Below are 144,179 nucleotides of genomic sequence, written 5' to 3' on the forward strand. Positions count from 1 at the left end.
CGGGGAATGAGAGCACGGAGTGAGGATTAACTCCATCGTTAGACTCTGTCCTCGGGGAATGAGAGCACGGAGTGAGGATTAACTCCATCGTTAGACTCTGTCCTCGGGGAATGAGGGCACGGAGTGAGTATTAACTCCATCGTTAGACTCTGTCCTCGGGGAATGAGAGCACGGAGTGAGGATTAACTCCATCGTTAGACTCTGTCCTCGGGGAATGAGGGCACGGAGTGAGGATTAATCCATCGTTAGACTCTGTCCTCGGGGAATGAGAGCACGGAGTGAGGATTAACTCCATCGTTAGACTCTGTCCTCGGGGAATGAGGGCACGGAGTGAGTATTAACTCCATCGTTAGACTCTGTCCTCGGGGAATGAGAGCACGGAGTGAGTATTAACTCCATCGTTAGACTCTGTCCTCGGGCATCAGAGGTCACTGTGGTTTCTGGTTGTGGGATGCTGTTGACTGAGGTTGCTTTTTTTTCAGGGGATTGCAGAGGGGGTTTTTAGGGCAGAGGGGGTAAAGTTGCTCTGGAACTTGGTGGCTCGTGTGGCTGGTTACTCATTGTGTTTTCCTTGCTGTCTCTTTTCTGTCTGTGTACTATTTGTGTCTTGTTTCCTTCTCATTCACGCTTTACCACGAATCTTTCTCTTCCTCTTCCCCCCCACACATCCAATTTCCGTTTACTCTCTCCCCTTCACACATTGGCTCTTGAATATTCTCACTCCCTATCTGCTCCTGCCTGCCCTCTGCCCCCCCCCTCCGTCTCTGCCCCCCCCCTCCGTCTCTGCCCCCCCTCCCGTCTCTGCTCCCCCCTCCGTCTCTGCCCCCCCCCCTCCGTCTCTGCCCCCCCCTCCGTCTCTGCCCCCCCCTCCGTCTCTGCCCCCCCTCCGTCTCTGCCCCCCCCTCCGTCTCTGCCCCCCCCCTCCGTCTCTGCCCCCCCCTCCGTCTCTGCCCCCCCCCCCCCGTCTCTGCCCCCCCCTCCGTCTCTGCCCCCCCCTCCGTCTCTGCCCCCCCCTCCGTCTCTGCCCCCCCCTCCGTCTCTGCCCCCCCCCTCCGTCTCTGCCCCCCCCTCCGTCTCTGCCCCCCCCTCCGTCTCTGCCCCCCCCCTCCGTCTCTGCTCCCCCCTCCGTCTCTGCCCCCCCCCTCCGTCTCTGCCCCCCCCCCCCCGTCTCTGCCCCCCCCCCTCCGTCTCTGCCCCCCCCCCCCGTCTCTGCCCCCCCCCTCCGTCTCTGCCCCCCCCCCCCGTCTCTGCCCCCCCCCCCGTCTCTGCCCCCCCCCTCCGTCTCTGCCCCCCCCTCCGTCTCTGCCCCCCCCCTCCGTCTCTGCCCCCCCCCTCCGTCTCTGCCCCCCCCCTCCGTCTCTGCCCCCCCCCCCCCATCTCTGCCCCCCCCCCTCCGTCTCTGCCCCCCCCCTCCGTCTCTGCCCCCCCCCTCCGTCTCTGCCCCCCCCCCGTCTCTGCCCCCCCCCTCTGTCTCTGCCCCCCCCTCTGTCTCTGCCCCCCCCTCTGTCTCTGCCCCCCCCGTCTGCCCCCTCTCTGTGCCTCCTCAGTCTGGGGCCAGTGTCCGTGTGGTGAACCAATTGCTGACAGAGATGGATGGTCTGCAGTCTCGGAAACAAGTCTTCATCATGGCAGCGACTAACAGACCAGGTGAGAGGGAGGGGGCGCGGGAAGTTGGCAGGGAGAGGGGTGGGGGGGATGAGGGGTGTTTTGGGCAGAGTGTGGGGAGGGGCTGGGGGGGCCTGGGGGAGGGGGGTGATGTGAGGGGGTGTGAAGGGGAGGGCGTGGGTGTGTGGTCCATTATAGTAGGAACACTCCACTGCCATGTCTGTGTCTGTACCCTTAACCCATGTCCCTTGTCCGTAATAATCCTGCATTGGCATATAAACCACGTCGTAGAAACTAGAGCAGGAGACAGCCATTCGGCCCTTCGAGTGTGTCCCTTCATTCATCTTGATCATGGCCTCAACTACATTCTGTGGTAGTGAATTCCACACATTCACCACTCTCTGGGTGAGGACATTTCTCAGTTCAAAAAGGTTTACCCCTTATCCTCAAACTATAACCCCTAGTTCTGGACTCCCCCACCAATGGGGACATTCTTTCTGAATCTACCCTGTCTAACCCTGTAGAATTTTATCAGTTTCTATGAGATCCCCTCTCACTCTACTAAACTCCAGTGAATATAATTCTAACTGATATGACAGACCTGCCATCCCAGGAATCAGCCTGATAAACCCTCACTGTACTCCATCTGTAACAAGGACATCCTTCTCTAGATAAGCACACTCCAGGTGTGGCCTCACCAATGCCCTGTATGGTTGCAGCAAAACATCCCTGTCTCTGTACTCAAATCCTCTTGCTAAGAAAGGCAACATACCATTTGCCTTCTCTGCTGTCTGCTGTACCTGTGCAGTTACCTTCAGTGACTGATGCACGAGGACATTGAGGTCTCACTGAGTATCCACCTCTCTCATTTTACACCCATTTAAGTAATAATCTGTCTTCCCATTATTGCTATCATAGTGAATAACCTCACATTTATCCACATTATACTGCATCCACCATGCAAATACCCACACACTCACCTCAATCACGCTGAAGCTTCTCTACATCCTCTGCACAGCTCACCCTCCCACCCAACTTTGTATCATCCGCAAATTTGGAGATAATACATTCAGTTCCAACTTCCAAATCATTAATATATAATATGAACAGTTGGGATCTGAGCACAGATCACTGAGGAACCCCACTAGTCACTGCCTGCCAGTCAGAAAAAGACCCATTTATGCCAACTCTTTGCTTTCTATCTGCTAAGCAGCTTTCTACCGGTGGTGCAGTAACACAGTGGTTAGCACTGCTGCTTCACAGCTCAGGGACCTGGGTTTGATCCCCAGCTCAGGTCACTGTCTGTGTGGAGTTTGCACATTCTCCCCGTGTCTGCATGGGTTTCCTCCGGGTGCTCCAGTTCCCTCCCACAGTCCAAAGATGTGTGGGTTAGGTTGATTGGCCATGCTAAAAATTGCCCCTTAGAGTCCTGAGATGTGTAGGTTCGAGGGATTAGTGGGTAAATATATAGGGATATGGGGGCAGGGCCTGGGTGGGATTGTGGTCGGTGCAGACTCGATGGGCCGAAGGGCCTCTTTCTGCATTGTAGGGTTTCTATTCTATGATATCCATCTCGAGACATGACCTACAATCCCATGTGCTTTAACTTTAGTTTACCTTGCAGACACTTTTTAACCCTGATTTCTTGTGTCTCACTAACGTTCTCCTTCCCATTTACTTGTGACTAATAAATAAACTTTACTTTATCCTGTTGACCCTGCAAAGTCCTCCTTCCTAATATTTGGGGGCTTGAGAGAGCTGCCTCCCAGTCTGGCAACAACCTGACACAGACATGCAACCATTGCCATCAAGACAGGGGAACAATCCTGGTTTAATGGAGGGTGCAGGAGGGCACGCCAGGAGCAGCAGCAGGCACACCTAAAAATACAGTGTCAGGCTGGTGAAGCTATAACACTGGACTGTGTGCCTGCCAAACGGTATAATCAACATGTGATAGAGCAAAGGATCAGATCCAAGCTCTGTAGTCCTACCACATCCAGTCGCGAATGGTGGTGGACACTTAAACAACTCACTGGAGGAGGAGGCTTCACAAATATCCCCATCCTCAATGATGGAGGAGCCCAGCCCAGCAGGAGATAAGGCTGAAGTATTGTCAGCAATAATAAATCAGATCTCAGGGACACAGCCTGGGTTAAGCTGCTAACTGCTGGGCGCTAATCGACCTTGGTGATGATGATGAGTTGAGTATTTTTGGTTATTTATTAGATATTATTGACCCTGCCATACTGCGGCCCGGCCGTCTGGATAAGACCCTGTTTGTTGGATTCCCAACTGCTTCAGACAGATTCGCCATCCTCCAGACACTGACAAAGGTGAAAGACTGCAACTCATAACCCTGTCTCCCTTTGCACTGCCGATTCTCCCGATCGCCTGGGCCCCTCGTCCGCTCTCCCCAGCCCCTCGTCCGCTCTCCCTCCCCCCCCCCCACCCCCACCGTCCGCTCTCCCCGCACCCCCCGTCTGCTCTCCCTGCCCCCCCGTGTGTGAGGTTTTGGGGGAACGGTGTGTGAGAGGTTTTGGGGGGACAGTGTGTGAGGTTAATGTGTTTATCCTGATGGTTTTTGTATTTTAGTTTGGGACCTGCCCCCTCCTGGGTGGTGATGTTGATCTTTTTGCGATCGCCAGTGACCAACGTGCGGATTCATTCACGTGAGTTCATTCGATTCCTTTGTCCCAGCATCCCGTTTAAATTTTTAACCTGTATCTGTACCTGTTGGCAAGTTGTGTAATTTTAGTCACAAGTATGCTTGCATTCACACTGCAATGAAGCTACTGTGAAATTCCAAAATGTGGAATTGGTTTGGGCAGAATTAAGAAGGGAACAAGATCAGAGTAGTTTCTCTCCCATCTACACCTTGTATCACTTGCTGTGAATCCATGTCTCCTTGTTTTAGAATTCTCCACCAAGAGAAACACTTCTATCCAATCTCTTCCCCTCGTAATTTTGTGCACCTCAACCCTGCAGCCCCCCAGCCTTCTTTGTTTCAAGGAAAGGAATCCCATTTTCATGTGAAGGCAAGTGTCCAGGTCAGGGCACCAGAGCAGCAAAGATGATTGTCGATTGCAGGTAATGTTTGCATAGGTGCACTCACTGCGACCAGAAGGTAGTTTGCGGAGGACATTTAAACCCCAAAACACTACTTTAGTGTTTCCCCCCCCCCGGACCGCCGCCTCTAACCAAAAAAAAAGTCAGGAGGGCCACAAGCAAGGGCAAGGTGAGTTGAGATTATTTTGTCCTTCTACCTGTATAAGAGCAGTATAGCAGATAGGGCAGTAGTATGCTCCTCCTGTCAGATGTGGGAAATTAGGGAGCATTCTAATCTCCCTGACAACTTTGTCTGCAGGAAGTGTGTCCAGTTGCATCTCCTCGCAGATCGCATTGTTCAGTTAGAGCAGCAGGTAGATACACTGTGGAACATACAGAAGGCAGAGTGTCATAGACACTAGTTACAGGGAGGCTGTCACACCACAGGTTCAGTCAGGTGGATGGGTGACCACCAGGAGAGGCAGGCAGGTAGTGCAGGAGTTTCTTGTGGCTGTTTCCCTTTCAAACAGGTATACCATTTTAGATACTTTTGAGGGGGATAGCTGTCAGGGAGAGATACCAGCTGCTGCTTGTGTGGTACAGGGTCGGGCAAAGAGCAAGCAAGCAGCAGTAATAGGGGACTCACTAGTTAGAGGCACAGACAGGCATTTCTGTGGCCACAATCGAGACTCCAGGATGGTGTGTTGCCTCCATGGTGCCAGGGTCAAGGATGTCTCTGAGCAGGACATTCTTAAGGGGGAGGGTGAGCAGCCAGAGGTTGTTGTGCATCTTGGTAAGAAAAGGGATGAGGTCCTGAAGTGGAAATATAGAGAGTTAGGCAGAAGGCCAACATGTCGGACCTCAAAGGTAGCAATTGCTGAATTATTGCCAGTACTACGTGCTATTGAGAGCAGGAATAGGAAGATTAGACAGATGAATATATGGCTTGAGAGCTGGTGCAGGGGGCAGGGATTTAGATTTTTGGATCATTGGGATCTTTTCTGGGGAAGGGGTAACCTGTTCAAGAGGGCCAGGTTACACCTGAACTGGAGAGGGACTAACATCCTGGCGGGGAGATTTACGAGAGCCACTCGAGAGGGTTTAAACTAGTTTGGTTTGGGGGTTGGATCCAAAGCAGAAGAGAAGTTTGAGGACAGCACAGAAGTTAAAGAGAGCACATTAATTAGTAAAGGCAGTGTCAGTAATCTTAGTACCAGACAGATCAGACAGAAGCAGGACAAAGAGCAAGGGAAGTCCAGATTAAACTGCAGTTATTTTAATGCCAGAGGCCTGATGGGCAAAGCAGATGAACTCAGAGCATGGATGGGAACGTGGGACTGGGATATTATAGCAATGGCTAAGGAAAGGACAAAACTGGCAGCTCAGTGTCCCAGGGTAACAGATGCTATTTGAAAGATAGAACAGGAGGGGAAGTTGCTCTTTTGATTAGGGAAAGCATCACGGCTGTACTGAGAGAGAATATATCCAAGGGTTCGGTTATTGAGTGTATATGGGTAGAACTGAGATAAGAAGGGGGGAATCACTTTGATAGGGTTGTACTGTAGGCCCCCAAACAGTCAGCGGAAAATTCAGGAGCAAATATGTAAGGAGATTACAGATAGTTCCAAGAAAAATAATGGTAACATTAGGGGATTTTAACTTTCGCAATATTGACTGGGGCAGTCATAGTATTAGAGAGTTGGATGGAGAGAAATTTGTTGAGTGTATTCAGGAGGAATTTCTCCTTCAGTATGTGGATGGCCTGACTAGAGAGGGGGCAAAACCTGACCTCCTCATGGGAAATAAGGAAGGGCAGGTATTAGTGAGGGATCACTTTGGGACCAGTGACCATAATTCTATTAGGTTTAAGATAGTTATGGAGAACGATAGGTCTGGCCCAAAAGTTAAAATTCTAAATTGGGACAAGGCCAATTTTGATGGTATCAGGCAGGAACTTTCAAAAGTTAATTGGGGGAGTCTGTGGGAAGGAAAAGGGATGTCTGGTAAGTGGGAGCTTTTCAAAAGTGTGTTAACCAGTGCTCAGGGTAAACACATTCCTCTTAGAGTGAAGGGCAAGGCTGACAGAAGTAGGGAACCCTGGATTACTCGGGACATTGAGGCTCTGGTCAAGAAGAAGGGGGCACATGACATACATAGGCAGCTGGGATCAAGTGGATCGCTTGAAGAGTATAGGGGGCGTAAGAGTAGAGTTAGGAGAGAAATCAGGAGGGCAAAAAAGGGACCCGAGATTGTTTTGGCAGATAAGGCAAAGGAGAATCCGAAGGGCTTATACAAATACATAAAGGGCAAAAGAGTAACAAGGGAGAGAGTGGGGCCCTCTTGAAGACCAACAAGGACATCTATGTGCAGATCCACAAGAGATGGGTGAGATCCTAAATGAATATTTCTTATCAGTATTTAGAACAAAGAACAACACAGCACGGGAAACAGGCCCTTCGGCCCAACGAGCCCGCGCCGCCGTCCCACTGTCTCAGTGACCTATTCATGATTTTAGTCTACGCCTAATGTGCGAGGATCAGGGAGGTCCAATTTAGGGACAATTTAGTACCCAATCAATCAGCCTAAAAGCACATCTTTGGGATGTGGGAGGAAACCGGAGCACCCGGAGGAAACCCACGCAACCACGGGGAGAACGTGCAAACTCCCACAGACACAGGCCCAAATCCATGTGTCCGCACAGCAACAGAGATAGTCTCTGAGCTGTCATGTTGCCCTCGAGATGGTCCAGTTTAAGCACACTAACGACATGAAGCAATAGGCAACTCCCGAAGCAACGTCCAAGAGCAGCCCACTACACCTGCCGCATGCATGCCCCTTGCTGGACTTAAATGCCTGTGGAGACAAAAAAATTCATTATTAAACAGGCAAAGACTGTAACATCCCTGAGGCAAAAACGTAATCCCAAGCCTACAATGTTTAGTAAGGCCTGCTATATCCCCCTATATGTAGCCCGCTCATGTGGCTGTCTAAGTGACTCTTAAACAACCCTAGCGTGCCTGCTTCCACCACCTTACTCGGTAGTGCATTCCACACCCCCACTACCCTTTGCGTGAAAAACTGCCCTCTAATATTTGTCTTATACCTAGCCCCCCTCACCCTAAGCCCGTGACCCCTCGTTCTATCCATTTCTAATAGCGGAAAAAGCTTACCACCATTTACTCTATGTATCCCCTTCATAATCTTATAAACCTCTATTAGATCCCCCCTCAGCTGACGTCTCTCAAGGAAAAACAGCCCAAGTTCGTTCAATCTTTCCTCGTAAGACAGCCCTTCCATACCAGGCAGCATCCTGGTAAATCTCCTCTGCACTCTCTCCAGGATCTCTACATCCTTCCGGTAGTACGGCGACCAGAACTGGACGCAGTACTCCAAGTGAGGCCTAACCAACGTTCTATACAACTGCAACATCAGACTCCTACTCTTATATTCTATACCCCTTCCTATGAAGGCTAACATACCATACGCTTTCCTCATCACATTCTGCACCTGCACCGACACCTTCAGGGACTTGTGCACTTGCACCCCCAGGTCTCTCTGCGTATCTATACTCCGGATAGTTCTACCTTTTATCGTATAACTCCCCTCCACATTATTCCGGCCAAAGTGCATCACCTCGCATTTCTCCGGATTAAATTCCATTTGCCATCTATCTGCCCAATCTACCAGCCTGTCTATGTCCTGTTGCATTGCCAGGCACTGCTCCTCAGTACCCGCCAATCCAACCATCTTAGTGTCATCAGCAAATTTGCTGATCACACCACCTACCCCCTCTTCCAAGTCATTAATATATACTACAAATAGAAGAGGTCCTAGTACCGAGCCCTGCGGCACACCACTGGTGACAGACCTCCAATTGGAAAAGGAGCCTTCCACTACTACTCGCTGTCTCCTCCTCCCAAGCCAGTTCTCCACCCATCTACATACCTGGCCTGTATCCCATGAGCCTTCACCTTTTCTATCAGCCTACCATGAGGGACCTTGTCAAACGCCTTACTGAAATCCATATAGACGACATCAACGGCTTGTCCTTCGTCAACCGTTTTTGTCACCTCTTCCTGTTGAGAAAAGCATGGATGTTAGGGAACTTGGGGAAATAAATAGTGATGTCTTGAGGAGTGTACATATTACTGAGGAGGTGCTGGAAGTCTTAAAGCGCATCAAGGTAGATAAATCCCCAGGACATTGTGGGAGGCTAGGGAGGAAATTGTGGGTCTCCTAGCCGAGATATTGGAATCATCAATAGTCACGGGTAAGGTGCCTGAAGATTGGAGGATGGCAAATGTTGTGCCTTTGTTTAAAAAGGGCTGCAGGGAAAAGCCTGGGAACTACAGGCCAGTGAGCCTCACATCTGTGGTGGGTAAGTTGTTGGAAGGTAATTTGAGAGACAGGACCGACAGGCATTTAGAGATGCAAGGGCTGATTAGGGACAGTCAGCATGGTTTTGTGAGTGGAAAATCAGGTCTCACAAATTTAACTGAGTTTTTTGAAGGGGTAACCAAGAAGGGAGCGGTGTACTTGGTGGCTGGTGAGTTTTGAATTTGCAAGTTAGTTTTTTTCTTCTCTCTATTGCTGGTTCGCGGGGTTTTTGTTTGTTTTCGCTTTCCGTAGCGGGAGCTAGGCGTGGGGGCAGACAGGAAGGGAGCATGGGAGGACAAAAAGAAGGCCACAGTAGACAGCGGGCAGTGTTGGGAGCGGGCAGCGGAGTGAGGTGGGTGCAGATTGAGTGCTGTAAGGGCTTTGGCTCACAGGGCTTAGGCGAGAGCAGGCTTAGGCAAGGTGAGTTACTGGTCCATTTTTTCCTGTTTTCCATTTCTGTGTCCATAATTCTACGGGTGGTCAGGTAAGTGGCAGGGTCCTTGGGGAGACGCGTCGGCTGCATTAGGTGCAATATGTGGGAGTTCCTGGAGACAACACGACTCCCGAAAGTCCACATCTGCACCAAATGTCTGGAGCTGCAGTGTTTGAGGGCCCAGGTTAGGCAATTAGAGCTGCGTCTGGAAGATTTATTTGTAGTCAGGGAGAACGAGGCAATAATGGATAGGAACTACGGTCACATGGAGATCCCAGAGCCTGGCGGGGTGGCTGGGTTACTGTTAGGAAGGGGAAAAAGAAGAGGAATCATGGTCCGAAGACCACCCCAGAGGTAGTCTCCCAAAATATCAGGGGTAAGGCAACAACTGGGGTAGAAAGGGCAAGAGAGGAAAACCAGAATGCCTCAGAGGGAAGGAAGGGGGCTGGATGTGAGATAGTGATGGGGGACGGGAGGGTTAAAGGAATTGATAGGCGGTTCTGTGGGCAAAAGCGGGACTCCAGGATGGTAGTCTGCCTCCCTGGGGCAGGGGTACAGGATGTGTTGGAGAGGGTAGAGGGAATCTTGAAGGGTGAAGGGACCCAGCCTGATGTAATTGTACACATAGGAGAGAAGAACGTAGGAAGGAAGAGCAGGGGGGATATACGTAGGCAGTTCAGGGAGTTGGGGGCCAGGCTGAAGTGCAGGGCCTCCAGGGTGGCATTTTCTGGGCTGCTGCCAGTGCCCAGTAATAGCAGGGCTAGGAATAATGAGATCCTACAGCTGAATGCGTGGCTGAGGGATTGGTGCAGAACAGAGGGTTTTAGTTTTGTAGACCAGTGGGGAGTCTTTGTGTGGGAAGGGCACCCGTACAAGTGGGATGGGGAACATTTAAATGGGAAGGGCATAAATATTTTAGCTGGGAGGTTAGCTGGAGTGTTTCGGCAGGGTTTAAACTAATATGGAGGTGGGGGTGGGGAGGAGACAGATAGCTCAGTAGGCACTGGGATCGGGAGTGAGTTGGGTGACAGGGTAAGTCTAGATGATAGGAAAATCTCCCAGGAGAAGGAGGATCTGAGTGGGCCTGAGGGTCTTCAGTGCATTTGTTTTAATGCGAGGAGTGTGACGGGTAAGACAGGTGAACTTAAGGCCTTAATGTTTGCGAGGAATTTAGATGTGGTGGCAGTGACAGAGACATGGTTAAAGGAGGGGCAGGACTGGCAGCTAAATATTCCTGGGTATAAGTGTTTTAGGCACGACAGAGGAGGGTCGAAAAGAGGTGGAGGAGTGGCGCTGTTAATTAGGGAGCAGATCACAGCGGTGCAGAGGGAGGGTAATATAGAGGGGTTAGGAATTGAGTCTGTGTGGGTGGAGTTGAGGAATAGGAGGGGAGTGATTACTATGCTAGGAGTGTACTGTAGGCCGCCCGATAGCCCACGGGCAGTGGAAGAGGGTATATGTAGAGACATTTTGGATAAGTGTAGGAAGAGCAGGGTTGTTGTAGTGGGAGATTTTAATCTCCCTGGGGTGGATTGGAAGGTGCCTAGAGTTGGGGGTTCGGATGGGGAGGAATTCGTAAGTTGTGTATTGGAAGGGTCCTTGGAGCAGTATGTAGGTAGCCCGACTAGAGAGGGGGCGATACTGGATTTAGTTCTGGGTAATGAGCCGGGTCAGATGGTTGAGGTTGCAGTAGGTGAACATGTAGCTAATAGTGACCACAACTCTGTCTACTTTAGGATACTAATGGAAAAAGACGAGAGCTGTCCTAAGGGGAGGGTGCTAAATTGGGGGAAGGCTAGATACAGCCGGATTAGGCAGGAGCTTAGGGATACAGACTGGGATAGGCTGTTTGAGGGCAAGTCCACGTTAGGCATGTGGGAGTCTTTCAAGGGAAAACTGAAATGGGTGCAGGAAAGGCATGTGCTGGCAAAGAGGAAGGATGGGAAAGGTAGGATTAGAGAGCCGCGGATTACTAGAGATATTGAGGACTTGGTCAGGAAGAAACGAGAGGCGTATGTTAGGTCTAAGCAACTGGGAACGGAGACAGCAATGGAGGAATACAGAGAGTAGGAGGGATCTCAAAAGGGGAGTTAGGAGGGCAAAAAGGGGGCATGAAATGGCTTTGGCAGGTAGGATTAACGAAAATCCAAAGGCGTTTTACTCCTATGTCAGGAACAAAAGGGCGGTTAGGGGAAAAATTGGCCCTCACAGGGACAGAGGAGGGGAATTGTGCTTAGAGTCCAAGGGAATGGGGGAGATCCTGAATGAATACTTTGCGTTGGTATTCACGAAGGAGAGGGGCTTGATGTCTGGCACGGTTATCGAGGGAGCTGTAGACCAGTTGGAGGAACTATCCATTACGAGGGAGGAAGTGTTAGGGCTTTTAGGTGGCATTAAAACTGATAAATCTCCGGGGCCCGATGGCATTTATCCTAGGCTGCTTAGGGAGGCGAGAGATGAAATTGCTGGGCCTCTGACGATAATCTTTGTCTCTTCTTTGGACACAGGTGAGGTCCCAGAGGACTGGAGGATAGCGAACGTGGTATCATTGTTTAAAAAGGGTAGGAGGGATAACCCTGGTAACTATAGGCTGGTGAGTTTGACGTCAGTGGTAGGCAAGTTGATGAAGAGGATTCTTAGGGATAGAATGTATGAGCACTTAGAGCATTGCGATCTGATGAAGGATACGCAGTATGGCTTTGTCAAGGGGAAGTCTTGCCTTACGAATCTGGTAGAATTTTTTGAGGAGGTGACAAAAACGGTTGACGAAGGACGAGCCGTTGATGTCGTCTGTATGGATTTCAGTAAGGTGTTTGACAAAGTCCCTCGTGGTAGGTTGGTTGAAAAGGTTAAGGCTCGTGGAATACAAGGCCAGGTATCTAGATAGGTTGATAACTGGCTTGGTAAGAGGAGACAGAGAGTAGTAGTGGAAGGGTCCTTTTCTAGCTGGAGGTCTGTCACTAGTGGTGTGCCTCAGGGCTCAGTACTGGGACCTCTTCTCTTTGTAATGTATATAAATGATTTGGAAGAGGGAGTAGGTGGTGTGATCAGCAAATTTGCAGATGACACTAAGATGGCTGGATTGGCGGGCAGTGAGGAGCAGTGTCTGGCAATACAACGGGATATTGATAGGCTGGTATATTGGGCAGATATATGGCAAATGGAATTTAATCCGGGTAAATGTGAGGTGATGCATTTTGGCCGGAATAATGTAGGGGGGGAGTTATATGATAAAGGGTAGACCTATAAAGAGTATAGAAATGCAGCGAGACCTGGGGGTGCAAGTGCACAAGTCTTTGAAGTTGGCAGTACAAGTGGAGAGTGTGGTGAAGAAAGCCTATGGTATGTTAGCCTTTATAGGAAGGGGTATAGAATATAAGAGCTGGAGTCTCATGTTGTAGTTGTATAGAACGTTGGTTAGGCCGCATTTAGAGTACTGTGTCCAGTTCTGGTCACCTTACTACCGGAAGGATGTGGAGACTCTGGAGAGAGTGCAGAGGAGGCTTACCAGGATGTTGCCTGGTATGGAAGGACTGAGTTATGAGGAAAGATTGAGCAAATTGGGGCTGTTTTCCCTAGAAAGACAGAGAATGAGGGGAGATCTAATAGAGGTATATAAGATTATGAAGGGTATAGATAAACAGTGGTAAGCTACTTCCTATGTTAGAAACGCACAGTACGAGGGGCCACGGGCTTAGGGTGAGGGGGAAGAGGTATAACACAGATATTAGAGGGAGGTTTTTCACACAGAGGGTAGTGGGGGTATGGAATGCTCTGCCAAGTAAGGTGGTGGAGGCAAACACGCTGGAGTTGTTTAAGAGTTACTTAGACAGGCACATGAGTGGGTTGGAGATGGAGGGATATAGGAGATTGTTTTAAATAAGGTTCATTAGCATTGGGATGTCCCTGGTAATGTGTAAGGATGTGGAATGATCATAATGTTTTTCTCTTTTAATTCACAGGTTTTAAGTCGGTCCACCTTGTGTCCAACGAGGGGCATACATGTGATGGGTCGTACAAGGGCTGCTCTTGGTTGTTCGAGAGTAGCCTAGTGCTTCATGTCGTTAGTGTGCCTAAACTGGACCAGATACTGGGCAAGATGACAGCTCAGTGACTATCGCTGATTGCTGTGCAGACACATGGATTTGGGACGGTGTCTGTGGGAGTTTGCGCATTCTCCCCATGCTTGCGTGGGTTTTCTCCAGATGCTCTGGTTTCCTCCCACACCCCAAAGATGTGCTGTTAGGCTGATTGGAGGTAATAAATTGTCCCTAAATTAGTTTCCCTCAATGTGGAATGCCATAAGCATAGATAAGGGTCATGGGTGGAGGGGAGACTGGTAATGTTAAAATGGTGGCGCGGGCTCGTTGGGCTGAAGGGCCTGTTTCCCGGGCTGATTTTGTTCTTTGTAGATGAGGGCAGTGCAGTTGATGTTATCTACATGGACTTTACCGTGTGGTAGGTTCTGCATAAGGTTAAATCTCATGGGATCCAGGATGAGGTATTTAATGGATATAAAAATCATAGATCATAGAACCCTACAGTGCAGAAAGAGGCCCTTTGGCCCATCAATCACAATCCCACCCAGGCCCTACCCCCATATCCCTACATATTTTACCCACTAATCCCTCTAACCTACGCATCCTGGGACACTAAGGGGCAATTTTAGCATGGCCAATCAACCTAACCTGCACATCTTTGGACTGTGGGAGGAAACCGGAGCACCCGGAGGAAACCCACGCAGACACGAGGAGAACGTGCAAACTCCACACAGACAGTGACCCAAGCTGGGAATCAAACCCAGGTCCCTGGAGCTGTGAAGCAGCAGTGCTAACCACTGTGCTACTGTGCCACCCTTGAAAAACTGGCTTGATGACAGAAGCCAGTTGTAGAAGGTGGTTGTAGAGGGTTGTTTTTCAAACTGGAGACCTATGCTTCAGGGATCAGTGCTGGGTCCACTATTATTTGTCATTTATATTAATGATTTGGATGAGAATATAGGAGGTATGGTTAGTAAGTTTGCAAATGACACCAAAATTGCTGTCATAGTAGATGGTGAAGAAAGTTATCTCCAATCGCAATGGGATCTTGATCAATTGGGCCAGTGGGCTGACGAATGGCCGATGGAGTTTAGATAAATGTGAGGTGATGCATTTTGGTAGATTGAAACAGGGCACGACTTACTCAGTTATTGGTAGGGCACTGGCGAGAGTTACAGAACAAAGAGATCATAGCTAGAAAGTTAATATCTTTTCCCAAAGATAGGGGAGTCAAAAGCTAGCAGGCATAGGTTTAAGCTGAGAGGGGAGAGATACAAAAGTGTCCAGAGAGGCAATTTCTTTGCACAGTGGGTGGTGAGTATCTGGAGCAAGCTGCCAGAGGTAGTAGTAGAGGTGGGTACAATTTTGTTTTTTAAAAAGCATTTAGATAGTTACATGGGTAAGATGGGTATAGAGGGATATGGACCAAATGTGGGCAATTGGGATTATCTTAAAGGTTTAAAAAAAAAGGGGCTCCATGGATAGGTTGGGCCAAAGGGCCTGTTTCCATGCTGTAAACCTCTATCACTCTATCCAACCTATCCTCATAACTACACCTTTTTAGCCCTGGCAACAGCAATTACGTCCTTCCTGTAATATAGTGACCAGAACTGCACACAATATTCCAGCTGTGGCCTCACCATTGTTTTTTTCAATTCCAACATTATATCTTTTCTTTATATTTTATACCTCTGCCAATGAAGGAGAGCATTCCGTATGCCTTCTTTACAAATTTGAATACTTGAATTGCTGCCTTCAGGGATCTATGTTCTCGTGCGCTAAGATCTCTCACTTCATTTACTCGTTTTCATATATTCCTATTTATTATGTATTGCCTATAACTGACCTCCCTAAATGATTGCCCCACACTTCTTTACGTTAAAACCCATCTGCCACTTTACCACCCATTCCACCAATCTATCAACATAATTTTCTAGATTATAGCTATCCTCTACACTGTCCACTACTCAGCCAAGCTCTGTCTGCAGATTTCCCAGTTGTGCCCCCCTATGTTCACATCCAAATCGTTAATATATAACGCAAACAGCAAGGGTCCCAATTCCAAAACCTGTGGAATACCACTTGAAATTTCCATTCACAAGGGCAGCCATCAACCATTACCCTTTCTTTCCCATTCCTAAGCCAACTTTTGATCCAGTTTGCCACATTACCCAGTATCGCACGGTAGCACAATGGTTAGGACTGCTGCCTCAGAGTGCCAGGGACCTGGGTTCGATTCCTGGCTTGGGTCACTGTCTGTGGAGTTTGCACGTTCTACCCTTGTCTGTGTGGGTTTCCTCCGGGTGCTCTGGTTTCCTCCCACATTCTGAAAGACGTGCTGGTTAGGGTGCATTGAACCGAACAGGCACCAGAATGTGGTGACTTGGGGAATTTCACAGTAACTTCATTGTAGTGTTAATGTAAGGCTTACTTGTGACAATAAATTTTAAACTTTAAAACTTTATCCCATGGGCTTCTAATTTTCTTGACCAATCTGCGAGGGAAGGCTTTGAGAGGATTTGATAGGTTTAATCCAGAGAGGATGATATCCTCCTGGGGGAATCTGGAAATAGCAAGCACTATTTCAAATACAGGGTCTCCCATTTCAGACAGACTCCGTCTCTGAGGATTCCTAGTCTTTGGAATTCTTGTCGACAGAGTGCAGCAGCAGTTGGGTCATTGAATATATATGAAGCTGAGTTAGATGTTTGATTAATAAGGGAGATCAGGGTTATGTGGAGGAAGGGGTAGGAGATAAGGCTACAATCAAATCAATCACCTTATTGAATGATAGAGCAGACTCAAGGAGCCAAATGTCCTGTTTTGTTACTGAGGGAGACATGTTTTAGTGAGGAGCTGAAGGAAATCAGTATTAGTAGAGAAATTGATGGGATTGAAGGTGGATAAGTTGTGATAATCTTCACCACAGAGTACTTAAGGAATGAGATATTCAAGGAGACCTTGGAGTCCTCGTGCATCAGTAGCTGACAGTAAGTGCCCAGGTTAGAGAAGGCGAATGGGATGTTTGCCTTCATAGCGAGACGATTTGAGTATAGGGACAGGGATGTTTTGCTGCAATTGTATAGGGTGTTGGTGAGGCCTCATCTGGAGTATTGTGAGCTGTTTTGATCTCCTTATAAGAATGTTCTTGCTATAGAGAGGGTACAGCGAAGATTTACCAGGCTGATTCCTGGGGTGGCTGGTCTGTCACATGAGGAGAGACTAAGTTGGTTAGGATTATATCCACTGGAGTTTGGAAGAGTGATGGGGGGGGGATCTCATAGAAACGTATAAAATTCTAACAGGGTTAGACAGGGTAGATTCAGAAAGAATGTTCCTGATGGTGGGGAAATTCCAGAACTAGGGGTTGTTGTTATGAGGATTGTGGGTAAACTGTTTAGAACTGAGGTGAGGAGAAATGTCTTCACCCAGAGGGTGGTGAATGTGTGGAATTCACTACCACAGAATGTAGTTGAGGCCAAAAGGTTGTGTGATTTCAAGAAGAAATTAGATGTCACTCTAGGGGCTGAAGGGATATGGTGGGAAGGAGAGGATCAGGATATTGAATTTGATGATCAGCTATGACCAAAATGCCCGAATGGCCTCCTCCTGCTTCTAGTCTCTATGTTTCTATTTCTACTCTTGCTAGTGTGTGGAACTGCCAATATTCCAGCCAATATCTGCTCTTCTCTCTGTTACTCTGCACAGTTGGAGTGAGCTGTACTGAGTTAAGATCTGTTGTTCTCTGCAGGGGTGCAGATCTGTCAGCGTTGGTTCATGAAGCTTCAATTAATGCCCTGAGACAGCATCTGTCTGGCCAGTCGTCAGAGAGTAACACAGGTAAGGAAAGTTTAATCCAGCCCCGTGAGAAAGAGTCTCCCAGCAATTTGTACCTTTGAGGATTTGAACCCTCTGAACTGTGTTGCTGCAGCAGCTAACGCCCTCCTTGATCTTAAACCCCAATCCCCTCCTTCCGCCATCATTCTCGAAGAGTCCTGGATCTTCCCTAGTGTGTCTGCTCCCTCCAGGTCACTCCTCGTGCAATCATTGTAATCCTTCTTACACTCACACCTCGCTGATCCCCTCTATTCTCCTTTAGTCTGTTTAACTCTGTTTTTAAAGTTGTAGCTCCCATTTTGAGATTGCGGGTGACACGGCAGCATTTCGAAGAAGCCTTTCAGAAAGTGAAACCTTCTGTGTCCAAAAAGGTGAGAGAATTTAATAATATACAGAATTTATGAAGTTGAGTCTGCTGTGCTAGTCAGTGAAATTGTAACTGATCTGATAATTCTCAACTCCACTTTCCCACCATTATCTGAGATTCCCTTACTGATTAAAAATCGATCTCGGCCTTTAATGTACTTAATGATTCAGTCTCTACAGAATTCCACAGATTCACTACTCTCAGAGAAAGGGAGTTCCTCTATCTTAACTGGGTGACTCCTTACTCTGAGATTCTGTCCTCAGTTCCTGGACTCTCTGCAAGAGAAAACAATCTGTCAAACCCCCTGAGAATCCTATACGCCTCAATAAGGTCGCCTCTCATTTTTCTCAACTCCATTCAGTACAGATCCAACCTACTCAACCTCTCCTCATAAGAAAATCCCTCAATACCCAGAATCAACCCAGTGAACCTTCTCTGGACTGCCTCCAATGCCAGAATATCTTTCCTTAGATAAAGGCACCAAAACTGTTTGCAGTATTCCAGATCTGGTCTCGTTTTAGCAAGACTTCCCTATTTTTTATATTCCATTCATAAGAACATAAGAAATAGGAGCAGGAGTAGGCCATCTAGCCCTTCGAGCCTGCCCCGCCATTCAATAAGATCATGGCTGATCTGTCGTGGCTCAGTTCCACATTCCTGCCCTCTCCCCATAACCCTTAATCCCCTCTCTTATCAAAAACCCATCAACCCGCTTCTTAAAAATATTTAGCGAGGCAGCCTCCACCACTTCAACGGGCAGAGAATTCCAGAGATTCACCACCCTTTGAGTGAAGAAGTTCCTCCTCAACTCTGTTCTAAACTGGCCCCCCCCCTCCCCAACTACTTATCTTGAGGCTGTGCCCTCTAGTCCTGCTGTCCTTTCTGACCGGGAAGAACCTCTCCCCTATCCATCCCTTTCATCACCTTATACGTCTCAATGAGATCTCCCCTCATCCTTCTAAACTCTAACGAGTACAAGCCCAGTTTATTCAGCCTCTCCTCATAGCTCAACCCCCTCAACTCCGGCATCAGCCTAGTGAACATGGAGTTGTGGGAAGGGTGTTAGCGTGGATAGAGGATTGGTTGTCAAATAGGAGGCAGAGAGTGGGGGTCAACGGGTGCTATTCGGATTGGCGGATGGTGACTAGTGGAGTGCCCCAGGGGTCGGTGCTGGGGCCTCAGCTTTTTACCATTTATATAGATGATCTGGAGGAGGGAACCGAGTGTATGGTGTCGAAATTTGCTGATGACACCAAGATTGGTGGAACGGCAAATTGCACGGAGGGTGTGGAGAGTCTGCAGAAGGATCTAGATAGGCTGGGCGAATGGGCCAGGAACTGGCAAATGGAATTTAATGTTGGCAAGTGCGAGGTGGTCCACTTTGGTGGGAATAATGGTAGGAAGGACTATTACTTACGTGGTGAAAAACTGCAGCAGGCGACGGTGCAGAGGGACCTCGGGGTCCTTGTGCATGAGTCGCAAAAACCCAGCTTGCAGGTGGTCAGGAAGGCGAATGGGATGCTGGCCTTCATAGCGAGGGGGATTGAATATGAAAGTAGGGAGGTCTTGCTGCGGCTGTATAGGGCATTGGTGAGGCCGCAGCTGGAGTACTGTGTGCAGTTTTGGGCGCTGCACCTGCGCAAAGATATTTTGGCCTTGGAGGGAGTGCAGAGGAGGTTTACTAGGCTGATACCGGAGTTGAGGGGGTTGAGCTATGAGGAGAGGCTGAATAAACTAGGCTTGTACTCGTTAGAGTTTAGAAGAATGAGGGGAGATCTCATTGAGATGTATAAGATGATGAATAGGATGGATAGGATAGAGGTGGAGAGACTCTTCCCGCTCAAAAAAGACAGTAGGACTAGGGGGCACAGCCTCAAGATAGAGGGGGGGCGGTTTAGAACGGAGTTGAGGAGGAACTTCTTCACTCAAAGGGTGGTGAATCTCTGGAATTCTCTGCCCGTTGAAGTGGTGGAGGCTGCCTCGCTAAATATTTTTAAGACGCGGGTTGATGGGTTTTTGATAAGAGAGGGGATTAAGGGTTATGGGGAGAAGGCGGGAAAGTGGAACTGAGCAGCGACAGATCAGCCATGATCTTATTGAATGGCGGGGCAGGCTCGAAGGGCTAGATGGCCTACTCCTGCTCCTATTTCTTATGTTCTTACGTTCTTATGAACCTGCTCTGCACTCCCTCCAAGGCCAAAATATCCTTGCGTAAGTGCAGCGACCAAAACTGCACACACTACTCCAGCTGCAGCCTCACCAGTGTCCTGTACAGTTGCAGCAAGACCTCCCTACTTTTATATTCAATCCCCCTCGCTATGAAGGCCAGCATCCCATTTGCCTTCCTGACCACCTGCTGCACCTGCAGGCTGGGTTTTTGCGACTCATGCACAAGGACCCCCAGGTCCCTCTGCGCCGTAGCATGCTGCAGCTTTTCGCCCTGTAAGTAGTAGTCCTTACTACCATTATTCCTACCAAAGTGGATAACCTCACACTTGCCAACATTGTATTCCATCTGCCAGGTCCTCGCCCACTCGCTCAGCTTATCTAGATCCCTCTGCAGACTCTCCACACCCTCCACACAATTTGCTTTTCCACTTATCTTTGTGTCATCAGCAAATTTCGACGCCTTACACTCAGCTCCCTCCTCCAGATCATCTATATAGATGGTAAATAGCTGAGGCCCCAGCACCGATCCCTGGGGCACTCCACTAGTCACCAACCGCCAATCCGAATAGCACCCACTCTCTGCCTCCTATTAGACAGCCAATCCTCTATCCACGCTAACACCCTACCCCCAACTCCATGCCCCCTAACCTTCTGTAACAACCTTTTGTGTGGCACCTTATCAAACGCCTCTGAAAATCAAGAAACACCACACCCACCGGTTCCCCTCCGTCCACCGCACTGCACACATCCTCATAGAATTCCAATAAATTCGTCAGACACGACTTCCCCTTAACAAATCCATGCTGCGTCTGCTCTATCAAACAATTCTTCTCAAGATGCCTCGCTATTTCCTCTTTGATGATGGATTCAAGCATTTTTCCGACAACAGACATTAAACTAACTGGCCTATAATTCCCTGCCTTTTGCCTGCTACCCTTTTTAAACAGGGTTGGCCATGAAATAAAGGCCAACAAATTCCCAAATACGTGTTGAACTTGCATGCTAACCCAATCCCTCTGTGCTGCAGCATTCTGCAATCTTTCTCCATTTAAATCATATTCAGCTCCTTTCTTCTTCCTATCAACTACACGTTTTCCAACATTATTTTCCAGCTGCCAAGTTTTTGCCACTCACTTAACCTCAGCTCCATATCCTGGATTACTTAAAAGGGACTTGTTGATGAAGCTTTAGGACATCAGTACAAGAGTACAGAAAGATTTATTAGGATCTACTGGGACGTGATGGTTTGGGTTATAAGGAGAGGCTGGATAGACTGGGACTTTTTCGCTGGAGCGTAGAAGGCTGTGGGGTGATCTTATAGAGGTCTACAAAATAATGAGGGGCACAGATCAGCTCGATAGTCAATATCTTTTCCCAAAGATAGGGGAGTCTCAAACTAGAGGGCATAGGTTAAAGGTGAGAGGGGAGAGATACAAGTGTCCAGAGGGGCAATTTTTTCACACACAAAAGGGTGGTGAATGTCTGGAACAAGCTGCCAGAGGTAGTAGTAGAGACGGGTACAATGTTTTATTTTCAAAAGCATTTAGAGAGTTACATGGGTATGATGGGTATAGAGGGATATGGGCCAAATGTGGGCAATTGGGATTAGCTTAGGCGTTAGAAAAAAGGGCGGGATGACAAGTTAGGCCGAAGGGCCTGTTTCCATTCTGTAAATGACTCTATGACAAAGGCAAAAATACCAAATTTCAAATTGTCACAACAGTTTGTCCTGCTGAGTACAAGATGAAAAACATCCACAATATATTTCTCTTTACTGTAATAAAGGTTTCTTACGCAGTTAGGAACTGGAATACACTGTCCAAGAGTGCGGTGGAGACTGATTCAATCAAAGCATTCAGAAGGGAATTGGATAATTATTGAAAAGAAGATGATTTGCAAAAATGTGACACTCCTTATTAGTCAATAATTGACTCAGTTTAGATTTATTGCTGGGTAGGAAACTCACTCTGACCATGTTTATCTGCCCTCCAATTCTCTGTCTCCCCATCTGCCATTGTTGTTGTCTGTCTCTCTCTCTCTGACAGTCTAACTCATTCTCTCTCTCTGTTGTAGGACCGGTTGATGTATGAGTTACTGCGGCAGTCTCTTAGCCAGTGATACTGATTGGTGTGTGTATATTCCATGCTGCACCTTCCCCAAAATCCTCCTTGCTGCTGTCTGAAGTCCTTCCATTCAGGATGGTGGTGGTGTAACATCCACACAAACTGCTGAATAATTGAATCCTGTGTGAGTTGTACTGCCTGAGTACCATGGATTTAAATACAAATACTGTGTTTCCATCACCAATTTCCTGTTCCCAGGATCAGGCTGGCAAGTCACATTGGAGCAAAGAGCAAGCTTGTTTGAAATTTGAACAAAATTCTTTAATAAACCTCTTCAGTTATTACATGCCTTGGTAAAATCTCCCACTTTGCAAAATACACCATCTACATTTCATTCCAAAACCTAGGGACAAGAAGCAATCAATATCTTGATACCTTAACTGATTTGGCCACTGGGCTGACAAGTAGCAGATGAATTTTAATTTAGACACGCATTTTGGTCAATTGAACTAGGGTAGGATTTACTCAGTTAATGGTAGGGTGCTGGGGAGTGTTACAGAACAAAGATCGAGGGGAATATGTTCATAGCTCCTTGAAAGTGGAGTCACAGGTGGACAGAGTGATGAAGAAGGCGTTCAGTATGCTTAGTTTCATCAGTCAGAACATTGAATACAGGATTTGCGATCTTTTGTTGAAGTTGTACAAGACATTGGTAAGGCCACACTTGGAAAACTGTGTGCAGTTCCGGTCACCGTATCATAGAAAGGATATTATTAAACTAGAACAAGTGCAGAAAAGATTTACTAGGATGCTACCAGGACTTGATGGATTGAGTTTAAAAGGAGAGGCTGGATAGACTGGGACTTTTTCCTCTGGAGCATCGGAGGCTGAGGGGTGATCTTACAGAGGTCTATGAAATAATGAGGGGCACAGACAAGGTAGATAGTGAATAGCTTTTCCCAAAAGGTAGGGGTGTCTAAAATTGGAGGGTATAGGTTTAAGATGAGAGAGGAGACGTAAATGTATTCAGAGGGCAATTTTTTCACACAGAGGGAGAGGGTGGTGAGTGTCTGGAACAAGCTGCCAGAGGTAAGGGGGGTACAATATTGTCTTTTAAAAAGCATGTAGATAGTTAGTTGGGTAGAATGGGTATAGAGGAATATGGGACAAATGCAGGCAATTGGGACTAACTTAGTGCCTTAAAAGAAGGGCTGAAGGGCCGATTTCCATGCTGTAAACCTCTATGACTGTAATCAGCTTGTGTAGTGGAAGAGACTCTGTTCACCTGATGTTAGTAAAAAGTCTGACAAACCTCACTTACTGTACTGTCTGGAGACAATATACATCTCTTTAAACTGTGATCAGTGCTCCTACCACTCACATTATCAGCCACTTCAGGTCTTGAACAGCAGGTTAGGTGTAAGGATTCACATTTTAATCAGTAATCTCTAAACTGTCTGTGCTTTATATGCTCTGTCTGAGGCCAGAACTCTCCATTCACCTGACGAAGAGGCTGTCCCCTCGAAAGCTAGTGAGAATATTATCAAATAAATAGGTTGGACTAAAACCTGGTGTTGTCAGACTTTTTACTGTGTTTACGCCAGTCCAACGCTGGCATACCCACATCAACACCTGATGTTGAACAGGGTGTGAATTGGTGAGAGTTTTAGTTAAGGGACATTAGCACAATTAGCTATTGGGAAGGAGCTGAGCCTCCATTCACCTCTGTTCAAACATGTCTCTTCATGAATGGCAATTCACATTTTTACAATGATTATTTATTCACCTCCTGGCTCTCCAAAACATGCCTGTCACTGCAAGACCAGGTCTGGAATGTGATTACACACTGGGTGAGTGTACCCCCAACAACACCTGAGAAACTTTTTACACTGTCCAGGGTGAAAATCCTGGAACAGTACTAGAAGGGTGTGAGTAAGTGCACCTACACCACAGCAGAAGGCTGACAGCCCTGCTTTGTTAGTGTGGCCTAATGCCCTGTCCCTGAGGCCTTGCTGCTGTGGAAAGATAAATGTTCATTCAAGTCTCTGTGAACACCTGGAGATGAAATGGTAAGGAGTGTTGGCCAGAAAGGCTGCCACTGACTCCTTCCTCAGATCATGTGCCAGCTACTGTCTGAAAGCTGGGTATAAAGACAGCCTAGAAATGTTTCCCAGGCCAATAAATTCCTGAAGGTAAAGGGGAGGAGGGCTGGAAACAAATACAGCTTGTCCAGTGTAATACCTTTGTGAGTGAGTGTGTGAGAGAGAGAGAGAGAGATTCCACTATTCTTTTGGACAGTAGAGCTCATGTAACTTTTTTTTTGCAAAGTGTGTGGAAGGAGTAATTGTTCCAGTAATGTCTGCTGGTTCCTGTCTGGAACTAGAACACAACTAGTAAAATTGAAGCTTTCCCCTTCCTCTGCTAGTCAATGACTGAAGCCTCACCATCACTTCCCCACTAGACAGTCGTTATACACCCACCTTTCCACCCAGCTCTCACCACACAATGGTTCTGGAAACAATTTGCTGATGTCAGACTAGCAGACAACAGCAGTATTGTGTCAACATGTATTAAATCAGTCTATTGTAAATAGTCTTCTAGGTAATAAGTAACTTGAATGACAACAGTTCAGCACAGGAACAGGCCCTCACACCAAGCCTGCAGATCACATCCTATATTGATACCTGTATCCCTGTATGGGGTGGCATGGTGACAGTGGTTAGCACTGCTGTCTCAGTGCCAGGGATCCAGATTCAATTCCCAGTCTGGGTCACTGTGTGTGGAGTCTGCACATTCTCCCCGTGACTACGTGGTGCTCCAGGTTCCTCCCACAGTCCAAAAGACGTGCTGGTTAGGGTGCACTGAGGAAGAATTTAAGCACAGCCAGTGTACCTGAACAGGCACTGGAGTGTGGCAACCAGGGGATTTTCACAGTAACTTCATTGCAATAATAATGTTAAGTCTACTTGTGAAAATAACAAATAAACTTTAAAAACTTTCAAACCGTCTGTACCCCAACTGTTCATCTACCGATCCAGATATGTTTGCCACATTTAAGACTTATCTGCCTCAACCCCAACACTTGGCAGTGTATTCCAGGCCCTCATCACCCTCTACATAAAAAACCTTCCCCTGCACATCTCCATTGAACTTCCCCTTACTCTTGGTATAACAAAGAACAACATGGGCCCCACAAGCCTATGCTGCCCATTTTAACACTCAGTGTGCACCTCATTTCAATCCTCCTCCTACCTATGACTTTTGTCTACACCTCTTGGACTCCACAATAAAGGGTGCACAAATTTAGGGAATTATGTATGTGTGCCCATTTACAGGAAGATCCAATTTATTAACAATCAGCCTAAAAGCACATTTTTGGGCTGTGGGAGGAAACCAGAGCACCTGGAGGAAAACCCAGGGTAACAAAATTTGCTGATGACAAAGATGAGTGGGAAAGTCTGCAGAGAGATCTGGATAGGCTGAGTGAGTGGGTGAGGACCTGGCAGATGGAGTATGTTGGCAAATGAGGTTATCCACTTTTGGTAGAAATAATAGTAGGAGGGATTATTATTTAAATTGTGAAAAGTTGCAACATGCTACTGTGCAGAGGGACCTGGGGGTCCTTGTGCACAAATTGCAAAAAACCCAGTCTGCAGATCAAGGTGAACGGAATGTTGGCCTTTATAGCGAGGGGGATAGAATATAAAAGCAGGGAGGTCTTGCTGAACTGTACAGGGTACTGGTGAGGCCGCAACTGGAGTACTGTGTGCAATTTTGGTCCCCTTATTTGCAAAAGGATACATTGACCTTGGAGGGAGTGCAGAGAAGGTTCACCAGGTTGATACTGGAGATGAGGGGGTTAGCTTATGAGGAGAGATTGAATACACTGGGTCTACTGGTTGGGGTTTACAAGATCCCACCTCAGCCTTTTAGAGACTTACAAGATAATGAAGGGGCTAGATAGGGTAGAGGTAGAGATTCTTTCCACTTAGAATGGAAACAAGAACTAGAGGGCACAGCCTCAAAACAAGGTGGGGACAGTTTAGAATAGAGTTGAGGAACTTCTTCACTCAAAGGGTGGTGAATCTCTGGCATTTTCTGTCCATTGAAGTGGTGGAGGCTACCTCACTGAATATATTTAAGTCACAGGTAGATAGATTTGATAGACAAGGGAATTAAGGGTTATGGGGGAAAAAAAAAAAGCAGGAAAGTGGAACTGATCCATTTCAGATCAGCCATGATCTTATTGAATGGCAGGACAGGCTCAAAGGGCTAGATGGCCTACTCCTGCTCCTATTTCTTATTACAGCTGCAGGGCTCAGTCCCTGAAACCATGTCCCTTTCTGTATTCTAGGTTTAAGGCTTGCTCCAATCACTGCTTATCACAGGAACTGCCAGGCTGTTTACACAGCTCCTGATGCTGTGTGCGCTACCATCCATTCATCAAACTTCATCTTCTAAGACTGAGGATAATGCCACTAGAATACCACCACCCCCTTGCCCTGCAGCAGAGCCACTAGAATACCACCACCCCTCACCCTGCAGCAGAGCCACTAGAATACCACCACCCCTCACCCTGCAGCAGAGCCACTAGAATACCACCACCCCTCACCCTGCAGCAGAGCCACTAGAATACCACCACCCCTCACCCTGCAGCAGAGCCACTAGAATACTGCCACCCCTCACCCTGCAGCATGCAGCAGAGCAGAGCCACTAGAATACCACCACCCCTCACCCTGCAGCAGAGCCACTAGAATACTGCCACCACCCCTCACCCTGCAGCATGCAGCAGAGCAGAGCCACTAGAATACCACCACCCCTCACCCTGCAGCAGAGCCACTAGAATACCACCACCCCTCACCCTGCAGCAGAGCCACTAGAATACTGCCACCACCCCTCACCCTGCAGCATGCAGCAGAGCAGAGCCACTAGAATACTGCCACCCCTCTCTCCCCCATGCAGAGAAGCCACCCACCAGGGGCAGCACCATGGCAGTAGTTGGCATTGCTGCCTTAGCATTATAGTTCAATTCCCAGCTTGGGTTACTAGAGTCTGCACGTTCTCCCTGTGTCTCCTCTGGTTTCTTCAGAGTCTGATTAGGTACACTGATCCAAACAGATGCCAGAATGTGACAAGTAGGAGACTTTCAGAATAATTTCAATGCATTGTTAATGTAAGCCTTACTTAGGACTAAAAAAGCAAAACCTATAATATTGCCACCCCCCCAAGCCCCAGTAACAGATTTCTCTTAAGGCCTGCCTCCCCAGTTACTTCACCTCAGCAAACAGCATCATGAATGCTGAGAGAACTGGTCACACCTAGTGCTGTTTAGGAAGAAAATGGATCCAAATTACAGACAAAAAGTTTTATTTAACAGCCAAATGTATTGTAATCATAATAGTTAGTGACAAATCAGCTCTAGATGGTTTCATAATATCAATGAAGTCATTTTACACAAGCACTACCTGATCTTCAATGCAGAAAGAGTCAGCATAATTAAACTTGGGCAAAGATCAGTCAGCTGCAAGCTTTATGTGGAACTATGAGCTGTACTTTTACTGATGACTTACACTGGCACTGTTCCCAGGTTTGTGGACTTTGTTTCACTTGCTAGGGCAGGGGAGCTGCTCCAGAGGAAGTGTTTTCAACTCAGGATAGAGCCACCCATCTGGAAGTTAGGACAGCAAGCTGTTTTCTTTCCACCACCTTTGCTGTAGGCCAAAGTAGGGCCCTTTTATCAAGGGTTACATTTGCTTTTAATGGGATAGAGTAAAACAACAGATCATAAAAGGCAGAGGGATAAGATATAGATTCATTAAAAAGGGAAACCAGTTTAGCAAACAATTAGAGACATGTCATATTTGTGGACTAATTGAATATTTATGAATGTTTGCTAATGCACATAGTTTATACAAAGATTTTAATACACCACATTGTTCCTTGAAAATACAAGACTTGTAAAAAAACACTGCAATTAAGCTAGTTTGATCAACTCCAACCCATCCCATCTAGTCCTGTTTGGCATCTTTCACAGTTCTCTTAACACGTGAGTAGGGGCTGATGGTATCATCCATGATGAAGTCGTACAGTACTTTCACCCAGGAAGAATACTGAGGCAGCTTGTCATAATAATCAGCAGCTATCTTCTTCACCTAAAGCATAGGAGGCAGGCAGTCAGAAAGGCTCATCTGTAAATGTCAGTCACTGCACAGTAATGTTCAGGCTCCTGGAGATCAGGTGGGGCCTCAGTTAATCTCAAAGACAGCACTAGTGTTAGCAGAAACTTAATGGATCAGAATGCAAAACAAAATTGGACATAAAAAAGGTCCAATTTACTTCCATCAAGTTGAATGCTGTGGGGGTACAGTTATATGCACCTCAACTGTTAGTCAGGAGGCCAGATATTAACAATCAGCAAGTTAGGATGTATTCAACAGCCTAGACATGAGTGAATAAACTACAGCTACTTTTAGCAGTGATCCCCTATTACCAGGTTGCCCCCCCAAAAACAATAGAAAATAGGCTGTGGCTCTTCAAGCCTGCTCTGCCAGCAATATGTACATTTCGTACATTGCATAAATCAGAACCCCATGCCACACTGCTCTGTATAGCTCCAACATGCATGAACTGACTTCTATGGGTTGAATTCCCATTTGCCTCTTCCCTGACTGGCCCCTCTGCATATCTCTACCCCCCCCCCCCACAACATCTTCCCTGACCAGCCCCTCCGCAACCCTCTCCCCCTCCACATCTCCCCACAAACTTGATCATTTCCTTATACACACCAATATACCATAAAGAGCAGGGACCTAGTACCAAAACCTGTGGAACTAGCTTGAGCCAGAAAAAAGCTCCTGAAAATGCAAGGTCAGTCATAGGTTCTTGTCAAAAGCCCAAGGTACAGCTTTTCAGGAGCAGAGATTTTAAAAAGTTAAGTACTTTCAGGAGTCAGAAGGAAAACCAAATCAGAGACAAGGTAGAGCAGAGCAAAGTTGAGTGGCAAGGTTTTAAAATTTCAATGCCAAGATGAGGCTCGTCACTTAAGACATTAGATCACACGTTTGAGACAAACAATACTCACTTGAGGAAGCCGGCATCCTGGAACGCTGGGAAAATCATGGTGCTCATTGTGATATCCAACATTGAAGGTGATTAGATTGAGGGGTCCATAATAAGAGTAGGTTTCATGACCCTTCAGAAACATGTAGTGTTCAGCAATAAAGTGCCCAGAGATGGGATGTAGACCCATGCCAAGGAGAGACCCTGACAACATGTACACAATGGATTTCATTCCCCAAAAGTAATAAAGCAGCAGATTAAAGGCAAGTTGAACAATCAGATTGATGATCTCCAGGTAAGTGATGGGTTTGGGGTTGATGCACAATGGGCGGATAGCATAGAAGAGAGGCTGAAGAATGACCCAAAATAGTTTCCTGAATCTGGTGCAGAAAAACCATCCCTCAAAATCAGTGGGAATGTCCACATCAATACCATGCCCACCCATGTAGCGGTGATGGTCCATGTGATACCTCTTAAAGGAAATAGAGTAGGGTAGGCCCACAGGGAGGTTTGCAAACATGCCGAAGTAACGGTTCAACAGCGATTGCTTGTTCCCAAAAGCAGCGTTGTGAGAAATCTCATGGATGGCCAGTGTTATGGAATGGTTGAAGCACCCACCAAATACATAGGCCCAAAAAATCACCCACTTCCAGTCCAAGTCCTTCACAAGGTAAAAGGCCAAAAGCTGAACAGCCACCATCAATGTAACGATCCATTTCAGGTTGTGATCTGGGCCCATCAATGACTTAATCTCAGGGTACTTGGCTGAAAGATTAAAAAAAGACAATTAGTCTGAAGCATTGGGAGATCATTCAACTGACCCAGTTGTACAACAAACTACTTGGGAATTGAGGTTCAATTGTCCTGAAAATGCCAATTAAAGTTAATAGTCTATACATGAAAGGTCAGAAATTTGACTTGCTCAATAGATATAAAACAAAGATTGCAGCACTAGCCGACTCAAATTTAATACTGATAACTGCTTTCCCTTAAATCACATTAGAAAATATACACAGGAAAACACCCATTGAGGACTAAGCCACTGTCTTGCAATGAGGGAGACAAGAGGAAACAGCCAGACTTGTCATTACTAAACTACTTTATACACAACCTGCTTCCTTGGCTGCTTGTCCCAGGAAAACATCCAGTGCTGTGACTTAAAACAGGGAGACAGTGATGTAGTGACCCAGTTATCCAGAGACTACTAAAGATACCAGGAATCTCATCTGCCACTTCGTCCCTTCTCTACTTTGCACACAACACTACATTGAGATTTGCTCTTTCATACCCAGATTTCATGGCATAAAACAAGGAATCTGCCAACAAGAGTGGGAGACAAAGGCTACTTGCACAGGTTGGAGGAATAACAGATTCCCAAATTACAGTCCTGCAAGATAACCAGATGCACGTTTAGATGCTTTTAGGTCAGATTGCCTATGTCTCTGCAGAATCAGCATTTAAGTGATTCAATTCACTAATTTCAATATTCATTGTATTCAAGCCTAGAAATGGAATTACATTAGTGAGAAAATCTACACCAGTTAGTCACTAGTATGAGAATATTGGAGTTCAGTGCTAAAGCTTGGGAATTATCTCGAGCAGTTACTTGTTAGTCAGTAGTTAAGTTACATCTCAGCCAGCAGTTTCACAATCAAGTCTAAAGAGTATTTTCTGTTTGGGTTGAGTAAATCCATAATCAAATAGTAAATACTAAACATCTACAGAAGCCACTTTTCAGCAAAACAGCTGTGGGGGTGGCAGATAAACTACTGTAGAAAATACTATATTAAAAGACATTCAAATCACTCAGCTGAAAATAATTAAAAAGTTGGCTTGGTGTAAAGTCAGACATACAAGGTGCCAGTTTCCCAACACTGGAAACTTCAAAAGCACCTGGAGATGCAAGGCAGAGGAATGCTGAGAGCAGAGATTGAAACCTGGATGTGGATCCTCAGTATGGGAGAGGATGTCAAAGTCTTGGAAACTCTGGAAGTCAGCATTGCAGTGAGATCAGTTGACTCAGCCAAGTAGATGGGGGATTGGGGGAGAAATCCATAGAAGTTAGTGGCATTTGTCACTTGGTTTCAGAGTGGTGTGTCAGACCACATTTTGCCTGTTGGTTTACATGGACATGGTAAAGAGCACAAGAGTGCCATCTAGCCTGCCCCACCATTCAATAAGATCATGGCTGATCTGTCATGGCTCAGTTCCACTTTCCCACCCTCTCCCCATAACCCTTAATCCCCTTGCCTATCAAAAACCTATCAACCCGCATCTTAATATATTTAGCGAGGCAGCCTCCACCACTTCAACAAGCAGAGAATTCCAGAGATTCACCACCCTTGAGTGAAGAAGTTCCTCCTCAACTCCGTTCTCAACCACCACACCCCCCCCAACATCTTGGAGGCTGTGCCTTCTAGTCCTACTGTCCTTTGAGCAGGAAGAGCCTCTCCACCTCTAACCTATCCATCCCATTCATTATCTTATGTCTCAATGAGATCTCCCCTCATTCTTCTAAACTCTAACGACTACAAGCCTAGTTTATTCAGCCTCTCCTCATAGTTCAACCCCAGTATCAGCCTAGTAAACCTCCTCTGCACTCCAAGGCCAAAATATCCTTGCGTAAGTGCGGTGACCAAAACTGCACAGTACTCCAGCTGCAGCCTCACCAGTGCCCTGTACAGTTGCATAAAGATTATAGTTAATCTTTAAGGAATGTTTTACTCCTGACATTAACTTAATCAGCAGTCCTGCAAATGTTCTAAACGAGAGCCCAGGTTCCACTTTGGGACCCAACTGTGTAGCATCAGCTGGAATTGTAACAAAATGATCAGGAACAGAAAATCAAGGTGTAGGTTTGGAAGAAACAGCAAGTTACTAACAGGGGACCCATGAAACAGACTTGTGTACAGCAGCATTTAATCAGTACTTTGCATCTGTCCTAATAAAAGATAGTACCAAGTGCAGGAGTGACTGGAACTGGCACATTCAAAGGATTTACAAGTATAAGAAAGGTCATCTTCATGATAAGGCACCAGGACAACATGAGATGTATCCCAGGATATTGAGGGAGTGTGGAAATCTCAAGGAGATGCTGGTAATAATTCTCCTGTCTTAGATACAGGGATAGTGCCATGAAACTGGAGAATTGCAAATATTACAGCCTTTGAAAAAGGCAGTGGTAGCCAGGAAACTATAGTTTGAGACAAAATAGTGGCCCATAATTGATTAGTAGCAGAAAACCATAGGCCAAATACTTAGCTACGTTCAAAAACTGCATTTCAACTCCGAATGGGAGCAACAGCACCTTCAGTGGGTGAATCAGGCAGGGTGCAGGAAGGACTCTATCCAAGCCACAAGCCTCCTTACAATGCTCAATAAGGCCCAGTTTTCAAACAGCAGTTTCACAAAGTGAAGACAAATGACTGATTACCTGGGTATGTTGAAATTTTGTTGCCTATTTCTTTCAAAGAGTTAATCCTATGATTATTGGCTCATTGTGCAATTTTATTTTCTGATTGCTCACTTCATAAATTTCAATATAGTAGCATTTTGTTTATAAACATTAGATCTTAAAGTTTACAACTTGGATACCAACATTTAATTTCAGCTGCACTCTGCCTTATTTTTCAAATTTCTTGCAAAACATTTGTTTATAATCAAAAATATTTTATACATCAATAGTTGTTTTGGGAGGCAGGAGTGAGGGGTATTTGGATATAAAATTGCCCATTTTACATTAGTCTAACCTGTGCCCATATTGAAACCTCAAAGTGATTTTAAAGAAGCCAAAACTAAAAATTGGGTCAATACCTATCAGGACATCAGCTTATTGGAAACTTGGACATCTTGAGGAATACACTTTCCTAAAGCATTTGAAATAGCCAACTTGCATACCTCCCACTGTAAATGCAGAACTCAAATCAGGAGACTTGCAAGGATCAGTGCTTAATATGGCCCCTTGCACATTTCACAAAAATTAATCCACCCAAAGAATGTTGACCACCTCTACTTGCTGCAGCTAGACCAAAAGTGTACAAATACTCAATAGTATCAAGGCAAGTAAAGAAAGTTCAGAAGAGACTGCAATGCAGCACTTTGTATCAGTCACTTTTAAAAAAAGCAGAATTGGAGGACTGTGGTCCAATTTGATGCAGATGTGAAGATTGAAAGCATCAACATGTTGATGGATTAGGCAAACAAGTGACAGATGAAGTTCACTTTAGACTGCAATGTGAATTGTAAACGAGACAATTCACTTTGTAGGAAGGATGTAGAGAATGTACAAAGGATAAGAGGTGCAGGAACTACAGGATTGTGTGGTGTACATGTACACAAGTCATTGAAGATGCCAGGAAATGATCCCAGGAATAGGGAGATAGATTAGATAGTTCAACATTATCATCCTTGGAGAAAGGTGGCTACAAGGAGACAGATGTATTCAAGATCCTGATGCGCAAGGACAGTAGTAAGAAACTGTTTCCACTCAAACTAAAATGGACAAATGGAGCACATACAGGAGTAGGTCACTCAAGTGTGCTCTGCTATTCGATACAATTGTGGCTGGTGATTGTAACCCCATCCTGCCTACTCCTGAATCTTGCAGCCCCTTCACTGTGAATCAAGAATCTCTGCCTTAAAACTACTTAATGCCTCTACTGTCAAGAGAGTCCTAAAGACAACCTCAAAAAACATTCTCATCTGTCACAGAGGAAACATCCATTGAAAAGATCCTGAGGGGTAATGACAATCTTACTGTAAACTCTAGCAGATACAAACCAAACTTTTCTTCAGGACAAGCAGTCAATTCCTGGTATAAGTCTAGAACTTGCCTGAACTGTTCCTAATTTACTTACATCTTTCCTTCAATACTGTAACAATACTCCAGCAGTGGCCTCAATGCCCTTAACAAGCAACCTCCTTGCCATCAATCCCCTCCCAAACAACTTTAGTTACTGTCTATACATAAGAAATAGGGCTACATGGCCTACTCCTGCTCCTTTGAGCCTGCCCCGCCATTCAACAAGATCATGGTTGATCTGAAGTGGCTCAGTTCCACTTTCCCACTTTCTCCCCATAACCCTTAATTCCCTTGCCTACCAAAAACTTATTACCTGCATCTTAAATATATTTAGTGCAGTAGCCTCCACCACTTCAACAGGCACAGAATTCCAGAGATTCACCACCCTTTCAGTGAAGAAGTTCCTCCTCAACTCTTGCACCACCCCCCACCCCCCCAACTTGAGGCTGTGCCCTCTAGTCCTGCTGTCCTCTGACTGGGAAGAACCTCTCCACCTCTATCCTATCCATCCCCTTCATCACCTTATACATCAGTGAGATCTCCCCTCATCCTTCTAAACTAACGAGTACAAGCCCAGTCTATTCAGCCTCTCCTCATAGCTCAACCCCCTCAACTCCGGTATCAGCCTAGTGAACCTGCTCTGCACTCCCTCCAAGGCCAAAATATCCTTGCGCAAGTGCAACGACCAAAACTGCACAGTACTCCAGCTGCGGCCTCACCAGCACCCTGTACAGTTGCAGCAAGACCTCCCTACTTTTATATTCAATCCCCCTCACTATGAAGGCCAGCATCCCATTTGCCTTCTGACCACCTGCAGTCTGGGTTTTTGCAACTCATGCACAAGGACCCCCAGGTCCCTCTGCACTGTAGCATGCTGCAGCTTTTAGTCCTTACTACCATTATTCCTACCAAAGTGGATAACCTCACACTTGCCAACATTGTATTCCATCTGCCAGGTCCTCGCCCACTCGCTCAGCCTATCCAGATTCCCTCTGCAGACTTTCCACACCCTCTGCAATTTGCTGTTCCACTTATGTGTCATCAGCAAATTTCGACACCTTACACTCGGCTCCCTCCTCCAGATCATCTATATAAATGGTAAATAGCTGAGGCCCCAGCACCGATCCCTGGGGCACTCCACTAGTCACCAACCGCCAATCCGAATAGCACCCATTGACACCCACTCTGCCTCCTATTTGACAGCCAATTCCCTATCCATGCTAAGACCCTACCCCCAACTCCATGCCCCCTAACCTTCTGTAACAATCTTTTGTGCAGCACCTTATCAAACGCCTTCTGAAAAATCAAGAAACACCACATCCACTGGTTCCCCTCTGTCCACCGCACTAGACATTCTCAGAATTCCAATAAATTCATCAGACACGACTTCCCCTTAACGAATCCATGCTGTCTGCTCTATCAAACAATTCTTCTCAAGATGCCTCACTATTTTCTCCTTGATTACGGATTTAAGCATTTTTCCTACAACAGACGTTAAACTAACTGGCCTATAATTCCCTGCCTTTTGCCTACTACCCTTTTTAAACAGCAGCATAACATTAGCTGTTTTCCAATCTTCTGGCACTTCCCTGGAATCCAGCGATGTTTGGAAAATAATCACCAAGGCATCCACTATCACCTCTGCCACTTCCTTCAGAACCCTTGGATGCATTCCATCCGGTCCTGGGGACTTGTCCATCAGTCCCTCTAGTCTGTTGAGCACTGCCTCTCTAGTAACAATGATCTCATTCAGGCCCTCCACTACCATCTTTCCATCGTTAACACCCAGCAAACTATTTGCATCCTCCTCCGTGAAGACCGAAGCAAAAAAGTTATTCAAGGCCTCAGCCATTTCCTCATCCCCCACCACTAAATCCTAATAGGTATTGTGATTCATGCATTAGGACACCAGATCCTGCTGCAATCCAATTTGACATTTACCAGTGTTTTGAAAGTCAATTTATTGCAAACGTGAAATGAAAGTGAAATTAGAATAGGTAGGTGCTTGATAGCCAATACAGACAATGGGCCAAAGGGCCACTTGCACTGTAAAACTGATTCAGTGCTGGAAGCTCAACTTATTCTATGGCACCCTGCATCAAGTTGATCTTTTCTCTACACACCAGTTATGACTAACACTACATTCTGCACTCATTTTGTTCTCTATGAACAGAATGTAAAAACACTTCACTGTATACTAATACAAGTGACAATAATAAATCAAATTTCTACAAGACTCATTTGTGGCTAACAAACAGGAAAGTTGACAATCTTCAAAATATGTTGCTCCCTATACCAGGAGGTTATATTTTAAACTGATGTGGCATCTCAAATGCTTGACATCACACATCCCTCCTTCAAACTTCAGACACGATTACCTTTCACAAAACCATATTGACATGAACACTACAGCACAAATAGGCCCTTCGGCTCACTAATCATGTCCATACCTACCAGACCATTGAACTCTAACTCCCAATCCCATGTACTCATCCAGAAGTCTTTTAAAAGACCCCAGCAAGTTCACCTCTACCATCACCGATGGCAGCCGATTCCACTCACTCACCACCGAGTGAAAAACTTACCCCTAACATCTCCTCTGTGCATGCTCCCCAGCACCTCAAACCTGTGTCCTCTCGTAGTGACCATTTCAGCCCTGGGAAATAGCCTCCAAGAATCCACCCTATCTATTCCTCAACATTTTATAAACCAGAACTGCGCACAGTACTCAAGTGGGGTCTGACCAGGGTCCTATATAGCTGCAGCATCTCTCGACTCCCAAACTCAATCCCTTGATTGATGACGGCCAGTACACTATACACCTTCTTGACCACATCCTCTACCTGCAAGGCTGATTTAAGAGTCCTATGGACCCAGACCCCAAAGTCCTTCTGATCCTCTACACTGCTAAGAGTCTTACCTTTGATATTATACCCCTTCATCGCTCTGGCCCTCGATGTTGCACCGACCAGTGGAACCAATCTAATGACCTGCTAACCTAAACTATTCCAATATTATCCATATGCCTATCCATTGACCATCTGAACACCCTTAAAGTTGGCAAGTCTACTAGTGCTGCAGGCAGGGCATTCCACACCCTTACTACCCTGAGTAAAAAGCCTACCTCTGATATCTGTCCTATATTTAATCACCCCTCAATTTAAAGCTATGTCCTCTCACGTTAGCCATCACCATCCAAGGAAAAAGGCTCTCACTGTCCACCCTATCTAATCCTCTGATCTTGTATGCCTCAATTAAGTCACCTCTTAACCTAAGAAAAATAACCTCAAGTCCCTCAGCCTTTCATAAGGCCTTCCCACCATATCAGGCAACATCCTGGCAAATCTTCTCTGCATCCTTTCCAACACTTCCACATCCTTCCTATAATGCAGCAACCAGAACTACACGCATTACTCCCAAGTGTGGCTGCACCAGAGTTTTTTTTTAAAAAACAGCTGCAACATGATCTCATGGCTCTGACTCAATCCCTCTACCAATAAAAGTTAACACACCGTATGCCTTAACAAGGTGGGTGCCAACTTTCAGGGATCTATGCACATGTACACCAAGATCTCTCTGCTCATCCACACTACCAAAAGTCTTTCCATTAGCCCAATACTCTAATCCTGTTACTCCTTCCAAAGTGAATCACCTCACACTTTTCCACATTAAACTCCATTTGCCACCTCTCAGCCCAGCTCTGCAGCTTATCTATGTCCCTCTACAAACTGTAACATCCATCCTCACTGTCCACAACTCCTCTGATTTTAGTGTCATCCACAAATTTACTAACCCATCCTTCTACACCCTCATCTAGGTCATTTTTATAAAGGAAAAACAGCAGTGGCCCCCAATACAGATCTCTGTGGTACACCACTAGTGACTGAACTCCAGGTTGAACATTTCCCATCAACCACCACCCTCCGTCTTCTATCAGCTAGCCAATTCCTGATCCAAACCACTATATCACCCTCAATCCCATACATCCGTATTTTCTGCAGTAGCTTACCATGGGGAACCTTATCAAACGCTTTACTGAAATCCATATCAACTATTTTACCCTCGTCAACTTCTTTGGTCACCTTCTCAAAGAACTCTAAGGTTTGTGAGGCATGACCTACCCTTCACAAAACCATGTTGACTATCCCTAATCAAATTATTTCTTTCTAGATGATTATAAATACTATCCCTTATAATCCTTTCCAAAACTTTGCCCACAACACAAGTAAGGCTCACCAGTCTATAATTTCTAAGATGGTCTCTACTCCCCTTGAACAAGGGGACAACATTTGCTATCCTCCAGTCTTCTGGCACTATACCTGTAGATAATGACGACCTAAAGATCAAAGCCAAAGGCTCTGCAATCTCCTCCCTGGCCTCCCAGAGAATCCTAGGATAAATCCCATCCAGCCCAGGGGAAACTTATCTATTACCACACTTTCTAGAATTGCTAACACCTCCTCATGAACCTCAATAGTTCAAAAGCCTGTATCTCAGTATTCTCCTGACTATATTACTTTTCAGTATTCACACAGGAAAGAGTCATTCATTTAGTACCTCTCCTATCTCTTCAGACTCCACGCACAACTTCCCACTACTGTCCTTGACTGGCCATAATCATTCTTTTATTCCTGACATACCTAGAGAAAGCTTAGGGTTTTCCTTAACCCACCTGCCAAAGACTTCTCATGTCCTCTTCTGGCTCTTAGCCAGGAAGGACCTAAAGAGTTAACTTGTAACTCTCTAGCACCCTAACTGAACCTTCACATCTCATCTTTACATAAGTCTCCTTCTTCCACTTCACAAGAGATTCAACTTTAAACCACAGTTCCCTTTCTCGACCACTTCCTCCCTGCCTGACAGGTACATATTTATCAAGGACTTGCAGTAGCTGCTCCTTGAACAAGCTCCACATTAATTGTGCCCATCCCCTGCAGTTTCCTTCTCCAATTTATGTATCCTAAATCTCACAATCACCTCAATTTCCTTTCCCCCAGCTATAACTTTTGCCCTTCGGTACATACCTATCCCCTTCCATCACTAAGGTCAACATAACTGAATTGTTGTCACCATCACCAAAGTGTTCACCTATCTCCAAGTCTAACACCTGGTCTGGTTCATTACCTAGTACCAAATCCAATGTGGCCTCACCTCTTGTTGGCCTATCTACTTACTGTGTCAGGAAACCTTCCTGCACACATCAGACAAAAACTGACCCCTCTAAAGTACTCAAACTACAACTTTATAAATATTGACAGGAAAAGCTAAAGTTCCCCATAACAACTACCCTGTTACTTCACTCCTATCCAGAATCATCTTGGCAATCCTTTCCTCTATCTCTAGAGCTTGTCAGAGGCCTATAAAAAAAACTCCCAGCAGGGTGACCTCTCCTTTCTTGTTTCTAATCTCAGCCCATACTACCTCAGTAGACGAGTCCTCAAACATCCTTTCTGCCACCGTAATACTGTCCTTGACTAACAATGCCACACCTCCCCCTCTTTTACTGCCTTCCCTGTTCTTACTGAAAGATCTAAACCCTGGAACCTGCAACAACCATTCCTGTCCCTGGTCTATTCATGTCTCCAAAATGGCCACAACAAAGTCCAAGGTACCAACCCAGACTGCAAGTTCACCCACCTTATTCTGTATACTCCTAGCATTAAGTATACACACTTCAAACCATCCTCCCACCTGCCAGTACACTGCTGCAACCTTGAAACCTTATCATGACCTCCCTACGCTCAACCTCCTGTACACTGGAGCTACAATTCAGGTTCCCATCCCCCTTTTGAATCAGTTTAAACCTTCCCAAAGAGCATTGGCAAATTCCACATTCCCCCCCCCCCCAACCCCCAGTTCAGGTGTAGACCATCCCTTTTGTAGGGGTCCCACCTACCCCAGAATGAGCCCCAATTGTCTAGGTATCTGAAACCCTCCCTCCTACAGACTCCATTAGCTCAATGCCACTTCTGTAGCAACTGTAATTTTCCTGAGCTCCCTCCTCCCCTTTTCTGATTTAAAGCTACTTCTGTCCTCGATAGTAAATACTGAAAAAAAAAATCACAATTTATCCATCATGGTCCTACCTTCTATCATCAATTCCTCAGATACTCTAGGACTAATGTTTACATCTATCAAAACTCTACTATCCATCTTCATTGATCCTCTACTGATCTGTTTCTCTCCTTCAAAACAATGTAAAATGCAGTCATGATTGCTGCTAGCTGGGGATGCCTTCATGACAAAGTTATCAATTAATCTCAACTCATTGTACTAGGCCTGGTATTGTACAACTTGCTCTGGTCAGCTCAAAAATGTGCTGTCCATCTGATTTCCCCCCCCCCCCCCCCCCCAAACGTGTAGGTCAAAATCCCCCAGACACAAGGAGGAAGAATTTTTAATTGTAGAGTTACAAGTGAATTAACTGTTAAAATCCCCTAGTTACCACACTCTAACATCTGTTGGGCATGCTGAGGGAGAATTTAGCATGGCCAATACACCTAACCACATCTTTCAGACTGTGGAAGGAAACTGAAGCACCTGGAGGAAACCCATATAGCCATGGGGAGAATGTGCAAACTCGTGACTGAATCATCTGATGCTATGAGGTAGCAGTGCTACTGTATGAACATGCTATCTAATTGGGGTTCTTGAAGATTAGAGTCTGGAACAAACTTCCAGGCAGTGAAGATTGAGGTATTCAACAAGGAATTGGATTGTTATCTGTGCAAGGTTACAGAGATAGGCATTTTAGTAGGAATGCTCTTTCAGCAAGCCAGTGCAGACTTGAGTCAAATGGCCTTCTACACAAGATTAGAAGATAAATAGGAGCAGGAGTAGGCCATCTAGCCTTTCGAGCCTGCCCCGCCATTCAATAAAATCATGGCTGATCTGAAGTGGCTCAGTTCCACTTTTCCGCTTTCTCCCCATAACCCTTAATTCTCTTGTCTCAGAAATCTATCTACCCATTAAAGTATGCACATTTCAAGCCACCCTCCCACCTGCTAGTACACTCCTGCGACCTTGAAACCTTATTCATGTTTAAGGAGGTAGCCTCCACCACTTCAATGGGCAGAGAATTCCAGAGATTCACCACCCTTAGAAGTTCCACCTCATCTGTTCTAAATTGCAACCCCCCCCCCCCACCGAGGCTGTGCCCTCTAGTTCTGCTATCCTTTCTAAGTGGAAAGAATCTCTCTACCTCTAACCTATCTAGCCCCTTCATTATCTTATGTCTCTATAAGATCCCCCCTCAGTCTTCTAAACTCCAATGAGTAGAGGCCCAATTTATTCAATCTCCCCTCATAAGCTAACCCCCTCATCTCCAGTTTCAGCCTGGTGAACCTTCTCTGTACTCCCTCCAAGGCTAATATATTCTTTTGCAAATACAGGGACCAAAACTGCACAGTACTCCAGCTGCAGCCTCACCAGTACCCTGTTCAGTTGCAGCAAGACCTCCCTACTTTTATATTTATCCCCCTCGCTATAAAGGCCAACATCCCATTCGCCTTCTTGATCACCTGCTGACTGGGTTTTTGCAATTCGTGCACAAGAACCCCCAGGTCCCTCTGCACAGTAGCAAGTTGCAACTTTTCACCATTTAAATAATATTCCATCCTATTATTTCTGCCAAAGTGGATAACCTCACATTTGCCAACGTTATACTCCATCTGCCAGGGCCTCACCCACTCAGCCTATCCAAATCTCTGCAGACTTTCCACGTTCTCCATGCAATGAGCTTTTCCACTCATCTTTATGTCATCAGCAAATTTTGTTACCCTACGCTCAGCCCCCTCCTCCAGATTGGCCTCAACCTGTTTATCATATACATAGACACAGCAATGATCCCTGTGGCATGCCACTAGTCACCAACTGCCAACCAGCAAAACACCTATTTCAGCTGTGCTTCCCGTTAGATAGCCAATCCTCTATCCAGAAACGAATGCGGAAACAGAAGTCATCCCAAGTCCATCCCTCACAAGAAGATCCCTAATTCTACCTGCCTCGTTACACAACACCAGATCTAAGATAACTCGCTCCCTCGCAGGTTCTGTAACATACTGTTTAAGGAAACTGTCCCGACAGCATTAAGAACTCAAGTCCACCGCGTCCAACTTGAGTCGGCCAATCAATATGCAGGTAAAATCCCATGATTATTGCCATTCTGTTTTTGCACACAATTATTTGCCTGTTTATAGCCTGCCCCACCTCAAAGTTACTATTTGGGGGCCTATAGACCACATCCACCAGTGACTTTCTCCACTTACTATTCATCACCACCACAATTTGCTCTGGAGCCTATATCATCTCTCACTACCACCCTGATATTATCTTTTATTAAAGCTATCTGCCCTCCTTTTTCTTCCTGTCTATGCTTCCTAAATGTTTGATACCCCTGGATATTTGGTTCCCAGCCCTGGTCACCCTGCAACCAACTTTCTGTAATGGCCACTAGATCATATCCATTTGTGCCATCAACTCATTCACTGTTACCTGAATGCACAAAGCATTCAAAAAGTGCCTTTATGCCAGCCTTTATCTGGACCCCATTTGTAGAAATGCTACTAACCTCTCCTGTGCCCTCTACTCCTTTAACTAATGCAATGTCCTCAACATTAACCTGCACTTGTACCATCTTTTAACTTTTGATTTTGTAATTCTCCATACCCCTGCACCTTCCCCACTAAATTAGTTTAAAGCCCCATCTACAGACCTAGTTATACTATTCACCAGGACTCTGGTCTCAGCACGATTCAAAGGCCATCCCATTTGAACTGGTCGCATCTGCCCAAAACTGGTGCCAATGCCCCATGAATTCAAACCCATTCCTCCCACACCAATCCTTGAGCCATGCACTCACCTCCTTAATCCTATTTACCCCCTCAATCCACAATGAGATAGTGTTATCAAACTACTGTCTTTGCAAAAAAATGGACTGGGTAAATTGCTGTTAGATAAAGTGGCAGATAAAAGATGACAATGTATTCCACTGAGAAAGACAAATGACATACAATTCTATAGAGATTAAGCCAGAAAACTGGAGGTTTAAAGAAACTACACAGCAAGAACTTTCATACAGATAAAGAATGTAAACAAGCCCCAGGCTCATCAAGAGGGGCAAAACAAGGAAACATCACAGACTTGGATACAGAGATTTGTTCAGCTTTATATGCACACACGGTAAACATTAAAATAGTGGGGGAGGACGACGACTTGAGATCAAAGAATCCTGCATTGACTGCAGTGCATAGAAAAACTGCAAATACAACACTCATTTGCCCAAATAGACATCTGATTCAGATCCTGTACAAAATTCCATGATTTTGTGGTAACAGATTGAAAACATTGGGAAAATGGGTCACAAACTTACAACCAGAGGACATGAATAATTTGCCAGATGTTAGAGATGGAAAGGTGGTAGGACTGGAGGGTCTCGATGACATTACTGTTACTAGAGAGGTGGTGCTCGACAGACTGGAGGGGTTGATTGTGGACAAGTCCCCAGGACCGGATGGAATGCATCCGAGGGTCCTGAAAGAAATGGCGGAGGTGATAGTGGATGCCTTGGTGGTTATTTTCCAGACGTCGCTGGATTCCGGGAAGTGCCGGAAGATTGGAAAATGGCTAATGTTACGCCGTAGTTTAAGAAGGGTGCCAGGCAAGAGGCGGGGAATTATAGGCCTGTTAGTTTAACGTCTGTTGTAGGTAAAATGTTAGAATCCGTCATCAAGGAGGAAATAGCGAGGCATCTTGAGGGGAACTGCTTGATAGAGCAGACGCAGCACGGTTTCCTTAAAGGGAAGTCGTGTCTGACAAATTTACTGGAGTTCTATGAGGATGTGTCTAGGGCAGTGGATAGAGGAGAGCCGGTGGATGTGGTCTTTCTGGATTTTCAGAAGGCGTTTGACAAGGTACCTCACAAGAGGTTATTACAGAAGGTCGGGGGCATGGAGTTAGCGTGGATAGAGGATTGGTTGTCAAAATAGGAGGCAGAGAGTGGGGGTCAATGGGTGCTATTCAGATTGGCGGATGGTGACTAGTGGAGTGCCCCAGGGGGGTCGGTGCTGGGGCCTCAGCTATTTACCATTTATATAGATGATCTGGAGGAGGGAATTGAGTGTAGGGTGTCGAAATTTGCTGATGACACCAAAATTGGTGGAAAGGCAAATTGTGCCAAGAGTGTGGAGAGTCTACAGAAGGATCTAGATAGGCTGGGCAAATGGGCCAGGAAATGGCAAATGGAATTTAATGTTGGCAAGTGCAAGGTGGTCCACTTTGGTAGGAATAATGGTAGGAAGGATTATTACTTACGTGGAAAAAAACAGCAGCAGGCAACGGTGCAGAGGGACCTTGGGGTCCTTGTGCATGAGTTGCAAAAACCCAGCTTGCAGGTGCAGCAGGTGGTCAGGAAGGCGAATGGGATGCTGGCCTTCATAGCGAGGGGGATTGAATATAAAAGTAGGGAGGTCTTGCTGCGGCTGTATAGGGCATTGGTGAGGCCGCAGCTGGAGTACTGTGTGCAGTTTTGGGCGCCGTACTTACACAAGGATATTTTAGCCTTGGAGGGAGTGCAGAGGAGGTTTACTAGGCTGATGCCGGAGTTGAGGGGGTTGAGCTATGAGAGGCTGAATAGATTAGGCTTGTACTCGTTAAGAGTTTAGAAGAACGAGGGGAGATCTCATTGAGACGTATAAGATGATGAATGGGATGGATAGGATAGAGGTGGAGAGACTCTTCCGGCTCAGAAAGGATAGTAGGACTAGGGGGCATAGCCTCAAGATAAAGGGGGGTGGTTTAGAACGGAGTTGAGGAGGAACTTCTTCAAAGGGTGGTGAATCTCTGGAATTCTCTGCCCGTTGAAGTGGTGGAGGCTGCCTCGCTAAATATTTTTAAGACACGGGTTGATGAGTTTTTGATAAGAGAGGGGATTAAGGGTTTTGGGGAGAGGGCAGGAATGTGGAACTGAGCCACGACAGATCAGCTATGATCTTATTGAATGGCAGGGCAGGCTCGAAGGGCTAGTTGGCCTACTCCTGCTCCTATTTCTTATGTTCTTGCATGTGGAGCCTCAATTTCCAACATATTTACTGATAGATAGGTAGGAAAGGGATATGAACAGGTTTAAGCAAGTGGACAACGTGGTGGGAAATGGAGTATTGTGGTATGTGCAAAGTTACTCCTTGGCATTCAGAATAAAAAGGAATGGATAAAGGTTACAGGTACAGCAATCAATAAGAAAGTGTGGCAGTGAAGGCCAGCACAAGAATTTTTTAAAGCTTGAGATCACAACTGGGCATATATCCAAGGAAGGACAAGGAGAATTTCTGGAATGAGGGTTTTCCCATACAAGGCGAAGTAAACGGGATCTGGAGTTGAGATCTAATTGTAACAGAGGCAGCCTCAGGACAAGGGGCTGAGCATTAGGACTGACTGGTTCAAGGGTTATGAATCTTGGATTTGTTGACCTAGACGATTATGGCATTCTTAGACTACATTTGAAACAGGGATTAATAGATTCTTGAACTTGAGCAAGGGATTATACAGCAAGTAAGAAAGCCAATGAGGCAAAACATCAGCCACAATTATAGTGAGTGGCAGAGCAGGTTCAAGGAACCATGTAACATTTCCTGTCCTTATATTTTATGGATGATTGCTTAGGAAAGTTGGAATAGGCTGACCAGTGACAGCTGGATAGCATTATAGCACAGATGAAGGGCACCCTCAAATTCAGACTCAATAACACAAAGTATTCAATTCTGTGAAAGAACAAAAGACAAGAGCAGCTGATGTCACAAAGAATGTTTTGTGGGAGTTGACTGCAGCTATTTTTCAGTCACAAGTCATACATACAGTCATCTGACAGACAAAATACTGAATTCAATTACAGCAATCTCCCTTCCAGATTAAATCATTTGGATCAGGCAAGAGGCATAAAGTATTGGCATTTATGTTAGGTTACATGCAAGCACCTCATCCATTCTCAAATTGCAACTCAGGTCTATCCATTGGTCAGCTTGCATGTATCCATGCTTCCTTTAGATTACTCCTTGCTGCATTGCATTGGTGAGACCATACCTGGAGAATTGTGCAATTTTGGTGTCCTTGCTATAGGGGAGTTCAGTGATGGTTTACCAGGCTGATTCCTGGGATGGCAGTGCCATCATACTAAGAGACGAAGTTAGTTAGAATATATTCCGAGTTTAGAAGAGCAAGAAAGGATCTCAAATTTAAAATTTTAACAGGGTTTGACAGGATAGATTCAAGAAGAATGTTCCCAATGACAGGGGAGTCCAGGACAAGGGGTTATAGTTGAGGATAAGGGAGTAATAATTTAGAACTGTGGTGAGGAGAAACTTCTTCACCCAGAGGTTGAGAATGTGTGGGATTCATTACCATAAAGTTGAGGCCAAAATCACTGTTGTGTGATTTAAAGAAATTAGATCTAGATCTAGGGGCTAAATGGATCAAGAGATATGGGCAGGGGAGGAGGAAGGAAGGAGATCAGGATATTGAATTCAATGATCTGCTATGATTATAAATGGCCTACTCCTGCTTCTAGTTTCTGATTGCACTCAGGGATCAGGAATTGGAAATAAAGTGTATTAAACTTGGTTAGAGTTATAACACTGATGTACATACAAAAGCTACCTCCCAGACAAGAGCCTAGAAACTCAATGTTGGAAAATCTCAGGTCTGAGAGCATCTGGAGAGAATGGAACCAATGTTGCAAGTCTGGATGATCCTTGATGTTTGCTTAGGTCAACCACATAAATCAGTTTTAATTTTATTAAAAATGAATATCTGTAGAGGTCAGATACGTGAAAAGTAGAAGGAATAGAACATTTTTCAGTGCACTACTAAACTGAACAGTCTTGTATGCAATAGTTGTTAAACTGCCAATAGAAACCTTCCAGGAATAGATCACATTTTTTCAGGAGAATAGAATAGTGGTGTCCTGCATCAAAAATGGGAAAGAGGGTGTGATGAAATGCTACATAGTTGGCTAAAAGCTGGAGCCTCAGGAGCAACCTGTACAAATGGCCACATACTAGACTTTGCTCTTTGGCAACAGTGAACACTAGAAATAGCAACTTCAGAAAAGGAAGCAGTAAAGCTCAGATTCATTTTCATAAAGTGTCACAGGTATTCTTCTCAAAACACAGCCAATTCAATTGCCCTTACTAATTGGCCTGCGGTGGTTTACACCACATATATTGCACTGCTGCTCAATAGGGATTTAAACTGAAATAGATAGCCAAGTCAGGATGATGTGGCAGAACCAACAGGATGAACGAGTACACTATCAAGGGCAGAAGTCTGAGTAGTGTTGAAGAGCAGAAGGATCTTGGGGTCCGGGTCCACAGGACTCTTAAATCGGCCTCGCAGGTGGAGGAGGTGGTCAAGGCGGCGTATGGTGTACTGGCCTTCATTAATCGAGGGATTGAGTTTAGGAGTCAGGAGGTAATGCTGCAACTTTATAAGACCCTTGTCAGGCCTCATTTAGAGTATTGTGCGCAGTTCTGGTCGCCTCACTATAGGAAAGATGTAGAAGCTATTGAGAGGGTACGCAGGAGATTTACAAGGATGTTGCCTGGACTGGGAGGCATGCCTTATGAAGTTAGGTTGAGGGAGCTGGGACTCTTTTCCCTGGAGAGACGAAGGTTGAGAGGCGACCTGATAGAAGTTTACAAAATGTTGAGGGGAATAGATAGGGTGGACTCTCAGAGGCTATTTCCCCAGGTTGAAATGGTTGCTACGAGAGGACACAGATTTAAGGTGCGGGGAGGGAGGTTCAGAAGTGATGTTAGGGGTAAGTTTTTCACTCAGAGGGTGGTGAGTGAATGGAATCGGCTGCCGTCAGTGGTGGTGGAGGCGAACTCGCTGGGGTCTTTTAAAAGACTTCTGGATGAGTATATGGGGTTTAATGAGATTGAGGGTTATAGATAGGTCTGTAGGTTGGTAGGTGTTGATGTGATCGGCACAACTCGTGGGCCGAAGGGCCTGTTTGTGCTGTAGTGTTCTATGTTCTATGTTCTAAATCTGCTATCTCAGAAGTTCACAAGATATAGGAACAGAATTAGGAGTCTGCTCTGCCATTCAATCATGGTTATGTTGCAGCAATGTTACATAACCACTCCTGCTATTGTCTTTAAGTCATGCTCATCAGGTTCTGTTAAAATCAAATCTGGAATAAATGTGATCAGTAATGGCAAGAATGAAACTGGTTTAGTGTTGCATCACAAGCCAACTATCTTCAGTTACATTAAACAATCCTTCCCTAACCACAGTCAGAAGTGGGGATATTCTCAATTCTTTAGACATCCAGTAGGTGTATCATAAGCACATGAGATTGCAGCAGCTCAAAACCATGAAAAAGGGATAAAAGCTTGCCCAGCCAGCAATGCCCACATCCCATATATAAAACAAGATGCTCTATCATAGGAAAGTTAATAGTAAGCAATGACAGAGCAGGGGTCATTCATACACACTACAATCCTGTACAAGATTAGGCTGCATCAGGGCAGCAATTTTACACTAGAATGGTTCACAAGAGTTATGGGTACAGTTCTGGTCACAACTGCCAGAGCACCAGAAAGAATTCTGACTATGAGGAAAGATTGGGGTACTTGGAGCTAGGGACTAATTTCTTTCAAAAAGGACAGTGGCAGCAGTAGATAAATACAAGATGTACTGCAGAACTCAACCCACAACTTCTGCCATCTAGAAGGGCAGCAGATGTATGGAAACTGATGATACTCTACTATTAAAATACTTTATGTTCAAGGGGGAACTGCTTTAAGAGACTGTTTTTCTACAGAAACAGTTTGTCTGGAAAGGAATGCAGTTAAGCTACTCATTTTAGCTATGCAGGCATTTATTTAATAGAAGGCTGAGAGTTTTCTTATTTTAAGTAATGGAAGGAGAATCAGTTTCATTTCAAAGGGCAGTTGCTGAATGGAGCTAGTTAAACAGAAGTCTGGAATTTATGATAAGACTGTCTCAAACTTTAAAAAAAATAAGGTTAAAGCAAGTATACCTGTTTGAAGTCAGAGAAATATTGCTACATTGGAACTGAGGAATAGTTAGAACTGAGATCTTTTAGTAAAGGTTAAGTTAATTCATTTGTAATGACAGTTAACTTAAATTGCTTCAATAAAAGCTCCCTAATCAGTGCAAACCTGGATCAAAACATCCTATCCTCACATTATGTCAGAAAAGAAAAAAAAACGTTGGGATCAAGCTTGGCTTCATAATACACTGAGGTTCTGATCTGGCACCATCACACCTGGAAGTTCCCCTCCAAGCCATGCGTTATCTTGACTTGCATAAATGTTGTAAGAAGTCTCTCCACAACGGGTTTATTTGTAGCAACCACTAGCTTTCAGAATTGGTTGTTTCTGACGAAGGAACAGCCAGTTCCGAATGCTAGTGGTGTTTGCTACAAATAACCTGTTGGACTTTAACCTGGTGTTAGAGACTTTTACTCTTTACCCCAGTCCAACACCAGCATCTCCATATCGTTACATAAATATCACCAGGGTTAACTTCTTGACAGTGTACTTACCAGTTCCAAGATGGCAGCTCACTTTAAGGACAATAAATGCTTATCTAGTCAGTGACAACCACATTACATGAAGGAATACAACTCAAAACATACCCTCCACATTCAAGATTGCTATTGACATCAGATGCCTTACAAGCAAAAGCATACTCCAAACTTGCATTTGAGTCTAGGCAATTAAATACTTGCAGCTTACCAACAGTATATTGGGCCCTAGAGTTAGTTTAGATCAGTCTCTTGCAATGTCCAAAAATGTTTAGCTTCCAAGTTACTACCAGAAGCTGTATCACCAAATCAGATTACAGCAATAACTATGCTGAAAGTCTGCAAAGGAATATAGATAGTCTAAGTGAATGGGCAAGGGTCTGGCAGATTTACCAACACCGTATTCAATGTGAGGTCATCCATTTTGGTAGGAACAACAGCAAAGTGGACTATTATTTAAATGGTAACAAAATTGCAGCACACTGCTGTGTAGAGGGACCTGGGTGTCCTTTTGCAGGAATCTCAAGGAGTTTGTTTGCAGATAATTAAGGGAAATGGAATTCTGTCCTTCATTGTTAGAGGGATGCAGTTTAAAAACAGTGAGGTTATGTTGCAGCTGTATAAGGTGTTGGTGAGGCCACACCTGGAGTATTGTGTACAGTTTTGGCCTTCTTACTTGAGAAAGATATACTGGCACTGCAGAGGAGATTCACTCGGTTGATTCTGGAGTTGAGAGGGTTGGCTTATGAGAAGAGACTGAGTGGAATGAACTATACTCATTGGAATTCAGAAGAATGAGGGGAGATCTTACAGAAAGATAAGATTATGAAGAGAATAGACAAGATAGAAGCAGGGAAGCTATTTCCACTGGTGGGTGAAACTAGAACTAGGGGACATAGCCTCAAAATAAGGGGAAGCAGGTTTAGGACTGAGTTGAGAAGCAACTTCATACAAAGGGTTGAGAATCTGTGGAATTCCCTGCTGACTGAAGCAGTTGAGGCTACCTCATTGAGCATTTAAGGCAACAATAGATAAATTTTTAGAACATAGAACAGCACAGTACAGGCCCTTTGGCCCTTGATGTTGTGCTGAGCTATGTCCAAACCCAAGATCAAGCTATCCCATGCTCCATCATTCTGGTGTCCTCTACGTGCCTATCCAATAACCGCTTGAAAGTTCCCAAAACATCCGACTCCACAATCACAGCAGGCAGTGTATTCCACACCCCAACCACTGAGTAAAGAATCTACCTCAAACATTCCTCCTATATCTCCCACCATGAACCTTATAGTTATACTCCCTAGTAACAGCTACATCCACCCGAGGAAATAGTCTCTGCATGTCCACTCTATCAATCCCGCTCATCATCTTATAAACCTCTATTAAGTCACCTCTCAGCTCCCTCAACTTTTCCTCATAAGACTTACCTTCCAAACCAGGCAGCATCCTGGTAAATCTCCTGCACTCTCTTCAATGCTTCCACATCCTTCTTACAGTGAGGTGACCAGAACTGCACACAATATTCCAAATGTGGTCTCACCAAGGTCTGATATAGCTGCAGCATAACCGAATGGTTCAAACTCAAACAGCAAGAAGTCTGACAACACCAGGTTTAAGTTTGGACTTAAACCTGGTGTTGTCAGACTTTTTACTGTTTACCCCAGTCCAACACTGGCATATCCACAAACTCAAACCCCATTAATAAACACTAACATACTATAAGCATTCTTCATGGCTCTATCCAGTTGAGTGGCAACCTTCAGAGATCTATGGAAATGAACCCCAAAATCTCTGTTCCTCCACGTTCTTTAGAACCCTGCTGTTGACACTAATCTGCATTCAAGTTTGTCCTACCAAAATGAATCACCTCACACTTTATCAGGGTTATATTCCATTTGCCACTTTTCTTCCCAGCTCTGCATACTATCAATGTCTCTTTGCAGCCTAAAAGAGCCCTTCACCTTATCCACTGCTTCACCAATCTTGGAGTCATCAGCAAATTTACTAATCCACCCTTCAGCCCCCACTTCCAAGTCACTGATAAGAATCACAAATGGCAGAGGACCCAGCACTGATCTGTGGTACACCACTGGTAACTGGCCTTCAGTCTGAAGATTTTCCCTTCACCATCACCGTCTTCTACGAGACAGCCAGTTACTTATCCAATCGGCCAAATTTCCTTCTATCCCACACTTCCTTACTTTCTTCATGAGGCTACTTATCAAAACACCTTACTAAAATCCATGTATATGACATCACTTGTACCCACTTGGAGTACTGTGCTCAGTTCTGGTCACCTCATTACAGGAGGGATGTGGAAGCTATCAAAAGGGTGCAGAGGAGATTTACAAGGATGTTGCCTGGATTGGGTGGCATGCCTTATGAGGCTAGGTTGAGACAGCTCAGTCTTTTCTCCTTAGAGACAAAGGATGAGGCAACCTGATAGATGTTTATAAGATCTTGAGGGGTATAGATCAGGTGGATTCTCAGGAGGCTTTTCCCCAGGGCTGAAACAGTCGCTTCAAAAGGACACAGGTTTAAGGTGCTGGGGAGCAGGTACAGGAGGAGATGTCAGGGGTAAGTTTTCCACTCAGAGGGTGGTGGGTGAGTGGAATCAGCTGCCATCGGTGGAGAAGGCGGCAGCAGCAAACTTGATAGGGTCTTTTAAGAGACTTCTGGATAGGTACATGGGACTTAATAGGATTGAGGGTTATAGATAAGCCTAGTAGGTAGCAATATGATTGGTGCAACTTGTGGGCTGAAGGGCCTGTCTGTGCTGTTGTTTTTCTATGTTCTATCAACTGCTTTACCATCTACACACTTATGATTGAATTCTTTGGAGGTGGTAACAGAGCAGGACTTACCCCTCAAAATCGTGCTGACTATCCTAGATTAAACTACATCTTTCCAAATGGTTATAAATCCTCTCTCTCAGGACTCTTTCCATTAACTTACCAACCACCGAAGAAAGAACAGTAAAGGAATCAAGGGTTATAGTGAGTGTGTGGGTAAGTGGAACTGAGTCCAAGGAAAGATCAGCCATGATCTTACTGAATGACGAAGCAGGCTTGAGGAGCCAAATGGCCTACTCCTGCTCCTAGTTCTTATGTCAACTACATGGAACTTAAATTCCTGACAAGTTTCAACAGCTCATTTGTTTTTTTTTTATAGGCTCCAAACATTTCATTGGATCTGTTAGTCCCTCAAGTCATAATGGAATCTAGTTTATCTTGCCAACTCAGTTTGTATTTACTTGGCATCCAACAGCTTTCAAGAGGGAGAGGAGTTTGGCTCAAGGCTTTGAAAAGTGGACGGGTTTAGGCAAGCTCTTAAGTACAGGCTTGAGAAGTTCAGGGGAGAGAGGGAGGGGACAGGTGTGAAGAGGGGCAAGGAAATGTGGATACAAAATTCTTATTGTTGCCACACTTGGCTCTGTTCAGACAGTTAGGCAAACAGGCTGATATGTCAATAATTTGTTTGAGAGGACAAGTTAGAAAAAGTTAATATACTAGACGTCTCAGTGTTAGTTAGGTGGAAGCAGTATTAATGGATTGAAGGTGGGGATAAGTCTTAGCCCAGGATTAAACAAAAAAAAAATCTGTAGTTAGTCAGCAACCAGCTTGGGAAGAAATTAACAGGTCATGCTTCACTCCTGTATGGAAATGTCTGTGGGGCAATCTTAAGAACATAAGAACATAAGAAATAGGAGCAGCAGTAGGCCATCTAGCCCTTCGAGCCTGCCCCGCCATTCAATAAGATCATGGCTGATCTGTTGTAGCTCAGTTCCACTTTCCCGCCCTCTCCCCATAACCCTTAATCCCCTCTCTTATCAAGAACCCATCAACCCGCTTCTTAAAAATATTTAGCGAGGCAGCCTCCACCACTTCAACGGGCAGAGAATTCCAGAGATTCACCACCCTTTGAGTGAAGAAGTTCCTCCTCAACTCCGTTCTAAACCGCCTCCCCTTTATCTTGAGGCTGTGCCCCCTAGTCCTACTGTCTTTTTTGAGCGGGAAGAGTCTCTCCACCTCTATCCTATCCATCCCATTCATCATCTTATACGTCTCAATGAGATCTCCCCTCATTCTTCTAAACTCTAACGAGTACAAGCCTAGTTTATTCAGCCTCTCCTCATAGCTCAATCCCCTCAACTCCGGTATCAGCCTAGTAAACCTCCTCTGCACTCCCTCCAGGGCCAAAATATCCTTGCGCAGGTGCGGCGCCCAAAACTGCACACAGTACTCCAGCTGCGGCCTCACCAATGCCCTATACAGCTGCAGCAAGACCTCCCTACTTTTATATTCAATCCCCCTCGCTATGAAGGCCAGCATCCCATTTGCCTTCCTGACCACCTGCTGCACCTGCAAGCTGGGTTTTTGCGACTCATGCACAAGGACCCCGAGGTCCCTCTGCACCGTCGCCTGCTGCAGTTTTTCGCCACGTAAGTAATAGTCCTTCCTACCAAAGTGGACCACCTCACACTTGCCAACATTAAATTCCATTTGCCATTTCCTGGCCCATTCGCCCAGCCTATCTAGATCCTTCTGCAGACTCTCCACACCCTCCGCACAATTTGCCTTTCCCCCAATCTTGGTGTCATCAGCAAATTTCGACACCCTGCACTCGGTTCCCTCCTCCAGATCATCTATATAAATGGTAAATAGCTGAGGCCCCAGCACCGACCCCTGGGGCACCCCACTAGTCACCAACCGCCAATCCGAATAGCACCCATTGACCCCCACTCTCTGCCTCCTATTTGACAACCAATCCTCTATCCACGCTAACACCCTACCCCCAACTCCATGTCCCCTGACCTTCTGCAATAACCTCTTGTGAGGTACCTTGTCAAACGCCTTCTGAAAATCCAGAAAGACCACATCCACCGGCTCTCCTCTATCCACTGCCCTAGACACATCCTCATAGAACTCCAGTAAATTTGTCAGACACGACTTCCCTTTAATGAAACCGTGTTGCATCCGCCCTATCAAGCAATTCCCTTCAAGATGCCTCGCAATTTCCTCCTTAATGACGGATTCTAACATTTTACCTACCACAGACGTTAAACTAACAGGCCTATAATTCCCCGCCTTTTGCCTGGCACCCTTCTTAAACAACGGCGTAACATTAGCCGATTTCCAATCTTCCGGCACTTCCCCGGAATCCAGCGACGTCTGGAAAATAACCACCAAGGCATCCACTATCACCTCCGCCATTTCTTTCAGAACCCTCGGATGCATTCCATCCGGTCCTGGGGACTTGTCCACAATCAGCCCCTCCAGTCTGTCGAGCACCACCTCTCTAGTAACAGTAATGTCATTAAGACCCTCCATTCCTACCACCTTTCCATCGCTCTTGAAGCTGCATACACACTGATACATATATTAAAAAGTGAATACTGACCAATTGAAAATGTCTATACTGACTGTAGAGAGAAGAATGGAATTACATGAAGACAGGTTCAAACAGTTTTGGGATAGAGGCAAGATTGCAATCAGAGGCTCCCATTGGTGATTTGGCCAATTAATATAGTAACTAATCAGACTGCAAGTTTCTCATTGAGCACCCTGCACCCATAGCATGACTGAACTCGAGGACTCTGTACTGCATTTAACATTGATAGTTCTGTTCAAAGCTCAGTCTGACCAAAGCAACAGCCTTCCAACATTGTTGTTTGGCTATACAAGGTTAACAATTTATGGTTGCTGCAAGTTGATCAGCTCAAAGTCAAATAACAAAAAAAAAGCCACACAAAAATCAGGAAGTAACTTTCAATTTCAGATTAGAACCAATTTTTATTGCATACAGGCCACTTACTTTCATTAGCCAAGGCATAGAATACAAGGTGTGGAGATGCTGGCATTGAACTGGGGTGGACATAGCAAGTCAGACTTTATCCTTGTGTTGTCAAACAGGTTTATTTGGAACCATGAGCTTTGAGTGCTGCTCCTTCCTCAGCTGAGGAGACAGATGGGTTCACAAACACAGCATATATAGGCATGATAAATATATTTGAGTGTTTAATACAAAATACTGAAACTAAATATTGAATACAAGAGCAGTGATGATTCATCTGGCCACAGCTAGAGTACTGTTACAGTTCTGGTCACTGCTATAGGAAGGATGTGATTGCCTTAGAGCACTAGGATGCTGCCTGGGTGGGAACATTTCAGCATGGAGAAGCTGGCATTTAAAGCAATAAGAAACAGGACAAATCCTGTCTCATTTTATTCCCACCAGTAAAGTGATGAATGTGGTGGTCATTAACAGCACTTTTTCAGCAATAACCTGCTCTGATGCTCAGTTTGGGTTGCACCAGGGTCATAAAACCACAAGGAGCCAAGCTGTGTTCAGTGGCAGAATTCTCACTTGCCATGCGAGGCCAGTGTTTGAATCCTGACCAATGCAAAGCCCCTTCTTTGCAGCATCACAGCAGCAAGCACTGCCACCTTGCAACACAAGCTTGCTCTGCCATTCATTTTGATCATAAAATTCAGTATCCCAATTAGCCCCCCACCACATCCCTTAGCCCTAAAGAGCTATAACTACTTTTTTCTTCTTGAAAATGAGTAAACATTTAGACTCAACTGCTAAGATACTGAATCAGTTAGTGCACAAAAGTAGCAAGACTAGGACAAAAATAGTAACATTTACAGGACTGACCATTTCCAGAAAGATATAGCCATCACCCTAAGATATTTAATGGCATTATCACAACATCCCCCACTAATACCATTGAGTGAGTTACCACTGACCAGCAACTGACCTGGGCAAGCCATGTTAATACAATGGCTACTAAAGTAGATCAAAGACTAGGAACCCTGCAGCAGATAACTCCTTCCTAACTCCTCAAATCATGTTTTCCATCTACAATTCAGGAGTGCAGTGGATACTCTACCTGCCTGGTTAAGTGCTGCATCACCACCACAAGAAGCTTGAAACTGTTCCAGACAAAGCAGCCTTGTGGCTGCTACCCTTCAACAAACGTTCAATCCCCAACCAACAATGGCAGCTGTGTTCACCATCTACAGGAAGTATGACAGAAAATCAAGGTTCCTTGATAATAAGAGGGAGCAGATTTAGGACCGAGTTGAGGAGGGACTTCACACAAAGGGTTGTGAATCTGTGGAATTCCCTGCCCAGTGAAGCAGTTGAAGCTACCTCATTGAATGTTTTTAAGGCAAGGATAGATGAATTTCTCAACTGTTCAAAAATTAAGGGTTATGGTGAGTGGGTGGGTAAGTGGAATGAGTCCACAAAAAGCTCAGCCATGATCTTACTGAATGGCAGAGCAGGCTCGAGGTGCCAGATAGCCTACTCCTAGTTCTTATGTTCCTTAGAAACATCTTCCAAACCCATGGCCACCAGCAAGAGAAGGGACAGGAGATAGAGGGGACCTGAGGATAGTGAGAATCTGAATCTCACTGAAAGTCAAAAGCAGAAACCCTCAATGTTTAAAAAAAGCATTTGAGATCATCATCTGAAATACCATAGCAAAAAAAGGGCTACATACCAAGGTCTGTGGAACTGGATTAGAATAGGTAGATGGTCAGTGCAGACATGGACCAAAACACTACATTAAACCCTGACTATGAATTAACTAGTGTACAAATGTCTACACTACAACAACACAAGCTATTTCTATTTTCCCCAATGGAAGGAATCTGCAGTCAAGGCAATTGCACCAAACATGTCATTTTCCTGCTACAGAATGGAGCTTTCTAATATGCAGGCTGGTGCTACAATATTGTACAATTTATGTCAAAGTAATTAAGTACCTGCATTCATGTGCACTTCTCTGGGCCACCTTTGCACTGTATTAAGGAATTGAAATATTCATTTCCTGTAGAAATCCCAACCATTTAGTTTACTGGTCACCATCAACTTGCTTATCTCTAGATGCACTACCTTAAAAGCTTACAGGGAAGGAACATGGGTTTCCTAGCACAAGGACAGAATTACAAGATGAAAGGACATGGCTTCCAAAAGGTGACCTGGAGGTAATGAGTGCTCCCACGATCAGAAATGCTCAAAAAGGTCTAGCTGTATGAATCCTAAGTAACAGCTGTATGCCTAAACTGACAGGATTTGTTCCAAGCACAGGAATTCCAAATAAATCCTTACAAAAAACAAACCTTGTTAAATCGATTATTGTTCCAGAAAGCAATACGCACTCATTTAAAATCATTTGACACCGCCCAAATGGTTGTAACCCAGTTCCTGGTGATACTTATTTTGGAATTTAATTTGCCTGACAATCCAGCAGCATTCAACTGCAGATCAATTTCCACATATGGCCATGGTGTGGGAAGAGAGCTGCTGCTAAATGAATATGAAACCCGAGGAGGAATGATAACACCAATAATCTGGCAACACCCATAAATTCAACATTTACAAATTTGTATCGGGAAATTAGTCACTTACAGCTAACAGTTTACAAAATGCTTGAGACACAAAGTTGTTATAGCAGGAGTGAAGGAGGGGGAAGAGAATGTGATCTGGGTGAACTGCTTACAGGATTATCAACGGAAATAGCGTTTTTTTCCGTAATGAGTTGGTCCGCCCTCCCTCTCTCTACAGGGAATAACGGTTCTCAACCATGGGTGTGGCCGCCAATTTGAGAAAAAAAACAACTAAAAAGACCAAACAGAATGAAAAAGGTCCGTCGTCATCGGCTAAGTGATTAATCCAACCCAACTCTCCACAACATGAACGCTCAGGAGGGTTTTATTACTGAGTTCAGACAGTGTTATATCTCCTGTCAGGCCCGGAAATATATAATGGCCCCACACAGTCTCTATAATCCCACCGGGACTGTTACACCCAGCCTGGGGAAAGGACTTGTTATTTCTTCCTCATTAGGCACCATCTGTCGGCCTTTTCCCCCAGAGTTTCACAGCAACCCAAACTTCCCCCCCGCCTGATCCGGAGGGATTTCTACAGCAGGGTTTTTAAACAGCGTGTCGCAGTGAGCAACATGACACCGCCCCGACAGGGACAAGATATATATCATCATCAGCCCACGGATCTCAATGGGAACAACTGGAGCCAGTCAGCAACACTCCCTACCCGTCCCCCACCCCCCCAACCCCCAGTCAGCAACACTCCCTACCCGTCCCCCACCCCCCAACCCCCAGTCAGCAACACTCCCTACCCGTCCCCCACCCCCCAACCCCCAGTCAGCAACACTCCCTACCCGTCCCCCACCCCCCCAACCCCCAGTCAGCAACACTCCCTACCCGTCCCCCACCCCCCAACCCCCAGTCAGCAACACTCCCTACCCGTCCCCCACCCCCCCAACCCCCAGTCAGCAACACTCCCTACCCGTCCCCCACCCCCCAACCCCCAGTCAGCAACACTCCCTACCCGTCCCCCACCCCCCAGTCAGCAACACTCCCTACCCGTCCCCCACCCCCCAACCAGCAACACTCCCTACCCGTCCCCCACCCCCCAACCCCCAGTCAGCAACACTCCCTACCCGTCCCCCACCCCCCCAACCCCCAGTCAGCAACACTCCCTACCCGTCCCCCACCCCCCAGTCAGCAACACTCCCTACCCGTCCCCCACCCCCCAGTCAGCAACACTCCCTACCCGTCCCCCACCCCCAGTCAGCAACACTCCCTACCCGTCCCCCACCCCCCAACCCCCAGTCAGCAACACTCCCTACCCGTCCCCCACCCCCCAGTCAGCAACACTCCCTACCCGTCCCCCAACCCCCAGTCAGCAACACTCCCTACCCGTCCCCCACCCCCCAACCCCCAGTCAGCAACACTCCCTACCCGTCCCCCACCCCCCAACCCCCAGTCAGCAACACTCCCTACCCGTCCCCCACCCCCCAGCCCCACACAGCAACACTCCCTACCCGTCCCCCGCCCCACACAGCAACACTCCCTACCCGTCCCCCACCCCCCAACCCCACACAGCAACACTCCCTACCCGTCCCCCACCCCCCAACCCCACACAGCAACACTCCCTACCCGTCCCCCACCCCCCCGCCCCACACAGCAACACTCCCTACCCGTCCCCCACCCCCCAGTCAGCAACACTCCCTACCCGTCCCCCACCCCCCCAACCCCCAGTCAGCAACACTCCCTACCCGTCCCCCACCCCCCAACCCCCAGTCAGCAACACTCCCTACCCGTCCCCCACCCCCCAACCCCCAGTCAGCAACACTCCCTACCCGTCCCCCACCCCCCCAACCCCCAGTCAGCAACACTCCCTACCCGTCCCCCACCCCCCCAACCCCCAGTCAGCAACACTCCCTACCCGTCCCCCACCCCCCCAACCCCCAGTCAGCAACACTCCCTACCCGTCCCCCACCCCCCAACCCCCAGTCAGCAACACTCCCTACCCGTCCCCCACCCCCCAGTCAGCAACACTCCCTACCCGTCCCCCACCCCCCAACCAGCAACACTCCCTACCCGTCCCCCACCCCCCAACCCCCAGTCAGCAACACTCCCTACCCGTCCCCCACCCCCCCAACCCCCAGTCAGCAACACTCCCTACCCGTCCCCCACCCCCCAACCCCCAGTCAGCAACACTCCCTACCCGTCCCCCACCCCCCAGTCAGCAACACTCCCTACCCGTCCCCCACCCCCCAGTCAGCAACACTCCCTACCCGTCCCCCACCCCCCAACCCCCAGTCAGCAACACTCCCTACCCGTCCCCCACCCCCCAACCCCCAGTCAGCAACACTCCCTACCCGTCCCCCACCCCCCAGTCAGCAACACTCCCTACCCGTCCCCCAACCCCCAGTCAGCAACACTCCCTACCCGTCCCCCACCCCCCAACCCCCAGTCAGCAACACTCCCTACCCGTCCCCCACCCCCCAACCCCCAGTCAGCAACACTCCCTACCCGTCCCCCACCCCCCAACCCCACACAGCAACACTCCCTACCCGTCCCCCACCCCCCCGCCCCACACAGCAACACTCCCTACCCGTCCCCCACCCCCCAACCCCCAGTCAGCAACACTCCCTACCCGTCCCCCACCCCCCAACCCCACACAGCAACACTCCCTACCCGTCCCCCACCCCCCCGCCCCACACAGCAACACTCCCTACCCGTCCCCCACCCCCCAGTCAGCAACACTCCCTACCCGTCCCCCACCCCCCAACCCCACACAGCAACACTCCCTACCCGTCCCCCACCCCCCAACCCCACACAGCAACACTCCCTACCCGTCCCCCACCCCCCAACCCCCAGTCAGCAACACTCCCTACCCGTCCCCCACCCCCCAACCCCCAGTCAGCAACACTCCCTACCCGTCCCCCACCCCCCAACCCCACACAGCAACACTCCCTACCCGTCCCCCACCCCCCCGCCCCACACAGCAACACTCCCTACCCGTCCCCCACCCCCCAGTCAGCAACACTCCCTACCCGTCCCCCACCCCCCCGCCCCACACACACAGCAACACTCCCTACCCGTCCCCCACCCCCCCGCCCCACACACACAGCAACACTCCCTACCCGTCCCCCACCCCCCAACCCCCAGTCAGCAACACTCCCTACCCGTCCCCCACCCCACACACACAGCAACACTCCATATCTAACCCCCCCCAAACCCCACACAGCAACACTCCCTACCCTTCCCCCCCCCAAACCCCACACACACAGCAACACTCCGTATCTAACCCCCCTCCCCCCATCAAGTTCCGGGGAGGGGGATTTATTCCCGGGCCATCCGTCTCTCTCTCCCCCACTCCTCCCCCGGCCTTGCCGCCATTGACTGCAGCCTGACGGATAGGAAGCAGCTCCCCCAGCCCCAATGGCCGTTACTCCTTACCGAGGATCTCCTTCCTGCGCTCGGTGTGAGGTTGGTCGCTGTAAACCCACTCAAAGTCTTCCCGGGCCACCCGGTTACCCATAGTTACCGACCGAAGCTCACACAGCGGCTCCCGCACTGACCGTTAGCCCGCCGCCCTTCCTTATTACGTCCTCCTTCTCTATCACGCAACCGCACAACAGAGCTCCAGACCGCAGCTTTCAACCGCCGAGCTGGCTCTGACCCCGCCCCCGGGGCTGGCTCTGACCCCGCCCCCGGGGCTGGCTCTGACCCCGCCCCCGGGGCTGGCTCTGACCCCGCCCCCAGCTGTCTCTGGCTCCACCCCCAGCTGTCTCTGGCCCTGCCTCTGGGCTGGCACTAACCCCACTCCCGGGCTGCCTCTGGCCCTGCCTCTGGGCTGGCACTGACACCGCAGCCGGGTTGTCTCTGGCCCCACCTCCGGGCTTTGACCCCACCCACATGTTGGCTTTGACCCTGCCCCCGGGCTGGCTCTGACTGCCCCCAGGCTAGCACTGACCCGGGCCCGGGCTGGCACTGACCCTGTCCCCCTGTCTGACCCTACCCCCTGGCTGCCTCTGACCCCTTCCCCGGCTGGCACTGACACTGCCCCCGGGCTGTCTCTGGCCCTGCCTCCAGGCTGGTGTTGACCCCACCCCTGGGCTGGCTCTGCCTCAGACTCACTCTGACCCCGCCTCCTTGTCTGACCCCACCCATGTGCTGGCTCTGACCCCGCCCCTGGGCTGGCACTGACTGGCTCTGGCCACTCTGATAGTAGTCATGATGTGGAGATGCTGGCGTTGGACTGAGGTAAAACAGAAAGAAATCCCACAACACCAGTTTAAATCCAAACAGATTTATTTGTAGCAAACGCAGCAAGCTTTCGGGACAGCCTGTCCCTTCGTCAGGTGGCTACGAGTTCTGGTCGTAAAAATGGCACAAAGACACAAACTCAATTTACATGCATAATGATTGGAATGTGAGTCTTTACAGCTAATCAATTCCTTAAGGTACAATGTGAGTGGAAAGGACTTTAAGCACAGGTGTTCATTCATCCGTCATCATAATGTCTACCCTGGGGAGACCATGCAGACACTGATAACGGATGAATGAGCACCGCTCGACCATCACTAGGCAAGACTGTTCTCTTCCTGTTGGGGAACACTTCAGCAGTCATGGGCATTCGGCCTCTGATCTTCGGGTAAGCGTTCTCCAAGGCGGCCTTCACGACACACAGCGCAGAATCGCTGAGCAGAGACTGATAGCCAAGTTCTGCACATGTGAGAATGGCCTCAACCGGGATCTTGGGTTCATGTCACACCATCTGTAACCCCCACAACTTGCCTGGATTTGCAAAATCTCACTAACTGTCCTGGCTGGAAACAATACCCATCTCTTTAACCTGTGCTTAAAGCTCTGTCCACTCACATTGTCTGTACCTTAATGAATTGATTAGCTGTATCCTCCTGGATACCCCCAGCCCAGACTGGTCAGGCCCCAGGCTGACCCCTGGATACCCCCGTCCCGGGCTAACCCCTGGATACCCCCGGCCTGACCCCTGGATACCCCTGGCCCGACCCCTGGATACCCCCAGCCCCGGCCCTGCTGTTTAATGGCTCGGTCTGTGGCAGTGGGAGAGAGAATGGAGCTGTTGGTGATTCTGTGTAAAGCTCGCATTGCCATGGCCGCCGCTTGCAGTCTGTGTGGGAGTGGGAGTGACTGTGAGGGTGACCACCAGCCTGGTCAGTTTAGTCAATGAACCTCTGGAAAGGCCCTCATTCCCATTGCAGCTTCTCACACATTCAATCCTCACTGCCATCTACTTCACACACTGGGGAATTTCAATAATAAAGCCAAGAGACCATAAAAACCTGTGTGGTTCAGAGAAGGAAATCTGCCACCCTTACCTGGTCTACACATCCACAGCAATGCGGTTCACTCTTAAATGGCCTAGCAAACCACTCAGTGATATCTAACCACAACAAAGCCTCAAAGGAATGAAACCAGGTTGACCAGGCGACTAAGCTAAACCCAACCAAAGTCCTCATTCATGATATCTGGGGACTTGTGCCAAAATAACAGCCTGACGTAGTCATAGTCCATAAAACCATAGAACATTACAGCACAGAAACAGGCCCTTTGTCCCTTCTTGGCTGTGCCAAACCATTTTTCTGCCTAGTCCCACTGACCTGCACCTGGACCATACCCCTCATCCATGTACCTGTCCAAATTTTTCTTAAATGTTAAAAGTAAGCCCTTTGTCTGGCAGTTCATTCCAAACTCCCACCACTCTCTGTGTGAAGAACCCCCCCCTAATATTCCCTTTAAACTTTTAACCCTTAACTCATGTCCTCTAGTTTTTTTCTCCCCTAGCCTTATGGAAAAAACCTGCTTGCATTCACTCTATCTATACCCATCATAATTTTATACACCTCTATCAAATCTCCCCTCATTCTTCTACACTCCAGGGAATAAAGTCCTAACCTATTCAACCTTTCTCTATAACTCAGTTTCTCAAGTCCCAGTAACATCCTTGTAAACCTTCTCTGCACTCTTTTAACCTTATTAATATCCTTCCTGTAATTAGGTGACCAAAACTGCACACAATACTCTAAATTCAGCCTCACCAATGTCTTATACAACCTCACCATAACATTCCAACTCTTATACTCAATACTTTGATTTATAAAGAGTACCAAAAGCACTCATTATGACCCTACCTACCTGTGACGCCACTTTTAGGGAATTATGTATCTGTATTCCCAGATCCTTAATCACTGTACCACTTTGCCATCCCAATGGGATAGGATAGGCTTTGATTTACTCAGACTCAGTAAGGTGATCAGTTTACTGGAGTGCGATTTGTGGGTGTCTTGGGGAGAAACACAGGTTGGTTGAGAAGCATCAAGTGAATGCTCAGAGCAGCATGGTGGCACAGTGGTTAGCACGGCTGCCTCACAGTGCCAGGGCCCCAGATTTGATTCCCGGCTTGGGTCACTGTCTGTGTGGAGTTTGCACATTCTTCCTGTGTCTGCATGGGTTTCCCCCAGGCGCTCCAGTTTCCTCCCATAGGCCAAATTTGTGTGGGTTAGGTGGATTGGCCATGGTCAGCTGCCCCTTAGTGTCAGGGGGGACTAGCTAGAAAAAATGTATGGGGTTGTGGGAATAGGGCCTGGGTGGGATTGTGGTCAGTGCAGACTTGATGGGCCAAATGGCCTTCTGCATTGTAGGATTCTATGATCCTACCTATGAATTCGCCGGAAGAAATCCATTTGCAATTTTGCCAGTCCCAAGTGAGAAATCTTTGTGCCAAGCCAGTAATAAATTTACACTGGTTTATGTGTAAAGATTGCTAGAGAGGTAGTGCTTGATAGACTAATGGGACTGATGGTGGACAAGTCCCCAGGACCGGATGGAATGCATCCCAGGGTTCTGAAGGAAATGGCAGAGGTGATAATGGATGCCTTAGTAATTATTTACCAAAATTCGCTGGATTCCGCAGAAGTGCCGGAAGATTGGAAAACGGCTAATGTTACGCCGCTGTTTAAAAAAGGTAGCAGATAAAAGGCAGGGAATTATAGGCCGGTCAGCTTAATGTCTGTAGTTGGAAAAATGCTACAATCCATCATCAAAGAAGAAATAGCGAGGCACCTAGAAAAGAATGGTTTGATCGAGCAGACGCAGCACGGATTCTTTAAGGGGAAGTCGTGTTTGACAAATTTATTGGATTTCTATGAGGATGTGACTAGTGCAGTAGACAGAGGGGAAACGGTGGATGTGGTGTTTTTAGATTTCCAAAAGGCATTTGATAAGGTGCCTCACAAAAGGTTGCTACAGAAGGTTAGGGTGCACGGAATTGGGGGTAAGGTGTTAGCATGGATAGAGAATTGGCTGTCTAATAGGAAGCAGAGAGTCGGTATCAATGGGTACTATTCTGGTTGGCGGTTGGTGACTAGTGGAGTGCCACATGGATCGGTGCTGGGGCCTCAACTATTTACCATTTATATAGATGATCTGGAGGAGGGGGCTGAGTGTAGAGTAACGAAATTTGCTGATGACATGAAGATGAGTGGAAAAGCAAATTGCGTGGAGGGTGTGGAAAGTCTGCAGAGGGATCTGGATAGGCTGAGCGAGTGGGCGAGGACCTGGCAGATGGAGTACGATGTTAGCAAGTGTGAGGTTATCCACTTTGGCAGAAATAATAGTAGGAGGGATTACTACTTAAAGGGCGAAAAGCTGCAGCATGCTACGGTGCAGAGGGACCTGGGGGTCCTTGTGCATGAGTCGCAAAAACCCTGTCTGCAGGTGCAGCAGGTGGTCAGGAAGGTGAATGGAATGTTGGCCTTTATAGCGAGGGGGATAGAATATAAAAGCAGGGAGGTCTTGCTGCAACTGTACAGGGCACTGGTGAGGCCGCAGCTGGAGTACTGTGTGCAGTTTTCGTCGCTGCACTTGCGCAAGGATATAATGGCCTTGGAGGGAGTGCAGAGGAGGTTCATTAGGCTGATACCGGAGATGATGGGGTTGGACTATGAAGAGAGAGTAAATAGACTGGGTCTGTACTCGTTGGAGTTTAGGATGAGGGGGGGATCTTATAGAGACGTATAAGATAATGAAGGGGATGGATAGGGTAGAGGTAGAGAGATTCTTCCCACTTAGAAAGGATAGCAGGACTAGAGGGCACAGCTCCAAGATAAGGGGGGGCAGCTTAGATCGGAGTTGAGGAAGAACTTCTTCACTCAAAGGGTGGTGAATCTCTGGAATTCTCTGCCCGTTGAAGTGGTGGAGGCTACCTCGTTGAATATACTTAAGTCACAGGTAGATAGGTTTCTGATAGACAAGGGAATTAAGGGTTATGGGGAGAAAGCGGGAAAGTGGAACTGATCCATTTCAGATCAGCCATGATCTTATTGAATGGCGGGGCAGGCTCAAAGGGCTAGATGGCCTACTCCTGCTCCTATTTCTTATGTTCTTATGGAGTAAAGGAATAATGGGAATTCGAATCATCTTCTCAAATTTATATTGAAATCTTCCCAACCTTTTTTCTGGTGTAATATAATTCAATAAATATTCCTTCTAGTAAAAGTTTGTCAGCAGGTCCTCCATGGTTTCTTAAAAAAAGTTAAGATCCATCAATCCAAGTTTCACTCGAAAGTAAAAGTAAAGTTTATTTATTAGGGTCACAAGTAGACTTACATTCACACTGTAATGAAGTTACTGTGAAAATCCCCTAGTTGCCAGACTCTGGCACCTGTTCAGGTAACTGAGGGAGAATTTAGCATGGCCAATGCACCTAACTTGCATATCTTGATTTGATTTGATTTTAATTTAGAACATAAGAACATAAGAAATAGGAGCAGGAGTAGGCCATCTAGCCCTTCGAGCCTGCCCCGCCATTCAATAAGATCATGGCTGATCTGTCGTGGCTCAGTTCCACATTCCCGCCCTCTCCCCATAACCCTTAATCCCCTCTCTTATCAAAAACCCATCAACCCGCTTCTTAAAAATATTTAGCGAGGTAGCCTCCACCACTTCAACGGGCAGAGAATTCCAGAGATTCACCACCCTTTGAGTGAAGAAATTCTTTCTCAACTCTGTTCTAAACCGCCCCCCCTTTATCTTGAGGCTGTGCCCCCTAGTCCTACTATCCTTTCTGAGCGGGAAGAGTCTCTCCACCTCTATCCTATCCATCCCATTCATCATCTTATACGTATCAATGAGATCTCCCCTCATTCTTCTAAACTCTAACGAGTACAAGCCTAGTTTATTCAGCCTCTCCTCATAGCTCAACCCCCTCAACTCCGGCATCAGCCTAGTAAGCCTCCTCTGCACTCCCTCCAAGGCCAAAATATCCTTGCGTAAGTACAGCGCCCAAAACTGCACACAGTACTCCAGCTGTGGCCTCACCAATGCCCTATACAGCCGCAGCAAGACCTCCCTACTTTTATATTCAATCCCCCTCGCTATGAAGGAATTTGATTTATTATTGTCATATGCATACAGTGAAAAGTATTGTTTCTTGCATGCTATACAGACAAAACATACCATTCATAGAGGAGGAAATGAGAGAGCGCAAAATGTAGTGTTACAGTCATAGCTAGGGTGTATAATGCAAGGAGGAAACCAGAGCACCTAGAAGAAACCCACACAGAGATGGGGAGAATGTGCAAATTCCATACAGATGGTGACCCAAGCTGGGAGTTGAACCCAATTTCCTGGCACTGCGAAGCAGTAGTGCTAACCACTGTGCCACCGTGTCATCATGTAATCTGACTTGTCCACTGTAAATATAATCTGTGATTGTAATACCCTGCATGAACTTGATGGCACTGTAGAGCAACAACATCCAGCCTGAAAGAGTTTCAATTTCCCCCAGTTACCCATTGGGAAGCCTGGAGACACTAAATTTTTATCCCATTGACTCCAGCAACCCATCTCAGGTCACTACAGGTTGAATCGGACAGTTCTTTTAATTATGTGGGGTACAGATGTACTGACCAGCATTTATTACCCTTCCCTAATTGCCCTTGAGAAGGTGATGCTGAACTGCCTTCTTGACCCACTGCAGTTTCTGTACCCTCTTTGATCCAGCTCTATATCCTGTGTTGTTTATTAAGTTCATAATATCTCAGAGGTAATGTTTAATACTGGGAAGATTACTGTTATGAAGCTAACAAAAGTGCGAGACTTTAGCGACGACCAGATCCCTAAAAGAAAGTATCAGCTCAGAAGATTACCCATGTTGTTGAATAAAGACAGAATCGAAGAAATTGAGCCAGGAAACCACAAGTGGGCTTATGACGACACTGCTTGCAAAGTAGTTCAGAGAGCTGTTTGTTTTGGGAGTGAGGGTTAAGTCAGTTTTAATTAAAATACCTTCAGTGAATCCTGAAAGGTGACTTGGACATGGAGATAGGTGGAGCTTAAGAAAGTTATTTGGTTTCAAATTATTTATCTGTGTGTTTGCTGAGTGGATGAGGAGTGGGGGTGAGGGGGTGCATTGAACTTGGTGTGGTGTGGTAAGCAGATCATGGCTTTTAGAAAGCTCCTGTCAGTGAGCCAGGCAATGAGGCTCAGAGAAACTCTGGCAGCTCTTTATAGCTCACAGCAGCCAACAGACTGTCATTTACAGAAAGCTAGCTGCTGTGCTAGCTTAGTCAGGTTGTGGTCAGTGAAAGAGTGGGAAGTGTGTTAGTAATCAGAAATGCAGCTTTGTGAACCCCTGGAATGCAGCCTCAGGAAAATAGATTGAACAATTGGGATGTGAGCAGTCATTCTGGCAAGGCTTTTTTTAAGGGAGACTAAAACTTGAAATAAAAAATGGAATCCCTCATAAGGGAGACACAGAGTGGAATGTTCCCATCCCACCTCCATCGGGAATTGTAGTGGGCAGAGCAGGATCATGCAAAAGTCCATTGATCTCAGGTGACAATTTCTGATCTTGGGGTGAGCATGCTGGAAAATCCTGCCCATAGAGTTTTAACAAGGTAACGTGGCTCACAATGCTCACTGACATCTGGGAAATCCATGGATCTGTCTTGGTTGCATCTGAAATGTGCAGTCGGATGCATTTGATCAGTTTGCCTGTTAGTTCAGATTTTCCTTCTAATTCAGAATGTTGCAATTAGAAATTGCTTTACCTTTCCGGCTTTGCAGAGTAAAATTATTTTGTTTGTTTAAAATTGAGGAATCTTGTTGCTTTAATCCCTTCAACAGATTGGACAGCATTTGTGGAGAGAGAATAGAGAGCGATTCTTCCAAAAATTTTGAAGTATCGAATTTGGATAAAAACTGGAGTAAATACTGCTGTCTTTTTCAGTGGGAGTTTCAAAGTGAATCTCCCACATACTGCACACTAGGAATCACTCCAAAAACCAGACCAGCAGCATAGTGCTGAGTGGGCCATTGCGCATGTGCAAGTCAGAGCTGAGATTGGTACATGCACAATAGCCCCACACTGCTGGGCTCCTGATTGCTGGCCAGCTTATTTATTGGCCAGCCCTGTGACCCCTACATTGCCGACCATATGATGCCGTCACGGCCCGATTGCTGACCGGCCCAAATACATCTGGGCCAGAAAGAGCCCACTTTGATCTCTCCCTCACCCCTCTGTAGCTCCAATCATCTGATCGCTCTCTCCCTCCACCAGCAGCCCCAACTGCATGCCCCCTCCCCTGAGGTGCAATGCCCAAGGGTGGCAGTGCTAATGTGCCCCCTAAGCATTGGCACTTTGGCCCGTGGACAGTGCTGGGGCCACAGGCTGGCACAAGGTGGCAATGCCTAGATGGTACGCCCTACCCACCTGGCCCTCTGAGGGGGGGGGGGCCTCGATTATTGCCCTTCACTCTGGCACAGTCTGGCTGCTAGCCCTGCAAATAGGGAGCTACTGGAGTGAGCACTCCTGATAGAGGGGAGGAGGCGAGCAGGTGTGGAGACTTCAGTCTTGAATCTGCTAATAATTTTTAAAATTAATTCAAATAATCTTGCAGTAAATAATGCAGCACTCAGCAGAGTTGATAGTGCTGGAAATCCAGTGCCTGGAGACCCGCTGAGGGTGTGGTTTCCAGCAGGAAGCCTGCAAAACCCGTGGCTTTATTCCCTGTTGGGTAACTGTGATTGTAAACTTTGTCTACTTAAATCAAAGTGATCATATGCAGATCCTTTCCATCACAAGAATCAAAGAACTGTACCACACCGAACATTAACTTCTTTCACCCAGTATTTTATAGTTACAATCATTCACCTTTCCTCATATCCCTGCAATTCTCTTTTCTCCTACAAATATTTACACAGCTCCATTTTAAAAATTATTGAATCTAATTATCAGGCAATGCATTCCAAATCTCAACCACTCCTTGTATAAATAATGTTTATCCCAGCTTACACCTGCGTCCTCTGCTTCTTCGTCCTTCAGCCTTGATAAACAGTTCCTCTCAAATTACTGACCCCTGATTTTAAACCACTCTGTCTTAATCTCCTCTCTGCCCTTTTCTCCAAGGAGAACAACTTCAGCTTCTCCAACCTATTCTCATCTCTGGGACCATTTCCGTCTTTTCTGGACCATCAAGTCTTCCTCAAAATATGATGCTCAGAATTACAACACTCCAACTGGGATTAAATTGGTTTTAAAAGGATTCAGCATTACTTCATGAATTGTGATTAACCGCCCTCTGAAATAGCCGAGCAATTCAAGGCCATTTCGGGATGGGCAATAAATGTTGGCCCAGCCAGCGACACCCACATCCCCTGAATGAATTTCAAAAATGCTTTATTAACCTGTCCTGCCACCTTCACACATTGTATTTTCAGTCCATGCAAACCTTTTCAATTGTAACATTTAGATGGCATTGTCTTTTCACATTCTCTCTTCCAAAATCTCTTTACACATCTTTGTGTTTTTTATCTGTCATTTCACCAGCCTCAGCTTCCTCACTATTAAGAAAACACCAAAGTATTTTGTCACTTATTTTGAAGTTGTGCCCCTGTAAGCCTCAAGTCCACCTTCAAGGGGACGTGATGGACTAGCGGTCTTATTGTGAGACTATTCATCCGGACAGCGAGCGCGACTGTGCGCGGGAGAGCGAGCGCGACTGTGCGAGGGAGCGCGACTGTGCGAGGGAGAGCGAGCGCCTCTGTGCGAGGGACAGCGAGCTCTTCTGTGCGAGGGAGCGCGACTGTGCGAGGGAGAGCGAGCGCCTCTGTGCGAGGGAGCGCGACTGTGCGAGGGAGAGCGAGCGCCTCTGTGCGAGGGAGCGCGACTGTGCGAGGGAGAGCGAGCGCCTCTGTGCGAGGGAGCGCGACTGTGCGAGGGAGAGCGAGCGCCTCTGTGCGAGGGAGCGCGACTGTGCGAGGGAGAGCGAGCGCCTCTGTGCGAGGGAGCGCGACTGTGCGCGGGAGAGCGAGCGCGACTGTGCGCGGGAGAGCGAACGCGCGCGCCTCTGTGCGAGGGAGAGCGAGCGCGCGCGCCTCTGTGCGAGGGAGAGCGAGCTCCTCTGTGCGAGGGAGCGCGACTGTGCGAGGGACAGCGCGCGCCTCTGTGCGAGGGAGCGCGAGCTCCTCTGTGCGAGGGAGCGCGACTGTGCGCGGGAGAGCGAACGCGCGCGCCTCTGTGCGAGGGAGAGCGAGCGCGCGCGCCTCTGTGCGAGGCAGAGCGGGTGTCCAGGTGAGGGAAATATTGTGTGGTCTCTTTCAAAGCTGGTTTTGTTTCAATACTTGAAGGTTTAAAATGCAAAATACACCAAAGTTCCAGACTGAAACATTTGTTTCCAAAGCAAGGCAGCAACAAGCTTCAGGCACTTGAATGTTTGAATTTTGCCCAATCAATTTAAAGCAAGCACTCAGTTACCAAAATCTTATAAAGATTTGAATTTGATGATATTGAAAAAAATCAGACCGATCCTGTTATAGGAAAATTAATAGATCATCATGGGTATAAAACGAGTGCAAAAATGGAACCAGTCAGTTAATCAGTACCACCTCTCAAACAGAGAGCAGCTCTCCACCGTGCCTTCTAAACAGCAAAAAGTACTATATTTAAAAAAACTCAGAGGGAATCCATAGAAGAACTCCAAGAGTTCCTGAAAGCCTCAAAACCTGGTTGTATTTTTTGTTATGATTAAATTCTATTATTATATTTTTGGTTAATGAATGAGTATTGTATTTTATTAGAACAGCAGTCCAGTAGCATCTTATTTTATTCGATACGTTACTTGTTTAATTAAAGTTCCCTGTTAAATAAATAAATAGTTAACTGTTCATTTTAGTGTGTGTCAGGTATTTCTGTCAGTTAACCACTGAACTCTACTGAAGGACAGTTCACCTTTCCACACAATTTTAACAGATTAGAAGGTGAGGTATTCCTCTGTGGGGGATCTGGTGTTACATTTTAATGGGGAAATACCTCTGCCTCGTAACAAATGGAACACAGAAACAAGAGACAGCCCATGCACTCCCTCTGACCTGTTCCACCATTCAATTAGATCTTGGCTGATCTGTGGTCTAATTCTACATGTCTGCCTTTGGCCCATATCCCTTTGCTTAGGGAAATGTATCAATTTCAGATTTAAAATTAGTAACTGATCTCACATCAACTGTCATTCGTGGACGAGTTTCAAACCTCAACCACCCTGTGTGTAGAAGTGTTTCCGATCATCTCTCAATCTTTAAACTCCAACGGTTACAGGCCCAGCCTGTTTAATCTTTCCTCACAAGATAATCTCCCCACCCCAACCTCACCAGTCCATTTTTACTCTGTTTTCACCTGTTACTTTTCCAGCTCTGATGAAAGATCATGACCTGAAATGTTGACTCTCTGTAGATGTGCCAAATCTGTTGAGTATTTCAGCATTTGCTGCTTTTACTTCAACTTTAAAAGTTCTCATCCTTTTCAAATCTCTCTACAGCCTCGATCTCATCTCTGCAATTTCCTCCAGTCCCACAACAGAAGTATCTGCACTCACCAATTCTGGTCTTTTGATAACTCACTCTATGCCTTCAGCTGCCAATGCCCCAAGCAATTTCTTCTTTTAAGAAGCTCCATATAACCATCTCCTTTGATTAAGTTTGTGTCATTTGCCTGGATATCTCATTTGGCTCCTGTATAGTACTGAATGAGATGTCACTGTCTTAAAGGTATGACACAAATAAAAGTTTTTGGATAATGACACCGACTACAAGATTTCACGTTTGAATTTCTATCAGGAGACAATTAAAATTCTCTAGAAGTTAGAAGAATGGGAAGTCATCTTCCTGAGGCCTTGCTGTAAGGTTATTTCCCTGGCTAGAGTCTCAAACTACGCGTCGTCCTCTCAGAGAAAGGGGTTGACCATTTTGGACTGTGATCAGGAAGGCTGGGAAACTGTCAAATTCTTGGCACCAAAGGGTCACTCAGTGTTTTTTTAGGCACTAAGAGAAGATGGATATGTGGATTGGATAAGTGTTGATGCTAATTCTTACTGAATAACAAAGCAGACTCCATGAGCTCAGTGGTCCAAGCCAATTTCTTATGAAACCTTCTGTCCATGAATCTAGTGTCTCTCTCTGCTCAGCATCTTTCAAAAGCCAACACCACACTAGATGAACAGCCCTGATCTGACCAGACATCCTCTAAGTGAATGAGTTGGTGAACAGTCTGGCTAGAATGGAAAATAAAAAGATGAAGGCTGCCGACACATGTGCGCAATGGGGTTTCTTTTTAAACAAACTTTGTGTTTTAAATCCCACAAATGATTAAGTTTCACTGCTTGTTACAGCCAACAGAACTCAGAAACAGCCCTTCCCAGAGATCCAGTACTTTTAATTAGTGAAAGAAACATTTGAAATAGAAATGTGCTTTGTCTTCTTTTGGAAAGCGAGGGTGTGTTTAACCCTGTGGAGTATTTCAGTGCCCTTCCACACAACTTTAAGGACACAAAGGTGCTGACATCATGCCATAACTGAACATTTGGCCACTCATTCTTGTTGAACTTAAAAGAAAACACGCTGAACATTTATTTTATTCTTGCCCCTCCTCCATGCGAGGGTACATGCCCAAGCCACTGATAACACCCTGGTAGCAAACCGCTCATTTCTTTTCTGACAGGATGATGAACTGGAGGGCACCACTGCTCAACATCACGTTCCAACAGATATGCCCACCCAATTGGAGATCATTGAGACACAATCTATTGGCCAATATTTCCCCTCCTGGCCAAGGGCACTTGATGCCAATTGTAGCAGCCCCGACCACCACCCCACTTGACAGATATTCGACTTGAGGGGCCCTCACCAGTGAGCCTCCTTCAACAGGATGCTGGGCTGTAATCTGTAGATTTGTACATACTTTAGGGTAATGGTCAGTAGACTTGGTCCTGCCACAATACAATAGACAGGAATTGGATTACACCTTGGGATTCTCAACATGGCATAAAGAGTCTTTAGAGACTCTCTCTCTGAACCAGAGTCCAGCACCGCACTGACTGCCGCATTAAGGCTCTTCTTACATCTAACAGTTCTTAGTTCAGGTCAGTGGTGTATTCCCCTCCCAGTAAGCAGCTCCTCATTGGTACACACATGGTGTTTGAGGGTTCCACAACATCACTGTAAGATCCTGCAAAGTTTGACAGCCACCATGCAACAGGCAAACTCAGGACACCTGAAAACCCATGCTACTGATGGAATAATCAGTGAATAACAGGTCAAAGGCACACACATAGCAGAGATGGCAGTGAGAGTAGACTCGAGTTCAAATTGAACATTAATCCTAACCCTTTCTGACAAACATTAAGGAAAAGGATCTCAGACAGGGGAGACGGGACTGGGGTTTGGAACTCAGGATTGGAGTGGCAGGAGCAATCATTTAGGGTGAAAGCTTCATTAGTGTACAAGTGGCACAGGGAGATAGCAGCAGCTGCCTGTGACAGTAATACAATGATCAAAAGGTGGCGTTTCAGACTGATTTAACGCTGACAAGTCACTGAAGAAGCCAAATGTGTCAATTCTGAAAACAGCAACAGCACCTGCCCCCAGGTTTTATTTTATTGAGGGCTGGATTTCTGAAGAGAATCTCACTGTTGTTATGTTGCCATGTGAGACGAGGCAGGGCCAACTGATGACCAGCTTCAGTCTGGCAGGGAAATGTTTGCAGGAGCCTTCCTCTATCTCTGGAGACTGGGTGGAGACAGGATGAGGGGCAGGATTGGGCTCAGCTGTGATACCACACGTGGGCAAACCGATACTGAAAATGGAATGGTTGCTTCAGCCCAAGGACAGAGGCATTGAGGGAAAGGATGGAGGTGGAGAGACAGAATGATGAATAATAGCGCTGTAGACCCACATCACCACCTCAGGCTGTCAAGTGGACATCACTGCCCCTGGACCTGATATTCTGAACAATGAAGCAAAGTTAGCTTTTTGACATATTGGATTATTCTTGCACACAACACTGAGATATGAAGGGTAGGCTGTGCCCAGCACTGAGGAGAGCGCCCCACTTTGTTACTCTAAATCCTGAAAGAAGCAATTAGTGAATAACCTGGACCATGGATAGGCAGCAGATCGTCCCATTCCTGAAAGCTCATACAGAGAGGTTAGAATGGGGGCTTGCCTCTCAGAATTAAGATCTTGCCTTTATACTACTACAGGAGCTTGGAGAAAACTACTGCCAATGCAGAGTTCGGGACACAGAACCCTCCACTGCTGCTGGCACAGTCAATGTGCTGAAAGGGGGCACAGCCCATTCACATATCGGCACTGGAGTCCAATCCAGGGGTTTACACACACAGATCAGTCTGCTCTGCTCCTGCAAGCAGTCTCGTTCAGTTTGTTTCTGGGATAAAATATTCCAAATTTCCTCCAGTGCTGAAAGGATAAAGCCAGAGGAACTCTGGGCTCCCAACCTTTAATGATCCCAATTTTCTCCATGGAGTGGGGGTGGAGAAGGGGCAGATTCCAACCAAGTCTGACCTAGTCCCCACTTAGTGCATTACAAGAATTTCTATAGGAGCTCATTAGACTAGAGATAAGGAACCACTCTACACTTTGCAGAGAGCGGAGGAGCGCTGGTACTGAGGCCAGTTATATTGCTGCCCAAGCCCAGATCAGTAAACTAAACATAAACAATTCCTTCCTAAAAATACACCGCATTGTGTGGGATGGATTACAGTGTGTTCTGCCTCAGTGTAAGGTGTACCCAGGGGAGTTTAACCCACTCTGACACCCAATACTGAGGAAAAGGAGAGTCGAACTCACTCCGTAACCCAATACTGGGGAATGGAACAGAGTCTAACTCACTGTAACCCAATACTGGGGAAAAGGAGAGTCAAACTCACTCCATAACCCAATACTGGGGAAAGGGACAGAGTCTAACTCACTCCGTAACCCAATACTGGAGAAAGGGACAGAGTCTAACTCACTCCATAACCCAATACTGGGGAAAGGGACAGAGTCTAACTCACTGTAACCCAATACTGGGGAAAGGGACAGAGTTTAACTCACTCCGTAACCCAATACTGGGGAATGGGACAGAGTCTAACTCACCGTAACCCAATACTGGGGAAAGGGACAGAGTCTAACTCACTCCGTAACCCAATACTGGGGAATGGGACAGAGTTTAACTCACTCCGTAACCCAATACTGGGGAATGGGACAGAGTCTAACTCACTGTAACCCAATACTGGGGAAAGGGACAGAGTCTAACTCACTCCATAACCCAATACTGGGGAAAGGGACAGAGTCTAACATACTCCATAACCCAATACTGGGGAATGGGACAGAGTTTAACTCACTGTAACCCAATACTGGGGAAAGGGACAGAGTTTAACTCACTGTAACCCAATACTGGGGAAAGGGACAGAGTTTAACTCACTGTAACCCAATACTGGGGAAAGGGACAGAGTTTAACTCACTGTAACCCAATACTGGGGAAAGGGACAGAGTTTAACTCACTGTAACCCAATACTGGGGAAAGGGACAGAGTTTAACTCACTGTAACCCAATACTGGGGAAAGGGACAGAGTCTAACTCACTCCATAACCCAATACTGGGGAAAGGGACAGAGTCTAACTCACTCCATAACCCAATACTGGGGAATGGGACAGAGTTTAACTCACTCCGTAACCCAATACTGGGGAAAGGGACAGAGTCTAACTCACTCCATAACCCAATACTGGGGAAAGGGACAGAGTCTAACTCACTCCATAACCCAATACTGGGGAAAGGGACAGAGTCTAACTCACTCCATAACCCAATACTGGGGAAAGGGACAGAGTCTAACTCACTCCATAACCCAATACTGGGGAAAGGGACAGAGTCTAACTCACTCCATAACCCAATACTGGGGAAAGGGACAGAGTCTAACTCACTGTAACCCAATACTGGGGAAAGGGACAGAGTCTAACTCACTCCGTAACCCAATACTGGGGAATGGGACAGAGTCTAACTCACTCCGTAACCCAATACTGGGGAATGGGACAGAGTCTAACTCACTCCGTAACCCAATACTGGGGAAAGGGACAGAGTCTAACTCACTCCGTAACCCAATACTGGGGAAAGGGACAGAGTCTAACTCACTCCGTAACCCAATACTGGGGAAAGGGACAGAGTCTAACTCACTGTAACCCAATACTGGGGAATGGGACAGAGTCTAACTCACTCTCTAACCCAATACTGGGGAAAGGGACAGAGTCTAACTCACTCCGTAACCCAATACTGGGGAAAGGGACAGAGTCTAACTCACTCCGTAACCCAATACTGGGGAAAGGGACAGAGTCTAACTCACTCCGTAACCCAATACTAGGGAAAGGGACAGAGTTTAACTCACTGTAACCCAATACTGGGGAAAGGGACAGAGTTTAACTCACTGTAACCCAATACTGGGGAAAGGGACAGAGTTTAACTCACTGTAACCCAATACTGGGGAATGGGACAGAGTTTAACTCACTCTCTAACCCAATATTGGGGAAAGTGACGGAGTTTAACTCACTTGAACATCAACTGTTCTTCAGCTCCCATTGTGGGACTTTCCTTTTCCCTCTGCCACCCCCCCCCGCCCAAACCTGTGACTAGAGCTTGTTGCCATTCCAATACCGTCTGTTCTCCTGATGTGTCGCTGCACACCTTATATACATTGTAACCTGGTGCAGAAGCTCACACACACAGTGACACAAGAACAACAAAATCTCCCTCTGCCATTCCCAGCTCACTTCCTGCTCCGAAGGCGCTTGGCACGGGTGGGTAAGTCCTCAGGTGGCTCTTTCTTGCGTTTGTTTGAGCCGCTGGTAGCTTGTCCTCCTGTCTCAATGATTCGCTCTAGCAGCTCCTGCAGGTCCTTGATCTTCTGCTCGTTCTGCTGGTGTTTGAGGGAGTGCTCAGCCAGCTTTCGGTCCAGTTCAGCAAGCCGGGCATTCTGCTCCCCAATCATCTGGTTCTGCTCCAGGATCTTCTGGTCCTGGTCCTGCAGTTGCTTGAGCTGCTCCTGGAACTTGACACGGAACTCCGAGACCTCACGCCTGGTGGCTGTCACATTCAATCCCTGTGCCTTCATCTGCTGCTGGAGTTTGCAGAGCTCTTGGCGGGCTGGATTCTGCTTGGAGAAGAGCTGCACGGCTGTCAGTGTGGTGGACGGTCCAGGAACTGCACACAAAACAAGGCACAAAACATCATTCAAAACCCAAACTTTATCCCATGCTGCTTAGTTCCTCACTCACTCACCACCTCTAACGGGAGAGAGGAGCTTGGCAGTCAACTGGGAGAGGATATGGTCAAACAGGGGCTGGTTGCGAAAGGAGAGAGAAAGAAAGAGAGAGCAAGAGAGAGAGAGACTTAGAGGGGGAGAGTGGGAAAGGAGCAAGAAAGAGAGACTGAGTTAGAGAGGAAGAGTGGGAAAGGAGAGAGAGGGACTGAGTTAGAGGGGAAGAGTGGGAAAGGAGAGAGAGGGACTGAGTTAGAGGGGAAGAGTGGGAAAGGAGAGAGAGGGACTGAGTTAGAGGGGAAGAGTGGGAAAGGAGAGAGAGAGACAGTTAGAGGGGAAGAGTGGGAAAGGAGAGAGAGAGACTGAGAGGGAGAGAGTGGGAAAGGAAAGACTGACAGTAGGAAAGCAGAGAGAGACAATTTAGGAAAGAAGAGGTGGAGAGAAGGAAAAAGAGGGATGCGAGTGTCAGAAGTGCTGTGGTTGTGACACACAAACAATGCTATTAAGGGCCGTTTGGGTGATTTAGGGTCGTCTAATTTGAATTTGTATTTCTGTTATAATCATCGATTTCTTTTGGGACTTTGAGCTAGGAATGCAGAGTGATGGACATGCAGAATCATAGAATCCCTACAGTGCAGAAGGAGGCCATTTGGCCCATTGAGCCTGCACTGACAATAATCCCCACCCAGACCATATCCCCTAACCCCATGTATTCACCCTGCGAATCCCACTAACACTAAGGGCAATTTGACATGGCCTATTAACCTTTGCACATTTTTGGAGTGTGGGAGGAAATCGGAGCACCCAGAGAAAACCTACACAGACACAAGGAGAATGTGCAAACTCCACACAGACAGTGGCCTGAGACCAGAATTGAACCCCGGTCCATGGGGCTGTGAAGCAGCAGAGTTAACCATCGTGGTTAACCTGGTACAGTATAATGTTTTTCCAAATAAGAAATTGCAAAAAGAACCTAACTGCAGCTTTAACATTGTGAAACAGTATCCCATAAGAATCAAAGCTGTGTTTTTCAGGATAAAAACCAGAACTCTAAGTGAGGACTGACTGGGTGTGTCGATGCATGTTTGTGTGCTGTCTAATCCTCCATGTTGACCATACATAACACATACACCTGGAAGCTACTTTCTCCCTGCATGCTCACAGGGTCCACAAGACAACACAATGCAGTCACTGTCAATATCTGGGTGAAGTACCTGGGGGGACTCCAAGCAGACGGCCTGACATGTCCGAACCACTCAACTTCTTTTTCAGGATGGGCACAATCTTCTCATCAAAGTATTCCATGGCCATTGAGGAAATGTCCCTGAGTTCCTGCAGGACCTCGTGGGCTCTCTGCGGAGATCTGGTGGAGTTTACGTACCTAAGAACCCGGTAAATCTCATCGATTACCTGCGTCAAATGTAAGAACGCACCAGACAAGTGGGTAACACACAGCAAAGGAGCAGGCAACATAGAGAACCTCAGCAAGACCACTAGATATATCAAAAAACACTCCCAGGACAAGTACAGCATGGGGTTAGATACAGAGTAAAGCTCCCTCTACACTGTCCCCCCATCAAACACTCCCAGGACAGGTACAGCACGGGGTTAGATACAGAGTAAAGCTCCCTCTACACTGTCTCCCCATCAAACACTCCCAGGACAGGTACAGCACAGAATTAGATACAGAGTAAAGCTCCCTCTACACTGTCCCCCCATCAAACACTCCCAGGACAGGTACAGCACGGGGTTAGATACAGAGTAAAGCTCCCTCTACACTGTCCCCCATCAAACACTCCCAGGACAGGTACAGCACAGAATTAGATACAGAGTAAAGCTCCCTCTACACTGTCCCCCCATCAAACACTCCCAGGACAGGTACAGCACAGGGTTAGATACAGAGTAAAGCTCCCTCTACACTGTCCCCCCATCAAACACTCCCAGGACAGGTACAGCACGGGGTTAGATACAGAGTAAAGCTCCCTCTACACTGTCCCCCCATCAAACACTCCCAGGACAGGTACAGCACGGGGTTAGATACAGAGTAAAGCTCCCTCTACACTGTCCCCCCATCAAACACTCCCAGGACAGGTACAGCACGGGGTTAGATACAGAGTAAAGCTCCCTCTACACTGTCCCCCATCAAACACTCCCAGGACAGGTACAGCACGGGGTTAGATACAGAGTAAAGCTCCCTCTACACTGTCTCCCCATCAAACACTCCCAGGACAGGGACAGCACAGGGTTAGATACAGAGTAAAGCTCCCTCTACACTGTCCCCATCAAACGCCCCCAGGGCAGGGACAGCACCGGGGTTAGATACAGAGCTTCAACATCCTGAGGTTGGGAAAGTTACCAAAAGTATTTTTCTCTTTTAATATCCCCTAAATTTTTAATCAATAAAAAGATTGTGCCCTGCCAGCTTCTAAAACCATCCCCGATCTGGCAGCTGTCTGAGTCAGCTGCTTGCCACCTTCAACCCATTCCACACCCACCTTGCCAGGGATGAAGCAGCAGAGATTTGTATCGACATATTTCATAAAGGTCATGTTGAGCAGGGACAGTCTGGTTTCCACTGCTGCCAGGATATCTGCGTGACGTGCCAGTGAGTGATTCCTACGCTCTGACTCTCGCCTGTAAGAAAACACAATTAACCCTTTCGGTGTAGAGTTCCCCAAACTTCTAACAGTGAGTCTGGAGCCATCTTTGTGTTGTTCCATCATTCTGGTCTCTCCCTCTCTCTTACCATCGTGCTCCACCCCCCCATGCGCCCAGCCCCCGTCCCCCCAGCCCCCGCTCCCTTGTGCGCCCAGCCCCATCCCTCTGCACATCCCGCCCACCCCCCTGCACACCCACATTGTTCTTCCCTCTGACTTGGACATGAGGGTCTACTTTTCCACAACAGGGACTGGCTGTTCCCACCTCTGCACAATAGGCCATAAGATCATAAGGTTCAGGTGCAGAATTAGGCCAGTTGACCCATTGAGTCTGCTCCGCCATTCAATCATGGATATTTCTCTCATCCCCATAACTCCTGATCCTCTTTTAATCAAGAACCTATCTATCTTCATCTTAAAGACACTCAATGACCTGGCCTCCACAGCCGTCTGTGGGAAAGAATTCCACACATTCACCACTCTCTGGCTGAAGAAATTCATAAGAACATAAGAACATAAGAAATAGGAGCAGGAGTAGGCCATCTGGCCCTTCAAGCCTGCCCCGCCATTCAATAAGATCATGGCTGATCTGTCGTGTCTCAGTTCCACTTTCCCGCCCTCTCCCCATAACCCTTAATCCCCTCTCTTATCAAAAACCCATCAACCCGCATCTTAAAAATATTTAGCGAGGTAGCCTCCACCACTTCAACGGGCAGAGAATTCCAGAGATTCACCACCCTTTGAGTGAAGAAGTTCCTCCTCAACTCCGTTCTAAACTGCCCCCCTTCTATCTTGAGGCTGTGCCCCCTAGTCCTACTGTCTTTTTTGAGCGGGAAGAGTCTCTCCACCTCTATCCTATCCATCCCATTCATCATCTTATACGTCTCAATGAGATCTCCCCTCATTCTTCTAAACTCTAACAAGTGCAAGCCCAGTTTATTCAGCCTCTCCTCATAGCTCAACCCCCTCAACTCCGGTATCAGCCTAGTAAACCTCCTCTGCACTCCCTCCAAGGCCAAAATATCTTTGCGCAGGTGCAGCGCCCAAAACTGCACACGGTACTCCAGCTGCGGCCTCACCAATGCCCTATACAGCTGCAGCAAGACCTCCCTACTTTTATATTCAATCCCCCTCGCTATGAAGGCCAGCATCCCATTAGCCTTCCTGACCACCTGCTGCACCTGCAAGCTGGGTTTTTGTGACTCATGCACAAGGACCCCGAGGTCCCTCTGCACCGTCGCCTGCTGCAGTTTTTTGCCCCGTAAGTAATAGTCCTTCCTACCATTCTTCCTACCAAAGTGGACCACCTCACACTTGCCAACATTAAATTCCATTTGCTATTTCCTGGCCCATTCGCCCAGCCTATCCTTATCTGTTCGAAAAGATCGTCCCTTTAGCCTGAGGTTGTGCCCTCTGGTTCTAGTTTTTCCGACTAATGGAAACATCCTCTCCATGTCCGCTCTATCCAGACCTTGCAATATCTTGTAAGTTTCAGGAAGATCCCCCCTCATTCTTCTAAACTGCCACAAGTACAGCCCAGAGTCCTCAACTGTTCGTCATATGACAAGCTCTAATGACCATTGTTAATGAATAAAGATTGTATTCCAGATTTACTTAATTCATTACAGAATCAGCTTTGGAAAATTCAGGTGCAATTCCTTCCAGGTTTAACTGTCAGAGCTCTCAGAAGAGCTGAGAGGTTTGCGAGTGTTACATGGGAGAATATAAACTAGTTTGGCAGGGGGCTGGAACCAAAGCAAAGATGAATTAACTGAAGGGGAAATAGAGAGGAGAGCCAGTAAGACTCAGAGGAAGAGCAGGTAGGGTGTGGTTACTCATCACAGAGGGTCTGGTGGACTGAAGTGTATTTGTTTCAATGCGAGAAGTGTAACAGTAAGGCAGATGAACTTAAAGCTTGGATTAATACTTGGAACTATGATGTTGTTGCTATTACAGAGACTTGGTTAAGGGAAGGACAGGATTGGCAGCTTAACATTCTAGGATACAGATGTTTCAGGTGGGATAGCGGGGGGTGTAAAAGGGATGGGGGAGTTGCACTACTGGTTAAGGAGAATATCACCTATTTACCATTTATATAGATGATCTGGAGGAGGGAACTGAGTGTATGGTGTCGAAATTTGCTGATGACACCAAGATTGGTGGAACGGCAAATTGTGCGGAGGGTGTGGAGAGTCTGCAGAAGGATCTAGATAGGCTGGGCAAATGGGCCAGGAACTGGCAAATGGAATTTAATGTTAGCAAGGAGGAGAAAGTGGGTTCCTGGACATGCGTCCTTTGTTTGAATAGAGGGGAGTATGGTAGGATGAGAGAAGAATTGGCGAATGTGGACTGGGGGAGCGCATTGGAAGGTAGGTCTGCTGAGGAGCAGTGGAGGATCTTTAAGGAGATCTTTCTTGGTGCTCAGCAGAAATTTATTCCGATGGTCAAAAAGGACCATAGGAGGAGAGGTAATAAGCCGTGGATAACGAAGGAGGTGAAGGAAAGGGTTAAATTAAAAGCGGAGGCATTTAGAGTAGCTAAGAGCAGTGGGCGAGAAGAGGATTGGGAAAGGTTTAAATGTCAACAAAGATTGACAAAGAAGTTGATAAAGGAGGGTAGGAGAAGCTATGAAGCTGGGCTAGCACTTAATATAAAAAAGGATAGCAAGAGTTTTTATAAATATATAAAAAGGAAGAGGCTGGCTAGGGCGAACGTTGGTCCTTTAGAGGATGAGAAAGGGGACCTAGTGGTAGGGGATGGGGATATGGCTAAGGTCTTGAATAACTTTTTTGTTTCTGTCTTCACGGAGGAGGACGTGAATAATTTGCCGGGTGTTAGCGATGGAAAGGTGGTAGGACTGGAGGGTCTTAATGACATTACTGTTACTAGAGAGGTGGTGCTCGACAGACTGGAGGGGCTGATTGTGGACAAGTCCCCAGGACCGGATGGAATGCATCCGAGGGTTCTGAAAGAAATGGCGGAGGTTATAGTGGATGCCTTGGTGGTTATTTTCCAGACGTCGCTGGATTCCGGGGAAGTGCCGGAAGATTGGAAATCGGCTAATGTTACGCCGTGGTTTAAGAAGGGTGCCAGGCAAAAGGCGGGGAATTATAGGCCGGTTAGTTTAACGTCTGTGGTAGGTAAAATGTTAGAATCCGTCATTAAGGAGGAAATTGCGAGGCATCTTGAAGGGAATTGCTTGATAGGGCAGATGCAACACGGTTTCATTAAAGGGAAGTCGTGTCTGACAAATTTACTGGAGTTCTATGAGGATGTGTCTAGGGCAGTGGATAGAGGAGAGCCGGTGGATGTGGTCTTTCTGGATTTTCAGAAGGCGTTTGACAAGGTCCCTCACAAGAGGTTATTGCAGAAGGTCAGGGGACATGGAGTTGGGGGTAGGGTGTTAGCGTGGATAGAGGATTGGTTGTCAAATAGGAGGCAGAGAGTGGGGGTCAATGGGTGCTATTCGGATTGGCGGTTGGTGACTAGTGGGGCGCCCCAGGGGTCGGTGCCGGGGCCTCAGCTATTTACCATTTATATAGATGATCTGGAGGAGGGAACCGAGTGTAGGGTGTCAAAATTTGCTGATGACACCAAGATTGGGGGAAAGGCAAATTGTGCGGAGGGTGTGGAGAGTCTGCAGAAGGATCTAGATAGGCTGGGCGAATGGGCCAGGAAATGGCAAATGGAATTTAATGTTGGCAAGTGTGAGGTGGTCCACTTTGGTAGGAAGAATGGTAGGAAGGACTATTACTTACGTGGCGTAAAACTGCAGCAGGCGACGGTGCAGAGGGACCTCGGGGTCCTTGTGCATGAGTCGCAAAAACCCAGCCTGCAGGTGCAGCAGGTGGTCTGGAAGGCGAATGGGATGCTGGCCTTCATAGCGAGGGCGATTGAATATAAAAGTAGGGAGGTCTTGCTGCAGCTGTATAGGGCATTGGTGAGGCCGCAGCTGGAGTACTGTGTGCAGTTTTGGGTGCCGCACCTGCGCAAGGATATTTTGGCCTTGGAGGGAGTGCAGAGGAGGTTTACTAGGCTGATACCAGAGTTGAGGGGGTTGAGCTATGAGGAGAGGCTGAATAAACTAGGCTTGTACTCGTTAGAGTTTAGAAGAATGAGGGGAGATCTCATTGAGACGTATAAGATGATGAATGGGATGGATAGGATAGAGGTGGAGAGACTCTTCCCACTCAAAAAAGACAGTAGGACTAGGGGGCACAGCCTCAAGATAAAGGGGAGGCGGTTTAGAACGGAGTTGAGGAGGAACTTCTTCACTCAAAGGGTGGTGAATCTCTGGAATTCTCTGCCCGTTGAAGTGGTGGAGGCTGCCTCGCTAAATATTTTTAAGAAGCGGGTTGATGGGTTTTTGATAAGAGAGGGGATTAAGGGTTATGGGGAGAGGGCGGGAATGTGGAACTGAGCCACAACAGATCAGCCATGATCTTATTGAATGGCGGGGCAGGCTCGAAGGGCTAGATGGCCTACTCCTGCTCCTATTTCTTATAAGTGCGAGGTGGTCCACTTTGGTAGGAATAATGGTAGGAAGGGTTATTACTTACGTGGAGAAAAACTGCAGCAGGTGACGGTGCAGAGGGACCTCGGGGTCCTTGTGCATGAGTCGCAAAAACGCAGCTTGCAGGTGTAGCAGGTGGTCAGGAAGGCAAATGGGATGCTGGCCTTCACAGCGAGGGGGATTGAATATAAAAGTAGGGAGGTCTTGCTGTGGCTGTATAGGGCATTGGTGAGGCTGCAGCTGGAGTACTGTGTGCAGTTTTGGGCGCCGTACTTATGCAAGGATATTTTGGCCTTGGAGGGAGTGCAGAGGAGGTTTACTAGGCTGATACCGGAGTTGAGGGGGTTGAGCTATGAGGAGAGGCTGAATAAACTAGGCTTGTACTCGTTAGAGTTTAGAAGAATGAGGGGAGATCTCATTGAGACGTATAAGATGATGAATGGGATGGATAGGATAGAGGTGGAGAGACTCTTCCCGCTCAGAAAGGACAGTAGGACTAGGGGGCACAGCCTCAAAATAAAGGCGGGGGGGGGGTGCGGTTTAGAACGGAGTTGAGGAAGAACTTCTTCACTCAAAGGGTGGTGAATCTCTGGAATTCTCTGCTTGTTGAAGTGGTGGAGGCTGCCTTGCTAAATATCTTTAAGACGCGGGTTGATGGGTTTTTGATAAGCGAGGGGATTAAGGGTTATGGCGAGAGGGCGGGAATGTGGAACTGAGCCACGACAGATCAGCCATGATCTTACTGAATGGCAGGGCAGGCTCGAAGGGCTAGATGGCCTACTCCTGCTCCTATTTCTTATGTTCTTATATTCTTATGTACTGAGGGAGGACACCTCGGTGGGCTCATACAGTGATGCAATATGGGTAGAGCTCAGGAATAGGAAGGGTATAGTCACAACATTGGATATTTACTGTAGGCCTTCCAACAACCAGCAGGAGATAGAGGAATAGATATGGTGGCAAATTTTGGCAAGGTGTAAAAGTAACAGGATTGCTGTGGGAGATTTTAACTTCCCCTATATTGACTGGGACTCACTTAGTGCTAGGGGCATGGATGGGGCAGAGTTTGTAAGGAGCATCCAGAAGGGCTTCCTGAAAGAGCAAGTCGATAGTCGAACCAGGGAAGGGGCCATACTGGACCTGGTATTGGGGAATGAGCCCAGCCAGGTGGTCGATGTTTCAGTAGGGGAGCAGTTTGGGAACAGTGACCACAATTCAGTAAGCTTTGCAGTATTGATGGATAAAGATAAGTGCAGTCCTCATGTGAAGGTGCTAAATTGGGGGAAGGTTAATTACAACAACATTCGGCAGGAACTGAAAAATGTAGATTGGGGGCAGATGTTTGAGGGCAAATCAACATCTGGCATGTGGGAGGCTTTCAAGTATAAGTTGGTAGGAATTCAGGATTGGCACATTCCTGTAAGGATAAAGGATAAGTTTGGCACGTTTTGGGAACCCTGGATAACGAAAGCTATCTAGTTTAGTCGAAGAGAAAGAGGAAGCATTTGTCAAGGCTAGGAGGCTGGGAACATAAGAAATAGGAGCAGGAGTAGGCCATCTAGCCCTTCGAGCCTGCCCTGCCATTCAATAAGATCATGGCTGATCTGTCGTGGCTCAGTTCCACATTCCCGCCCTCTCCCCATAACCCTTAATCCCCTCGCTTATCAAAAACCCATCAACCCGTGTCTTAAAAATATTTAGCGAGGCAGCCTCCACCACTTCAACGGGCAGAGAATTCCAGAGATTCACCACCCTTTGAGTGAAGAAGTTCTTCCTCAACTCCGTTCTAAACCCCCCCCCCCCCTTTATCTTGAGGCTGTGTCCCCTAGTCCTACTGTCCTTTCTGAGCGGGAAGAGTCTCTCCACCTCTATCCTATCCATCCCATTCGTCATCTTATGCGTCTCAATGAGATCTCCCCTCATTCTTCTAAACTCTAACGAGTACAAGCCTAGTTTATTCAGCCTCTCCTCATAGCTCAACCCCCTCAACTCCGGTATCAGCCTAGTAAACCTCCTCTGCACTCCCTCCAAGGCCAAAATATCCTTGCGTAAGTGCGGCGCCCAAAACTGCACACAGTACTCCAGCTGCGGCCTCACCAATGCCCTATACAGCTGCAGCAAGACCTCCCTACTTTTATATTCAATCCCCCTCGCTATGAAGGCCAGCATCCCATTAGCCTTCCTGACCACCTGCTGCACCTGCAAGCTGGGTTTTTGCGACTCATGCACAAGGACCCCGAGGTCCCTCTGCACCATCGCCTGCTGCAGTTTTTCGCCACGTAAGTAATAGTCCTTCCTACTATTATTCCCACCAAAGTGTGCCACCTCGCACTTGCCAACATTAAATTCCATTTGCCAGTTCCTGGCCCATTCGCCCAGCCTATCGAGATCCTTCTGCAGACTCTCCACACCCTCCACGCAATTTGCCGTTCCACCAATCTTGGTGTCATCAGCAAATTTCGACACCATACACTCGGTTCCCTCCTCCAGATCATCTATATAAATGGTAAATAGCTGAGGCCCCAGCACCGACCCCTGGGGCACTCCACTAGTCACCAACCGCCAATCCGAATAACACCCATTAACCCCCACTCTGTCTCCTATTTGACAACCAATCCTCTATCCACGCTAACACCCTACCCCCAACTCCATGACCTCTTACCTTCTGCAATAACCTCTTGTGAGGTACCTTGTCAAACACCTTCTGAAAATCAAGAAAGACCACATCCACTGGCTCTCATCTATCCACCGCCCTAGACACATCCTCATAGAACTCCAATAAATTTGTCAGACACGACTTCCCCTTAACAAAACCATGCTGCGTCTGCTCTATCAAGCAATTCCCCTCAAGATGCCTCGCTATTTCCTCCTTGATGACGGATTCTAACATTTTACCTACAACAGACGTTAAACTAACCAGCCTATAATTCCCTGCCTTTTGCCTGCCACCCTTCTTAAACAACGGAATAACATTAGCCGCTTTCCAATCTTCCGGCACTTCCCCGGAATCCAGTGACGTCTGGAAAATAACCACCAAGGCATCCACTATCACCTCCGCCATTTCTTTCAGAACCCTCGGATGCATTCCATCCGGTCCTGGTGACTTGTCCACAATCAGTCCCTCCAGTCTGTCGAGCACCGCCTCTCTAGTAACAATAATGTCATTGAGACCCTCCAGTCCTACCACCTTTCCATCACTAACACCCGGCAAATTACTCACGTCTTCCTCCGTGAAGACCGAAACAAAAAAGTTATTCAAGACCTCAGCCATTTCCCCATCCCCTACCACTAAGTCCCCCCTCTCATCCTCTAAGGGTCCAACGTTCACCCTAGCCAGCCTCTTCCTTTTTATATATTTATAAAAACTCTTGCTATCCTTTTTTATATTAAGCGCTAGCCCAGCTTCATAGTTTCTCCTACCCTTCCTTATCAACTTCTTTGTCAATCTTTGTTGACATTTAAACCTCTCCCAATCCTCTTCTCGCCCACTACTCTTAGCTACTCTAAATGCCTCCGCTTTTAATTTAACACTTTCCTTCACCTCCTTCGTTATCCATGGCTTATTACCTCTCCTCCTACGGTCCTTTTTAACCATTGGAATAAATTTCTGCTGAGCACCAAGAAAGATCTCCTTAAAGTTCCTCCACTGCTCCTCAGCAGACCTACCTTCCAACGCGCTCCCCCAGTCAACATTCACCAATTCTTCTCTCATCCTACCATACTCCCCTCTGTTCAAACAAAGGACGCGTGTCCGGGAACCCACTTTCTCCTCCTCCATCTGCACCAGAAACTCCACCATACAATGATCACTCTCCCCAAGAGGATCCTTCACCGCAAGGTCCCTCATTCTACCCACCTCATTACATAACACCAGATCCAAGATAGCTTGCTCCCTCGTCGGCTCCAACACACACTGTTCAAGGAAACTATCCTGGCAGCATTCCAAGAACTCCTCCTCGAGCCCCCCACGTCCAACATGGGTCGACCAATCAATATGCAGATTGAAATCCCCCATAATTATTGCCGTTCCATTCCTGCACGCCGCACTTATTTGCACGTTAACAGCCCGCCCCACCTCCAGATCATTATTCGGGGGCCTATAGACGACACCCACCAGCGTCTTCCTTCCTTTGCTGTTCCTAATCTCCACCCACAATGATTCCACGTTCTGCTCTTTGGTTCCTATATCATCCCTTGCTACCACCCTGATGCTATCCTTAATCAGCAGAGCTACGCCCCCCGCTTTTTCCTCTCGCCTATCCTTCCTAAACACTTGATACCCCTGGACATTCAGCTCCCAGTCCCTGTCACCTTGCAGCCACGTCTCTGTAATGGCCACCAGATCATATCCATTTGTGCTGAGCCGCGCCACCAGCTCATCCACTTTATTCCGAATGCTTCGTGCATTCAGACAAAGTGCCTTCATCCCAGCCTTCACCTGGACCCTATTTGCCAGAACGCCACCAACCATACTCACGCCCCCTACTCCCTTTATTATTGGGACATCCTCGGCCTCCTCCCTTACCTGTACCGTCTCCTTAACTTTAGCCCCCGTAATGTCACCTACCCCCCCCCCCCCCCTCCCCCCCCCAATTAGTTTAATACCCTGTCTGCAGTCCTATTTACACGATTCGCCAGGAGTCTGGTCCCAGCACGGTTCAGACCAACCCCATCCCACCTGAACAAGTCCCACCTACCCCAATACTGCTGCCAATGCCCCATAAATTCAAACCCATTCCTCCCACACCAATCGCTGAGCCACCCATTCACTTCCTTAATCTTATCAACCTTACGCTCGTCTGCACTCGGTTCAGGCAGTAGCCCAGAGATGACCACCTTGTCGGTTCTACTTTTTAATTCCATTCCCAGCTTTTCATACTCCCTCCCCAGATCCTCAGTTCGCATTTTGCCTACGTCGTTGGCACCCACATGTACCGCAACGACCGGATTCTCACCCTCCCACTCCAGGTTCCTCTGCAGCCCAGATGCGACATCCCGGACCCGAGCACCAGGCAGACAACACACCCTTCTGTGCACTTTGTCATTGTGACAAAGGACAGTGTCAATACCCTTAACCCCACTATCCCCAATTACTACTACGTTCCTTTTCCCCTTCTCTTTGCCTACGTCCTGCTGCATCAAGGTAGACAAGTACCCAGGACCTGGTGGGATATACCCCAGAATACTAAGAGAGGTAAGAGGAAATTGCTAGGGCCTTGACAGGAATCTCTGTATCCTCATTGGCTACAAGGGAGGTGATGATGTGGAGATGCCAGCGTTGGACTGGGGTAAGCATAGTACATGGTCTCACAACACCAGGTTGAAGCTTTAACCTGGTGTTGTGAGAGTTCTTACTGTACAGAGGAGGTCCCAGAGAATTGGAGAATAGCCAATGTTGTTCCTTTGTTTAAGGGTAGCAAGAATAATCCAGATAAATACAGGCCGGTGAGCATTATGTCAGTGGTAGGGAAATTATTGGAGAGGATTCTTCGAGACAGGGTTTATTCCCATTTGGAAATAAGTGGACATATTAGCAAGGGGCAACAAGGTTTTGTGAAGGAGAGGCCGTATCTTACTAACTTGATTGGGTTTTTCAGGGAAGTGACAAAGATGATTGATGAGGGTAGGGCAGTGGATGTTGTCTACATGGACTTCATTTAGGCCTCTGACATGGTCCCTCATGGCAGACTGATACAGAAGGTGAAGTTGCATGTAATCAGAGGTGATCTGGCAAGGTGGATACAGAAATGGCTCGGTCATAGAAGACAGAGGTTGCAATGGAAGGGTGCATTTCTGAATGCAGAGCTGTGACAAGTAGCGCTCCTCAGTGATCAGTGCTGGGACCTTTGCTGTTCGAAGTATATATAAATGATTTGGAGGAAAAGGAAACTCATTTAATTAGTAGGTTTGCGGACAACACAAAGGTTGGTGGAATTGCGGATAGCGATGAGGACCATCAGAAGATACAGCAGGATGTAGATTGGTTGCAGACTTGGGCAAAGAGATGGCAAATGGTGTTTAATCTGGACAAAAGTGAGGTAGCACAATAGGATACTGGTTAGTACTGCTGCCTTACAGCGCCAGAGACATGGGTTTGATTACCGGCTTGGGTCACTGTCTGTGTGAAGTTTGCACATTTTCCCCATGTCTGTATGGGTTTCCTCCCACATTCTGAAAGACATGTTGGTTAGATACATTGATTCAGACAGGGACCAGAGTCTGGCAACTAGGGGAATTTCACAGTAACTTCATTGCAGTGTTAATGTAAGCCTTACTTGTGACTAATAAATAAACTTTAATGCATTTTGGAAGGTCTAATGCAGATAGGAAATACACAGTAAATGGCAGAACCCTTGAGCATATTGCTAGGCAGAGGGATCTGGGTGTACAGGTACACAGGTCACTGAAAGTGACAATACAAGTGGAGAAGGTAGTCAAGAAGGCATACTGAGACTTGCCTTCATTGGCTGAGGCACTGAGTTTAAAAATTGCAGCTTTATAGAACTTTAGTTAAGCCACACTTGGAATATAGTGCTCAATTCTGATTGCCACACTACCAGAAGGCTTTGGAGAGGGTACAGAAAAGATTTACCAGGATGCTGCCTGTATGGAGAACATTGGCTACAAGGGGAGGTTGGAGAAATTTGGTTTGCTCTCACTGGAACGACGGCAGTTGAGGGGTGACATGAAAGCAGTCTATAAGATTGTGAGGGGCATGGACAGAATGGATAGTTAGAAGCTTTTTCTCAGGGTGGAAGAGTCAATTACTAGGCGGCACAGATTTAACGTGTGAGGAGCAAGGTTTAAAGGAGATCCACGAGGCAGATTTTTTTTACACAGAGAGCAGTGGGTGCCTGGAACTCGCTGCCGGGGGAGGTAGTGGAAGTGGATATGGTAGTGACTTTTAAGGAGCATCTTGAGAGATGCATCAATAGGATGGGAATAGAGGGATATGGTCCCCGGAATATAGGGAATTTTAGTTAAGCCGGGCAGCATGGTTGGTGCAGGCTTGGAGGACCGAAGGGCTAATTGCTGTGCTGTAATTTTTCTTTGTTCTGAGTTGCAACAGCCGAACGTTGATAGAAAAACAACTGGTGTGAAAATTTAAGAGATGTCATATCATCTACAACCTTTGCAAATATAAAATAAAGGCTAAGGACAGGGCTGAGAGCAATCTCCATTAGGAACTGTAATGACCCTGGCAAAGGACAAGACTGAGAGTGATCTCCATTAGGAACTGTAATAACCTTGGTGAAGGCCAGGGCTGAGAGTGATCTCCATTAGGAACTGTAATAACCTTGGTGAAGGCCAGGGCTGAGAGTGATCTCCATCAGGAACTGTAATAACCTTGGTGAAGGCCAGGGCTGAGAGTGATCTCCATTAGGAACTGTAATAACCTTGGTGAAGGACAGGGCTGAGAGTGATCTCCATTAGGAACTGTAATAACCTTGGTGAAGGCCAGGGCTGAGAGTGATCTCCATTAGGAACTGTAATAACTTTGGTGAAGGTCAGGGCTGAGCGTGATCTCCATTAGGAACTGTAATAATCTTGGTGAAGGACAGGGCTGAGAGTGATCTCCATTACAAACTGTAATGATCGGTGAAGGACAGGGCTGAGAGTGATCTCCATTACAAACTGTAATAACGGTGAAGGACAGGGCTGAGAGTGATCTCCATTACAAACTGTAATGATCTTGGTGAAGGACAGGGCTGAGCATGATCTCCATTAGGAACTGTAATGATCTTGATAAAGGACAGGGCTGAGAATGATCTCCATTAGGAACTGTAATGATGCTGGTGAAGGACAGGGCTGAGAATGATCTCCATTACAAACTGTAATGATCTTGGTGAAGGACAGGGCTAAGCGCGATCTCCATTAGGAACTGTAATGACCTGAAGAGGTTGGGAATCTGAGATCATTATTTTAAAATGTCTATACTATAAGTAAAGTTTATTTATTAGTCATAAATAGACTTACATTCACATAATGAAGTCACTGTGAAAATCCTCTAGTCGACACAGTCCAACGCTTGTTTGGGTACACCAAGGGAGAATTTAGCACGGCCAATGCACCTAACCAGCAGGTCACTGGGCTGTGGAAGGGAACCATTGCACCTGGAGGAAACCCACACAGACGCAGGGCGAACATGTAAACTCCACACATGGATCATCTTTCTTAACCTGCATCACTGGGTCAGGACAGAACTGTGTTTTATATTATGTATATTGGAGCATGCCTTCCATTCCTGGGAGTCTCCAGTACGGAAACCCTTTGACACTTACAAATAAGAGACCTCACCCTTGGAGTGATCCAAGCTTTGCATTTGATTAATCTGAATACTGATCTAAGGAATATATTAATTAAACACCAACAGAAGGTGGTGTAAAAATACATTACATTTAGTAGAAGCAGCAAAAGAGTTGAGCAAAGCTTGGTAAGATATCCAGTGGCTGGATGTTTGCGAAGCAGTCCCATTGGCTTCACCACATTCCTCATTGATACATTGGGACAATGAAGGCTCGGCAATTGGGGATACCAAAAGACAGCATTATGGTCAGTATTACCAAGAGGGCAGCACACAGTTCCATTTTGTTTGTGGTGGGGATGTAGTTGGTCAAGAGGTTATGCAAAACTGCAGTTTCTTGTAGGTTAATGTATTTATTGAAGGGCAGTATTATTACAGTTTTCACCTGATTGAAATCCCTGTCATTGCCTCTGTGACTTCAAAGTTCATCACTTTTGTGGTCTGACCCCCAAATGGGTGAAGAGGGAGGGGGCTGGGGGGGACACCAAAGAAATAGAGAGATTGAAAATCAAAACTTCTGGGGAAACAAACTGGTTGAAGCTTCATAGAAGCTCGCAGAAAGCCATCCAAGCTGTGCAGTTGCAGTTGATGAGTCCTGTGAAGTAGTGTAGCAGAGATGAAGAAGAATGTCCAGATATAAAATAAATTGCTGCAGCCTTTTTAGTTATTTGATGATGGCACTGATGGATCATTGCCACCAGAATGATTCAAGAAGATTTTGAAGATGTGTGGTGGAGGCTGTACCTATGGTTTGGCACCATCAGCTGAGGACAAGAATACACCACAGAAGAGGAGGAACTGAAATTCTTCACATGGGAGGCAAAGATGTATCAGCCTTCAGAGATGTAGATTTATGGGACATCTCACGACAAACAAAGAATGCAGGTGACTCACACTACATCAGGATGTACTGGAACAATAATGTTATTGAGAGAGATTACATTGATTTCTTGTTTAGTATATCAGCACCCTCCCACTCCTCCACCCAAAATTGGGATTCAGTGATAATGCACGGGAGTCACCAATCATTGATGAATTCATCAAATTTGTTGTTTCAGGATCACATTTCCCCTGTAGATTTTTGAAAGGTTAGAATTTTCTCTTTCTCCCTTCACCCTGGAGGTGAACTTTTTTGTTCCAATCAAATGAAGTTTACAGTCTGGGGTCTCACAGGTGGGGCTGACACAGTGGTTATTACTGCTGCCTCACTGCGTCAGGGAGCTGGAGTCGATTCCTGATTTGGGTCAATGTCTATGTGGAATTTGCACATTCTTCCTGTGTCTGCATGGGTTTCCTCTGCATGCTCCAGTTTCGTCCCATAGTCCAAAGATGTACGGATTAGGTGGATAGGCCATGCTAAATTGCCTGTTAGCATCTAGGGAACCAGTCTGGCTAAATGCAGGGAGTTATGGTGGTGGGATTGTGGTCGAAGCAGGCTCAGTAGGCTGAATGGCCTCCTTCTGCACTGAAGGATTCTGATTAGCAGAGTGGCAACAATTTGTCACTCAGATTTGAATATGCCAACGTTTTTTGAAATAGTAGACAGCAACTAGTAGGGACCTGCAGGGGTCTATGCTTTGGCCCAGCTAGTTACACTATTCATCAATGAATTGGATAAGGGAGCCAAACATAATATTTCCAAGTTTGCTGATGATATAAAACTTGGCAAGAATGTGAGTGGCGAGGAGGATGTTAAGAGACTTCAAGGTGATTTAGACAAGTTGAGTGATTGGATAAACAAGTCAAATGCAGTAGGAGGATATATGGGAAGTTATCCACTTTGGATGAAGAAACAGAATAGCAAAATATTATTTAAAAGATGATAGATTGGGAGATGTTGAATGTACAAAGGGACCTGGGTGTCTTTGTACACCAGTCATTGAAAGCAGGCATGCAGTTACAGCAAAGTTAAGGTGGCCAATGACATGTGGGCCTTCACTACAAGAGATCTTGGATACTGCAGCCATACAGGACCTTAGTGAGAGCACACCTGGAATACTGTGCAGAGTTTTGGTCTCTTTATCAAGGAAAGTGTAAACTTGCCTTTAAGGGAGTACAGTGGAGATTCACCAAGCCGATTCCTGGGATGGCAGAATTGTACGAGGAGAGATTGGGTTGATTGGGCCTGCAGTCACTGAAATTTTGAAGAATGATGGTAGATCTAATTGAAGTGTATTAAATTCTGACAGGGCTGGACAAATCTGATGCAGGGATGTTGTTTCCTCTGGTTTAGAGTGGGGTGGGGGAGGGTTGGGGAGAGTGTTGAAAACATGGGGTCCCAGTCTCAGGATACGGTACAGGCCATTTAGGGATGAGATGTGAAAAACTTCATCAGTCAGAGGGTGTTGAATCTCTGGAATTCTCTATCACAGATGACTGCAGAGGCCAAGTCATTGAATATACTTGAGGAGGAAGTGCATATCCTTTTAGGCTCTAAAAGTCATCCAGGGATATGGGAAGAGTGCAGGATAAGTGATGAGCATATTGAATGGCACAGAAGGCTCATAAGCCTGAATGACCGACTCCTGTTCCTACTTTCTATGTTTGTAAGTCACCCCTCACTCTTATTAAACTCAAGTCTGTCCAAATTATCTTCATAAGACAACTCCTCATTCCAGGTATCAATTTAGTAAATCTCCTCTGAACATATTCACATCTTTTCTTAAATAGGGAGAGCAAAAACTGCATGCTGTTCAAGGTATAGTCTCAAAAGTACTCTATACAACTGAAGCATAACATTCTTATCTTTATGTTCAATTCTTCTCATGATAGAGAAGAGGATTCCATTAGCCGCCTTAAGTACATGCTGTATCTGGATACTAACTTTGTGTCTCATGCACTCAAACACCTAGATCTCTCTGCATCTCGGAATTTGGCAGTTACTCTGTTTAAGTAATACTTTACTTTTTTATTCCTATTGCCAAAGTAAACAACTTTACATTTCCCCACATTATACTGTCACATTTCTGCCCACTCATTCAACCTATCAACACCCATCTCAATAAAAGGCAGGGGGCAGTGGGGCAAGGGGATGTCTTCACAATATATAAACCTTTACCACACTTCCTTCATCTGAGTCACTGAATGAAATTATAAAACGTTGAGGCCCCAGCACAGGCCTCTGAAGGACTCTGACTGAGTAGGGTCCCATTCGTAGACATGCAGGGTAGAATAGGTGTAGGGTGATGCGGCGGCGCGGGCTTGTTGGGCCGAAGGGCCTGTTTCCCGTGCTGGGTTGTTCTTTGACTTCATTTTTTTTATCCTTCCAATCTGCAGACTATCTGGTTTCTGCCAGTTCACTAATCTCCTATCCATGCTAATATGTTACCCTTCACCATGAGCTTTTATTTTCTACAGTAACCTTTGATGTGGAATCTTCTCAAACGCCTTCTGGAAATCCAAAGTACAGTTTAGAACATAGAACACTACAGCACAAACAGGCCCTTCAGCCCACAAGTTGCACCGATCACATCTATACCTACTAAGCCATAGACCTGTCTATAACCCCCAATCCCATATACTCATCCTGAAGTCTTTTAAAAGACCCCAGCGAGTTCCCCTCCACCACCACTGATGGCAGCCGATTCCATTCACTCACTACCCTCTGAGTGAAAAACTTACCCCTAACATCTCCTCTGTACTTACTTCCCTGTACCTTAAATCTGCGTCCTCTCGTAGCGACGATTTCAGCCTGGGGGAATAGCCTCTGAGAATCCACCCTATCTATTCCTATGTTTGCAAGTTTCCCTTCATCCACAGGGCATGTTACTCCTTTAAAGAATTCCAATACCTTGGGTAAACAGGATTTGTCTTTCATTAAACCATGCTGACTTTTTCTGATTACCTGGAGATTTTCTTTTTCTCAGCTATAATCTAATGATCAATTCTTATATTTTCCCCATGACGGACATCAAGCTAAATGACCTTGAGTCTCCTGTTTTCTGTCGAGGGAGTGGTTAGATTTGCTACTTTACAATTTGATGGAACTTTTGAGAATCTAAGGAATTTGGGAAAATTAACACTTGCATCATTAAGACTCGAGGGTCAGATTTCCTTCAATTTGCTCAGTACTGCTTCCCTAGTGATTGTAATTTCACCAAGACCCTCTCTCCCTTCCACCTCCTGATTTACAGCTATTATGGAATGGTTTTTGTATCCTCTATCGTGAAGACACAAACAAAATATTTGTTCATTTGATCCACCATTGTCTTATTACTTAGCCTGTTTTCACTCGCCAGAGGATCACTGACTTTATTTACTATTTTTCTTTGTTATAACGCAGAGGTGCATGCCCCCCACCGAGAACACCTAATCACTCAAAGAGGAGTTCCTCGCCTCAATCTGTAAGAGTGTGTGAGAATTGGTACAATCTGCTCTTCAGCAACTTTTAGTGGTTAAATCAAAATAACTCCCTGACATTCTCTCTAAAATCAGCAAGTAATGACTTATCTAACAGTGAACAAGGTAACTAAACTATTAACAAATCCAAAACATGATTCTAATGGAATACTGTTCCAACAAATACAAGTCCCACTCATTAACAAAAAATAAAACTTTAGTCGCTCTCTAAATTACAAGTTCTGTGTCTTCCAGAAAATTGTGGGCCTTCTCTGTTCATTCCTCTTTCATACCTTTGCTAGGATGAGGCTTTGAGTTAAGAGCTGTGGCAGGTGGCAGTTGCTTTCTCCCCTTTTCCCACTATCCCCTTCATGACATATCAATATCTCCCACAATAGGATTGGTCCTAGGTTGCCAAAACCATCAGATTTAAAATTTAATAGGTTGCTGGTATCTGAATGCCTGATTTAAACTGATTGGCTAAATTCAAAAGCCTGTAAACGGGTTGCCTTGGTAACACTGCTGCTCGGCCTTTCAATAGAAATGTTTCCGTTTGGGCACTCTATGGGCTTGCATTTTTAACCTCCAAGCACAAAAAAACCCACCTATTAAGAGAGCCACACAATGCTTTCTCCTCTTAAGATTTTACAATTTTCAACAGCAAATTCTAACATTGTACTTTTCAATCTACAATTACTCTACTCAACTTCGCAACATCTTTCTATAGACCTGAAAAACCCTTTGTTATCTGTTTTTACATTTCTAGCTAGCTTCCTCTCAGTGAAGGCACACAGTCAGTGAGAAGACATTTGGACTTAAAAAAGACAGAGACTGAGTGAGCATTTTTGGGAATTTGGTGTATTGTCTCCACCTGCCTGGATGGGTGCAGCTTCAAAGACTTCAAAGACATCCTGGACAAAGCAACTCATTTGATTGGTACTCTAACCATAAACATTCAATCCCTCCACCACACAAACAATGACAGCTGAGAGAACTATCGAAAAGATGCATTGCGACAACTCAAAAGGTTCCTCAGGGTAGCACCTTGCAAACTGAGACTATCTGGAAAGAAAAAATCTGCAGATGTGTGGGAACGTTTTCGGATTTAAAACTACAAAGGAAGTGGGTCACGGGGATTTGTGGGAAGGGATCTTTTTTAAAACCGCGCTAGGTTTAAAAGGAGGCCTGCTGAAGACAGTGGGCAGCGGAGTGAGAGGGAAGCAGTGTGAGCTGTAAGGGCTTAGGATCAAAGGGCTTGGGAGAAAAGGGCTAGGTAAGTTTGACTTGTAAATGGTGTTTAGTAATTACTAAGGGACAATAATGGAGGGGCATGTGATGTGCTGTTTCTGTATGATGTGGGAGCTGGTGGACCCCAGGGTCCTTCCCAGTGACCATGCCTGCAGAAAGTAGATGAGCTGGCCTCTGAGATCCAGACACTGAGGCTCATCAGGGAGAGGAAGTGTGCCGTAGATAATGGGGTGCAAGAGACATCCACACCCCCTAGACTGGCTCACTCTGAGGGTCAGGAACGAGAGGGCGGGGGGCGGAGGACGAGGAAGGAGGGCGGGGGGCGGAGGACGAGGAAGGAGGGCGGGGGGCGGAGGACGAGGAAGGAGGGCGGGGGGCGGAGGACGAGGAAGGAGGGCGGGGGGCGGAGGACGAGGAAGGAGGGCGGGGGGCGGAGGACGAGGAAGGAGGGCGGGGGGCGGAGGACGAGGAAGGAGGGCGGGGGGCGGAGGACGAGGAAGGAGGGCGGGGGGCGGAGGACGAGGAAGGAGGGCGGGGGGCGGAGGACGAGGAAGGAGGGCGGGGGGCGGAGGACGAGGAAGGAGGGCGGGGGGCGGAGGACGAGGAAGGAGGGCGGGGGGCGGAGGACGAGGAAGGAGGGCGGGGGGCGGAGGACGAGGAAGGAGGGCGGGGGGCGGAGGACGAGGAAGGAGGGCGGGGGCGGAGGACGAGGAAGGAGGGCGGGGGGCGGAGGACGAGGAAGGAGGGCGGGGGGCGGAGGACGAGGAAGGAGGGCGGGGGGCGGAGGACGAGGAAGGAGGGCGGGGGGCGGAGGACGAGGAAGGAGGGCGGGGGGCGGAGGACGAGGAAGGAGGGCGGGGGGCGGAGGACGAGGAAGGAGGGCGGGGGGCGGAGGACGAGGAAGGAGGGCGGGGGGCGGAGGACGAGGAAGGAGGGCGGGGGGCGGAGGACGAGGAAGGAGGGCGGGGGGCGAGGACGAGGAAGGAGGGCGGGGGGCGGAGGACGAGGAAGGAGGGCGGGGGGCGGAGGACGAGGAAGGAGGGCGGGGGGCGGAGGACGAGGAAGGAGGGCGGGGGGCGGAGGACGAGGAAGGAGGGCGGGGGGCGGAGGACGAGGAAGGAGGGCGGGGGGCGGAGGACGAGGAAGGAGGGCGGGGGGCGGAGGACGAGGAAGGAGGGCGGGGGGCGGAGGACGAGGAAGGAGGGCGGGGGGCGGAGGACGAGGAAGGAGGGCGGGGGGCGGAGGACGAGGAAGGAGGGCGGGGGGCGGAGGACGAGGAAGGAGGGCGGGGGGCGGAGGACGAGGAAGGAGGGCGGGGGGCGGAGGACGAGGAAGGAGGGCGGGGGGCGGAGGACGAGGAAGGAGGGCGGGGGGCGGAGGAGGAGGAAGGAGGGCGGGGGGCGGAGGAGGTGGAAGGAGGGCGGGGGGCGGAGGACGAGGAAGGAGGGCGGGGGGCGGAGGAGGAGGAAGGAGGGCGGGGGGCGGAGGAGGTGGAAGGAGGGCGGGGGGCGGAGGAGGAGGAAGGAGGGCGGGGGGCGGAGGAGGAGGAAGGAGGCGGGGGGCGGAGGAGGAGGAAGGAGGGCGGGGGGCGGAGGAGGAGGAAGGAGGGCGGGGGGCGGAGGAGGAGGAAGGAGGGCGGGGGGCGGAGGAGGAGGAAGGAGGGCGGGGGGCGGAGGAGGAGGAAGGAGGGCGGGGGGCGGAGGAGGAGGAAGGAGGGCGGGGGGCGGAGGAGGAGGAAGGAGGGCGGGGGGCGGAGGAGGAGGAAGGAGGGCGGGGGGGAGGAGGAAGGAGGGTGGGGGGGAGGAGGAAGGAGGGTGGGGGGAGGAGGAAGGAGGGTGGAGGGTGGAGGAGGAGGGAGGGTGGAGGCCGGAGGAAGGACGGTGGGACCCAAATGCCTCAGCCTCTCAATCTGCACAACAGGTTTGAGGTTCTTGCTTCCGGTGTGGACAAGAATGAGGGCTGTGAGGTTGGTGAGCAAACTGCACACAGTACAGTGATGCAGACACAGGACAAAGACAAAGAGAAGGTAAAGAGGAATGTCGTAGTAATTGGGGATAGTGGGGTTAAGGGCATTGACACTGTCCTTTGTCACAATGACAAAGAGCACAGAAGGGTGTGTTGTCTGCCTGGTGCTTGGGTCCAGGATGTCGCATCTGGGCTGCAGAGGAACCTGGAGTGGGAGGGTGAGAATCCGGTCATTGTAGTACATGTGGGTGCCAACGACATAGGCAAAATGGGAACTGAGGATCTGGAGAGGGAGTATGAAAAGCTGGGAATGAAATTAAAAAGCAGAACTGACAAGGTGGTTATCTCTGGATTACTACCTCAACCGCGTTCAGATGGGCGTAGGGTAAATAGGATTAAAGAAGTGAATGGTTGGCTCAGGGATTGGTGTGGGAGGATGGTTTTGAATTTACGGGGCATTGGCACCAGTATTGGGGCAGGTGGGACGGTGTTGGTCTGAACCATGCTGGGACCAGAGTCCTGGTGAATCGTATAAATAGGACTGTAGATAGGGCTTTAAACTAATTGGGGGTGGGGGTGGTGCAAGGGTAGGTGAAATTACAGTGTCTAAAGTAAAAGAGAGGGTACAGGTACGGGAAGTGGTCAAGGATGTACCAATAATAAAGGGAGTAGGGGGCATGAGTAAGGTTGGTAGCGTTCCCTCAAATAGGGTTCAGGTGAAGGCTGGGATGAAGACACTTTATCTGAATGCACGAAGCATTCGGAACAAAGTGAATGAGCTGGTGGCGCAGATCAGCACAAATGGATATGATCTGGTGGTCATTATGGAGACGTGGTTGCAAGGTGACAGGGACTGGGAGCTGAATGTCCAGGGGTATCGAGTGTTTAGGAAGGATAGACGGGAGGAAAAAGGGGGAGGGGTAGCTCTGGTGATTAAGGATAGTATCAGGGTGGTAGTAAGGGAAGATATAGGTTCCAAAGAGCAGAACGTGGAATCGTTGTGGGTGGAGATAAGGAACAGCAAGGGAAGGAAGACGCTGGTGGGTGTGGTCTATAGGCCCCTAAATAATGACCTGGAGGTGGGGTGGGCTATAAATACACAAATAAATGATGCATGCAGGAATGGAACGGCGATAATTATGGGGGATTTCAATCTACATATTGATTGGTTGACCCATGTTGGACACGGTGGGCTTGAAGAAGAGTTCTTGGAATGCTGCTGGGATAGTTTCCTTGAACAGTGTGTGCTGGAGCCGATGAGGGAGCGAGCTATCTTAGATCTGGTGTTATGTAATGAGGCGGGTAGAATTAGGGACCTTGTTGTGAGGGATCCGCTTGGGAAGAGTGATCATTGTATGATGGAGTTTTCGATGCAGATGGAGGATGAGAAAGTAGGATCCCGGACCTGTGTCCTTTGTCTGAACAGAGGGGAGTATGATCGGATGAGAGAGGAATTGGCGAATGTAGATTGGGGGCGCAGATTGGAAGGTAGGACTGCTGAGGAACAGTGGAGGACCTTTAAGGAGATCTTTCTTGGTGCTCAGCAGAAATTTATTCCGATGGTAAAGAAGGATCGTAGGAGAAGAGATAATCAGCCATGGATAACGAAGGAGATAAAGGAGAGTATTAAATTAAAAGCTGATGCATTTAGAGTGGCTAAAAGTAGTGGGCGAGTCGAGGATTGGGAGAGGTTTAAATATCAACAAAGAATGACGAAGAAGTTGATAAAGAAAGGAAGGATAGACTATGAATCTAGGCTAGCGCTAAATATAAAAAAAAGTAAGAGTTTTTATAAATATATAAAGAGGAGGCTGGCTAGGGTGAACGTTGGACCCTTAGAGAATAAGAGGGGGGATTTAGTGGTGGGGGATGAGCAAATGGCTGAGGCCTTGAATAAGTTTTTTGCTTCGGTCTTCACGGAGGAGGACGCGAATAGTTTGCCGGGTATTAACGATGCAAAGATGGTAGGAGTTGAGGGCCTGAATGAGATCATTGTCACGAGAGAGATAGTGCTCGACAGACTAGAGGGACTGACGGTGGACAAGTCCCCAGGACTGGATGGAATGCATCCCAGGGTTCTGAAGGAAATGGCGGAGGTGATAGTGGATGCCTTAGTGATTATTTTCCAAACCTCGCTGGATTCTGGGGAAGTGCTGGAAGATTGGAAAACGGCTAATGTTACGCCGCTGTTTAAAAAGCGTAGCAGGCAAAAGGCAGGGAATTATAGGCCAGTTAGTTTAACGTCTGTTGTAGGAAAAATGCTTGAACCCGTCATCAAAGAAGAAATAGCGAGGCATCTTGAGAAGAATTGTTTGATAGAGCAGGCGCCGCACGGTTTCGTTAAGGGGAAGTCGCGTCTGACTAATTTATTGGAATTCTATGAGGATGTGTCTAGTGCGGTGGAGGAGGGGAACCGGTGGATGTGGTGTTTCTCGATTTTCAGAAGGCGTTTGATAAGGTGCCGCACAAAAGGTTGTTACAGAAGGTTAGAGGACATGGAGTTGGGGGTAGGGTGTTAGCGTGGATAGAGGATTGGCTGTCAAATAGGAGGCAGAGAGTGGGTGTCAATGGGTGCTATTCGGATTGGCGGTTGGTGACTAGTGGAGTGCCCCAGGGATCGGGGCTGGGGCCTTAGCTATTTACCATTTATATAGATGATCTGGAGGAGGGAGCTGAGTGTAAGGTGTCGAAATTTGCTGATGACACAAAGATAAGTGGAAAAGCAAATTGTGCGGAGGGTGTAGAAGGTCTGCAGAGGGATCTAGATGGGCTGAGCGAGTGGGCAAGGACCTGGCAGATGGAATACAATGTTGGGAAGCGTGAGGTTATCCACTTTGGCAGGAATAATAGTAGGAGGGACCACTACTTGCAGGGCGAAAAGCTGCAGCATGCTACAGTGCAGAGGGACCTGGGGGTCCTTGTGCATGAGTCGCAAAAACCCAGCCTACAGGTGCAGCAGGTGGTCAGGAAGGCAAATGGGATGCTGGCCTTCATAGCGAGGGGGATAGAATATAAAAGCAGGGAGGTCTTGCTGCAACTGTACTGGGCACTGGTGAGGCCGCAGCTGGAGTACTGTGTGCAGTTTTGGTCACCGTACTTGCGCAAGGATATTTTGGCCTTGGAGGGAGTGCAGAAGAGGTTCACTAGGCTGATACTGGAGTTGAAGGGGTTGAACTATGAAGAGAGGCTGAATAGACTGGGCTTGTACTCATTGGAGTTTAGAAGGATGAGGGGGGATCTTATTGAGACGTATAAGATGATGAAAGGGATGGATAGGGTAGAGGTGGAGAGAGTCTTCCCGCTCAGAAAGGACAGCAGGACTAGAGGGCACAGCCTCAAGATAAGGGGGGGGGGTGGTGGGGGGGCAGTTTAGAACGGAGTTGAGGAGGAACTTCTTCACTCAAAGGGTGGTGAATCTCTGGAATTCTCTGCCCGAAGTGGTGGAGGCTACCTCGCTAAATATATTTAAGACACGGGTAGATAGGTTTTTGGTAGGCAAGGGAATTAAGGGTTATGGGGAGAAGGCGGGAAAGTGGAACTGATCCACTTCAGATCAGCCATGATCTTATTGAATGGCAGGACAGGCTCGAAGGGCTAGATGGCCTACTCCTGCTCCTATTTCTTATGTTCTTATGAACACCACCTGGAAAGTCCACTCACATTGCTGACTTGGCAATATATCCCTGTTTCTTCACTGTCACTGGGTCAGAATCCTGAAACAGCATGTTTTACCATGGGTGTACCTACACCACATTGACTGGAAATTCACCATCACCTTCTCTAGGGCAATTAGAAATGGGCAATGAATGCTGGCCTAGCCAACAAGGCCCACACCCCACAGATGAATAAAAAAAAATGAATTTTAAAAACCAGCATTCAGCAACCAAGAAAACAAATCATTTAATCATGAAAAAGCGCTCACATTCTGCTTTCTACCTGATCACTGAATCAACAATGACACTAAATCATCAAGACTGCCAGCTTCACAAAGCTTCATTCTCAAAGCTCATTTCACCACATTTGATTGTTCAAATTCCAGACAATTGGATACTCAATGAACTCACAACTATATTAGCTTGAGGAATAAAATCCTTGATCCACCATTCTCCATCCACTTCCATGCTCATTCCCATGTTGACCTGTTGTTGTCACATATTGGGATATAGTAAAAAGCATTGTTTCTTGCTAGATGTTACAGACAAAATATACCATTCATACCGCACACTGGGAGAAGGAAAGAGGGTACAGAATACAGTGTGACAGCCAAAGATCAGCTGGAGAGAAAGATCAGATTAATATAAGGTAGGTCCATTCAAAAGACTCATGGCAGCAGGGAAGAAGCCGTTCTTATTTATTAGTGTTGCAAGCAGGCTGACATTAATACTGCAATGAAGTTACTGTGAAAATCCCCTAGTTACCATACACCAGAAGTTTGGGTACACTGAAGGAGAACTTAGATTGGCCAGTGCATCGAGAGGAAGCCCACTCAGACATGGAGAACGAGCAGACTCTGCACAGACACAGCCACCCAAACTGGGAATCGAACCCAGGTGCCTGGCGCAGTGAGGCAGCGGTGTTAATCACTTGGGTCGGTTGGTACATACTTTCAGACTTCTGTATCTTTTTCTTTGTGGAATAAAGTGGAAGACAGTATGTCCAGAGTGCTGGCTGCTTTCTTGAGGCAGCAGGAAGTGTAGGTGGAGTCAATGGATGGAAAGCTGGTTTGAGTGATGAATTGGGCTGTGTTCACAACCTTTTGTAGTTTCTTGCAGTCTTGGGCACAGCAGGAGCCATATCAAGCTGTGATACAACCAGAAAGAATGCTTTCTGTAATGCATCTTAAAAAGTTGGTGAACATTGTACTGGACATGCTGAATTTCCTTGGCCCTCTGAGAAAGTAGAGGTGTAGGTGGGCTTTCTTAGCTATAGCTTCAGAATGGAGGGACCAGGATAAATTATTGGTGATCTGAACACCAAGAAACTTGAAGCACTTGACCATTTCCACTTCATCATTGTTCATGTAGATGGGGCTCCATTATGGTTCCTGAAGATGATGACTCTTTCCTTCATTTTGTTGACATTGAAGGAGAGATTATTGTTGTTGCACCAGTTCACCAGATTCTCTCTTTCCTGTACTCTTGTCACCAGAAATTTCAAAATGGAGTTGGAGTGGAATTTGGCCACACAATCTGAAGTGTATAAGGAGTACAGTTAGGGATTGAGAACACAGCCTTGCAGGGCAGCAGTGTTGAGAATAATTGTGGAGGTCCCGTTACCTATCCTCACTGATTGCGGTATGTGAATTACAAAGTCTAGGATCCAGTTGTAGAGGGAGGAGCTGAGCCCTAGGCGATGGAGTTTGGAGCTGGGTTTTGTTGGTTTATGAAGACTGAGTTGCAGTTAATAAATAGAAGTCTGACACAAGTGCCTTTCTTATCCAGATGTTACAGGGTTGAGTATAGGGCCAGGGAAATGGCATCTGCTGTGGACTTTTGGCATTGATAGGATAACTGTAGTGGATTTAGACAGTCTGGGAGACAAAAGCTGTGTGTCATGACTAACTGCTGGAAGCACTTCAATGATGGATAGATGGTAATGATGATGTAAAAGAAGAAAGTAAACCCAAACAATCTCTCCAATTCAGTCTCAGCACAACATTCTGGAGGAATAAAACTGCAAGGTAAATAAGTTACTCTTGCTCTCAGTTCTACATTACGGTGCCTTACCCTGAAACTGTACCTCTGTTCTATCTTCCGAAGCAGTGCCTGCCTTGTCATCAAGTGCAGGACTAACTCATTTGGCATTTCATGAATTCACTGTTCCCAGGAAACAAACTGTTAAAGTTAGATGGCCCACCTCCAAGAAAGCTATATGTTTCCTCATGGATGAGACCAAGGATCTGTGAGGGTCATTTTCCTTTTCACACATGAAGCTGGATAATAATTTGAGGCTCAGTGCAGTTAGAAGCTGTGAAGACCATTGGTTCAGCCTCAGCACCACTGCTCCAAGTTACTTACCTTGGCAGTTGTGCTTTCACTTGCTTCTGACACAAGTTATGGTACCGTTCAACCTTCAGGAAGCCTTGGTTCAGCATCCGCTGACAAACTGCATCCATCCGCTTACAAACCTGAGGAAATGACAGAGCAAAATGTTGGTCCACTCCGTATAATTATCCAATTCCAGCGTGCTACATCCATGCATTATTCATTACAGCCTTTCTTTCTACTGCAGGGGAAGAGTTTACTCCAGTCTCTCTCTCCCCCTCTGGGGTGTTATTTATTCCAGTCTCTCTCTCTATGGGCTGTTATTTATTCCAGTCTCTCTCTCTCTGGGGTGTTATTTATTCCAGTCTCTCTCTCCTTGGGGTTTTATTTATTCCAGTCTCTCTCTCTGGGGTGTTATTTATTCCAGTCTCTCTCTCTCTGGGGTGTTATTTATTCCAGTCTCTCTCTCTCTGGGGTGTTATTTATTCCAGTCTCTCTCTCCTTGGGATGTTATTTATTCCAGACTCTCTCTCTCCTTGGGATGTTATATATTCCAGAATCTCTCTCTCTCCTTGGGATGTTATTTATTCCAGACTCTCTCTCTCTCCTTGGGATGTTATTTATTCCAGACTCTCTCTCTCTCCATGGGGTGTTATTTATTCCAGACTCTCTCTCTCTCCTTGGGGTGTTATTTATTCCAGACTCTCTTCCTCTCTCCTTGGGGTGTTATTTATTCCAGACTCTCTCTCTCTCCTTGGGGTGCTTTCTATTCCACACTCTCTCTCTCCTTGGGGTGTTATCGATCCCAGTCTCTCTCTCTCTGGGCGCGATCGATCCCAGTCTCTCTCTCTCTGGGTGTTATTGATCCCAGTCCCTCTCTCTCTCTCTGGGTGTTATTGATCCCAGTCCCTCTCTCTCTCTGGGTGTTATTGATCCCAGTCCCCCCCCCCCCGCTCTCTCTCTCTCTGGGTGTTATTGATCCCAGTCTCTCTCTCTCTCTCTGGGTGTTATTGATCCCAGTCCCTCCCTCTCTCTCTCTGGGTGTTATTGATCCCAGTCCCTCTCTCTCTCTCACTCTCTGGGTGTTACTGATCCCAGTCTCTCTCTCTCTCTGGGTGTTATTGATCCCAGTCCCTCCCTCTCTCTCTCTGGGTGTTATTGATCCCAGTCCCCCTCTCTCTCTCTGGGTGTTATTGATCCCAGTCCCCCTCTCTCTCTCTGGGTGTTATTGATCCCAGTCCCTCTCTCTCTCTCTCTCTGGGTGTTATTGATCCCAGTTCCTCTCTCTCTCTCTCTCTCTGGGTGTTATTGATCCCAGTCCCTCTCTCTCTCTGGGTGTTACTGATCCCAGTCTCTCTCTCTCTCTGGGTGTTATTGATCCCAGTCCCTCCCTCTCTCTCTCTGGGTGTTATTGATCCCAGTTCCTCTCTCTCTCTCTCTCTCTGGGTGTTATTGATCCCAGTCCCTCTCTCTCTCTCTGGGTGTTACTGATCCCAGTCTCTCTCTCTCTCTGGGTGTTATTGATCCCAGTCCCTCCCTCTCTCTCTCTGGGTGTTATTGATCCCAGTCCCCCTCTCTCTCTCTCTGGGTGTTATTGATCCCAGTCCCTCTCTCTCTCTCTCTCTCTCTCTGGGTGTTATTGATCCCAGTCTCTCTCTCTCTCTGGGTGTTATTATTCCCAGTTCCTCTCTCTCTCTCTGGGTGTTACTGATCCCTCTCTCTCTGGGTGTTACTGATCCCTCTCTCTCTGGGTGTTACTGATCCCTCTCTCTCTGGGTGTTACTGATCCCTCTCTCTCTGGGTGTTACTGATCCCTCTCTCTCTGGGTGTTACTGATCCCTCTCTCTCTCTCTCTGGGTGTTACTGATCCCTCTCTCTCTCTCTCTGGGTGTTACTGATCCCTCTCTCTCTCTCTCTCTGGGTGTTACTGATCCCTCTCTCTCTCTCTCTCTGGGTGTTACTGATCCCCCTCTCTCTCTCTCTCTGGGTGTTATTGATCCCAGTCCCTCTCTCTCTCTCTGGGTGTTACTGATCCCAGTCCCTCTCTCTCTCTCTGGGTGTTACTGATCCCAGTCCCTCTCTCTCTCTCTGGGTGTTACTGATCCCAGTCCCCCTCTCTCTCTGGGTGTTACTGATCCCAGTCCCCCTCTCTCTCTGGGTGTTACTGATCCCTCTCTCTCTCTCTCTGGGTGTTACTGATCCCTCTCTCTCTCTCTCTGGGTGTTACTGATCCCTCTCTCTCTCTCTGGGTGTTACTGATCCCTCTCTCTCTCTCTCTCTCTGGGTGTTACTGATCCCTCTCTCTCTCTCTGGGTGTTACTGATCCCTCTCTCTCTCTGGGTGTTACTGATCCCAGTCCCTCTCTCTCTCTGGGTGTTACTGATCCCTCTCTCTCTCTGGGTGTTACTGATCCCAGTCCCTCTCTCTCTCTCTGGGTGTTACTGATCCCAGTCCCTCTCTCTCTCTCTCTCTGGGTGTTACTGATCCCAGTCCCTCTCTCTCTCTCTCTGGGTGTTACTGATCCCTCTCTCTCTCTCTCTCTCTGGGTGTTACTGATCCCTCTCTCTCTCTGGGTGTTACTGATCCCAGTCCCTCTCTCTCTCTCTGGGTGTTACTGATCCCAGTCCCTCTCTCTCTGGGTGTTACTGATCCCAGTCCCTCTCTCTCTCTCTGGGTGTTACTGATCCCAGTCCCTCTCTCTCTCTCTGGGTGTTACTGATCCCAGTCCCTCTCTCTCTGGGTGTTACTGATCCCTCTCTCTCTCTCTCTCTCTGGGTGTTACTGATCCCTCTCTCTCTCTCTCTCTCTGGGTGTTACTGATCCCTCTCTCTCTGGGTGTTACTGATCCCTCTCTCTCTCTCTCTCTGGGTGTTACTGATCCCTCTCTCTCTCTCTCTGGGTGTTAGTGATCCCAGTCCCTCTCTCTCTCTGGGTGTTACTGATCCCTCTCTCTCTCTGGGTGTTACTGATCCCAGTCCCTCTCTCTCTCTCTGGGTGTTACTGATCCCAGTCCCTCTCTCTCTCTCTCTGGGTGTTACTGATCCCAGTTCCTCTCTCTCTCTCTGGGTGTTACTGATCCCTCTCTCTCTCTCTCTCTCTCTCTGGGTGTTACTGATCCCAGTCCCTCTCTCTCTCTCTGGGTGTTACTGATCCCAGTCCCTCTCTCTCTCTCTCTGGGTGTTACTGATCCCTCTCTCTCTCTCTCTGGGTGTTACTGATCCCCCTCTCTCTCTCTCTGGGTGTTAGTGATCCCAGTCCCTCTCTCTCTCTCTCTGGGTGTTACTGATCCCAGTCCCTCTCTCTCTCTCTGGGTGTTACTGATCCCAGTCCCTCTCTCTCTCTCTGGGTGTTACTGATCCCAGTCCCTCTCTCTCTCTCTGGGTGTTACTGATCCCTCTCTCTCTCTCTCTCTGGGTGTTACTGATCCCTCTCTCTCTCTCTGGGTGTTATTGATCCCAGTCCCTCTCTCTCTCTCTCTGGGTGTTACTGATCCCCCTCTCTCTCTCTCTCTCTGGGTGTTACTGATCCCAGTCCCTCTCTCTCTCTCTGGGTGTTACTGATCCCAGTCCCTCTCTCTCTCTCTGGGTGTTACTGATCCCAGTCCCTCTCTCTCTCTCTGGGTGTTACTGATCCCAGTCCCTCTCTCTCTCTCTGGGTGTTACTGATCCCAGTCCCTCTCTCTCTCTCTGGGTGTTACTGATCCCAGTCCCTCTCTCTCTCTCTGGGTGTTACTGATCCCAGTCCCTCTCTCTCTCTCTGGGTGTTACTGATCCCAGTCCCTCTCTCTCTCTCTGGGTGTTACTGATCCCAGTCCCTCTCTCTCTCTCTGGGTGTTACTGATCCCAGTCCCTCTCTCCTTCTCTGGGTGTTACTGATCCCAGTCCCTCTCTCTCTCTCTGGGTGTTACTGATCCCAGTCCCTCTCTCTCTCTCTGGGTGTTACTGATCCCAGTCCCTCTCTCTCTCTCTGGGTGTTACTGATCCCAGTCCCTCTCTCTCTCTCTGGGTGTTACTGATCCCAGTCCCTCTCTCTCTCTCTGGGTGTTACTGATCCCAGTCCCTCTCTCTCTCTCTGGGTGTTACTGATCCCAGTCCCTCTCTCTCTCTCTGGGTGTTACTGATCCCAGTCCCTCTCTCTCTCTCTGGGTGTTACTGATCCCTCTCTCTCTCTCTCTGGGTGTTACTGATCCCTCTCTCTCTCTCTCTCTGGGTGTTACTGATCCCTCTCTCTCTCTCTCTCTGGGTGTTACTGATCCCTCTCTCTCTCTCTCTGGGTGTTATTGATCCCTCTCTCTCTCTCTCTCTCTCTGAGTGTTACTGATCCCTCTCTCTCTCTCTGGGTGTTACTGATCCCTCTCTCTCTCTCTCTCTGGGTGTTACTGATCCCTCTCTCTCTCTGGGTGTTACTGATCCCAGTCCCTCTCTCTCTGGGTGTTACTGATCCCTCTCTCTCTCTGGGTGTTACTGATCCCAGTCCCTCTCTCTCTGGGTGTTACTGATCCCTCTCTCTCTCTGGGTGTTATTGATCCCAGTCCCTCTCTCTCTCTCTGGGTGTTACTGATCCCTCTCTCTCTCTCTCTCTGGGTGTTACTGATCCCTCTCTCTCTCTCTCTCTGGGTGTTACTGATCCCCCTCTCTCTCTCTCTCTGGGTGTTACTGATCCCAGTCCCTCTCTCTCTCTCTGGGTGTTACTGATCCCAGTCCCTCTCTCTCTCTCTGGGTGTTACTGATCCCAGTCCCTCTCTCTCTCTCTGGGTGTTACTGATCCCAGTCCCTCTCTCTCTCTCTGGGTGTTACTGATCCCAGTCCCTCTCTCTCTCTCTGGGTGTTACTGATCCCTCTCTCTCTCTCTCTGGGTGTTACTGATCCCTCTCTCTCTCTCTCTCTGGGTGTTACTGATCCCTCTCTCTCTGGGTGTTACTGATCCCTCTCTCTCTCTGGGTGTTATTGATCCCTCTCTCTCTCTCTCTCTCTCTGGGTGTTACTGATCCCTCTCTCTCTCTCTCTGGGTGTTACTGATCCCTCTCTCTCTCTCTCTCTGGGTGTTACTGATCCCTCTCTCTCTCTCTCTCTCTCTGGGTGTTACTGATCCCTCTCTCTCTCTCTCTCTCTGGGTGTTACTGATCCCTCTCTCTCTCTCTCTCTCTGGGTGTTACTGATCCCTCTCTCTCTCTGGGTGTTACTGATCCCAGTCCCTCTCTCTCTCTCTGGGTGTTACTGATCCCAGTCCCCCTCTCTCTCTCTGGGTGTTACTGATCCCAGTCCCTCTCTCTCTCTCTGGGTGTTACTGATCCCAGTCCCTCTCTCTCTGGGTGTTACTGATCCCAGTCCCTCTCTCTCTCTCTGGGTGTTACTGATCCCAGTCCCTCTCTCTCTCTCTGGGTGTTACTGATCCCTCTCTCTCTCTCTCTCTGGGTGTTACTGATCCCAGTCCCTCTCTCTCTCTCTGGGTGTTACTGATCCCAGTCCCTCTCTCTCTCTCTGGGTGTTACTGATCCCAGTCCCTCTCTCTCTCTCTGGGTGTTACTGATCCCAGTCCCTCTCTCTCTCTCTGGGTGTTACTGATCCCAGTCCCTCTCTCTCTCTCTGGGTGTTACTGATCCCAGTCCCTCTCTCTCTCTCTGGGTGTTACTGATCCCAGTCCCTCTCTCTCTCTCTGGGTGTTACTGATCCCAGTCCCTCTCTCTCTCTCTGGGTGTTACTGATCCCAGTCCCTCTCTCTCTCTCTGGGTGTTACTGATCCCAGTCCCTCTCTCTCTCTCTGGGTGTTACTGATCCCTCTCTCTCTCTCTCTCTCTCTGGGTGTTACTGATCCCAGTCCCTCTCTCTCTCTCTGGGTGTTACTGATCCCAGTCCCTCTCTCTCTCTCTGGGTGTTACTGATCCCAGTCCCTCTCTCTCTCTCTGGGTGTTACTGATCCCAGTCCCTCTCTCTCTCTCTGGGTGTTACTGATCCCAGTCCCTCTCTCTCTCTCTCTGGGTGTTACTGATCCCAGTCCCTCTCTCTCTCTCTGGGTGTTACTGATCCCTCTCTCTCTCTCTCTGGGTGTTACTGATCCCTCTCTCTCTCTCTGGGTGTTACTGATCCCTCTCTCTCTCTCTCTCTGGGTGTTACTGATCCCTCTCTCTCTCTCTCTGGGTGTTATTGATCCCTCTCTCTCTCTCTCTCTCTCTGGGTGTTACTGATCCCAGTCCCTCTCTCTCTCTCTGGGTGTTATTGATCCCAGTCCCTCTCTCTCTCTCTGGGTGTTACTGATCCCTCTCTCTCTCTTTCTCTGGGTGTTATTGATCCCAGTCCCTCTCTCTCTCTCTGGGTGTTACTGATCCCTCTCTCTCTCTCTCTCTCTGGGTGTTACTGATCCCTCTCTCTCTCTCTGGGTGTTACTGATCCCTCTCTCTCTCTGGGTGTTACTGATCCCTCTCTCTCTCTGGGTGTTACTGATCCCTCTCTCTCTCTCTCTGGGTGTTATTGATCCCTCTCTCTCTCTCTCTCTCTGGGTGTTATTGATCCCTCTCTCTCTCTCTGGGTGTTACTGATCCCTCTCTCTCTCTCTGGGTGTTACTGATCCCTCTCTCTCTCTCTGGGTGTTACTGATCCCTCTCTCTCTCTCTCTGGGTGTTATTGATCCCTCTCTCTCTCTCTCTGGGTGTTATTGATCCCTCTCTCTCTCTCTCTGGGTGTTATTGATCCCTCTCTCTCTCTCTCTGGGTGTTACTGATCCCTCTCTCTCTCTCTGGGTGTTATTGATCCCAGTCCCTCTCTCTCTCTCTCTCTGTGTTATTGATCCCAGTCCCTCTCTCTCTCTCTGGGTGTTACTGATCCCAGTCCCTCTCTCTCTCTCTGGGTGTTACTGATCCCAGTCCCTCTCTCTCTCTCTCTGGGTGTTATTGATCCCTCTCTCTCTCTCTCTGGGTGTTACTGATCCCTCTCTCTCTCTCTCTCTGGGTGTTACTGATCCCTCTCTCTCTCTCTGGGTGTTACTGATCCCAGTCCCTCTCTCTCTCTCTCTCTGGGTGTTATTGATCCCAGTCCCTCTCTCTCTCTCTCTCTGGGTGTTATTGATCCCAGTCCCTCTCTCTCTGGGTGTTACTGATCCCAGTCCCTCTCTCTCTCTCTGGGTGTTATTGATCCCAGTCCCTCTCTCTCTCTCTCTGGGTGTTATTGATCCCAGTCCCTCTCTCTCTCTCTCTGGGTGTTACTGATCCCAGTCCCTCTCTCTCTCTCTCTCTGTGTGTTATTGATCCCAGTCCCTCTCTCTCTCTGGGTGTTATTGATCCCAGTCCCTCTCTCTCTCTCTGGGTGTTACTGATCCCAGTCCCTCTCTCTCTGGGTGTTACTGATCCCAGTCCCTCTCTCTCTGGGTGTTACTGATCCCAGTCCCTCTCTCTCTCTCTGGGTGTTATTGATCCCAGTCCCTCTCTCTCTGGGTGTTACTGATCCCAGTCCCTCTCTCTCTGGGTGTTACTGATCCCAGTCCCTCTCTCTCTGGGTGTTACTGATCCCAGTCCCTCTCTCTCTGGGTGTTACTGATCCCAGTCCCTCTCTCTCTCTCTGGGTGTTACTGATCCCAGTCCCTCTCTCTCTCTCTGGGTGTTATTGATCCCAGTCCCTCTCTCTCTCTCTGGGTGTTACTGATCCCAGTCCCTCTCTCTCTGGGTGTTACTGATCCCAGTCCCTCTCTCTCTGGGTGTTACTGATCCCAGTCCCTCTCTCTCTCTCTGGGTGTTACTGATCCCAGTCCCTCTCTCTCTCTCTGGGTGTTATTGATCCCAGTCCCTCTCTCTCTCTCTCTGGGTGTTATTGATCCCAGTCCCTCTCTCTCTCTCTCTGTGTGTTATTGATCCCAGTCCCTCTCTCTCTCTCTCTCTGGGTGTTACTGATCCCAGTCCCTTTCTCTCTCTCTGGGTGTTACTGATCCCAGTCCCTCTCTCTCTCTGGGTGTTACTGATCCCAGTCCCTCTCTCTCTCTCTGGGTGTTACTGATCCCTCTCTCTCTCTCTCTCTGGGTGTTACTGATCCCAGTCCATGTTCTGTTATGTATTTGGATTTCTCACCATCCTGAGGCCGCTGATCTCGTCATATGACATTAACCCGAGGATGGAGTCGATGGCGACAATGGGGAGACTGAGGAGGGGGTTGTCCTGATGGAGCTGCTCGGTGCCGGGAGTTGTTCTGGACTCCGTGCCGGTACCCGGTTCAGGGCCGGAGTCTGCGGCGGTGCCGGTGTCTCTGCCGGCCGCCGACTCCCTGTCGCTCTGCTCCGCCCGCTCGGCAGCCATTTTGCCGGACAGGATATGATGTGAACACGGGGCCGCGCACTAAACATGTGACGTCAATGAACGTGCCGCGCTATGACGTCACTGCCGGGGAGTCTGCGCGGGAATCCTGGGCGGGCGGAGAACTGCCCAACATGCTGAAGAGATCTTCCAGGGAAACCTGGGCCAGCCATCACAACCATTTATATTGCTGATGTGTGAAGCAATGTCAAAGGTCAGGTCACCATCGTCCCTGATGGGCAGAGCCCACTAGTGTGATCTAAGGATAACCACACCTCAGGCCAGGGGCCAACTTGAGAAAGTGCGGCCTTGAAGAATATGAGAAGGTACATGTTAAACCAGAGAACCCAATCCCACTTCTGGAGATTATCAATAGTAATTCTAATTTGAAGAACCATGTGTATGCACCAAAGAGAACAGAGACATATAGGATTACATTTATGCAGCTGAAGTTTGTGTGCAAACATCTCTAATTATCTAGATTCACAGATAAACACACTGTTGTCCAAACAGTTGTTAATATTCCATAATACTATTCCATAAATACTATCAGGAGAGGTACTGCTCCATCTTGCTCAACAATGGAAATCTGGGACTTGTAACAAAACCTTGCTTTTTCATTGCCGCTACCTTTGGGTAAACTAAATAGAATAATTTAGCTTTATTATGATTTTCACAGATGTTAGATCTAATTTTATCGACCATTGAAATTCAGCAAGTCACCATAAATAAACCTCCTTTCCCCGTTCATGCAAATTCCCATTCATGCTGCATTTACTTTTATCCCACCTCAACTTATTCATCCCCAATTCAGAATGCCTGCTTTTAGACCTAACGCTTTGATGATTTGAACGTTGGAATCTAACTGAGCTCTGTTAAATTAATGTCAATGGTAGGAAAAATATTGGAAAATCCAATGAAGGAGAGAATTAATCTCCGCTTGGAGAGGAAAGCATTATCAGCATAACATAAGAACATAACGCAGGCCATAAAACATAGGAGCAGAATTAGGCCAGTCGGCCCATCGATTCTGCCCTGCAATTCAATCATGATTGATGTTTTTCCTCATCTCCATTCTCCTGCCTTTTCCCCATAACCCCGATCCCCTTATCAATCAAGAACCTGTCTATCTCTATCTTAAAGACACTCAATTACCTGGCTGCCACAGTCCTCTGCGGTAAAGAGTTCCACAGATTCACCACTCTGGCTGAAGAAATTCCTCCTCATTTGTTCTAAAAGATCGTCCCTTTAGCCTGAGGTAGTGCCCTGTGGTTCTAGTTTTTCCTGCTAATGGACACATTCCCTCTACATCCACTGTATCCAGGCCTTGCAGTATCCTGTAAGTTTCAATAAGATCCTCCCCCCATCCTTCTAAACTCCAATGAGTACAGACCCAGAGTCCTCAACCGTTCCTCATACAACAAGCTCTTCATTCCAGGGATCATTCTTGTGAACCTCCTCTGGACCTTTTCCAAGGCCAGCATGTGGGGTCCAAAACTGCTCACAACACTCCAAATGGGGTCAGACCAGAGCTTAATACAACCTTAGAAGTACACCCATGCTGTTGTATTCTAGCCCTCTCATCATGAATGCGAACATTGCATTTGCTTTCCTAAGAACATATGAACTAGGAACAGGAGTAGGCCATCTGGCCCTTCGAGCCTGCTCTGCCATTCAATAAGATCATGGCTGATCGTTTCATGAACTCAGCTTTACTTACCCACCCATTCACCATAACCCTTAATTCCTTTACTGTTCAAAGGTTTATCTATCCTTGCCTTAAAAACATTCAATGAGGTAGCTTCAACTGCTTCACTGGGCAGGGAATTTCACAGATTCACAACCCTTTGTGTGAAGAAGTTCCTCGTCAACTCAGTCCTAAATCTGCTTCCCCTCACTTAAGGCCATGTCCCCTATTCTAGTTTCACTCATCAGTGGAAGCATCCACCCTGCCTCTATCTTATCTATTCCCTTCATAATCTTACATGTTTCTATAAGATCTTCCCTCATTCTTCTGAATTCCAATGACTCTAGCCTCAGTCTACTCAGTCTCTCCTCTTTTTATATATTCTGAGCTAGTTTACTCTCATAATCCATCTCACTTTTCTTTATAGCTTTTTTTTCGTGTCTTTCTGTTGACTTTTAAAGATTTCCCAATCTTCCAGTTTCCCACCAATCTTTGCCACTTTGTATGCATTTTCTTTCAGTTTGATACTCTCCTTTATTTGCTTAGATATCCATGGCTGATTATCTCTTTCTACAGTCTTTCCTTATCACAGTATACTTTTGCTGAGCACTGTGAAAGATTGCTTTGAAAGTTCTAAAGGGAAGACCATGTCTAGTAAATATGATTGAATTTTTCCAGGTGATGATTCAGCAACGTAGAAGAGAGGAGCAGGAGGAGGCCATTTGGCCCTTCAAGCCTGCTCTGCCATTTGTTACAATCATGGCTGATTGTCCAACTCAATAGCCTAATCCTACTTTCTCCCCATAACCTTTGATCCCATTTGTCCCAAGTTCTATATCTAGCTGCCTCTTGAATGCATTGAATGTTTTGGCATCAACTAATTCCTGTAATGAATTCCATAGGCTGACTACTGTTTGGGGAAAGAAATGTCTCCCCATCTCCATCCTAAACGGTTACCCCCGAATCCTAAGACCACCATCGAAAACACCCTCCCTGCATCAACCATATTTAGTCCTGTTAGTATTTTGTAAGTCTCTATGAGATCCACCCCATTTTTCTGACCTCCAGCGAAAACAATCCAAACCTCCTCGTGCATTAGACCTAGCACCTTCAGAATCAGCCTGGTAAACCTTCACTGCACTCCCTTGAGAGCAAGAACCTCCTTCCTCAGGAAAGTAAGACCAAAACTGCGCACAATACTCTTGGTATGGCCTCACCAAGGCCCTGTACAATTGCAATAACACATCCCTGCTCCTGGACTTGACAGGTCTCGCAATGAAGGACATTTGCCTTCTCTACTGCCTGCTGCACCTGCATGCTTTCATTCAGCAACTGGTATACACAGTGTGTAGGTGAGGACAATGCAGTTGATACATGGATTTCAGGAAGGCTTTTGAAAATTTCCCACATGGGAAAATGATCTGAAGGTAAGAGTCTAATGGATCGAGGGCAATTGGCCGAACTGGATCCAAAATTGGTGTTGTTCCTGAGAGATTCGTGTTGTATTACAGAGAACGGTGTTGTAACACAGAGATTGGTGCTGTATCACAGAGATTGGTGTTGTATCACAGAGATTGGTGTTGTACCACAGAGATTGGTGTTGTATTACAGAGATAGGTGCTGTATTTCAGAGATTGGTGTTGTATCACAGAGATTGGTGTTGTGCCACAGACATTGGTGTTGTATCACAGAGATTGGTGTTGTATCACATTGATTGGTGTTGTACCACGGAGGTTGGTGTTGTATCACAGGGAGTGGTGTTGTACCACAGAGATTGGTGTTGTATCACAGAGATTGGTGTTGTACCACAGAGATTGGTGTTGTTTCCCAGAGATTGGTGTTGTATCATACTGATTGGTGTTGTATCACATTGATTGGTGTTGTATCACTGGGATTGGTGTTGTACCACAGAGATTGGTGTTGTACCACAGAGATTGGTGTTGTTCCACAGAGATTGGTGTTGTACCACAGAGATTGGTGTTGCACCACAGAGATTGGTGTTGTGTCACAGAGATTGGTATTGTATCACAGAGATTGGTGTTGTATCACAGAGATTGGTGTTGTACCACAGAGATTGGTGTTGTGTCACTGAGATTGGTGTTGCATCACAGAGATTGGTGTTGTTCCACAGAGATTGGTGTTGTATCACAGAGATTGGTGTTGTATCACAGAGATTGGTATTGTATCACGGAGATTGGTGTTGTTCCACAGAGATTGGTGTTGTATCATAGTGATTGGTGTTGTATCACAGTGATTGGTGTTGTATCACCGGGATTGGTGTTGTATCACAGAGATTTGTGTTGTACCACAGAGATTGGTGTTGTTCCACAGAAATTGGTGCTGTATCACAGAGATTGGTGTTGTACCACAGAGATTGGTATTGTATCACAGGGATTGGCGTTGTACCAGAGAGATTGGTGTTGTACCACAGAGATTGGTGTTGTTGCACAGCGATTGGTGCTGTATCACAGAGATTGGTGTTGTACCACAGAGTTTGGTGTTGTTCCACAGAGATTGGTGTTGTATCACAGAGAATGGTGTTGTATCACAGAGATTGGTGTTGTATCACTGAGATTGGTGTTGCATCACTGAGATTGGTGCTGTATCACAGAGATTGGTGCTGTATCACAGAGATTGGTGTTGTAACACAGAGATTGGTGTTGTATCACAGAGATTGGTGTTGTATCACAGAGATTGGTGCTGTGCCGCAGAGACTGGTGTTGTATCTGAGAGATAGGTGCTGTATTTCAGAGATTGGTGTTGTATCACAGAGATTGGTGTTGTACCACACAGATTGGTGTTGCACCACAGAGATTTGTGTTGTATAACAGAGATTGTTATTGTATCACAGAGATTGGTGTTGTATCACTGAGATTGGTGTTGTATCACATTGATTGGTGTTGTACCACAGAGATTGGTGTTGTATCACAGAGATTGGTGCTGTGCCGCAGAGACTGGTGTTGTATCTGAGAGATAGGTGCTGTATTTCAGAGATTGGTGTTGTATCACAGAGATTGGTGTTGTACCACACAGATTGGTGTTGCACCACAGAGATTTGTGTTGTATAACAGAGATTGTTATTGTATCACAGAGATTGGTGTTGTATCACTGAGATTGGTGTTGTATCACATTGATTGGTGTTGTACCACAGAGATTGGTGTTGTATCACAGGGATTGGTGTTGTACCACAGAGATTGGTGTTGTATCACAGAGATTGGTGTTGTACCACAGAGATTGGTGTTGTTCCACAGAGATTGGTGTTGTACCACAGAGATTGGTGTTGCACCACAGAGATTGGTGTTGCATCACAGAGATTGGTATTGTATCACAGAGATTGGTGTTGTATCACAGAGATTGGTGTTGTACCACAGAGATTGGTGTTGCATCACTGAGACTGGTGCTGTATCACAGAGATTGGTGCTGTTCCACAGAGATTGGTGTTGTATCACAGAGATTGGTATTGTATCACGGAGATTGGTGTTGTACCACAGAGATTGGTGTTGTATCGCAGAGATTGGTGTTGTATCACAGAGATTGGTGTTGTTCCACAGAGATTGGTGTTGTATCACAGAGATTGGTGTTGTATCACTGAGATTGGTGTTGCATCACTGAGATTGGTGCTGTATCACAGAGATTGGTGTTGCACCACAGAGACTGGTGTTGTATCACAGAGATTGGTGTTGTATCTCAGAGGTGGGTGCTGTATCACAGAGATTGGTGCTGTATCAGAGAGTGGTGTTGTATAACAGAGATTGGTGTTGCAGCACAGAGATTGGTGCTGTACCGCAGAGACTGGTGTTGTATCTCAGAGATAGGTGCTGTATTTCAGAGATTGGTGTTGTATCACAGAGATTGGTGTTGTACCACAGAGATTGGTGTTGTATCACAGAGATTGGTGTTGTTCCTGAGAGATTCGTGTTGTATTACAGAGAACGGTGTTGTAACACAGAGATTGGTGCTGTATCACAGAGATTGGTGTTGTATCACAGAGATTGGTGTTGTATCACAGAGATTGGTGTTGTATCACATTGATTGGTGTTGTACCACGGAGGTTCGTATTGTATCACAGGGAGTGGTGTTGTACCACAGAGATTGGTGTTGTATCACAGAGATTGGTGTTGAACCACAGAGATTGGTGTTGTTTCCCAGGGATTGGTGTTGTATCACAGAGATTGGTTTTGTATCACAGAGATTGGTGTTGTACCACAGAGATTGGTGTTGTATCACTGAGATTGGTGTTGCATCACAGAGATTGGTGTTGTTCCACAGAGATTGGTGTTGTTCCACAGAAATTGGAGCTGTATCACAGAGATTGGTGTTGTTCCACAGAGATTGGTATTGTATCACAGGGATTGGCATTGTACCAGAGAGATTGGTGTTGTACCACAGAGATTGGTGTTGTTGCACAGCGATTGGTGCTGTATCGCAGAGATTGGTGTTGTACCACAGAGAATGGTGTTGTATCACAGTGATTGGTGTTGTATCACAGAGATTGTTGTTGCACCACAGATATTGGTGCTGTACCACAGAGATTGGTGCTGTACCACAGAGATTGGCGTTGTATCACAGAGATTGGTGCTGTACCACAGGGATTGGTGTTGTATCACAGAGATTGGTGTTGTACCACAGAGACTTGTGTTGTATCTCAGAGATAGGTGCTCTATTTCAGAGATTGGTGTTGTATCACAGAGATTGGTGTTGTACCACAGAGATTGGTGTTGTATCACTGAGATTGGTGTTGTATCACAGAGATTGGTGTTGTTCCACAGAGATTGGTGTTGTATCACAGAGATTGGTATTGTATCGCAGCGATTGGTGTTGTACCACAGTGATTGGTGTTGTATCACAGAGATTGGTGTTGTTCCACAGAGATTGGTGTTGTATCACAGTGATTGGTATTGTATCACAGAGATTGGTGTTGTGCCACAGAGATTGGTGTTGTATCACAGAGATTGGTGTTGTATCACAGGGATTGGTATTGTACCACAGAGATTGGTGTTGTATCACAGAGATTGGTGTTGTATCACTGAGATTGGTGTTGTTTCACTGAGATTGGTGCTGTATCACAGACATTGGTGCTGTATCAGAGGGATTGGTGTTGTACCGCAGAGATTGGTGTTGTATCACAGAGATTGGTGTTGTATCGCAGACAATGGTGCTGTACCACAGAGATTGGTGTTGTACCACAGAGAATGGTGCTGTGCGACAGAGATTGGTGTTGTATCACAGAGGTGGGTGCTGTATCACAGAGATTGGTGCTGTATCAGAGAGTGGTGTTGTATAACAGAGATTGGTGTTGCAGCAGAGATTGGTGCTGTACCGCAGAGACTGGTGTTGTATCTCAGAGATAGGTTCTGTATTTCAGAGATTGGTGTTGTATCACAGAGATTGGTGTTGCACCATAGAGATTTGTGTTGTATAACAGAGATTGTTATTGTATCGCAGAGATTGGTGTTGTATCACTGAGATTGGTGTTGTATCACATTGATTGGTGTTGTACCACAGAGATTGGTGTTGTATGACAGGGATTGGTGTTGTACCACAGAGATTGGTGTTGTATCACAGAGATTGGTGTTGTACCACAGAGATTGGTGTTGTTCCCCAGAGATTGGTGTTGTATCATAGTGATTGGTGTTCTATGACAGTGATTGGTGTTGTATCACCGGGATTGGTGTTGTTCCACAGAGATTGGTGTTGTACCACAGAGATTGGTGGTGTACCACAGAGATTGGTGTTGTATCACTGAGATTGGTGTTGTATCATAGTGATTGGTGTTGTATCACAGTGATTGGTGTTGTATCACCGGGATTGGTGTTGTAGCACAGAGATTGGTGTTGTACCACAGAGATTGGTGTTGTACCACAGAGATTGGTGTTGTTCCACAGAGATTGGTGTTGTACCACAGAGATTGGTGTTGTACCACAGAGATTGGTGTTGTATCACTGAGATTGGTGTTGTATCATAGTGATTGGTGTTGTTTCACAGTGATTGGTGTTGTATCACAGAGATTGGTGTTGTACCACAGAGATTGGTGTTGTATCACTGAGATTGGTGTTGTATCATAGTGATTGGTGTTGTATCACCGGGATTGGTGTTGTACCACAGAGATTGGTGTTGTTCCACGGAGATTGGTGTTGTTCCACAGAGATTGGTGTTGTACCACAGAGATTGGTGTTGTATCACTGAGATTGGTGTTGTATCACAGAGATTGGTGTTGTTCCACAGAGATTGGTGTTGTATCACAGAGATTGGTGTTGTACCACAGAGATTGGTGTTGTATCACAGAGATTGGTATTGTATCACAGAGATTGGTGTTGTATCACAGAGATTGGTGTTGTATCACAGAGATTGGTATTGTATCACAGAGATTGGTGTTGTGCCACAGAGATTGGTGTTGTATCACAGAGATTGGTGTTGTATCACAGGGATTGCTGTTGTACCACAGCGATTGGTGTTGTATCACAGAGATTGGTGTTGTACCACAGAGATTGGTGTTGTACCACAGAGATTGGTGTTGTTCCACAGAAATTGGAGCTGTATCACAGAGATTGGTGTTGTTCCACAGAGATTGGTGTTGTTCCACGGAGATTGGTGTTGTTCCACAGAGATTGGTGTTGTACCACAGAGATTGGTGTTGTACCACAGAGATTGGTGTTGTATCACAGAAATTGGTGTTGTTCCGCCGAGATTGGTGCTGTATCACAGAGATTGGTGTTGTACCACAGAGATTGGTATTGTATCACAGGGATTGGCTTTGTACCACAGAGATTGGTGTTGTACCACAGAGATTGGTGTTGTTGCACAGCGATTGGTGCTGTATCACAGAGATTGGTGTTGTAACACAGGGAATGGTGTTGTATCACAGTGATTGGTGTTGTATCACAGAGATTGTTGTTGTACCACAGATATTGGTGCTGTACGACTGAGATTGGTGCTGTACCACAGAGATTGGCGTTGTGTCTCAGAGATTGGTGTTGTACCACAGGGATTGGTGTTGTATCACAGAGATCGGTGTTGTATCACAGAGATTGGTGTTGTATCACAGAGATTGGTGTTGTATCACAGAGATTGGTATTGTATCACAGAGATTGGTGTTGTGCCACAGAGATTGGTGTTGTATCACAGAGATTGGTGTTGTATCACAGGGATTGCTGTTGTACCACAGCGATTGGTGTTGTATCACAGAGATTGGTGTTGTACCACAGAGATTGGTGTTGTACCACAGAGATTGGTGTTGTTCCACAGAAATTGGAGCTGTATCACAGAGATTGGTGTTGTTCCACAGAGATTGGTATTGTATCACAGGGATTGGCGTTGTACCAGAGAGATTGGTGTTGTACCACAGAGATTGGTGTTGTTGCACAGCGATTGGTGCTGTATCGCAGAGATTGGTGTTGTACCACAGAGAATGGTGTTGTATCACAGTGATTGGTGTTGTATCACAGAGATTGTTGTTGCACCACAGATATTGGTGCTGTACCACAGAGATTGGTGCTGTACCACAGAGATTGGCGTTGTATCACAGAGATTGGTGCTGTACCACAGGGATTGGTGTTGTATCACAGAGATTGGTGTTGTACCACAGAGACTTGTGTTGTATCTCAGAGATAGGTGCTCTATTTCAGAGATTGGTGTTGTATCACAGAGATTGGTGTTGTACCACAGAGATTGGTGTTGTATCACTGAGATTGGTGTTGTATCACAGAGATTGGTGTTGTTCCACAGAGATTGGTGTTGTATCACAGAGATTGGTATTGTATCGCAGCGATTGGTGTTGTACCACAGTGATTGGTGTTGTATCACAGAGATTGGTGTTGTTCCACAGAGATTGGTGTTGTATCACAGTGATTGGTATTGTATCACAGAGATTGGTGTTGTGCCACAGAGATTGGTGTTGTATCACAGAGATTGGTGTTGTATCACAGGGATTGGTATTGTACCACAGAGATTGGTGTTGTATCACAGAGATTGGTGTTGTATCACTGAGATTGGTGTTGTTTCACTGAGATTGGTGCTGTATCACAGACATTGGTGCTGTATCAGAGGGATTGGTGTTGTACTGCAGAGATTGGTGTTGTATCACAGAGATTGGTGTTGTATCGCAGACAATGGTGCTGTACCACAGAGATTGGTGTTGTACCACAGAGAATGGTGCTGTGCGACAGAGATTGGTGTTGTATCACAGAGGTGGGTGCTGTATCACAGAGATTGGTGCTGTATCAGAGAGTGGTGTTGTATAACAGAGATTGGTGTTGCAGCAGAGATTGGTGCTGTACCGCAGAGACTGGTGTTGTATCTCAGAGATAGTTTCTGTATTTCAGAGATTGGTGTTGTATCACAGAGATTGGTGTTGTACCACAGAGATTGGTGTTGCACCATAGAGATTTGTGTTGTATAACAGAGATTGTTATTGTATCGCAGAGATTGGTGTTGTATCACTGAGATTGGTGTTGTATCACATTGATTGGTGTTGTACCACAGAGATTGGTGTTGTATGACAGGGATTGGTGTTGTACCACAGAGATTGGTGTTGTATCACAGAGATTGGTGTTGTACCACAGAGATTGGTGTTGTTCCCCAGAGATTGGTGTTGTATCATAGTGATTGGTGTTCTATGACAGTGATTGGTGTTGTATCACCGGGATTGGTGTTGTACCACAGAGATTGGTGTTGTACCACAGAGATTGGTGTTGTTCCACAGAGATTGGTGTTGTACCACAGAGATTGGTGGTGTACCACAGAGATTGGTGTTGTACCACAGAGATTGGTGTTGTACCACAGAGATTGGTGTTGTATCACTGAGATTGGTGTTGTATCATAGTGATTGGTGTTGTATCACAGTGATTGGTGTTGTATCACAGAGATTGGTGTTGTACCACAGAGATTGGTGTTGTATCACTGAGATTGGTGTTGTATCATAGTGATTGGTGTTGTATCACCGGGATTGGTGTTGTATCACCGGGATTGGTGTTGTACCACAGAGATTGGTGTTGTTCCACAGAGATTGGTGTTGTTCCACGGAGATTGGTGTTGTTCCACAGAGATTGGTGTTGTACCACAGAGATTGGTGTTGTACCACAGAGATTGGTGTTGTATCACAGAAATTGGTGTTGTTCCGCCGAGATTGGTGCTGTATCACAGAGATTGGTGTTGTACCACAGAGATTGGTATTGTATCACAGGGATTGGCTTTGTACCACAGAGATTGGTGTTGTACCACAGAGATTGGTGTTGTTGCACAGCGATTGGTGCTGTATCACAGAGATTGGTGTTGTAACACAGGGAATGGTGTTGTATCACAGTGATTGGTGTTGTATCACAGAGATTGTTGTTGTACCACAGATATTGGTGCTGTACGACTGAGATTGGTGCTGTACCACAGAGATTGGCGTTGTGTCTCAGAGATTGGTGTTGTACCACAGGGATTGGTGTTGTATCACAGAGATCGGTGTTGTATCACAGAGATTGGTGTTGTATCACAGAGATTGGTGTTGTATCACAGAGATTGGTATTGTATCACAGAGATTGGTGTTGTGCCACAGAGATTGGTGTTGTATCACAGAGATTGGTGTTGTATCACAGGGATTGCTGTTGTACCACAGCGATTGGTGTTGTATCACAGAGATTGGTGTTGTACCACAGAGATTGGTGTTGTACCACAGAGATTGGTGTTGTTCCACAGAAATTGGAGCTGTATCACAGAGATTGGTGTTGTTCCACAGAGATTGGTATTGTATCACAGGGATTGGCGTTGTACCAGAGAGATTGGTGTTGTACCACAGAGATTGGTGTTGTTGCACAGCGATTGGTGCTGTATCGCAGAGATTGGTGTTGTACCACAGAGAATGGTGTTGTATCACAGTGATTGGTGTTGTATCACAGAGATTGTTGTTGCACCACAGATATTGGTGCTGTACCACAGAGATTGGTGCTGTACCACAGAGATTGGCGTTGTATCACAGAGATTGGTGCTGTACCACAGGGATTGGTGTTGTATCACAGAGATTGGTGTTGTACCACAGAGACTTGTGTTGTATCTCAGAGATAGGTGCTCTATTTCAGAGATTGGTGTTGTATCACAGAGATTGGTGTTGTACCACAGAGATTGGTGTTGTATCACTGAGATTGGTGTTGTATCACAGAGATTGGTGTTGTTCCACAGAGATTGGTGTTGTATCACAGAGATTGGTATTGTATCGCAGCGATTGGTGTTGTACCACAGTGATTGGTGTTGTATCACAGAGATTGGTGTTGTTCCACAGAGATTGGTGTTGTATCACAGTGATTGGTATTGTATCACAGAGATTGGTGTTGTGCCACAGAGATTGGTGTTGTATCACAGAGATTGGTGTTGTATCACAGGGATTGGTATTGTACCACAGAGATTGGTGTTGTATCACAGAGATTGGTGTTGTATCACTGAGATTGGTGTTGTTTCACTGAGATTGGTGCTGTATCACAGACATTGGTGCTGTATCAGAGGGATTGGTGTTGTACTGCAGAGATTGGTGTTGTATCACAGAGATTGGTGTTGTATCGCAGACAATGGTGCTGTACCACAGAGATTGGTGTTGTACCACAGAGAATGGTGCTGTGCGACAGAGATTGGTGTTGTATCACAGAGGTGGGTGCTGTATCACAGAGATTGGTGCTGTATCAGAGAGTGGTGTTGTATAACAGAGATTGGTGTTGCAGCAGAGATTGGTGCTGTACCGCAGAGACTGGTGTTGTATCTCAGAGATAGTTTCTGTATTTCAGAGATTGGTGTTGTATCACAGAGATTGGTGTTGTACCACAGAGATTGGTGTTGCACCATAGAGATTTGTGTTGTATAACAGAGATTGTTATTGTATCGCAGAGATTGGTGTTGTATCACTGAGATTGGTGTTGTATCACATTGATTGGTGTTGTACCACAGAGATTGGTGTTGTATGACAGGGATTGGTGTTGTACCACAGAGATTGGTGTTGTATCACAGAGATTGGTGTTGTACCACAGAGATTGGTGTTGTTCCCCAGAGATTGGTGTTGTATCATAGTGATTGGTGTTCTATGACAGTGATTGGTGTTGTATCACCGGGATTGGTGTTGTACCACAGAGATTGGTGTTGTACCACAGAGATTGGTGTTGTTCCACAGAGATTGGTGTTGTACCACAGAGATTGGTGGTGTACCACAGAGATTGGTGTTGTACCACAGAGATTGGTGTTGTACCACAGAGATTGGTGTTGTATCACTGAGATTGGTGTTGTATCATAGTGATTGGTGTTGTATCACAGTGATTGGTGTTGTATCACAGAGATTGGTGTTGTACCACAGAGATTGGTGTTGTATCACTGAGATTGGTGTTGTATCATAGTGATTGGTGTTGTATCACCGGGATTGGTGTTGTATCACCGGGATTGGTGTTGTACCACAGAGATTGGTGTTGTTCCACAGAGATTGGTGTTGTTCCACGGAGATTGGTGTTGTTCCACAGAGATTGGTGTTGTACCACAGAGATTGGTGTTGTACCACAGAGATTGGTGTTGTATCACAGAAATTGGTGTTGTTCCGCCGAGATTGGTGCTGTATCACAGAGATTGGTGTTGTACCACAGAGATTGGTATTGTATCACAGGGATTGGCTTTGTACCACAGAGATTGGTGTTGTACCACAGAGATTGGTGTTGTTGCACAGCGATTGGTGCTGTATCACAGAGATTGGTGTTGTAACACAGGGAATGGTGTTGTATCACAGTGATTGGTGTTGTATCACAGAGATTGTTGTTGTACCACAGATATTGGTGCTGTACGACTGAGATTGGTGCTGTACCACAGAGATTGGCGTTGTGTCTCAGAGATTGGTGTTGTACCACAGGGATTGGTGTTGTATCACAGAGATCGGTGTTGTATCACAGAGATTGGTGTTGTATCACAGAGATTGGTGTTGTATCACAGAGATTGGTATTGTATCACAGAGATTGGTGTTGTGCCACAGAGATTGGTGTTGTATCACAGAGATTGGTGTTGTATCACAGGGATTGCTGTTGTACCACAGCGATTGGTGTTGTATCACAGAGATTGGTGTTGTACCACAGAGATTGGTGTTGTACCACAGAGATTGGTGTTGTTCCACAGAAATTGGAGCTGTATCACAGAGATTGGTGTTGTTCCACAGAGATTGGTATTGTATCACAGGGATTGGCGTTGTACCAGAGAGATTGGTGTTGTACCACAGAGATTGGTGTTGTTGCACAGCGATTGGTGCTGTATCGCAGAGATTGGTGTTGTACCACAGAGAATGGTGTTGTATCACAGTGATTGGTGTTGTATCACAGAGATTGTTGTTGCACCACAGATATTGGTGCTGTACCACAGAGATTGGTGCTGTACCACAGAGATTGGCGTTGTATCACAGAGATTGGTGCTGTACCACAGGGATTGGTGTTGTATCACAGAGATTGGTGTTGTACCACAGAGACTTGTGTTGTATCTCAGAGATAGGTGCTCTATTTCAGAGATTGGTGTTGTATCACAGAGATTGGTGTTGTACCACAGAGATTGGTGTTGTATCACTGAGATTGGTGTTGTATCACAGAGATTGGTGTTGTTCCACAGAGATTGGTGTTGTATCACAGAGATTGGTATTGTATCGCAGCGATTGGTGTTGTACCACAGTGATTGGTGTTGTATCACAGAGATTGGTGTTGTTCCACAGAGATTGGTGTTGTATCACAGTGATTGGTATTGTATCACAGAGATTGGTGTTGTGCCACAGAGATTGGTGTTGTATCACAGAGATTGGTGTTGTATCACAGGGATTGGTATTGTACCACAGAGATTGGTGTTGTATCACAGAGATTGGTGTTGTATCACTGAGATTGGTGTTGTTTCACTGAGATTGGTGCTGTATCACAGACATTGGTGCTGTATCAGAGGGATTGGTGTTGTACTGCAGAGATTGGTGTTGTATCACAGAGATTGGTGTTGTATCGCAGACAATGGTGCTGTACCACAGAGATTGGTGTTGTACCACAGAGAATGGTGCTGTGCGACAGAGATTGGTGTTGTATCACAGAGGTGGGTGCTGTATCACAGAGATTGGTGCTGTATCAGAGAGTGGTGTTGTATAACAGAGATTGGTGTTGCAGCAGAGATTGGTGCTGTACCGCAGAGACTGGTGTTGTATCTCAGAGATAGTTTCTGTATTTCAGAGATTGGTGTTGTATCACAGAGATTGGTGTTGTACCACAGAGATTGGTGTTGCACCATAGAGATTTGTGTTGTATAACAGAGATTGTTATTGTATCGCAGAGATTGGTGTTGTATCACTGAGATTGGTGTTGTATCACATTGATTGGTGTTGTACCACAGAGATTGGTGTTGTATGACAGGGATTGGTGTTGTACCACAGAGATTGGTGTTGTATCACAGAGATTGGTGTTGTACCACAGAGATTGGTGTTGTTCCCCAGAGATTGGTGTTGTATCATAGTGATTGGTGTTCTATGACAGTGATTGGTGTTGTATCACCGGGATTGGTGTTGTACCACAGAGATTGGTGTTGTACCACAGAGATTGGTGTTGTTCCACAGAGATTGGTGTTGTACCACAGAGATTGGTGGTGTACCACAGAGATTGGTGTTGTACCACAGAGATTGGTGTTGTACCACAGAGATTGGTGTTGTATCACTGAGATTGGTGTTGTATCATAGTGATTGGTGTTGTATCACAGTGATTGGTGTTGTATCACAGAGATTGGTGTTGTACCACAGAGATTGGTGTTGTATCACTGAGATTGGTGTTGTATCATAGTGATTGGTGTTGTATCACCGGGATTGGTGTTGTATCACCGGGATTGGTGTTGTACCACAGAGATTGGTGTTGTTCCACAGAGATTGGTGTTGTTCCACGGAGATTGGTGTTGTTCCACAGAGATTGGTGTTGTACCACAGAGATTGGTGTTGTACCACAGAGATTGGTGTTGTATCACAGAAATTGGTGTTGTTCCGCCGAGATTGGTGCTGTATCACAGAGATTGGTGTTGTACCACAGAGATTGGTATTGTATCACAGGGATTGGCTTTGTACCACAGAGATTGGTGTTGTACCACAGAGATTGGTGTTGTTGCACAGCGATTGGTGCTGTATCACAGAGATTGGTGTTGTAACACAGGGAATGGTGTTGTATCACAGTGATTGGTGTTGTATCACAGAGATTGTTGTTGTACCACAGATATTGGTGCTGTACGACTGAGATTGGTGCTGTACCACAGAGATTGGCGTTGTGTCTCAGAGATTGGTGTTGTACCACAGGGATTGGTGTTGTATCACAGAGATCGGTGTTGTATCACAGAGATTGGTGTTGTATCACAGAGATTGGTGTTGTATCACAGAGATTGGTATTGTATCACAGAGATTGGTGTTGTGCCACAGAGATTGGTGTTGTATCACAGAGATTGGTGTTGTATCACAGGGATTGCTGTTGTACCACAGCGATTGGTGTTGTATCACAGAGATTGGTGTTGTACCACAGAGATTGGTGTTGTACCACAGAGATTGGTGTTGTTCCACAGAAATTGGAGCTGTATCACAGAGATTGGTGTTGTTCCACAGAGATTGGTATTGTATCACAGGGATTGGCGTTGTACCAGAGAGATTGGTGTTGTACCACAGAGATTGGTGTTGTTGCACAGCGATTGGTGCTGTATCGCAGAGATTGGTGTTGTACCACAGAGAATGGTGTTGTATCACAGTGATTGGTGTTGTATCACAGAGATTGTTGTTGCACCACAGATATTGGTGCTGTACCACAGAGATTGGTGCTGTACCACAGAGATTGGCGTTGTATCACAGAGATTGGTGCTGTACCACAGGGATTGGTGTTGTATCACAGAGATTGGTGTTGTACCACAGAGACTTGTGTTGTATCTCAGAGATAGGTGCTCTATTTCAGAGATTGGTGTTGTATCACAGAGATTGGTGTTGTACCACAGAGATTGGTGTTGTATCACTGAGATTGGTGTTGTATCACAGAGATTGGTGTTGTTCCACAGAGATTGGTGTTGTATCACAGAGATTGGTATTGTATCGCAGCGATTGGTGTTGTACCACAGTGATTGGTGTTGTATCACAGAGATTGGTGTTGTTCCACAGAGATTGGTGTTGTATCACAGTGATTGGTATTGTATCACAGAGATTGGTGTTGTGCCACAGAGATTGGTGTTGTATCACAGAGATTGGTGTTGTATCACAGGGATTGGTATTGTACCACAGAGATTGGTGTTGTATCACAGAGATTGGTGTTGTATCACTGAGATTGGTGTTGTTTCACTGAGATTGGTGCTGTATCACAGACATTGGTGCTGTATCAGAGGGATTGGTGTTGTACTGCAGAGATTGGTGTTGTATCACAGAGATTGGTGTTGTATCGCAGACAATGGTGCTGTACCACAGAGATTGGTGTTGTACCACAGAGAATGGTGCTGTGCGACAGAGATTGGTGTTGTATCACAGAGGTGGGTGCTGTATCACAGAGATTGGTGCTGTATCAGAGAGTGGTGTTGTATAACAGAGATTGGTGTTGCAGCAGAGATTGGTGCTGTACCGCAGAGACTGGTGTTGTATCTCAGAGATAGTTTCTGTATTTCAGAGATTGGTGTTGTATCACAGAGATTGGTGTTGTACCACAGAGATTGGTGTTGCACCATAGAGATTTGTGTTGTATAACAGAGATTGTTATTGTATCGCAGAGATTGGTGTTGTATCACTGAGATTGGTGTTGTATCACATTGATTGGTGTTGTACCACAGAGATTGGTGTTGTATGACAGGGATTGGTGTTGTACCACAGAGATTGGTGTTGTATCACAGAGATTGGTGTTGTACCACAGAGATTGGTGTTGTTCCCCAGAGATTGGTGTTGTATCATAGTGATTGGTGTTCTATGACAGTGATTGGTGTTGTATCACCGGGATTGGTGTTGTACCACAGAGATTGGTGTTGTACCACAGAGATTGGTGTTGTTCCACAGAGATTGGTGTTGTACCACAGAGATTGGTGGTGTACCACAGAGATTGGTGTTGTACCACAGAGATTGGTGTTGTACCACAGAGATTGGTGTTGTATCACTGAGATTGGTGTTGTATCATAGTGATTGGTGTTGTATCACAGTGATTGGTGTTGTATCACAGAGATTGGTGTTGTACCACAGAGATTGGTGTTGTATCACTGAGATTGGTGTTGTATCATAGTGATTGGTGTTGTATCACCGGGATTGGTGTTGTATCACCGGGATTGGTGTTGTACCACAGAGATTGGTGTTGTTCCACAGAGATTGGTGTTGTTCCACGGAGATTGGTGTTGTTCCACAGAGATTGGTGTTGTACCACAGAGATTGGTGTTGTACCACAGAGATTGGTGTTGTATCACAGAAATTGGTGTTGTTCCGCCGAGATTGGTGCTGTATCACAGAGATTGGTGTTGTACCACAGAGATTGGTATTGTATCACAGGGATTGGCTTTGTACCACAGAGATTGGTGTTGTACCACAGAGATTGGTGTTGTTGCACAGCGATTGGTGCTGTATCACAGAGATTGGTGTTGTAACACAGGGAATGGTGTTGTATCACAGTGATTGGTGTTGTATCACAGAGATTGTTGTTGTACCACAGATATTGGTGCTGTACGACTGAGATTGGTGCTGTACCACAGAGATTGGCGTTGTGTCTCAGAGATTGGTGTTGTACCACAGGGATTGGTGTTGTATCACAGAGATCGGTGTTGTATCACAGAGACTTGTGTTGTATCTCATAGATAGGTGCTGTATTTCAGAGATTGGTGTTGTATCACAGAGATTGGTGTTGTACCACAGAGATTGGTGTTGTATCACTGAGATTGGTGTTGTATCACTGAGATTGGTGTTGTATCACCAAGATCGGTGTTGTATCACAGAGACTGGTATTGTATCACAGAGATTGGTGTTGTACCACAGTGATTGGTGCTGTATCACAGAGATTGGTGATGTTCCACAGAGATTGGTGTTGTATCAAAGAGAGTGGTATTGTATCACAGAGATTGGTGTTGTGCCACAGAGATTGGTGTTGTGCCACAGAGATTGGTGTTGTATCACAGAGATTTGTGTTGTATCACAGGGATTGGTATTGTACCACAGAGAGTGGTGTTGTATCACAGAGATTGGTGTTGTATCACAGGGATTGGTGTTGTACCACAGAGATTGGTGTTGTATAAGGTTTGATAAGGTTCACCATGGTAGGCTTCTGCAGAAAATGCAGATGTATGGGATTGGGGGTGATCTAGGTAATTGGATCAGGAATTGGCTAGCAGATAGGAGACAGAGGGTGGTGGTTGATGGTAAATATTCGTCATGGAGTTCGGTTACGAGTGGTGTGCCTCAGGGATCTGTTTTGGGGCCACTGCTGTTTGTAATTTTTATTAATGATCTGGATGAGGGTATAGTTGGGTGGATTAGTAAGTTTGCTGATGACACCAAAGTCGGAGGTGTGGTAGATTGTGAGGAAGGGTGTCATAGTTTGCAGGGTGACTTAGAAAGGTTGCAGAGCTGGGCCGCGAGGTGGCGGATGGAGTTTAATGGGGAGAAGTGTGAGGTAATTCATTTCGGTAGGAATAACAGATGTGTTGATTATAGGGCTAACGGGAGGACTTTGAATAGTGTGGAGGAGCAGAGGGATCTAGGTGTATGTGTACATAGATCCCTGAAAGTTGGGAATCAAGTAGATAAGGTTGTTAAGAAGGCATACGGTGTCTTGGCGTTTATTGGTAGGGGGATTGAATTTAGGAGTCGCAGCGTCATGATGCAACTGTACACAACTCTGGTGCGGCCGCACTTGGAGTATTGTGTGCAGTTCTGGTCCCCACATTACAGGAAGGATGTAGAGGCTTTGGAGAGGGTGCAGAGGAGGTTTACCAGGATGTTGCCTGGTATGGAGGGGAGATCCTATGAGGAGAGACTGAGAGATTTGGGGTTGTTTTCGCTGGAAAGAAGGCGGCTAAGAGGGGACCTTATTGAAACATATAAGATGATTAGAGGTTTAGACAGGGTGGATAGTGATAGCCTTTTTCCTAGGATGGAGAAAGCTAGCACGAGGGGGCACGGCTTTAAATTAAGGGGGGGTAGTTATAGGACTGATGTCAGGGGTAGGTTCTTTACCCAGAGGGTGGTGAGGGACTGGAATGCCCTGCCAGCTGCAGTTATAAATGCGCCTAGTTTGGGGGCGTTTAAGAGATCTGTGGATAGGTTTATGGACGAAATGGGATTGGTTTAGATTAGTGGGATAGTGTTGTTTTTTTTTAAAAGCTGGTCGGCGCAACATCGTGGGCCGAAGGGCCTGTTCTGCACTGCAATGTTCTATGTTCTATGTATCACAGAGATTGGTGTTGTTCCGCAGAGATTGGTGTTGTATCACAGAGATTGGTATTGTATCGCAGCGATTGGTGTTGTACCACAGTGATTGGTGTTGTATCACAGAGATTGGCGTTGTTCCACAGAGATTGGTGTTGTGTCACAGTGATTGGTGTTGTATCACAGAGATTGGTGTTGTGCCACAGAGATTCGCGCTGTATCACAGAGATTGGTGCTGTATCAGAGGGATTGGTGTTGTACCACAGAGATTGGTGTTGTATCACAGTGATTGGTGTTGTATCACAGAGATTGGTGTTGTACCACAGAGATTGGTGTTGTATCACTGAGATTGGTGTTGTATCATAGTGATTGGTGTTGTATCACCGGGATTGGTGTTGTATCACCGGGATTGGTGTTGTACCACAGAGATTGGTGTTGTTCCACGGAGATTGGTGTTGTTCCACAGAGATTGGTGTTGTACCACAGAGATTGGTGTTGTATCACTGAGATTGGTGTTGTATCACAGAGATTGGTGTTGTTCCACAGAGATTGGTGTTGTATCACAGAGATTGGTGTTGTACCACAGAGATTGGTGTTGTATCACAGAGATTGGTATTGTATCACAGAGATTGGTGTTGTATCACAGAGATTGGTGTTGTATCACAGAGATTGGTATTGTATCACAGAGATTGGTGTTGTGCCACAGAGATTGGTGTTGTATCACAGAGATTGGTGTTGTATCACAGGGATTGCTGTTGTACCACAGCGATTGGTGTTGTATCACAGAGATTGGTGTTGTACCACAGAGATTGGTGTTGTACCACAGAGATTGGTGTTGTTCCACAGAAATTGGAGCTGTATCACAGAGATTGGTGTTGTTCCACAGAGATTGGTATTGTATCACAGGGATTGGCGTTGTACCAGAGAGATTGGTGTTGTACCACAGAGATTGGTGTTGTTGCACAGCGATTGGTGCTGTATCGCAGAGATTGGTGTTGTACCACAGAGAATGGTGTTGTATCACAGTGATTGGTGTTGTATCACAGAGATTGTTGTTGCACCACAGATATTGGTGCTGTACCACAGAGATTGGTGCTGTACCACAGAGATTGGCGTTGTATCACAGAGATTGGTGCTGTACCACAGGGATTGGTGTTGTATCACAGAGATTGGTGTTGTACCACAGAGACTTGTGTTGTATCTCAGAGATAGGTGCTCTATTTCAGAGATTGGTGTTGTATCACAGAGATTGGTGTTGTACCACAGAGATTGGTGTTGTATCACTGAGATTGGTGTTGTATCACAGAGATTGGTGTTGTTCCACAGAGATTGGTGTTGTATCACAGAGATTGGTATTGTATCGCAGCGATTGGTGTTGTACCACAGTGATTGGTGTTGTATCACAGAGATTGGTGTTGTTCCACAGAGATTGGTGTTGTATCACAGTGATTGGTATTGTATCACAGAGATTGGTGTTGTGCCACAGAGATTGGTGTTGTATCACAGAGATTGGTGTTGTATCACAGGGATTGGTATTGTACCACAGAGATTGGTGTTGTATCACAGAGATTGGTGTTGTATCACTGAGATTGGTGTTGTTTCACTGAGATTGGTGCTGTATCACAGACATTGGTGCTGTATCAGAGGGATTGGTGTTGTACTGCAGAGATTGGTGTTGTATCACAGGGATTGGTGTTGTATCGCAGACAATGGTGCTGTACCACAGAGATTGGTGTTGTACCACAGAGAATGGTGCTGTGCGACAGAGATTGGTGTTGTATCACAGAGGTGGGTGCTGTATCACAGAGATTGGTGCTGTATCAGAGAGTGGTGTTGTATAACAGAGATTGGTGTTGCAGCAGAGATTGGTGCTGTACCGCAGAGACTGGTGTTGTATCTCAGAGATAGTTTCTGTATTTCAGAGATTGGTGTTGTATAACAGAGATTGGTGTTGTACCACAGAGATTGGTGTTGCACCATAGAGATTTGTGTTGTATAACAGAGATTGTTATTGTATCGCAGAGATTGGTGTTGTATCACTGAGATTGGTGTTGTATCACATTGATTGGTGTTGTACCACAGAGATTGGTGTTGTATGACAGGGATTGGTGTTGTACCACAGAGATTGGTGTTGTATCACAGAGATTGGTGTTGTACCACAGAGATTGGTGTTGTTCCCCAGAGATTGGTGTTGTATCATAGTGATTGGTGTTCTATGACAGTGATTGGTGTTGTATCACCGGGATTGGTGTTGTACCACAGAGATTGGTGTTGTACCACAGAGATTGGTGTTGTTCCACAGAGATTGGTGTTGTACCACAGAGATTGGTGGTGTACCACAGAGATTGGTGTTGTACCACAGAGATTGGTGTTGTACCACAGAGATTGGTGTTGTATCACTGAGATTGGTGTTGTATCATAGTGATTGGTGTTGTATCACAGTGATTGGTGTTGTATCACAGAGATTGGTGTTGTACCACAGAGATTGGTGTTGTATCACTGAGATTGGTGTTGTATCATAGTGATTGGTGTTGTATCACCGGGATTGGTGTTGTATCACCGGGATTGGTGTTGTACCACAGAGATTGGTGTTGTTCCACAGAGATTGGTGTTGTTCCACGGAGATTGGTGTTGTTCCACAGAGATTGGTGTTGTACCACAGAGATTGGTGTTGTACCACAGAGATTGGTGTTGTATCACAGAAATTGGTGTTGTTCCGCCGAGATTGGTGCTGTATCACAGAGATTGGTGTTGTACCACAGAGATTGGTATTGTATCACAGGGATTGGCTTTGTACCACAGAGATTGGTGTTGTACCACAGAGATTGGTGTTGTTGCACAGCGATTGGTGCTGTATCACAGAGATTGGTGTTGTAACACAGGGAATGGTGTTGTATCACAGTGATTGGTGTTGTATCACAGAGATTGTTGTTGTACCACAGATATTGGTGCTGTACGACTGAGATTGGTGCTGTACCACAGAGATTGGCGTTGTGTCTCAGAGATTGGTGTTGTACCACAGGGATTGGTGTTGTATCACAGAGATCGGTGTTGTATCACAGAGATTGGTGTTGTATCACAGAGATTGGTGTTGTATCACAGAGATTGGTATTGTATCACAGAGATTGGTGTTGTGCCACAGAGATTGGTGTTGTATCACAGAGATTGGTGTTGTATCACAGGGATTGCTGTTGTACCACAGCGATTGGTGTTGTATCACAGAGATTGGTGTTGTACCACAGAGATTGGTGTTGTACCACAGAGATTGGTGTTGTTCCACAGAAATTGGAGCTGTATCACAGAGATTGGTGTTGTTCCACAGAGATTGGTATTGTATCACAGGGATTGGCGTTGTACCAGAGAGATTGGTGTTGTACCACAGAGATTGGTGTTGTTGCACAGCGATTGGTGCTGTATCGCAGAGATTGGTGTTGTACCACAGAGAATGGTGTTGTATCACAGTGATTGGTGTTGTATCACAGAGATTGTTGTTGCACCACAGATATTGGTGCTGTACCACAGAGATTGGTGCTGTACCACAGAGATTGGCGTTGTATCACAGAGATTGGTGCTGTACCACAGGGATTGGTGTTGTATCACAGAGATTGGTGTTGTACCACAGAGACTTGTGTTGTATCTCAGAGATAGGTGCTCTATTTCAGAGATTGGTGTTGTATCACAGAGATTGGTGTTGTACCACAGAGATTGGTGTTGTATCACTGAGATTGGTGTTGTATCACAGAGATTGGTGTTGTTCCACAGAGATTGGTGTTGTATCACAGAGATTGGTATTGTATCGCAGCGATTGGTGTTGTACCACAGTGATTGGTGTTGTATCACAGAGATTGGTGTTGTTCCACAGAGATTGGTGTTGTATCACAGTGATTGGTATTGTATCACAGAGATTGGTGTTGTGCCACAGAGATTGGTGTTGTATCACAGAGATTGGTGTTGTATCACAGGGATTGGTATTGTACCACAGAGATTGGTGTTGTATCACAGAGATTGGTGTTGTATCACTGAGATTGGTGTTGTTTCACTGAGATTGGTGCTGTATCACAGACATTGGTGCTGTATCAGAGGGATTGGTGTTGTACTGCAGAGATTGGTGTTGTATCACAGAGATTGGTGTTGTATCGCAGACAATGGTGCTGTACCACAGAGATTGGTGTTGTACCACAGAGAATGGTGCTGTGCGACAGAGATTGGTGTTGTATCACAGAGGTGGGTGCTGTATCACAGAGATTGGTGCTGTATCAGAGAGTGGTGTTGTATAACAGAGATTGGTGTTGCAGCAGAGATTGGTGCTGTACCGCAGAGACTGGTGTTGTATCTCAGAGATAGTTTCTGTATTTCAGAGATTGGTGTTGTATCACAGAGATTGGTGTTGTACCACAGAGATTGGTGTTGCACCATAGAGATTTGTGTTGTATAACAGAGATTGTTATTGTATCGCAGAGATTGGTGTTGTATCACTGAGATTGGTGTTGTATCACATTGATTGGTGTTGTACCACAGAGATTGGTGTTGTATGACAGGGATTGGTGTTGTACCACAGAGATTGGTGTTGTATCACAGAGATTGGTGTTGTACCACAGAGATTGGTGTTGTTCCCCAGAGATTGGTGTTGTATCATAGTGATTGGTGTTCTATGACAGTGATTGGTGTTGTATCACCGGGATTGGTGTTGTACCACAGAGATTGGTGTTGTACCACAGAGATTGGTGTTGTTCCACAGAGATTGGTGTTGTACCACAGAGATTGGTGGTGTACCACAGAGATTGGTGTTGTACCACAGAGATTGGTGTTGTACCACAGAGATTGGTGTTGTACCACAGAGATTGGTGTTGTATCACTGAGATTGGTGTTGTATCATAGTGATTGGTGTTGTATCACAGTGATTGGTGTTGTATCACAGAGATTGGTGTTGTACCACAGAGATTGGTGTTGTATCACTGAGATTGGTGTTGTATCATAGTGATTGGTGTTGTATCACCGGGATTGGTGTTGTATCACCGGGATTGGTGTTGTACCACAGAGATTGGTGTTGTTCCACAGAGATTGGTGTTGTTCCACGGAGATTGGTGTTGTTCCACAGAGATTGGTGTTGTACCACAGAGATTGGTGTTGTACCACAGAGATTGGTGTTGTATCACAGAAATTGGTGTTGTTCCGCCGAGATTGGTGCTGTATCACAGAGATTGGTGTTGTACCACAGAGATTGGTATTGTATCACAGGGATTGGCTTTGTACCACAGAGATTGGTGTTGTACCACAGAGATTGGTGTTGTTGCACAGCGATTGGTGCTGTATCACAGAGATTGGTGTTGTAACACAGGGAATGGTGTTGTATCACAGTGATTGGTGTTGTATCACAGAGATTGTTGTTGTACCACAGATATTGGTGCTGTACGACTGAGATTGGTGCTGTACCACAGAGATTGGCGTTGTGTCTCAGAGATTGGTGTTGTACCACAGGGATTGGTGTTGTATCACAGAGATCGGTGTTGTATCACAGAGATTGGTGTTGTATCACAGAGATTGGTGTTGTATCACAGAGATTGGTATTGTATCACAGAGATTGGTGTTGTGCCACAGAGATTGGTGTTGTATCACAGAGATTGGTGTTGTATCACAGGGATTGCTGTTGTACCACAGCGATTGGTGTTGTATCACAGAGATTGGTGTTGTACCACAGAGATTGGTGTTGTACCACAGAGATTGGTGTTGTTCCACAGAAATTGGAGCTGTATCACAGAGATTGGTGTTGTTCCACAGAGATTGGTATTGTATCACAGGGATTGGCGTTGTACCAGAGAGATTGGTGTTGTACCACAGAGATTGGTGTTGTTGCACAGCGATTGGTGCTGTATCGCAGAGATTGGTGTTGTACCACAGAGAATGGTGTTGTATCACAGTGATTGGTGTTGTATCACAGAGATTGTTGTTGCACCACAGATATTGGTGCTGTACCACAGAGATTGGTGCTGTACCACAGAGATTGGCGTTGTATCACAGAGATTGGTGCTGTACCACAGGGATTGGTGTTGTATCACAGAGATTGGTGTTGTACCACAGAGACTTGTGTTGTATCTCAGAGATAGGTGCTCTATTTCAGAGATTGGTGTTGTATCACAGAGATTGGTGTTGTACCACAGAGATTGGTGTTGTATCACTGAGATTGGTGTTGTATCACAGAGATTGGTGTTGTTCCACAGAGATTGGTGTTGTATCACAGAGATTGGTATTGTATCGCAGCGATTGGTGTTGTACCACAGTGATTGGTGTTGTATCACAGAGATTGGTGTTGTTCCACAGAGATTGGTGTTGTATCACAGTGATTGGTATTGTATCACAGAGATTGGTGTTGTGCCACAGAGATTGGTGTTGTATCACAGAGATTGGTGTTGTATCACAGGGATTGGTATTGTACCACAGAGATTGGTGTTGTATCACAGAGATTGGTGTTGTATCACTGAGATTGGTGTTGTTTCACTGAGATTGGTGCTGTATCACAGACATTGGTGCTGTATCAGAGGGATTGGTGTTGTACTGCAGAGATTGGTGTTGTATCACAGAGATTGGTGTTGTATCGCAGACAATGGTGCTGTACCACAGAGATTGGTGTTGTACCACAGAGAATGGTGCTGTGCGACAGAGATTGGTGTTGTATCACAGAGGTGGGTGCTGTATCACAGAGATTGGTGCTGTATCAGAGAGTGGTGTTGTATAACAGAGATTGGTGTTGCAGCAGAGATTGGTGCTGTACCGCAGAGACTGGTGTTGTATCTCAGAGATAGTTTCTGTATTTCAGAGATTGGTGTTGTATCACAGAGATTGGTGTTGTACCACAGAGATTGGTGTTGCACCATAGAGATTTGTGTTGTATAACAGAGATTGTTATTGTATCGCAGAGATTGGTGTTGTATCACTGAGATTGGTGTTGTATCACATTGATTGGTGTTGTACCACAGAGATTGGTGTTGTATGACAGGGATTGGTGTTGTACCACAGAGATTGGTGTTGTATCACAGAGATTGGTGTTGTACCACAGAGATTGGTGTTGTTCCCCAGAGATTGGTGTTGTATCATAGTGATTGGTGTTCTATGACAGTGATTGGTGTTGTATCACCGGGATTGGTGTTGTACCACAGAGATTGGTGTTGTACCACAGAGATTGGTGTTGTTCCACAGAGATTGGTGTTGTACCACAGAGATTGGTGGTGTACCACAGAGATTGGTGTTGTACCACAGAGATTGGTGTTGTACCACAGAGATTGGTGTTGTATCACTGAGATTGGTGTTGTATCATAGTGATTGGTGTTGTATCACAGTGATTGGTGTTGTATCACAGAGATTGGTGTTGTACCACAGAGATTGGTGTTGTATCACTGAGATTGGTGTTGTATCATAGTGATTGGTGTTGTATCACCGGGATTGGTGTTGTATCACCGGGATTGGTGTTGTACCACAGAGATTGGTGTTGTTCCACAGAGATTGGTGTTGTTCCACGGAGATTGGTGTTGTTCCACAGAGATTGGTGTTGTACCACAGAGATTGGTGTTGTACCACAGAGATTGGTGTTGTATCACAGAAATTGGTGTTGTTCCGCCGAGATTGGTGCTGTATCACAGAGATTGGTGTTGTACCACAGAGATTGGTATTGTATCACAGGGATTGGCTTTGTACCACAGAGATTGGTGTTGTACCACAGAGATTGGTGTTGTTGCACAGCGATTGGTGCTGTATCACAGAGATTGGTGTTGTAACACAGGGAATGGTGTTGTATCACAGTGATTGGTGTTGTATCACAGAGATTGTTGTTGTACCACAGATATTGGTGCTGTACGACTGAGATTGGTGCTGTACCACAGAGATTGGCGTTGTGTCTCAGAGATTGGTGTTGTACCACAGGGATTGGTGTTGTATCACAGAGATCGGTGTTGTATCACAGAGACTTGTGTTGTATCTCATAGATAGGTGCTGTATTTCAGAGATTGGTGTTGTATCACAGAGATTGGTGTTGTACCACAGAGATTGGTGTTGTATCACTGAGATTGGTGTTGTATCACTGAGATTGGTGTTGTATCACCGAGATCGGTGTTGTATCACAGAGACTGGTATTGTATCACAGAGATTGGTGTTGTACCACAGTGATTGGTGCTGTATCACAGAGATTGGTGATGTTCCACAGAGATTGGTGTTGTATCAAAGAGAGTGGTATTGTATCACAGAGATTGGTGTTGTGCCACAGAGATTGGTGTTGTGCCACAGAGATTGGTGTTGTATCACAGAGATTTGTGTTGTATCACAGGGATTGGTATTGTACCACAGAGAGTGGTGTTGTATCACAGAGATTGGTGTTGTATCACAGGGATTGGTGTTGTACCACAGAGATTGGTGTTGTATAAGGTTTGATAAGGTTCACCATGGTAGGCTTCTGCAGAAAATGCAGATGTATGGGATTGGGGGTGATCTAGGTAATTGGATCAGGAATTGGCTAGCAGATAGGAGACAGAGGGTGGTGGTTGATGGTAAATATTCGTCATGGAGTTCGGT

At 46.7% G+C, this 144,179-nt stretch overlaps 3 protein-coding genes across 3 annotated transcripts in view; 1 reads left to right on the forward strand and 2 right to left on the reverse strand.

Moving 5' to 3' along the window:
* The window catches only part of nvl (nuclear VCP like), a gene marked incomplete at its 5' end in the record, with an annotated part of 41,037 nt that extends 17,798 nt beyond the window's left edge, over window positions 1-23,239 (forward strand). Inside the window, 6 exons of the mRNA XM_080193455.1 lie at window positions 1,548-1,647; window positions 3,832-3,938; window positions 4,198-4,274; window positions 17,252-17,340; window positions 17,623-17,708; window positions 21,947-23,239. Coding sequence (XP_080049581.1) covers window positions 1,548-1,647; window positions 3,832-3,938; window positions 4,198-4,274; window positions 17,252-17,340; window positions 17,623-17,708; window positions 21,947-21,991 — 504 coding nt within the window. The remainder of the gene's footprint in view (window positions 1-1,547; window positions 1,648-3,831; window positions 3,939-4,197; window positions 4,275-17,251; window positions 17,341-17,622; window positions 17,709-21,946) is intronic.
* A 3,736-nt stretch (window positions 23,240-26,975) lies between these two features.
* On the reverse strand, window positions 26,976-61,327 carry degs1 (delta(4)-desaturase, sphingolipid 1). Its single transcript, XM_080193086.1, has 3 exons — window positions 61,127-61,327; window positions 29,018-29,760; window positions 26,976-28,088 (listed from the first exon to the last, which is right to left on the reverse strand). The coding sequence occupies exons 1-3, from the start codon at window positions 61,206-61,208 to the stop codon at window positions 27,945-27,947; spliced, it is 969 nt and encodes a 322-aa protein (XP_080049212.1). The 5' UTR covers window positions 61,209-61,327; the 3' UTR covers window positions 26,976-27,944.
* A 15,574-nt stretch (window positions 61,328-76,901) lies between these two features.
* On the reverse strand, window positions 76,902-115,579 carry fbxo28 (F-box protein 28). Its single transcript, XM_080193411.1, has 5 exons — window positions 115,354-115,579; window positions 107,334-107,443; window positions 80,786-80,924; window positions 79,505-79,700; window positions 76,902-78,232 (listed from the first exon to the last, which is right to left on the reverse strand). The coding sequence occupies exons 1-5, from the start codon at window positions 115,576-115,578 to the stop codon at window positions 77,799-77,801; spliced, it is 1,104 nt and encodes a 367-aa protein (XP_080049537.1). The 5' UTR covers window position 115,579; the 3' UTR covers window positions 76,902-77,798.
* Window positions 115,580-144,179: the final 28,600 nt, after the last annotated feature.

The sequence above is a fragment of the Carcharhinus amblyrhynchos genome, chromosome 7 (assembly GCF_965287045.1).
Source record: "Carcharhinus amblyrhynchos chromosome 7, sCarAmb.v2.hapA, whole genome shotgun sequence".
Lineage (NCBI taxonomy): Eukaryota > Metazoa > Chordata > Chondrichthyes > Carcharhiniformes > Carcharhinidae > Carcharhinus > Carcharhinus amblyrhynchos.

Coding starts and splice junctions, on each gene's coding strand:
- degs1 (XM_080193086.1), bottom strand. CDS start 61,208: ATGGGTAACCGGGTGGCCCGGGAAGACTTTGAGTGGGTTTACAGCGAC. Junction 29,761..61,126: donor GCGCAGGAAGGAGATCCTCG/GTAAGGAGTAAC, acceptor TTAATCTTTCAG/CCAAGTACCCTGAGATTAAG. Junction 28,089..29,017: donor CAGGATGCCGGCTTCCTCAA/GTGAGTATTGTT, acceptor CCTATGCTTTAG/GTGAAGAAGATAGCTGCTGA.
- fbxo28 (XM_080193411.1), bottom strand. CDS start 115,578: ATGGCTGCCGAGCGGGCGGAGCAGAGCGACAGGGAGTCGGCGGCCGGC. Junction 80,925..107,333: donor GTGAAAGCACAACTGCCAAG/GTAAGTAACTTG, acceptor GTTTTCTTACAG/GCGAGAGTCAGAGCGTAGGA. Junction 78,233..79,504: donor TCTGCTTGGAGTCCCCCCAG/GTACTTCACCCA, acceptor TTTTGTGTGCAG/TTCCTGGACCGTCCACCACA.